Raw genomic sequence first — 106,181 nt, 5'->3', positions numbered from 1 at the left:
CCACATATTTTCTTAACAGACTAGATTCTCATAAACCTTTATATCAGCAAATTTAGATGCATTGTATATTCATGGCATGTTCCAGTTATCTACTAATTATTCATTCAGGTGATTGGTCAGCAAGAACAACTTGGTAAATAATTATGCTTTGTGAAGTTTCAGAATAAATTAAACTGAAACACAAAGAAATAAGCAACACAGCAATTGTTCTGCAATAGCAAAGGTCAGAGGGATTAGCTGATTTCTCAAAATATTTCACAAGACCTACTGCGGTACTAATTGCAGTTTTGAGAAAAAGGAATATCTTTGTACTTTGATTCAGTTCAACAATATGCTATTGATTTCATTGCAAAATAAAGGTAAATAAGAAAAATTTAATGAAACATGTTCTTCAAAAATTTAAGAACAGACAGTTTTATGTTCAATCTTGCCTCAACTTGAGCACAAATGCAGAAAAAGCTAACATTACCAATTTGAAAAATAAAAATGTGATGATCAAGATGGAAAATAACTCAAATTTATCATCGGACACAGATAAGATTGTAACAGTAAGTCTTCCAAGCCCTACTACTACTGTGGGTGAAGTACTGCATCTTGAACTTTTGAATTCTTAATTTAAAAAAAAAAAAAAAAAAAAAAAAAAAAAACATTAGTACATGGTGTTACCCAGTGTGTGAGTAATTGAGTTCAGGGGAGGATTGGTTTACAAAACTACCAAGGATTTCCCAAGAGGGTTATTGATTTTAACCCATGGAGAAGCTGTTGGACTGCAGTCACTCAGCAAACTCTGGGCTTCTCTAGCTCTCCTTCTGTCCAGTCAGGCAGATCTCAGCGCATTTAAGAACGATCACTGATAACTGGTTATTATTTGCCAAGATGTATGTGTGAACAAACCAAGTTCAATTGATTAAACTCCTACCATAAGATTCCAGCAACAGTAACACAAAACCCAAACTGATTTCTTTGTACTAATCTTTAAATATGAACCAAACTGATTTTTTTTTAAATTTTTTAATTCAAGTCTCTTGATTTTGTTAAAACAAATTTAATAAGATTTTTATTTGCAGTAAACAAATGCCATAATACTAGAGCCACAGTCTGGCTCTACAATTACGACATTCTAGACCATCTCATAAATTCAATCATTTATGTGGGGCGCTGAGTAGCTGCTTGGTTCGTTTATGCCTTTGACTGCCTTGTCATCATGTTATTCCTCCGAGGAACATTACCTGACAGTCACTGAAGCTGCAAGAAACATTAAATGAGTCCACAGTGGCAGTGTAAGACATAAATCGGGGGCTTGAAAGTCTCATGGTCTCATGGTCTTCTTTTCCACCTGAGCACCTGCCCCCCAAAATGTCTCTGCAAACCACTGATGATAAACACTTCCTGTTTGGTATTGATCTATGACCAGCATAATGCAAAAATAATGCGACTTTTTACTAAATGTTATCAGTTTTCTGTCAATCTAACTTAGATTACTAGGTGTTATTTATTTTTTAATATACTTTTAAGCACTTTCTTTTGTAGTATTATTAGTGCATCCAGTAGGTGGTAGTCTTTCCCTCAACACCCTTTAACATCAGCAGTCTTCTATGTATGACAATAATCTAGCATTTTCAATGTTTTTTAATGAACATCTCAAAATCTTGTTTTCTAATGAAACCAACCTAAGCTTCTGTGCCATTATTTCTTGTGGATTGTTTGGCTCAAAAGCAGACCTGAGGAGCGTTAAACATAGACCTACAGTGAAAGATGTTGGTAGCAGCATAATGCTTTGGGGTTACCTAACTCAATTTTTTCTATACAGATGAAATAATGAACCAGTTGTTGACCCAAAACTTTTAAGGCTTTACAACAAAGGCAAAGGAGTTAGGCAACATTAAAAAGCCAGGATGTGGCAATCTGATGAACTCCTAGTAAAAACAAAAAACAAATATGGCTTTAAAAATATAGAAATTTGAACATCCATCATTTGTCGTTTCAGGGTTAATACAAAAAGAAAGTCAAGTGTGCTGCTAAAGTGTGTTTTAATTGCATATTTTTTGCAAAAGCCTAGACATTTAACTTTTTACATAGCATTACAACAATTAACATACAGAAATAATTTAGTCTGCAACGCAAAATGGGCCTTGATAATTTGACAAAACACAACAGTTGTGCCAGATTTGATTGACAGTTCCTATTAAAGTGAGAGGCACCGGGGAATCCCAGATGTGGTAGCACTTTACTCTAGCGATTGCTCGCTCTACAATGATCCGCAGCTGAGCAATGGTCTGTCTCTTCCTTGATGAACTGACCAGGACGCCTAAATGGTGGAATGATGAGTTTGGCTCCAACTTCATGAAGGAGGTCTTGAATGAGGAAGCCTTCATCTGCCATGACTTCATCTCCCAGCTCAAGCAGAGGAAAGATTCCACTGACCTTTGTTATTTCTTTGTCGGAGATGCAGCCTGTGTACAACGCTGAAATAAATGTTATCAACCCACAGGGAGCAACTCCAATCAGCCCTTTCAGTGGTGTGGTTCTTGTAGGCAGAGAACGTTTCAGACTGCAAGGTGAGGGATGATGGCATTTCCAGAGCAACTTCTGTTGCATCTAATCTAACAATGAAGAGGTAGTTGGCCCAGGTGATGGTCACTCGGCTGACAGTAGCTATGCTGACTTGAAACATGTCAGCAATGAGCTGCTCCTTCATGCCCACTGCTAGCCTGAATGAGTACATCAGGAACTCATCAATCAGAGGCATGCAGCGGGCAGGGCTGGCTTCACATGCTTCCTCTCCAAGTTTCTGTGCTCTGGTCCAGTACACCAGGCGTGATGCAGAGGGTGCAATGGACTCACAGAAGATCCGGAACACACATTCAGATGGAAATTTGGTGTAGAACCGCATCTAGTCATCAGAGGCACAGTAGCGGCTAAAAGTGTGGCAGACAAATCCACTTTTTGAAGTCTGGCCTCCAACTTCGTAATATAATCCAGAGCTTCATCAAGTGCACCTGTAAAACCACAAAATAAAATAGCAAAACATACGGTTAGCAATAAGTTTTAATTATATATTTGAAACATTACTTCTGTGAAGATCAATACATGTGAGTCGGTGCATGTATGTATATAGCCATTGACTTAATCTCTCCACAAAATACATAACCACATAATCTCATAATTTCATTATTATGTGATCATAATAATATTATTATTATAGTAACAGTTATATTTTACTGAAATTATCTTACATATATACAATATACTATCTTTTACCTGCGGGTGGATGTGCCGTGTAGTAGCATCTTCAGCCTGGCTAGCTTTCTGAGAGAGTACAAACTGCCGTTTTTTGGCCCTATCGAAAGCAGACTCTCTCATTGCCGGTGCAGTGAAGTTATTCCAGGCAAACAGGGAAGGAACAGCTCCACTTCTAAGGCGGCTGGTGGTGGATCCGCTAACAAAATCATCCGGTGTGAAGTGGCGGCTACATACGAAAGTGCTCCCCGTCTTTATGCAAAAGTCCGGACCTTCATCTCTTCGGATCGCCTGGATCCACTGCCTCCGTTGGTCCGGGTCCGTGGGGAACGCATGATATGACAGATAAAGCTGTTTTCTTGCCCCACATGAACAACCAGGGACTGAACGAAAACAACTGCGCTGAGACTGAGCCATTTTCCAAACCTTTTAATGCTAACGCTATAGCCACCGGAAGTTGTCCAACCCCACATCCGTTTTATAAAACCCGAAAAAGTGAACCCCGCGCATGCGCACAACCACCCCGGCCCCGCGCATGCGCACAACTGTCCCGCCCCCGCGCATGCGCACAACGGCCCCACCCCCGCGCACAACCACCCCGCCCCCGCGCATGCGCACAACTGCCGGGCCTTGCGCATGCGCACAAACACGCTTTCCCCGCGCATGCGCACAACCTCCCGGGTCTCGCGCATGCGCACAACCGCCCTTTTCCGCGCATGCGCACAACCGCCCCGGCTTTGCCTTCCGGTGGATGTGCTGTGTAGTCAAGGTCCGCAATAGCATCTTCAGCCTTGCTAGCTTTCTGAGAGAGTACAAACTGCCGTTTCTTGGCCCTATCGAAAGCAGACTCTCTCATTGCCGGTGCAGTAAAGTTATTCCAGGCAAACAGGGAAGGAACAGCTCCACTTCTAAGGCGGCTGGTGGTGGATCCGCTGACAAAATCCTCCGGTGTGAAGTGGCGGCTACATACGGAAGTGCTCCCCGTCTTTATGCAAAAGTCCGGACCTTCATCTCTTCGGATCGCCTGGATCCACTGCCTCCGTTGGTCCGGGTCCGTGGGGAACGCATGATTTGACAGATAAGGCTGGGAAGTGAACGAAAACAACTGCGCCGAGACTGAGCCATTTTCCTAGCCTTTTAATGCTGACGCTATAGCCGCCGGAAGTTGTCCAACACCACATCCTCTTTCAAACCCGAAAGAGTGAAAAAGGTCTATTACTTACGCAACCTTACCACTTCTTATCAACAGCGAATTTTCCAGGACTCCTGTTTGTTGTTTTCTGGAAGAAGCTAACTAGCCAATTGTGTGTGGTTGCTAGGTAAAAATAACAAACATTTGGCCAATCAGCATCGCTAAAATCAATGTCTCTAGTGTGCCCTGTCATTGTAGACGCCCGGTAAGTTCTGTGTTCCTATGGTAATAAAGTTGAAAATGGCGGTAATGGCAGCAGAGGGAATCTTAAGTCCCCACCTTGATGACACTGCGGAGGATTTTACAGATGGTCGGTAAGCTACAGCTTCTGTTGCTCAGTGTGTGTGCTTTATTAGTTTTAGTAACCATATTGCTCTTTTTTACTTTTCTGATAATCGGCTGCACAACATTGCTGTGTTTTTTTATGCTTATGTTGCTCAATTAGCATAAAGCTAATGCTACTCTGGATTACTGGTAACGTTAATTTTGCTTTGAGTTTATGTTTATAAAGCTAGTATTGACATGATGTGTGATGGGTCAGATGGCCATTCTGATGTGATGCTGTACAGGGAGGCGCCTGCTTGATGACTCACTTATTTGAACATATCTCTTATATTTTGTTGAGTGCCTTATTTTCAGATAAATCCAGGTTTTGTTTGGTGTTGTGGTTTGCAGCAGAACCTTAAGGTTTGGAGTATTTGTTTGGCATATACTCTGGTAAGAAAGTAGGGATCTGAGAGGAAAAAATTAGGATGTGTTTTGTGTTATTTTGGTTTTGCATAAAAACTCAAATTACAGATACAATAGAGCAGCAAATGACTTATTTGTCTTTGCAGCAGTTTTTCTTTCTTTTCTGAAAGGATACAGTCAACATAATGTCTGATGTCAGTCAGTGCAGTTATTTTAGCATAAGTTAACAATGACTGTATTTAAGTAGTTTTGCAACCTAATTGGACCAAATTATGATGCAGTTTCTGAAGAAAACACTGGCAATTCTGATGATGAATAGAACATCGTTTGGAAATGGTGTTTTATGACTAAAGTCTAGCTGGTCAAAAACCTCCAGAGTCTAAATAGAAAATTCAATATAATATGTATAAATCTAATCCAAAATGTAATTATTCATGTGCCTGACTAAAAAGATCAATAATACAGAACTAATTTTGGAAAATTAGATTTTTGTGCAAATGCATGAACAGCTTCTTATATTTAGCTCTGCATGGTTAAAGAAGCAGGGCTCATTTCTTTTATGTAAATCATTCTCTTGATTTATTCCATCATTTTTCTTTTTTGCTTTTCATCAGCAAAAAGCACACCAGTTCAGTTCTATCCATCTGGTAAAATATCCTCATCTCTGGACAGCACTGAACACAGAACTGGCCGTGATGTGAGGCTGATGAAAAGCGGCGTTGTGGCCCACCCGCAGCCCCCTGTGCTCTCCCTGAGTCTCTTACATCTCGCTGAGCCCAGAAAGTTAACAGGCCCTGGCAGTCATCTGAATAAGAGGGAGGTGCAGCCCAGATTTCCCAGTTAGGCTCTCGCTGTGATGGAGCTGTAAACACTGGGGCATAATTGGGTGACCGGCCGATGAGCAGTTTGATTTTTATCAGACGTTTATTGATGCTGAGAGTGCCGTGAGTTGGAATGGGAAAGCATGAGGGCCTCTCGTAAATCACAGAAACAAGGGAGACATGAAGATTTGCCCATTGACAACTTCAGTGAGGCTGAAAGTGAGGTTAGGATTGGCATGATGGTTAAATTTATGCTATGTTTATGCTTTAAGAGGGATCTGTTTTCTTATTGTTATTATGGTTTTATTCCAAATGAAACACTGGTAATTAAAGTTGTCAGCATATTTGAATAAGTAAGATCGAAGAGCATGTAGAGCTCCTGTTGGCCCCATGTGGTTTTTATGGTTACCTTTAATTAAAATTCCTGACAAACACTCATAGTAATTTCTATGAAACACTTATATTTTGTAAGTGTTTTTGCGAGTTTTTTACTTTCTGCTGCTAGATTTAGACGAACTAAAAGGCTAAAGCTATCTCTAAAAGTCTCACACTATGGTCTCACTTGAATAAGCTGACCTATAAGTCTAAACGTGAGCTTTTGACTACGTGCTTAGATGTAGAGCTTGACTACATAAGAAAAGAATGAAAGAAATACATCTGTCCATGCATCATTTTTAGACGATTTAAGAAAGTGATGCTTTTTTCTTCATGATTTACTTTTTCAACCTCTCATACCATCTTCCTCACGCTTAACAATGCTCCACCAAGATATACATTAGATGAGAATAAATACATACATTTTGCATGAGAGCTGGATAAGTCATTGTAGTAGAAAGCTGCTGGAAGGGAGTTAATATAATAAGGACATATTTATTTAAATATTGTAAGGCATTGCATTCTTTATGTCAAGATAGTTTTCATCCAGTGGCAGTATTGTTACAAAGTATTCATCCCTCTTCAACCTTTTCCCATTTTGTCACAGTACATCCACAAACCTCAGCAAATTTTGTTGGGATTTTACATGACAGATGAGTCTTTTGTCTGAAATGTTGCTATTGCAAGAAAGTTGCTGAGTTGTCAACTGTGCGGTGACCATTGTCTACTCCAAACATGCAAACATAACTTTGTGAACCAGTGTATCAGTCAAACCTTTTTGACAGGAGGACAGAAGACGACAGTGGTTAGTGTTCAGACCTTTGCTGAGGTAAGATCGGCTTCACATGTAAGTATCGGTTGGTCAGGGTTAAGATCTTTTGAGTAGAGCATCTGACCACATCCGTGTTTGTCATATCTGCTACAGGGCATGTAGCAACCTGCTAGAGAAGACGTCTTATAAGTTTGTTTCAAAAATGGCATCATCTTTCCTCCGCTAAATAAAATAAGATTTGTGGAGTGTATGGCAAAAAGTTATTACAGCATTTTTTTTTTTCACCTGAGCTGTCAATCGCTGAAGTTTTTCGGGAATCACCACAGACCTGTTTGCTGATTTTCTTATTAATGCTCTTTTTGCCTAGCCTGCCAGCAGCTTAGGTAGTAGGCCATATGTAGCTTTGCAATTGTGGCTAACTCTTCTAATTTTTAGACTTTAGATTGGACAATAATCTTTTGAATGTTGTTTGGGATTTTGCTTTATAGCTTAACCCTTGTTTCTGACCTCTGTGGTGTGGTCCTTGGTCTGCATACTTCTGTTTTTTAACAAACTTTTGAAGTTTTCATAGTAGATGTTATCAAAATACTTAAAGAAATCACACAAGTGATATCTACTTTCAACATCATATTCTCAATATTAGTGAGCCTGGTGATTTAAGTCTCATATTGTAAGTTAAGTTGTTTACTTACAATATGAGATTTGTACGCTTAAGTTGTTTAACAAGAAAAGCTGATATGGCTTTTTGAGCTCCATGAACTTTAAAGATGATGGAGCTGCCTCTATTATATCTAGAAGCAGCTGGTTGCACTGAGTTGTACTTTGGATGCCAGAATGCCTGAATATACATGTGCATACCACATTTTGTATAAGTCTGTAACAATAAAGGTTTTGGTTGTCATTACAAAACGTAATGTAATGATAGCATTTAGGCTCAGGGGTATATTGAAAGGCACTAGATTAATCCGTTCTTTAAAAGAGGACAAGTTCAAGTTGATTTTCTGAACTAGAAGGCTGCACTTTTCTCTGCATTTAAAGTATTTTGTGCAATTTGCTTGTTAAATACAGTGTTGAAACAAAAAACTGTGTGAACAGTTGTAAAACTAATTATTTTATGTAGAGAGAACTTTGACCAGGCAGTGTATCTTCACAAAAACTTTGCATTTACTTTCATTATTTTTTTTAACCAATTTCTATAACCTAAACATGACCCTACCCCTACAGCTAACCATTATCAGTACATAGTTAACCCTACATCTAATCTAACTCCTGACCTCAAAAACAACACTTCCTTTATATTAAGCTCTGGCTTTTGGAACCCAAAAGGTACAGGTCCTCACAACTTTGAAAAAAAAAGGACTGTACAAGACAAAAAATGTTAAACACAAACCCACTCAAAAGAAACAAAACAGGGAAGTGCATTCATGACATAGTTTATTGTTGTGTGACCACATAAGGTCATTTTGTGGTTTCTGTTTTTTTTTTTTTTTCAGACCGGCTATCTGCCTTCTCAGAAACATGAGCCAGAGTCTGTTTTCAAGTGATGAAGGAAGAACAGTAATACAGGGCAAACATGTTGCCTTTCTGAATGCACACAGAATAGCTTGTCTGCTGCATTTTGGTTAGTCTTTTTTTCCATAAGTCTGAATATCCTTGGAAACCCCAAACATCAACATCTTAACAGTGTGACTCTACAATCCCACAAGACATTATTTTCCTGCTTCCCTGTCTGGAAATGGCAGACAAGCAATGAGGAACTTGAAAGGTCTTTGTTGATTGATGGTCAGCCTTTGCTGAAGAAAAATACTTTCCACTCCTCAAGTGGATTGCATCTCTCTGTTTATTTATGTAGTTGAGTTGCCAGAGTATAGGATCAAGTCTAAGAAAGCTGCATTTGTCATATGAGAACTATGTTGAGATTCTTATGTAATAAAATGCTTAAATAGCAGTCTGACGTCATGTGCAACAAGGAGCCCCTTATGAAAACCTTTAGTTTACATACCAGCTAATAGCTGGATCATGCAGCACAAGAACCAATTCCTTATAAAGCAAAAACATGCGTTTTCTCGTTGTGTTACCTGGATTCAAACGTTTTGCATGGCTGAGTCACTCTTCAGGTCTGTCCCTGAGGAGACTTTATTGGCAGAGCTATTCCTGGACACTTGTCAGATCCCACCACAACCTCATTTTAGTCACTTTTCATTAGCGCTCACATACAAGAACTCACAGAAGCACACACTGCTGGATCCTTTCTGGCTCAAGTTAGTGTGTCAGAGCCAGACGGTCGCTGTGATCGGTACTGCTCTCTTACATGGCCCAGTAATTCCTTAAGCCTTTAGTTAATGCTCCTGGTAATGTCACATCTACTTTTTGCCGTTGCTATCATGCTTGTCTGACCAGTGATCCAACATAAGCTCAGTGGTCTTTCCTGTAATTTGTTCAGCCATAGACTTGTGTTGGATAAAAGGATGTATTATTTGAGCCTTTCCCTCCTAGGTGAAACCCACTGTGGAAAACCAGATGGCAGCTACACCCATTATAGTGCCAGGTCAAAGCAGTATGAAGTGAGAGTAACGTTTCACGGAGGAAATGGGACATATACAAGAGGTCAGTGCAGTAAAAATTGAAAACGCAGTGTTCCTGAAAGTAAGAAAATGTATGGAGGGCTTATTTTATAGGTGTAATACTGTTTCTATCAAATAAGTGGCAAAATATTGTAAAATATATCCCCCTGTGATACATTTATCCAGTAACTCATTCTTACTGCCGAAAGCAACCGAGTAGCATCTAACATCCAGAACTTTCAGAATCAAATATTCAAATATCTTTACTAGATTAAATCGCTGTCCATGCATACAGGATGATTTTAACACACGAGTTTCCGAAGCTGCAAATGGGATGTACACGTATAAATCATTTTCATTTAAAGTACCCTAAAGATGAATTTCCATCAGGGGAAATGTTGCTTTGCCGAGACCATTAATCAACCTTTTCTCTATATGACTGGACACACTCAAGCCTTAACAGCTGTTGGGCTGAGCCTTTTTCACTGACTGGCAGTGAATACACTGCCAGTCAGTCAGCACCCTCTGGGCTCATACTGCGCATTACAGTGTGTTTGTGTGTGAATGGCTGAGAGTCAGACACACCTGCAAGATGTGGTGAGACTTGCCTCATCAAATCTCTTAAAGCCATGCCCTGCAGACACAGAGGAGCACACTGAAAGTTCAGTCAGTTAGTTGATCAGGAAGTAGGCTATGTGTTGTTTTTTTTGTTTTTTCTTTTTTGTTTATCAGAAGTGCTACAGACAGTACATTATCGCACGGTCGCAGCTGTGCTGTGATCATGCTTCACACTTTATTTGAAGTAAACAAAGAAACTATTTGTTAAAGAAACTGTAAATAGTTAAACTGTGTAGCCTGAAGATACTTCTTGCAAAACTATTCAAACTTCTGCAACTTTTTTTCACATTTTGTTGCATTGCAGCTGTAAACTTTAATTTATGTAACTGGAATTGAATGTGAAACAATTTAATTCCAACAACTATGCAAAGTGGAGCATTTTGGTAAAGGGTAAAGCTTTTTCATGTCTTTTATTTTTATTTTGTTTTAGATCAAATCCCAAAAGTATAGGGCACATTTTTTATTTCTCACCCATACATTAATACTCTGTAGAACTATTTTTCTCATTTAACATAGTGTGTTCAGTGTCTTTTCCAGCTTTGCACATAAGGATTCCAAAAGACAGAAAATTATTTATTTTTATTTTTTTACAAATTAGCATAGCATCAGTCAGACAGGATGCAGCCCACAGGATTCTCAAATATATGTAGAAGCTTCTTCCACATGTCCGCTGTACTCTACTACATGGCTTGTCTTACAAGTAAATAGAAGTGAAGGTTTGTGCTTTCTAATTCAAACAGAAATATAGAAACATTCAAACAGCATAAACACTTTTACACCATACAGGCTGACACAATGCCGTTTTTAAGTTCACTCAGGCTCACGTTGTACATTATGTGAGCAGATTTACAGTTCATAAGTCAGTACACTGAAGCTCAAAGGCTTTTCCTTGGAGGAGAGATGAACCCCTCCGTGTCCCTTTCTTACTTGAATACAAAATCCTATTTTGCTTGACTGAGCTAAGAGAGAGCTTTGACCATAGTGCCACAGGCAGAAAGTCAAGGTTTGTGAGTATACACACTTCACGTAACATGTCTGGCTTTCATCCGACTCTTTCACCTGCTGTTGTTCTTAGTAGCATGACAATTTTCATTTCCCTTTTTTATTCCCGATTTGGGAATTAGAAATGGGTGGACTCTTGTTTTGTTATTATGCAACATGTCTCCACCTTTCCTGCAACATATCCTGCTGTTGCCAGGTCTTCATGTCAGGTAATGTAATGCAGAAGGGGAAGTTTATTTCTATCTACTTCCATAGATAACTTTTGTGCTTGAAAATATAAGACTCTTCATGAATTTGCTTCAACTTTCTGCCTTTCTGGCTGATGTCACTCGGTGCTTGTTGTGTGGGGAAAGTATGGCAACCGCAAGAATCCAGCACCGTGCAGGAAACATAACCATAGACAGAGGGCCCATTCTTACACAAAGTGGGCTGGGACCAAAACACACACACTCACAGAAAGAGAGGAGGAGGAGGAGTACGGAAAACACGGGGTAAGAAGAGAGCGAAACAGGAACAGAAAGTGAAGACTTGTCAAGATGTTTGGGTAAGGGGATCCAGAACTGATCAGAACACAGCAGAAGCCAGATGCCACACTGAAAGGAACAAAAGTCTGAGCAGCTGACTGGATTAGACAGGAGGGGTGACCTGACCTGCTGCCACACAAGTGCCTGCGGGGTAAGGTGCTGCTTTCAAGCACTTCTTGAATGCTTGTAGCTTCTCTAAAACAGTTCGACATGATGTATTTGAGTTTGTGAGATGACTTTACGGAAAGCTGTTGTTTCTAACTCCAGACTCTGTTAACAAAAGCTGTTGTTTTGACTGTGGTTAGACACAGCAGGATGTCTGACAGGTTGCAACAATGTGCTGATGAGTTTTTTCCTCCCTTTGAATTCTCCAGTATGTCAGTAACAGAGCCTTTTTGGGCTTTTTAAACAAAGGCTCCCAATAAAATGAAGCTTGAACTGAAATATTTAACTTCCGATGCTTCAGTATATATTTAGCTATTTACGAAGAATGAGAGCTTCCTTTACTTCTCATTTCTCAAATGTCCTCAGTCTCACTCATTTCACTCAGCTAGGATCAAGTTGTCTCAAACCGGAAGTGTAATGGCTCTGCGTAATATTACTTCAGAATACCTGAGAAAAATAATTGTTTTTTTTGTTTTTAGTTGACTCATGTCCTCTGGTAGGAAATACTTTATTTTGTAGTTTACTTGAAATCAAATATTTACATATGTAGACCTTATAAAAATATCAAACTAAAATCTTTATGTTAAACTACTAAAATTACATCTAGTTGCTGAATGCCAGATAATTTATTTATTTATTTTTACTTTCCACAAATTTGAAAATCCTTTAGTATTTGGTAGAACTGTTATGAAATAGTTTGCACTAATTTTGACTCAACTCCTCCTCACAGAACTGGTGTGAGTCAGGTTTGTAGACTGTCTTGCTTGTACAAACCTTTTCAGCTTTAACTACAATAAGTGAAACTGGGCTTGGGGCTTTGTGATTGACTTGGTTGAAGAAGAATTTTATCTGACATCTTGAAATGTTGCTTTAGTATTTTCAGGTGTTGTTCTTTTCTTTTGAAAGATGAGCTTCTACTTTGTGAAGCTCACATGTCCCTCCTGGGAAACACCCCTTTAGGGTGATCTTGCCGCCCTAATTCTTTCTCCATTAGATGGGTGTCCTTAATGTCTTTTGGAGACATTACTCCAAAATATTATGTTGCTTTTGAAGTCTTCTTCCTCTCTGAGTTTCCTTTAATTCTTTTATTAAGACAGGACTTAATAATGGCACTATGTAACAAGGTTCAGAACCTCATAAAAATCATTACATCATCTTATTGGCTTTTCTAATTTGTTTAAGAATATAGTAGTTTCAGTATGTGTAACGTGGAAAATTTGAAGAAAGAAATAAATTATTATTACATTGGTAATATATAGAATTATGGTAGTACTTTGTGACAGCAAACAGGCTAGGTTTTATTGGTTATAATGTCAACAGTGAGGACAATTTCTCAATTAAAGAGCAAAATGCCCAAGCTCTCCGTACTTATCATTGGTGAATAAAGAGGGATCTGCTCTGACTGTGCGCTCAAGGGCAAATCATTAAAGATTCCTACAATGCCTTCTGTCACTGCTTTGCCTTTTAGGTCACATATGCTCCTTAAAAAGCAGCAGAGGGCCATGTCAATGCAATCAAAACATTTTTCTCAGCCCCTTCCTGGCTTTGTGTGTCTCAGAAATGGTCTTTTCCTGTGTATCAGTTGCTCAAGGAGAGCACGGTGTCATGAGAAAGTGAAGAGGCCACTTAAAGCCAAGAAAGGCATCTCAGCAAGATAACTGAAAGACGTGGTGTGATATGCTTAAAGGCCAGAGTTGATTTTCAAGTCTGAATATTTTTGCTTAAATTTGTGCTTCCATAACGTCACAAAATGAACCTCAGATAAGACTGTCGTTCTCACTGCTAGTGGCCTTGGTTATCCAAGTCCAAGCATGTAACAGTGTAAGCAGTTTAAAAAAAGCCTAACTGCGAATAGAGCATAACAGTTATCTTTTCACAGAAACAAAACTATCTGTTTTCTTTTAATCTTTGATTGTCCCTCCTGACGGTGTTAGTGCAGTGACCTTTTTTTTTTTTTCCGGGTAAACAACTGATGACTGATATGCATTCCGTTCTCTGTTTTTACCCAATGATTCATTATTTGCTGTCTTTGTTATGTGACCAGACTAAACCAACACCTCCCCTAATTTGTGGCTTTGTCTCTCCCACAAACACAAGGCTCTGAAACTTTGACTTGTCATGTTTTGAATGAGAGTAAGATTCAAAGCACACGAATGTGCTGCAGTTCTACAAGATCCATCACAACATGTACCAGCAGCCAATTATCTTAAAAGATGAAGCAAAGGCAAAAGCAGCGCCCACGTGTAGGGATTTTATACGCCAAAAATTAGCGCAAGTTATTTCCATTCACTGCTGTCATTAGTAAGTTGAGTTCTTAATACAAAAAATTCCAGAATTGCATACATGCAGAGCTTCCAGGTTCTTAATTAAAGGTCAATAGTGAAGTACTTTTAGTCCAGAAACCTGTGGAATCATAAGATGTTAACAGGAAGTGCTGATGTGGTTTTTCTGAAGTATTTCTCAGAAATGAGATCATTAGAACACAAATGGTGATCTGCATGTTAGGTCACACATGCTCCCTAAAACTTCATCTGTTAATTACTTTTAGTTGTGAAATTATTTATTTAATGATAGCAACAGAAGTTGGACTTGACTAGATAAACTGTTGGGAAAACAAAGAGAAATACAATTCTAAAAGACACTTTTGATCCAAACTTATGGATTCTTGAAACTGTAAGACGAGTTGATCACAAGGCTTTTTTTTTTTAAAGGTCAAACTAAGTTTTAATTCAAGGTGCAAGAATCTGGATGAAGTGTGACAGTCAGAATTCAGTTTTCTTGAGAGAAAATGCAAATTTACTACAGCTAATAATGGTATGGGAATCCAAGTCACATGTGTCCCTTAAAAGGGAACTTGCCCCTTTCAGTCTGTGCACTCATCTAGATACATAAACCAAATTTTGGCAAACATAAATGTGCACATAATCAGTAAAAACATGTGTTCAGTTGATTTGAAATAAGAGGTCGCTCCAAAATAACTGCAACCAATCTATTGTTTTCCTTTTGAGTTCTCCTCTGGTTTATTTAGACACTTTAAGCGAGTGACTTCCTGTTGAGTACATGAACTCGGGTTTGTGGGGGAAGGTTAGTGGCTCTCTGCGGATAAACTTATTTCACGAGGCGCAATGCACGGTGACACCAAAGCCAAATCTATTTGCTCTCCTCTTGCAGGTGCATCATCGTCTCTCTCCGTTTCGCTCGCTCTCTCTATCAGAAGCAAGTTAATGTGAGGTGAAAATCTTCTCCCCTTCCTGCAGCCAGAATGCAAATACTGTTGAAAGCGACAGAGCATCTAAAAGAGAACACTTGAGTGAAATGATGTTTGAAACCATTTAAAAAAACAATTTAAAACAGAAATGTTGCCTCAAGGGGTTCAGACTCAAACAGTTTCATTACAAAGAGGAGCAGTTTGGTTTCTGTGCCGAGTTTAATTTTGGACATCCAAAGCAGAAAGTTCATTTTAAATAGCTGCTTAATAAGTTAAACAGGTTAAATGGAAGTACGGTATTTTGAGCTGCAAAGGGAGCCATTGTTGTTGTACGGCTGAGGAAAAGAACCCGCCCATTTCAGATAATCAAACGAGTTTCAAAATCACTTAGTGATCTTCTGATTAATATCAGAGGGGAAAAAAAGACTTTCAAACCATCAATATCCTGTGGAAAAAAAATAAAAAATTCTCCCTAACCTGAAGCTCTTTGTAGACAATGTCCATCAATAATTTGCAATGATTGGCAGTCTTTCTTTTGTGAAGAAATTGCAGACCACTCTTTGCTGTCAAATTATTTTTATTCAGCCAGAAGGATGGCCTTTGTCTGTTATGTGTTTGTTTTCTTCCAAAATGCTCTTTTTCTGACTTGTAAAAGTTTTTTTTTCTCTTTTGTCTTGTAGTAGATCGAGCTTTATCTCAGGATAGCTTCCCACTTTTGGTGTTAATAGATATATTTCTCATCTGATGTTGCATTTGGATAAATCAGGGCATCACATGTTGCTTTTTGGGATGGTTTGTCACTTCATGCTTCAAACAGACGGGTTTGGTTTAACTGATTTTTTGATTGCAGCTTTTATAGTAATCAGACCACAGTTAGGCCAGTGAAACTGAACCAATGAAACGTGGTAAATCATACTTTCAAAGAGATGCGGATATATTGTTATGTAGGAAAAGTATTTTTTCTTTAAATAAGCATCATCATAAAATGGAAATTTTCTGCATGCACTGAGGGTATTTCAAATGCTTATGAGGCAAATAAAAAAGCTAAAATAGAAGAAATCTGTAACAAAGCAAGAACTTTTCACAGCACTATACATTCAGTAAAGTCTACCTTAAGAGGTCTCACTCTGGCCTTTCTGCCCTCCCTTTCCTACTTTCCTCTGACACTCTGTCACACTCTCCATCTCAGCGGGACTCTTAGGAAGATTGGTTACCTCTGTCTCCCTCTCGCCTTCCCTGAGACGCAATCTCCCCTCGATTTTGTCCTCCCTTTTTCCGCCTTGCCTCCGTCTTCTCTCAGCGGGACCCTTGAAGGGATCTGCCCTGAATCCTGAATGACTTCTCTGCAAATTTAATGAAAGAAAAGCTGAACCGAAAAAAATATATATTCTAAGCTGACATTGACAAGAGGAAGGAGAGCAGGAGTGGAGATGTTGAAAGGCAGAAAGATGGATTGGAGTCAGGAAAAGCCAAAGAGGGTAGAAAGATAAGCCCTGTCTGCCTGAAAGCAAAGTTCTGTCTGTGTTAATTTTACTTTTCTTCTGTTTGTTTCGCAGCTTCAACAATTCAGCAGCGTGACAAAACCAAGCCGAAAGCTAAAGGGCAAGAGGACTTGAGAAAACAATTAGAGGAATGCTGACCTGCATAAACAAACTCAGCTTAACATTTTTTTCCCCCCTCCCGATTAAATCACAACAACGAGGCAATTTCAAGAAAAGACACTCCTGTAAACAAGCAGTGTTTTGGTCTTTATAAGAGCAAAACAGACACGTTCCAACAGCATCCGTACAGAGGGACAGAACAGCGCAAGTTTGGACAGATTCGTCACATAGAGCTGAGCCTCGGGGTAACTATCTCATCTGGGATCTACAGGAAGAATGAGGAGCATGTGAAGTTCATTGTCAAGTCACTGGAAATCTTTGTGCTGATGGCTGATGAACTCACTTGTGCTCAGAGAGTTAAATGAGTTATCAATCAGCTTTTAAAGTTGAAGTCACTCACTCGGATGAACAGCGCAAGTCGGTTATTTCTGGTGTGCCGGCAGCATTTCCTTTTCATCGCAATATAGACCTCTAGTCTCCCTAAAGCTTATTAAAACGTTTCTGGGAGTCCAACTCAAGCAACTGAGCTCTGCAGGCCAAACGTTATGGAAGGGAAGTTTCATAGTGCTCAGGATTTTTTCAGCTGGCTGTGGACCTTTGCTGTGGACAAACACAACCAGGGGTCTACAACACCGTCTGCCTGGTCGTCCTGCTGACGCTTCCTCTGCTCGTCTTCCTCACCACTGTGGTGGTGTGCTGCCACTGCTGCTGCTGTTGCCCTGATAGGTGCTGCTGCTGCTGCCCTGATAGCAGCTGCTGCTGCTGCTGCTTTACAGGCTCTTTGAGGATGAAAAACAGTTCATCCAACAGCGAGGACTTGTGGATATCCGTGAGGACTGAACCGATGACTCCTGATGGGGTCGCTATAGGAGGTAGCGACTTTGTTTTGAGCATTTCCAGTATCCAGAATTAACGCACTGGTGCCGATCAGTCATTGAAAAGATGCAAAACTGGATGTGGATATCGTTCAAATAAAAAGAACTTTGTATTGTCGTGGGCATAGACATGGCTGAGACAAGTTTGTTTTTGTATATAAATACTTGTCACTTTGTATTCACATGATGCTGTGTGTTCTGGTTTTATGACAGTGTTTACAACATTTTTATGAGCTTTTTTAGTGTGTGGTACATAAAGACGAAATATGCAGACTCAAATATATCTATATATATATATATATATATATATATATATATATATATATATATATATATAGATATATATATAGATATATATATATATATATAAATGCAAGTGTGTGCGATGTGTGTGTCAGGTAGAGAGGCCTAGAGTTATTGGGAGAACTTTGTTCTTAGAGCTCCCATGTGAAATTCAATGCATCCATATTTGGGAGAGGGAGCAAAGGAAATGTTTGCTCACTGCTCAAACAGCTGTACTGGCACCTATTTTCCAGAGAGCAGACTGAAAAACAGCAGTGATATTCAGCCTTTATTTTATTTTATTTTTTAAAAACAATTATTGTTCAATCAAAGATATGTTTGTCCAGAGATTGGAATCATGGACAGGGTTCTCACATTAACGGAAGATGAAGAATAGAGGCAGTTTGTTAAGCAGTCACAAGAAAACAAATTGAAATCATTTGTTTTTAGAAACTCAGCAGTGTGTGTATCGTGGCTCGTTTTGGATTTGAAGCACCGGGAAAATAAAATGTCATTTCAAGATATAGAAAAATAATTATTCACCGGCTTGGTTTTTGATTGACGTGTGTTTCAGTGCACTGCAACTTAACAATAGTGAATGCAAGCCACTACTTCAGTGCAAAAGTAAATATGTTTTGTGAGTTTGATGCCAGATTCAGGGCAGATCAAACAGTTGCTCTTGGATAGAAAACCTTACAGAAGGACTTTGGAATTTAGACAGAAGGTGATAGAAATAATAAAAAAAAAAAAAGCTATTCAGCTACTAGACATTATTACCACACCTGTGTGTACAAGTTATGTATGGACAATTAGAATCTAGTTTTATGAAAATTGCTAAGCAATATTTTGTTTTACTATTTTCTGAGTTCTCTCAACTGTTGTGTGTCTATATATAAATATGGTACACAAGTGTTTACACTTGTTTACATGTAAAGTAAACAAGTTTGATGAGCAGTTAGTTTTGTTGCATATCTGAAATACAAAAAATTGAAACTTTATTGAAATTGTATCCGATTTCACCACATTTTCTATTAATTTTAGCAACTTCCTCAAAGTTGCTAAGCAGACGTCTGTCTGCAGCGTCATCATCTTTATTCATTAGCTTACTCCGAGTTGGAGGCCAGCTCCTCTCATTACAGCTCAGACAGACAATATCCCATGTGGCGAGCAGAGATGTCTCTCCTGCTTAATTTTTGCTGTATACATAAATCCTGTAAAACAAATAAATAAATTAAAGCCTCAGTACGAATGTTTAATGTCCAGTGAAAATCAGTGCATCAGAAGGCATCTGCAGTTTGTGTTTGTCAGAGAAAATGTCTTTGAAGTTTGCAGAGTCAGTTTGCATTATTTGCATCCTTAACTGTGGAAGACTTTTTGAGGCAGATTTGTGACAATCACAGACAAGCTGTTCTATTTCCTGCCTTAGTGTAGATATGAAAATGTCTTTTTGCCATCTTTTCTATTTGCACACGGCTTATTTCACTTCAGCATTCAGTTATAGGCAATAACAAAGCCAAAGGCTATACATGTTTGTGCCAAGTTATTCAAAGAATAGCAATCATTTCAATAATTTTATTTGTTATACATATTCCATTTAAATCGCAACTTATCAAGTTTCTGTATTTTTAAAGTCACTGAAATAAATGTCTTATTAAGTTTCCAGGTTAATTTTGCATCACCTACAAATAACAATGAGGGAAATGACATAAAATGAACCACCATTAAATTTTCTTTTCTATTTCACTTGATCAGACAAAATAGACCTATAAAGATGTTTTTATTATCTGCTAAAAATGGCCATTAAGTTTTCTGAGGGCCAATGAGTTTTGACGTTTTCAGCTAGTCTAAACATGCAAGACATTTTTTTTGTTTGTTTATTTGTTTAAAAAACGCTGACTTTATTGGTTTTCTTTTAATTATACACTTGGCTAGATTTTATTGTTGTTCTGAATCCATAATTTATTGAGGCTTGCACAACGATCCAGCACGAAGAGGAAGCAGGCAGGGAGAAATATTATAATTTTCTCACTTTCTGTTCAACCTTGAGGAGCGGGATATTAAAGTTTGAACACAAAGCAATTTCGGTTGTGTCTACACTGATATCTTCATACTGACAGCTTAGACAATATTAAGAAAAAAAAATACATTTATCCGTGTATGTCATGGAAAGTAAAACTCAAGATCATTTTTACCAAGTGTCATCATGAATCGCCAAAAGTGAAAAATTTCTTTCTTACAGGATTTTGCTGCTTCATACTGTTGTCGTTATTAAAATTAGTTGTTTTTTTATTATTATTATTATTTTATTGACCCGCTTGGGTCAATAAATGATCCCAATATACGTTGTATACTGGATAAGATGATGTCAATGTCAACTTAGGTTCCTTTGTCCTTTCATCATTTTCTGTTCACCCTCATCCCTATGGGGTCGGGAGGTGCAGGTGCCTATATCCAGCTATGTTCTGGGCGAGAACATCTCCAGCCAACACAGAAACAGACAAGACAAACAACCATGCACACACACACACTCACACCTAGGGAGAATTTAGAGAGACCAATTTACCTAACAGTCATGTTTTTGGACTGTGGGAGGAAGCCGGAGTACCTGGAGAGAACTCACGTATGCAGGAGAACATGCAAACTCAGTGCAGAAAGACCCCGGGCCAGGAATCGAACCCAGAACCTTCTTGCTGCAAGGAAACAGTGCTACCAACTGCGCCACTGTGCAGTCGCTTTCATCCTTTTAGTAATAATAATAAAAAAAAAACTTCAGTCAGGTTGATTTTATAGCTTCGTCCACAAAGTTCTTTGAAAATCAACATTTCAAATTAAGTATAGTTTCATTAGAGGTTTATATTAGAAGAACAGGCAATAAGCAGCAAATAGTTTATGCAATTTCATTTTTTTTTTTACATATTTGTTAAAGCTGCCAGCATGTTGTGACAGGAGACAGATAATCCATGACCAGATGAATCTCCTCCACATCCTCCCTGAGCTGCTAATCCTGTCTGAAGAAATGCACCGACCCAAACAAAAGCAACCAGAGACAAGAGGAGGGTCTTAGCGCTGTCATTCATCCTCATGCACTAGTTGCTCAATGTACTAATGGGGGAGAAACTTCTTACCGTTCCAGAAAAAAACTGTTCTGCCATCATTTGGGGCCATCCTAACTAGCCTGAACTTTCACAACAGGCTCTGCTGGTTGAAGCTTAGCAGAGAGCAAGTGGAGGAAGGGGAGAAAAGACCAGCATTAAGTGGAGGTTGATTGACAATGCTAAGTCCCGCCTCCTGGTTCTGATTGGTTGTTTCAGGGGAGCACTGGGAAAAGGAAGAGGAGTGTGATGTTTTTCACAGATTATCTATTTTGTACCTTATTTTTATCACATAGTGACAGTTTCAACAAATATGTAAAAATAAATAAATATTATTTTTATGTTTTTTTTTTTTTTTTTTCCAACGTTACAAATTGTAGCTTAAGCCCAAACAAGAAAAAATCTACATGGTCAAACAAAATTACAAATATTATTTTGTATTAAAAGCGTAAGTCTCTGCACAATTTCCAGCAAAGAGTAACTAAATCAGGTGCTTCAGCGCTAAATGACATCAAATCTCAGAATTGAGCTGGATTAATTTTCAGTTTGTTTTACGCAAACCTTAGATAGACTTGTTTCGAGATTACTGGTGTCTTCATCAGATAAAAAAAGCAAACACAGCAATAAGCCAAAGGGAAACAACCTAAAGCAAGTAACAAAAATCATTGGAGACATGATAAGGTCACATTACAGACCAAATAAGACCCAATCAGGGTGGGGCTCATCACAGTGCATTTCTGAACAGCCAGACGGCAGATCATCCAAAGAGGTGCCGTTGCTTACTATGCCTGGATGATTCTGTGAAATTGGGGTCAAACAGATCTCTTGCTGAGGCACAGTTGACTTATAATCTAAACTCTACATAAAATGCTTAATGAAATTTAACGAGTTAATCAGAAACCTCTCTCTTCTGTGGTTCTTTTTTTTTTTCTCCACACCACAGAGCACATTTTTAACACTCCCTTGTTTCCTAACCAAGGTCTTGCAAAACACGTCAAAGTGAACCTTGAGGGAAGTGTTGACCTGAATGGCACAGGGGGACAAATGGCTTATGTATGTCAGCAAACTCATATTGTCCTCTGTATATATTTAGACACACAGAAATAGGGAAGAAGAGAAGAGGAAATCGACCAGCTCTTCCCACTTTCTGTTTGTTCTTGCACTGAGCAAAGCTCTTGCCTCTTAAAGCAATGGTAGAAACCAATCTCCTTAAAGTAATTTGCTGCCACTGTCTCAGACGGCCACTTGCATCACTGAGCCCTTGTGAGACATTTCATTCCCAAGCTGAAATAAAATACAACGGCAGAAACGGTTGTCACATTTTATGCATCCGCCTTCTCAGAGTCTGATGGATTCTGATGAGTAAACCGTAAACAACATTATCCTTTCACATTCTTCTTTGGCTATTGTTTTTGGAACAACGCTGCAAAACTCCTGTCTTGTTTGATCAAGTCATATCTTTTGTCTAAATCTTTTTGTCTTTAAGTGATTTGGTGTGCTTCTTGTATCCTTTAGCGATGTAAAGTGGTTCTTGCTAAGACAGCCAATGCAATACGGTGAATTGAGAAATAGTTTCGAGACCAGACGGTGAACAGTCATCAGTTCCAGCAAGGGCAGTTACTTAACTCCTCTATGATGAAAGTGCTCTGTACTTTGGAAATTGTGGTTCTATTTTTAAAGGCAATCGACTAAAACGTGGTCTACACAATTACGCAATTTAGAAGATCAAACTGCATTTAAAACAAGTGTGAACCTTGAAACTTTGTGCTTATGACCAGTATCCATGTTGGAGCTTTGGTGCCCTTGACAAGATGATGGTCTAACCCCCTGAGAATGAAGGTGTAGCCAGTTTATTGGCACAGTAAAAATATACTTTTAGAGCAACCATGTATCAACCGGTGTGCTCAATATTTCTTCAGTGAACCTGTTCAGGACAGTTGATTGTAAATAAGATTTACCTGTTTGCTGAATGCAGCCAACCGACAACTGGATGTGTTTAACTTGGCCAGTTATTTAATTGAGAATGTGGATAAAGCCGAGTGGATTGCATTTCTATAGTTAGACAGCAGTTACAGTTGTGATCCTTGGCATAAAAAAACATCAGAGCTGCAATATGTTACATCTGATGAGCACAGATAAGCTGAGTAACCAGGAGACGTTCAAACCAAGCGACAGTTAGAGTACCTTTGTCCTGCACCAGCAATAAATACCAGGTCCAATATTTAATATAGAAATATTTATGTCAACTACATTCAGAAAAATTTTATGATAAATGGAGCTAAAATAATGTTCTTTACCTTTTTATTCAAAATTTTCCTACCCTATTCTGTTAACACTAGGAATGAGCTTTATCTTGAGCTTCATCTTGTGAAGTGTGAAATATCTTGGCCATGAAGAATTGTTATAGTTTTTATTTTGCCGAATGTGCTTCGTCGGGGAAATGGTTCTGACTTTGGTTGTATTCGAGATGGAAAAGAGGTGAGCTCCCCATGAGCGCCATATGTAGAAAAGCTAATGCTGCGCAAAGTTCAGAGAAAATCTTGACCAATCATTTATGTAAGCCTAAAACCACGACACTCCACCAAAAGGCAGATGCACCCAAATCTTTCCGAGAGTTTGGATTTGTCCCACAGCAAAATAAAATAATGACAAATGAATCTATCTCCGATTTAAAACACACACACACACAGACCACACGGGATAAAAAGTGAAAAATGAATAAAAGCTGTGTTAAATAGTTTCTTCTAGAACAACTCCTGAGCCTTTGCCCACATCCAAGCCTTACAGAGGAGCTGCAACTACACAATGCAACATAAGCCTGAAATGAGATTGAGAAAAAGGCAAGGAACTCGTTAAGAAAGATTTATTTTGTGACACTACAGTGAAAAAGCATTATAATGTCAGTTTGAAAACATGATTAGTAAAGAAGACATTAATCTGGATCTGATTTGAAAATGTTCAGCGATTCTAATCAGTTACAAAATTTTAAAATGAAAAACTTTGCAGCATCAAAAAATGCATAAAGTTCAGCAACTTCAAATCCATTCTGGCAGGAGGGTTTTTCAAGATGGCGGCTTGAAGGACGGTCGGGGCCGAGGGGTGCTGGCGCTTATTCTACTTATTTCTCCAGTTTATACCCTGCAAGCAGCGTTAAGGTAGTCTCTTGTCGCTTGCTAAGTTTGTCATGAATATTAGTGATTATTTTTCAAGGCCATCTGAGAACATGCCACGAAGGAAAAACACCGTGACGGAGGCGACAAAGGAACTGAGCGGAGAAGCTAATGAAGCTACCGGTGGTTTGGCTAGCGAAAAGGTTAGCGACTCTGAGAGAATGGACCCGGCTCTTCAGGAGGTGATTCGTGCGGTAACCGAAAACCTTACAAAAGTTTTCGAAGAAAAATTAAGTAGTCAGCTTGATCCGATCTCGAGATTTATGCATGACTACCGTGAGCAGCTTCAAGAACACGAGAAGCGTATCTCAGAGACAGAATCCCGCATCTCCACTCTGGAAGACGAAACGGCTCCTATCGTCAACAAGCTGAAGTCCCTGGAGAAACAGGTGAAAGAGCTCACGGATCATGTGGACGACATGGAAAATAGGGGCAGGAGACGAAACATACGTATAATTGGGCTCCGAGAGTCTGCGGAATACGCGGAAGGGAACGACCCCGCTTTATTCTTTGAGAAGTGGCTCCCAAAAGCGTTAAACATCCGAACGGAGACCGGGAAGCTAAAAGTGGATAGAGCTCACCGCACCGGAGGTCCAATTCCCGCTGCTGACCAAAGGCCACGACCAGTCCTGATCAGGCTGCACAACTACCGCGACAAGAAGAGGATCATGCGGGCGTCTTTGGAAAAGGGCAAGAATGGGCAACCCCTGGAGCACGACGGTGCCTCCGTGATGATCTTTCAGGACTTCTCGGCGGCTGTTGCACAGAAGCGCAAAAGCTTTGATGGCGTCAAGAAGCGTCTGAAAACTGCGGGTGCCAACTACAGGCTCCTTTACCCCGCCCGGCTTAAAGTCACTCATCGCGGAACTACAAGGATGTATCAGGACCCAGCTGAAGTTGAACGATACCTGGAAAAGCTTGGAAAAGTTTGAATAAGCCCTGCTGTCAGCGCCACGGGACATATAGGTACTTCTCCTTGCTGTTTAATATGATTATGTGAACTTAAACTATTGGGGTGAACAGTTTTCCCATGCAGGGACATTATGGTTGCTGTCATATGTTACTTTTTGTAAAATGGGTAAATAATAAGTCATACTATCCAGGCGCCGGCCCCACCCACCCCCTTTTTTTTCTCTTTCTCTTTTTTGTTTCTTTAGAGTTAGCTAGACACGTGACTGTCTGTTGCCGGAAAACCTGCACACTTGCACTTCACCATTTGGAGGAGAAATAGTGTATTTGTTTTGCCAATGTTAGGCGATGTTTGTTGGCAGTTAGTTCTACTGCTTGTTATATGTTTTTCCAGCTCTTTTGGGATGTGGAGGGAGGGAAGAGGGGGGGGGAAAAAAAATGTCCGATTTCAGCATACTTAAGAAAGACATTATGTCAGAGCTCATGTGCCTTTTGCATGTAACTGACTGCTATTATGTCTGTACTTAATATTTGTACATGGAATGTTAATGGTATTCACACACCTCTTAAACGGAGAAAGGTCCTAACTTATCTTGAAAGGGAACATGTTCACATAGCTTTGCTACAAGAAACCCATATGGATGCCAAAGAACATGCAAAATTACAACAGGGTCCTTTCAATCAGGCCTTCTTTTCCTCCTTTACATCTAGAAGTAGAGGTGTTATCATTCTGATCCGGAAAAATGTACCATTTAAATTTATAGATTGCATAAAAGACACTGGTGGGAGGTATATTATTGTGAAAGGTATTTTGTTTGGGGAGGAGATTGCCTTTATGAATGTATACTTTCCCCCTGGTCAGCCAGGTACATTTCTAATGTCTGCTTTTACAAAACTTGTGGATCTGAATATTAAGAATACGATTGTGGGTGGAGATTTTAACTGTCATCTCTCCCCCCTGGTGGATAAATCCCCTGTTGGTAAATGTCGTACCTCACCTCAAGCTAAAATGGTTTCGACTCTGTGTGAGGAGTTGGCCTATGTAGATGTGTGGAGGACGCAACATATAGCAGATAAAGAATTTACATTTTTCTCTAAAGTACATTCTTGTTATACAAGAATTGATTATTTTTTGTTCCCAGGCAGTTCTTGCCATCAGTCATTTCTAGTTCAATCGGCAACATAATAATATCAGACCATGCGCCTGTGTATATTAAATGTAACATTGGAACTGGGGCCAGGCGAACAAGACGGTGGTACTTTGACTCTTCCATTTTATATGATGAAAAATTTAGAACCTACTTTGCAGCGGAATTCAAACACTTTCTTTCAGTCAATGCATCTTCTACTGATGATCCATCTTTACTGTGGGAGACCTCCAAAGCTTACTGCAGAGGCCTCATTACTACTTATACAAATGGCAAAAGATGCAGGCAAGCAGAACAAAGACTTATTCTGGACTCTAAATTGAAATCAGCTGAGCAAGCCTATCAGATCAGACCTACCCTGGCGAAACTTAAAGAGATTCAGACTCTCCGCTCAGCGCTGGACTGCCTACTAACAAATGAAGCGGAAAAAAAAATTAGATTTGCTAAACAAAAACTATATGAACACGGTGACAAGCCTGGGAAATATTTGTCATACCTGATCAAAAAGAAATCGGACTCCCAAAATATTGCATTCATTAATGACAGGAATGGCAAACAGCTCTTTGATTCAAATGGTATTAATAACACTTTCAAATGTTTTTACGAGAACCTTTATAAATCCCAGGTCTCTAGTGACACTACAGAGTTGATGAACACCTTTTTTTCCAACTTCAACCTTCCTTGTCTGACAGAAATTCAAAAGTCAACGTTAGATAGCCCTATAACCATTGAAGAAGTCAGGGAGGCCATTAAAGGTCTGCAGTCTGGTAAAGCGGCAGGGCCTGACTTTCTTACTGTAGAATTTTACAAAGAGTTCGCTACCCTCCTAGTCGAACCACTGCTGCACATGTTTAACGACTCTTTCCAAAAGGGTCACTTGCCCATGTCCTTGAGGGAAGCCAATATATCCTTAATACTTAAAAGGAACAAACCACCGGAAGATTGTGCCTCATACAGGCCAATTTCCTTATTAAATGTGGACTTAAAGATCCTTTCAAAAATATTAGCAAGACGTTTGGAGACTTTACTCCCAACACTTATCAATGAGGATCAAACTGGCTTTATTAAGGGACGTAGTTCATTCAATAACATGCGTAGGCTGCTCAACGTGATCCAGTTCTTCAATCAAAGTGCAATGTCTGGTTTAGTGGTCTCCCTAGACGCCGAAAAGGCATTTGATCGTGTGGAGTGGTCATACCTTTTCTACACTTTGAGAAAGTTTGGTTTGGGGGAAAATTTTGTTAACTGGATCAGAATACTTTACAGTGAGCCCTGTTCAGCTGTTATCACTAATGGTCTACGATCACCAAATTTTCAGGTGCGGAGGGGAACACGCCAAGGCTGCCCCCTTTCGCCCCTGCTTTTCGCTTTAGCTATAGAGCCTCTGGCAGAGGCAGTACGGACCCATGGGGGTATAGGCGGTCTAACCATTGGAGAGAGACAACACAAGATTACTTTATATGCTGACGACGTGCTCATATTTTTATCTCGGCCTGAGGACTCTATTCCACTTCTCATAGAGACCATTAATAGGTTTGGGGATTTTTCGGGTTATAAAATCAATTTTAACAAATCAGAGGTTATGCCACTAGGCTTATTAAAACATCAACCGTCTATGCCTACCCCATTCCCTTTCACTTGGTCCCCAGAAGGATTCACATATTTGGGAATAAAAATCACCCCCTCTTTTGACACAATATATAAGGTGAATTTCACTCCCTTATTCCAACGTATCCGGCTGGACCTTGAAAGATGGAAAACATTGCCTCTCTCCTGGTTGGGCCGCGTGTCTCTCTTAAAAATGAATGTCTTACCCAGGCTTTTATATCCCATACAAATGATCCCAGTTCTTTTTCTCCGTAAGACGATTAAGACTTTAAATGGGTGGTTAAGTTCTTTCATATGGGCAGGAAGGAAACCACGGCTAAAAATTTCTACACTGTGTCTCTCGTCCGCAAGTGGAGGCCTTGATCTCGCAGACATACGAAAGTATCAGATCAGCGCTCACATGCGTGTTGCCGCTGATTGGATAAGGGGTTCTGCCTCTCTGTGGCTCGATATAGAAAGCTCTATGTCCAGGTTTCCTTTACAAAATTTATTATTCCTGAAGAAAAATGATACTATAAAAAAGTACTGCAGTAATCCCATTACTATTAATACTGTGAGAGCTTGGCAAATGGTTAAAAAATTGGAGGGCAGGTTCCAAATTATATCACCTCTTACACCCATTTGTGATAACCCTATGTTCCTACCAGGCACTATGGACTCTGGCTTTAAAACATGGTCAATGAAGGGAATTCGAACACTTTCGGACTTGATGGGAGGTGCTGCGTTATTATCGTTCTCTCAGCTAATGGATAGATATGACATTGGGAGGCAGGATTTCTTTCGCTATCTACAAATTAGAGATTTCATACAGAAAAAAACCACACTCGAAGCAGACCAAACGATTTCGGTGTGTGAAAAACAGTTATTCTCCACTAGGGTACAAATTTCAATTAAAACCTTTTACAACTTATTGAAAGAGTACCCCTTGTCAAATACAACACATTTGAAAGAAGTTTGGGAAAGGGAATTACAGTGGGAAATAAATCCGGAGGAATGGGACGAGGCTTGGAAGAATGCAAAGTCTCTAAGTATTTGTAATCGGGTTAAGGCCATTCAATTGAAAATCTTACACCGGGCGCACATCTCTCCTTCTCAACGAAGTAAGTTCAGTGTTAGCCTCTCGCCATTGTGTCTAAAATGTAAAATAGAGACTGGTAGCCTTACACATTGTTACTGGTCCTGTTGGAAAATTCAACATTTTTGGTGTATAATAAAATGTGAATTAGATAAGATTTTTTCTGTTTGCACACAATTCAATCCATTGTATTTCCTACTCGGTTTGACTGACACCAGTTTACCTGACAAATATCAGCGTCAACTTTACAGAATGCTTACTTTTTGTGCAAGAAAATGTGTGATACTGAATTGGATTTCTGACAAAGCACCAAGTAAATCACAATGGCTAAATACAGTACTGGGTTATATATCCTTGGACTACTTAACGAGCAAACTGCACGATAAAGAAGACAACTTTCATAAAGTTTGGGAGCCTTTTATGTCCTATGTAGGATTTGAAATTTCTGCATCTTTCTGGAGAGGATTTGTAATTTGAGGGGGACTGAATTGCAAACATCTGAAATGCTTTGGTGTAGACCATTTGTATTACACTGCTATTATTGCTGTTGTTTTTCCTTTTTCTTTTTTCTTTCCTCTTTTTGTATGCAACTGTAAGAGCTGGACTGTTCTTTTGTTCTTGTATTGTATTTGTTCATTTGTCAAAACATTGAAAACTAATAAATATACTTATTAAAAAAAAAAAAAAAAATCCATTCTGGCAGATTGGCTGAAAGGTTGATTTATGGGCTCTAAATCCTTGTCACATAAACTGTGTTTGTGATAAAAGTGTTAAGAAAATCTAATTAAGCAAAGTAGGAGCCAGCGCAACATTAATAGCATCTGTCAGCTTTCCAGATTAAAAAACGGGAGCTTGGTCATTCAGTTTTCAAGAACAGCACAAACAAATGTCATTGTTATTGACATTTGATGGGGACACGTCACATTGATTGATATGAGCTGTTCCCCGTCATATGAATGTAAAGCAGGAGCAATTTGGATTTTCGAGGCTGCAATCAGTCGTTATTTTCTGGCTTGTGTCATACCGGCTTATGTGATGTGACAGTGTTGGATGCACAGTGGCAGCATAATCAATAGAGTAAGGGCACATGCTTCAACAGCTGACAAATGAGCCGTTCATTAAGCACACAAGTAACGCTGCTTCCTTTTGTTAATCCCCTGAGGATAAAGTAAAATTGTAACGCTACTATGACTCCGTAACAGGGTTAAGATTAATATTATTATAGGAGATAAAAGAAAAGCTATTTAGCATCATATTTTTTTCTGGGTTTTAGTCAGGTTGTCTAAAAAAACAGTAAAACATGATTGCTAAAAATGCATGTTCTTCTACGGAGCATGAAACTTTATTCAACTGTGTTTCTTGTTGACCATTTTTCCCCACAATTACTCTAAACTGATTTCTGACTTGTTTTCAAACAAATAATAAGTTACTATGAGTTATTTTTGGTTGCTTTAGTTATGCTCTTCTTTCTCCAAGGATTATACAATATTTGAAACACAGATGTCTGCAAAACCCTAACTGTACAAATGTCTATCCACATTTGTACAGAAATACCAAAATATAGTGTGATCAAAGCTTGATGGTGCTGACTGCTTCTGTTGCAGTTTTCAGCCGCTTTCCTATTTGTTGTGGGCGTTTGAGACTCTTCTTTTTCCCTCTCTGGCCATCAGCGATCGCCTCTTTCTGCTGGACAACGCTCCCACGGGTCGGATCTTCATCTCTGTGAAGTCCAGGGATGTTAGATGTCCTTTCCATGGCTCCCAGTTGACTCCCTAACAGCAAAACAGCAAATCAGGAGCACAGTGAGGGAGGTGGGGACGAAGGTTACAGAATTGTGAAGAAGGCCAGGCAAAGACAGATTCAGGGCCATAGAAAAAGAAAGTGGCATGACAGACAAGCAAAATAAAAGAAAGTAATAAATACTGGCCTCAGGGTCCATATTATGTGAGTAGAAACCTGTTTTGACTGTTATTGCATTTTGGAAGCAAACACTGGAGTAGCGATCTGCAGCAAAAAATACTGCAAATAGAATCTCGACAAGAGCAGAGAAATCCCCTGGCTTTTTCTGAAGTGTCCATCTCTCTAAGACGTAATAACTGCTGTTTTTTGGGGATTTTTTGGCCTATCGGACTGCCAACATACACTACTGGGTTAGAGCTGGTGCTTGAAATGTGTTATCTTATCATTGAATGATGGATTTTAGTCATTTTGGCTGTTTCCCAGCATTGTAGAGACCAAGCAATAAGCAAAGGGCTGGGAGCAAGTTATCTTAATTTCTAAAAAAAATAACCTCATGTTGAGCAATTTCCTTCTGTCTTTAATTAAGCATAGCTGTAAGAGATCCTACATAACCATGAAATGTTTTCTAACAGTTGTGTTACAGTATACTTTTAGAAACTGCAGCAGAGAAAACAGATATCTTTATGACCAATGTTGTTTGTAAGTCTTCTGTAGAAAATGACCAGAAATACGTTCTATTGACAAAAAATGCTTATAAAATACCAGATAATCCTTCTGATTAAATGCACTAAAATTAAGAGAATTGCTTTCTAAAAATGCATTAGAAATTAGTTTTATGTTTAAGCAGAAGAAGAGTTATTTTAGGACCTTTAGCAAATCTTTATTGGGGAGGGTGTAAATAATTGTAAAAGAAATTAAAGGAAATTTAAAAACTCAAGTTTTTTAACTCAAGTTTTTTAATGACTTCTAATAACATTATTTGCCATTACAATCACCGATATTTTTGGGAATTGGTGATGTTGCTTTTGTCTGACTTTGACTGACAGCTAATGTACTCAAGAACATAATAAATGGAATGAAAGGGGTTAAAAAATAACTGTAATTAGAAATTAAAAACAAGGCAAGGGAAAAAAAGCAATGCAATAAAATCAGACTTAAAAAGAATAATTATGTTCTAAAACCTCATCTAAAATTACCCAAAAAGTGTAATTTCTTCCCTTTTAATATTGTGACCACTTAGACTACCCTGAACAATGTTTTATAAAGAAATGCTACATTTATCTTGCAACTATGTACATTTACTTCACCGAGGCATACTGAACACTGACCAGACTCATTTTGAAAAGCATTCAATAAGCCAGGTAATAAAGGCAAAGTGTCCTCCTTGTTTACTCACCACGCTGTGTGCGTTGTCTCCCCATTTACCATTAAGGTTGGCCAAGTGACAGTTTGCATACCACCAACCTCCTTTGTGGATTCTGGCACAGTTACCTAACGCAAGATCATTATCTGAATCTATGGAGGTCCAGGGCCGGCCTTGGTGGTACGTCATGGCATCACCTGAAAGTCAACAATAAAAACATGATTTCTGTAAATGTATATTGGCTTGTATTCATCTGCCTAGGTATTCTGAGTCATGATTTTAGAAGCTGGGGAATTTATAAAAGTAGAGAGGAATCATGCGCGTAAAAGATGTTGCCTCAGCAAACTCTGGGTTATATGCACACGATGTCTCATTTTGCCTGTATGGATTTGTAGCATATTTAAATACTGCATGTTTTAAAAGACCCCTTTTCTTCAAATATTCTGTCTGGCTTACTGTAACCTTTTGAAGCAAAAAGCTCACACACTGCTAAAGTGTGTTTACATAATGGTTGGTGAACACAGGGTTCCAAACCCCTCAATTACTGCCCCCATCTGTCTTGTTTCTAAATCTGCCATCACATTCTCAGTATGCATCACTTTATGTGGGTGTTAAAAATAAATTATAATTCATGAAAGCAGCGCTTCCAGTTCTCACATACGCAGACTTTTACATACTGAGACCCACCTGCTGTCCCTCTGTATTTGCCAATGGTGAGCTTGAATCTCTGTCTGATCGGAGCGATTTTAAAGTTGTCATAAACGGCGTACGCTCTCTCTGAGCCCAGCCCCAAGTCGAACCTGATCTCATACTGCGTGGGAGTGTTGGTTAGCTCGTGTATCTTGTCCAAACCTGTGACAGCAAATAAACAGATGCAGAATTTGAAGGGAGTATATGATGCACAATTACAGCGCAAATGAGCGTGTTTTATAATCTGTAGATAAACCTCCACCCACAAAATGGAAACACAAAGTCGCTCACCGATCCAGAACTCCTCTGTCAGGTTGCCAAAGCCTGCTATGTACTGCCTCCAGCGTTTCATGAAGTCCAGATTCCCAGTGTTACGCCGCTGAAGTACCTAAAAGCATCATTAGCAAAATTTTACTTACAGATGCTGGATTAGAAATATGTAAAAAGAAACTACTCCTGGATTGAGTGAAAGTTAATTTTCAAATAGGATTAACACTTGACAATACTTTCTGTATTGAAAAGTGAAGAAGTATTTGCCCCTTTACATGTTTTATTTATTTATTTTTTATTCTTTTGTCTCACTTAAAGGTTTAAATCAAGGAAAAGCAGATCCAGCTCATCAAACTACCACCATCATTTTTGAATAGGTGGGTATTATATTTTTCCTGAGATGTTATGTTAATTTCGCCAAGCATAATGAAATGAACACATTTCATTCCAGTCCAGTCCATAGAATATTTTCCTGAAAGTCTTATGGATCATCAAGGTGATTTATGCAGTTTATGAGACAGGCCTTTCTGTTTTGTTTGATGAGCTACAATTTAAGCGTTATCCTCTGTCTTAACTCTACCATGGTCTCAGCACGATGGTCAGGAGGAGTGTGGCAAATTTCATGGTTGGACAACCGATATATTCACATTCAACAAATAATATCATCTAATACCTTTCCTATTTACTCACCTTATCTTTGTCTAATAAAAAACCTTTAAGTGTGACAAAAACGCAAGAACAGAAGTTTGCTTTTTTCACAGAAACACATTATATAATAAAATTCTACATAATTTGAGAAGTCAGTCAAAATAATATACCAGCCAACCGCCTCCATCGGTGGTCATGTCACAGTAGACCTGTATTGGCTTGGATTGGTTATTTTTAATGTATACAGTATAGACGCCATTGTTGTTATTGCCATTCTTCATTATTTGTTCACAGTCCATAGGGAAGGGGTACAGCAGAGCAACTAATAACAAAGAGAAGGAAAGCCATATTGAAATATAGAATACAATAAGAAATAGCAGAAAGTTGTTCTTAGTTGAAGAATGCTGACCTGTTTTGAAGAAGGTCTCCACCACCTTACTCCTTTTGCTGCCCCTAAAGGCGTAAATGGTGACAATGTACCTCTTTCCCCTCTCCAGTTTGGATGCAGCGAAGCGTCTCTTGCTGGAGTCAAGCCTGTTTTCAATAGTCTGGTAAAATAAAAAAAAATAAAAAAACATGTTTTTACAATATGCGCAATGATAATTATCTCCATAAGCCTATCATCAGGTCAAATGAAAAGTTTGATTAAATACATTTTCTTAATGTTTTGCAAGCTATTCATCCTTGATTTGTTTTGTCTGTGACCACAAGAGGTCAGCCTTTCAAAGCATTTAAATTCAATGTCAGCTTTTACAAAAATAGGAATCAGTTATGGGTTTTAAAAGATTAGAAAAAGATGTGAAACGTTCTCCAGACTCTGCTTTTATGCAAGCTATTGATTTGGACCACCACACACCGTCATTCAAAGTTGTGCTTTTTGAACATTCACAGTTTTATCGACATTTGAGACTAAAGGAAGAGTGGAGCGGCACTGAATGCAAGTGGCATGGGGTCCGATGTGAAGTTTGCACAGCCAGTGATAATTTAGGAAGCCATGCCATCTGCTGGTATCGAGCTGTTGTGTAAAGTTCAAAGGCAGTGCAGCCGTCCCCTTGAAACTTCAGAGCACTTAATGCTGAACCCTGCTGACAAGCTGTACAGGCAAACTGATTTCAGAACTTGGCATATACCCACACAACTTAAAGTAGCAGCAAATAGTTGAAGAACGCTGGCATAACTGTGCTTGATTAGCCAGCAACCCAAATCCAATCGACAATCTGTGGGGAACAGTCAAGAGGAAGACGAGAGACACCAGAACCAACAATGCAGATGGTGTAACCCAGGCTTCCTCATCATTCAGAAAACCACAGGCTGATCTCATATCACAAGTTGAAATGATGCAGTAATTCATGTAAATTGGGTGCATATATAGTACAGGACATGACTAAGCTTCCTGTTCTATTTTTTTAAAACATGTTTTATGTAGCCTAATATTCGTATTTTCTCAGAAAGTGTATTTTTATTTTGGTCAACTAGAAAACATATCCTTTAAAATGGCAGAAATGAACACTTGGAATACATGGCTATGTTTAATGAGTCAAAATAAGATACAAATTGAATTACTGAAATACAATTTTCAATTTCCTAAGTTATTGAGACACACCTGCACCCTAAAGAGAAATGATCTGCACTTATCAGTCACTTGTAAGGACATGTACCCATTTAGTTGAGAAAATGTAAAACAAACCAAGCAGTTCAGTACCTGCAATTTTCCTTCTACCTCTCCATAGGCGAGGATATAACCATCAATGTCGGCCAGAGGAGGAACCCAAGTGAAAGAAGCTGAATCCTGTGTCACATCTGAAACCTTTAGGTCCTTAGGGGAGTCGATTTCTGTCGGCATGCAAATCAGACAGGATCACAGCAAAGAAACATTATATTATTCCTTTACACATATAACGTTTTGTGCTGCATCTATTCAAGTGAATTCTCCGTAGATTATAACTCACAAGAAGGTACTCTTTACTTTTGATTATTTCCATTGTTTTAAATTGTAATAGTGTTTTTCTTTAGCTCTAAAGCTCTTTATGATAAGCTATCATTACTCTTTTCATAAGTTTAAAGTGGGTTTTGTATGACTTTCAAGTCTTGCCTCAGAAGCATGTGGCATCTGCCAGCTCAGTTTTAGTTGCAGATAAGCTGGCAGGTTCCCTTGCTCTTATTGAAATGCTTTGAAAATGTTATGTGAAACACATGCTGCAATATTGTGTTTGATACAACAAGGCGAGCTAAAGCAGCAGGCGCTTTAACCTCCCATGGATCAAAATATTAAAGAAAGCGACGCCATAACGCCCAAAATTGTCACAAACAATTCAGCAGTTTCACTTCAGAAGCATTCAAAGTTCAAGTTCATTTCTGTACAAAAATACATTTAGAAGTGTATGTGGAATGTCAAAGAGTGAAACGTGACAAACAGCATCATTGATAACACAGGTGGTGAACAAAAATCTCCTTAAAAAAACATAAGTTTAAAGGAATTCTGAAATTCATTGGTGCTATTACTCAGCTAATAAATGTTATAACACATCCCTTTATGCAACCTACAGGATTTTTGATGCAACGACTTTTATGTTTGAAGTCAGCACCGCACTGGTCTCAAGCCACTGATAGAGTCTGACTATTTATGATGAAATGTTTATCATCTAAAGCGCTGCCATTTACTGCCTAATTGAAAAAGAGTTAGCTTTCACTTAAAGCTCCCCGGAGATTTTACAGATCATCTGGCGAATACAAAGACGGCCCTGTTGCCAGCCGCTCACATGTGCAGGCCTCTTTTTAGACCGAATTGTGAGACGTAACCAGTGACTTGGCTTCGTCTGTGGGAATTATTTCTTAGTTGAAAGGGAGCTTTGTTCACTTGTGTTCTGCAATTTACTAGTTCACTGTATCACAGTTCATATAGGGCCTATAAATAGTTACATATCGTTTTGTTTATGGAAGTCCCTAGCAAAGATCAAGTAATCTGAAAACCTCTCTTGTTCTGTCACAGAACATGAACAGGTGAAATCAGATGTTTACATACATTGTATGAGGACAAAAGAAACTTAGGCCAGTTGGGATAACTAAATGATGACATCATGGCTTTGTTTAGTTAACACAAAGCATTTCAGGTAGATATATAGACCTGTAGATTATTTTAGGTCAACGCCTGAAACGCATCTCCTTGTGTGACATCATGACAAAATCAAAATAAATCAGAGATATTTCAGTGACCTTTGATGTATTATGATATGCTAAAATGTTATGCATGAGTTGCTCTTTACAGCTGCGTTTTGGCCCAGGACATTGTCATAAACAGGATTTTAGGATTCAGTCTGTCTTTCATGGTTAATTACACCATGAAAACTATAAAAATAAAAAAAATAATGCTAAATGATCCTAATGTTCAGGAAGGATCTTGGTTTGGCGTCCCAGATAAGAGAATGCTTTGATACGAACTGTGTCCATCAAGCACAGAATAAAAGGAAAATGTGTGGAAGGGAGCTGATAAGAGCGGAACACCAGCAAGGAAATTGAACAGTGGATTTTCTGAAGGTAAACCCATTGTAGTGCATTCTATACTAGAAAGTGCATTAAAGATAACAAAGTTGATGTTTTGGGGTATCACCAAAAAGTCTTATGTCAACTAACAGAAGATTAGTGGGCAAAGGTGAAAAAATATGCATGGACAAGACAATTTATAATCTGAAAAGACCGAATGTAATTTAATTGACCTCTATCTGTCAAATTGTGCCTTTTCTGCCTCTCCACCTAAAATTTCTCCAACAAGATTGCCTCCTTTACTCTCTATTGAGCCTTTGTTACCTCAAAATTAATGCCATATGTTCTTCACCTTGACTGGCTGAAAAATATTTTTTTAAAGGTTCCACACTGATGTTTTTTCATTATTATTTATTTAAAATGGAGTATGTAGCAACATCTGGGATGCAGTGCTAAATGCAGTTTTAAAATTCCTGGTGAAACTCCCAGTTTCAAGGCAGAACAATTGGTTTTAGGGTGGAAATTTGGTTGGACATATTATGAAAAAAGGCATTGATTTGGCAGACCATTTCAAGGAACAGTAAAATTATATTACCAGTAAAAGAAAACTACCTGCCTTCATCATATCAATCTGTCTCTGCTGCTGTTGAAATCTTCTGGGACATGTTGTCCTCCTTGATGGCCTGGACATCAAGGCCTTAGACTTGTCAGCAAGTAAGAGGTCATCTCTGTTGCTGTTTTTTTATTGCTTTTATTTTATCTCAGACTAAATTCATAAATTTTTATTTCTCTGACGGAAATCTGAGTCACCTAATCAAAGTAGGCAGTCCCTGTGAACTAAGACTTTATAGTGGTCGTCGTAACTGCAACACCTTTTCGGAAAATCAACCTGTACCACTGAGAACAGAGATGGATCCAGCAGAAACCGACAGAGTGTGGATTAAATGGACTGTATTTGTCAGCTCTGACAGGAATTATGACAGTCAGACAGCTGAACTGAATTTGGGTAAGTGGAACATGGTAAAGTGACTGTACAGAGTGGGGATCATGTTCTATCACTGAAAGAATAGAAGTAATGAAAACTGGCTGACATGTATCAAATAAATATTGCAATCTGGTCAACTTGCACAACACTTTCTGGAGCTCTTAAAAAATTCATGAAAGAAAATCTTGGTCGCTGTTTAGACATGAGGCAGCACAAAAAAAAAATTCTCAAGCAATCTTTTTAAATCTTTGCTTTTTATGAGAACCCAGAAGTGCTTCTTCTATTGGAGTGGAGATTCAGAATTTTTCGAATCACTGAAGCTGAAACGTTGCTGCCATTTAAGCCTGCTGAGAGTAGTGCTTAATCTGAGAGCCAAGTTTCTCCAGGTATCCTACCTTCCTCCTCTATCTAAAGCTTTCTTATCCTGTGCTGGTGAGATGAAAAGTACTCCAGGGATTTTATGTGAAACTGATAATACACTCAAGTTATAGATTAATGAATAAACTGAATAAACTGCTGCTGACGTTATTTCAGAAGGTGCTAATGAGGAGGAAGTTATGGCGCTTAGACTTGTTTCAACCTTCTAAAGACGCTGCTGAAATAAACTTTGAGCATCATTTTGAATAAAAGATTCTGAGATAAAGTTCTCTAACAAGTATAAAGAGCTCACTTTTCTGAGAACACAACAAGGGAGTTGTATCTTGACGTGTGTACCAAATAAAAGTAAGAATGATTCTAAGAGTTTCCTTACATTGTGGCTGTGACAGGATGAAAGGAAATCACAGGCCTGTCTCAGGACATGTGTCAGCTGATCCTGCATGGATCAGCTGAGGGAGACATGAGAAAATACATCAAGAAAATTAAATATAGAGGAATGGAAAATTGTTCAGATCCCTTGAATTGACAGACTGAATGCAGAGCGGTTGTTCAACTGAGCTAAAAATAGCTTTAATAAAAGCAAGTGCATGTCCACAAGGTCCAAGAAAGCCCAGTGCAGTGACATATGTCCCAGAGGTTGCAGAAGGCTTAAGGCTGGAGCGCATTCATGTAGGAAGAACAAAGACAAAGTCCACCCCTCAGCAAATGGGAATCTGGAACAAGTCTTAAACATCATTCCCAGAAACCGGTCATGCAATAAGGTTGAACTTTTGCTATTTTGTAAAGAAAAAAAAAAAAAAAGACAAACAAACAAACAAAAAATAAATAAATAAAATGGGGGGAGGGAATTTATATCTCCAAAATCCAAAAGTTAAAAAATGCTAGAAAGATACATTAAAAAACGTGTAGCAGTAACTGCAACACCTTTTCTACAAAACAGCCAATTTATCAAGAAAATTAAATACAGAGGAATCCAAAAGCATGCTTCACAGAAAATATATTTCTTTAAAGTCTTAGTTTACAGGGACTGCCTACTTTGATTAGGTGACTCAGAGTAACTGTCAGAAATTTATTTCGGTGTACCAGAGTGGAAGGTCTAAATATAGAGTATATGAACCAAAATGTGGATAAACTTCAAGAGGTATGAAGTCAAGAGATATAAAAACAAAAGTTATACATGAGGCTGAGTAGACATGGAGGAGCCAGCTTTTAAGCTCGACTTAATTCATAGTTATGGCGACTATTTATTTTTTGTACTGCTATGCTCATCGTGACTTAAAGAGGAAGTTGGAAAAAATATAGATGAATTCATAAAGGAAAACTATAAAATATTTTATGGACATTATAAATGGTTCGGTCAGCAATGCATTTTAAGGTCGCACATTTCTCGAGTTTACAAGCGGGACACATGGTTGCCTGATTAAAAGAAATGCAGTTACAGGCCATTTGAATTTCTTAATGTTTCAAACAAGGACATAATCAAAGGGAAAATTGGTTTAGCAAAGCCTGATATGCGACACCTGTTTCAGCTTGTGTTGAGATTGTCCTGCTGGATTTGTCTCCCCTCGCAGTTTTGATGGAGACAGTGTAGATGAACGCAGGCCGTAAGCCAGTCAGCACGTAAGAGGCACTCTCAGGCCCCACAAGGATCTCTTTACTAGAGCCGTCAGGTAAGGTGTAGGTAAGGGTATAGCCATCTATTTCTGCTTGAACTGGATCCCAAGAAAGGCTGAAGCTGGACTCGGTTTTGTCTCTGGCTATGAAGTTAGCTGGAGCATCCAGTTCTAGAGAGAGATGTTAGTAGTTGATCTTAACACACATTTCTATATAGCAAACTGCATGAAAGAGGTAGGTGGAAAAAATAAAACAGTCTCAAAGATCTCAATCCAACTGGACAACAATATTCTTGAAAGTACATGTTGTGATTTATACATTCAATAAATTAGAATATACATTGTCATGAGGCTCATTTGTCAAATTAAAAATTGACCACCTTTAAGCAGGTATTAAATATGTTCTTCATTAAGGCTACAGTTCTGTATTAAATATATATTTTTAGTGGCCTGATGTAGTATTCCAACTTTAAATGTCATGTTTTTGTTAGCTGTAAGCAGAAAATGATCTTAATTGACAGGGAAAAAGTTTTACCCTGTAAAGAAGAAAAAAAGTAAAGTTGTACATTTTAGAAATTAGTCACAAAATCTTAAGATTATGAAGTGTGGTGGTTCTAAACAAAGAGATGCGGATCTGAAACCTGTCTCAGCTTGTGTGGATATTGTCCTGCTGGTTTTGTCTCCCCTCAAGGCTTTGATGTAGATAGTGTAGAGGACTGCAGGCCTTAAACCAGCCAATAAATAAGAGGTGCTCCCTGGGCCCAAAGAGATTTCTTTACTAGATCCATCAAGGGAGGTGTAGGTTAGGATGTACCCATCAATTTCTGCCTGGACTGGATCCCAGGAAAGGCTGAAGCTGGACTCGGTTTCATCTTGAGCTACAAGGTTAGCTGGGGCGTCCAGCTCTAAGGGAAGATGTTAGTAGTGGATTTAATATACAGCTCTATAAAGCAAACTACATAAAATAGATGGATGACAAACTCCAAACTCACAAAAGTTCTCAATCCAATAGTTTACGTTTTTAACTGAGACTTGGACCATACAGTTCAACTCAGAGATGTACACTTAATTTAGAAAGAAATTAAGGAATTTTTTTCCCTCATTATCTGACTTTAAATCAGGATAAACACATTGTGTATTGGGGCCGTAGTATTATTTATATCGCCGTAATGCAAGAATAATGAGAGGAAAAATATTTCTTTTTCACTGCTTTTCAAAAATTTCAGAAAAGTTCACTTTTCTTTAAGAAAGTCCAAAAGTTTCATAATGGCTCTGTTATCTTCTGATAGATTACAACAACTGAGTCATTAATTAAGTAGATTAATTAATTAAATAAAGACTGCACTCAAAATTCTGACATTTAGTAAACAGAAATAATTTTGTTAATCAAAGCTGACTTAAAGCAGGAAACTTTTAGTCTTTAGCATGGAATTAGTATCAGAACAAACAAAGGTTTTTTGTTTGTATGTACATTTCTGGTTTGAGCTGAACATTAAGCTTTATTTTGCAATCTTGTGTCTTACGTCCCACTATAAAATTTTTTAAATTATTTTTTTAACATGTCACCCAGCTATTTGTCATGCTAGAGTGAAGACGTAGTTCAAGTTGAACAAATAAGCTTCAAGCCATTAAAATGATTAATTGCTGTGGTTGTGAGAAAGTCGTAGATCTGAAACCTGTCTCAGCTTGTGCCGAGGTCTTCCTGCTGGCTTCGCTTCCCCTGACAGCCCAGACGTAGATGGTGTAGACGACCCCTGGGCTAAGGCCAGTGAGCACATAAGAACTATCAGATCCAACTGTTGTTTCCTCCCTTGACCCATCAATAGAGCTATAGGTGAGCATGTAGCCATCAATTTGTGCCTTGGTGGGATCCCAGTAAACTCTGAAGCTGGAGTCTGTCTCATCTTCGACTGAAAGGTTAGTAGGAGCATCCAACTCTGCACAGGAAGTTACATTTAGTAGTCATAACTTTAATTGTTAAAAAGCAAACAGCGTGATAAAAACTACACATCTATGATTTAGCAAGGTTATGAGTTCATTAGGTTAAAAATAGTGATGACGTCAAACTTGGATATAGTGACTTTGGTGTTCGAATTCAGATAACATTTTTCATCAGATATTAATTTGTTGTGCTTTCTTTAAAGTGACCCAATTGGACAGTTTTTTTAAAAACAAATAAATGATGAAATCCAACTCTGACATCATATCACTGTTATGCTAGCAACAATATCATGGGCATACTATGAACTATGTTAATTTTTTTTAAAAATCATGCAAACACTAAGCAAGCAAACCTTCACACATATATATATATATATATGTGTGACTGAATGTCTACATTTTATAGACATTCAGAATTGCTTTCAAATAAGGGTTGTATCTAATGATAGATACCTTTTGTAAGATGAAAGTCGAACCTTTCTTTTTCAGTTAGGACAGGGAAGGTTAATATGGTTGATGTAAAATGTCAACACCTATTTATAGGACTTTTTAAGATACAAAAAGTGAAAAATTTTAGAAAATCCATCAACTAAAAGTTTAAAGAAAACTGCTCATAGATGCATTTTACGGGATGTAACTTCTTAGATTATTTGTCTATATGTTTAGTTATTATTACAAAAGCATTATTTGTGTCATTCTATACATTTTGGTGACAGTGTGGAAAGACTTAAGTTTCTTTTAACACTGTAATGATTCAGAATGCAGAATTAAAATTAACAGTTTTTTGTTTGTTTCTTACCTCAGTTGTGAACTGAAGATGAGAAGCAATAAACTAAATGTTAGCTTGCAGATAATACAAAATCAAATCAAACTCAGAAAAGAGGCCTGGGAATCTCACTCAATGTTTACCTGTTTGGGCTTCAGTTGAACTCTTCCCACTGACTTTGTCTCCCTTGAAGGCCCAGATGTAGACTGTGTGGAAGACCCCAGGCCTCAAACCAACCAGCCTGTAGGAGGTGCTGTCACGCCCTACAAAGATGTCTGAGCTGGAGCCTTCAGCAGACGTATAGCTCAACATGTAGCCTTCGATTTCGGCCTGGGCTTTATCCCAGGAGACAGTTGCGGTGTCTTCAGTTACTTCAGTAGTGACAAAGTTTGTTGGGGCATCAATGTCTGAACAAGAAAACGTACAAAGCAAAATAGTTTAAGCACAGAGTAAAACTGACAGAAGTGTAGAAATATTCACAGGCAAATGCAGACTTTTTTATTTGCTGTATTGCCTATGCTTGTAGATGGACTTCGACAAGACTAAAGCAGTCGTAATGCAAAACATTTCATACTCTAATTTCATCAAAAAGGAAGACGTGTGATTAGCATCTATCCTGTGGATCTAAGACTTTTTTTTTTTCACATATTCTCAGAACTATGGTGGTATCACCTCATCGTTATTCCCCTCAAACTGTGCATGGTTTGATCAAAGAGAGCCTTAGGGTGCATAGCTTAACCCTTAAATAGATTATTTAACCCAATGGAGACTACGCCCTAAATGGCCAGCCAACCATAACAGGGTTGAAGAAAAAGCAATAATCCTTTAGGTGTGAGGATAAATGGATTTTTTGCCAGACTCATAACAATCACCCTGATTTGAAAAAGAAAAAGTCTAATATTAAAGGGCAACAAAATGTCAACATAGAACTTAATTGATGAGTTCCAGTTTCCTGAGTGTCTGTCTCTGCAAAACTGGCTCAAGGCTAATTTAAATTCATGTACAAACTTACAAAAATATTCGGAGACGCAGTAATTTAGGGAAAACTATAACTACCTTGATGAACCACTGGTGCATCAGTTCAAGACCGATACAGCAGAGTTTGTTCTGACTGCAGATAGCCCCTTTAAATCATCAAGTAAGGTTTATTAAACACCAAACCAAAACCATTATTTTTGCCTGTCCAGACTCTCAAACACCAGTCAAGAATTGGTTTTGAATGGATGGATCACTACTAATGCAAGATTTAAGCATTAAGAAAAAGAGACTAAGAAGTTTCAGGGCCACACAATCCATCCAGTCATCCTCATGTTCATGTCAGTGAACTCCACCTTATGAGCTGCTGAGGATGTAAAAATATAAAGCTTTTGTTTCTGAGAATCACTGGAGATGTTCGGAAGATGAGAGGGAAGCAGCCAGTGTCCGTGAGTATGAATCAGTTGGTAAGTTATGCGTAGAAACCCCAACAAAGTGAAAAAAACCAAACAGCAAAGAGAGGATGACAGAAAATAAAACATAAGAGTCACAGAGGCATCGTAAGAGAGGAAGCGGACAGAGATGTAAAAGCAATCATCATTTGGGATTGTTGCTCTGTGGATGTCGCTCAGTCAAGGTCAGTTTTCTATCAGTGTGCAGTCTGGAACTCAAAAACCTTTTGATGATCCTTCCACAACAAGAAGGGAACTGTGCCCCCATCTAACTCTATATTCTCTATATTGTCTCTTCTATCCTCTTCTGCTGTCACTTTCAGGTCCTTGATGTCACACTGTCTGACAGACAGTTAAACCAGAGGGAAAGTTTATAATAGTTCTCTTTGTCAGATTTTCTAAGTGTAACTCATAAATTGTCTTTGTATCTTTATAGGTTGACAACCTTTTAAGTAGATTTAATCACAAAAAAAATAAACTTTCCCAACTCTACAATATGATTGCTTTGAACTACATGTTTAATAATTAAGTTTCCTTTAATAAAAGAACAAACCTTCTGAGAATATATTAAGTTACACAGTGGGCTGATATAGAGTAGATATTTGCGCCAGTGGAAGAACCACAGTGATATTACAGTAAGCTTGAAGTAAAAATAAAAATGTTCTGTTTCCAACCTCTTGAATAAAAGTTGCATTTAATTGTGCATGCTTTTTCTTCTGTGCAATACTTTCCCCCTCATCAGACTGACAAAATACAGCATTCACTCTGACTTTTTTGTTTTGCAAGTGCTGCAAGGACTTGTTTGTTCCTAAGTTGTCGTATATGATGGATCTTGTTACCACAAATGTTCTACTTCACTGGTTGTGTAGCATCTGGGGCTATGCAACACAAACTGTGGCCTCGGTCACTCGGAAAATAACTTATCCATTATAGGTGGCATGTTGGGCTGAATCATTGACCACACAGCTCAAAGTAACAGGCTGCATTTTATCAACTGCAGCCTGTCAGCCTCATATCCTAACTATACGTTTGAAGTAACAAAGAACATGATCTCCTACAGGTTCCAATGTAGGAGAATCTCTTGGACATCATAAATATTTTTCATGCTTTTCCAAGAATGTATGTGCCAAAATGCTGGCCCCTTGAATCAAATATTATCCCAAAGTTATGTCGTACCTTTTTATGTATATATTAAATCCTACCATTGCAGTAGGATTTTAAGTTACATGTTAAAATAAAACAGAACATATGTTATTTTAACATGTTCTGTTAAATAAAAAACAACATTTTGGTTAAATACATTGATGTTGTGAAAATAGTCTCCCTTAATTATTTTATAGTTTAACGATTTTTAGTCAGACTTTTCACACTATAGCTCCCCCTACAGGTAAAGTATAAGTAAATAAATAACCAAATATAATATTTAAAGTAGTGGTGAAGTGAAAAAAAGTGGATTATGAGAATGACACCATCAAGGCATCGCATTTCTGAAATATAATTCTATGAATAAGAAAGAAACTGATTTTTCCTTGAAAATCCGAGCAATATTAAAAAATATGCTCCGAGGTCTTTTGGGGGATATTTGAAGAGTCTGACTGAAAGAGTCTGGAAGGGATCAAGCAAAGAAAATGAGGGAAACACAAGGCAGATGGTGAAAGGGAAGATGAAATATGGGGAAAATATTTCCTCTGAGAGGCTTTGGTTATGGGAAACATCAACATCAACTTAGAACAAACCTCAGCTTTTATACTACAGAGACAATTACGCTGTAATTCATTATTTAGTGATATAATGGCGCAGAAAAATTCTGAGACCCATTATTCTTGGGTTCCTCAGATTCCTTCTTTAGCTCACCTCCTTCTATATTTTGGGTTATCATCATATACGCATTAACCAATCACTGCATTAACATTTTTTTCACATCTTCAAATACTTTCATTACATCACTTACCGACTCATACTATTTGAAATATTTGTGCTTGCCTGAAAAAAAAAAAATCCTCCTTTACGCTTCTTTTTTTATCGCTCATTATTGAATAACCTTGCTGTCTGGGGATGAACAGCATGTTTACTGAGATAAAAGGTTCGTTCTCCTTTTGCGCCATGCCAGTCATCATGAACTAACTGCAACAGCGCTGACAAACACAGCCGAGGACTATTCTCTTCAATCACTGCTAAGCCTGTTCGTGTTACACCTAAAATGAAAGATATGTGGCTACTGGAGTGAAGACAAGCCACTGCCTGTCTGCTGTAGATTAGAGCGTTTGCACTCACATGCGCACTCAATTACTGCACATGTAAGTGGCACATTCTCACTGGAGGAGGAAAAAAAAAACATCAGTAAAGACAGGAATCCATGAGTACCTGTCTGGCTTCATAAGATGAGAGGGAAGTCTTAAAAGCACGCTGCTCAACCAGATGACTAAAAATCATTAAATTGGCCTCTGCAGAGTTTGAGAAATGAAGAGACAACAATGGTGAGACTGCTTTTCTGTATTTTTTTCCCCCAACCAAGTAAGCTCAGAAGGTGGCTGATAGAGAAGCTGGAAGAGGAGTTGGAGACAGAAAAAGAGAATAATGAGAATAACCGGAGATCTATCGTGCTGTGTTTAAACCATGCTGAATGTCAAGAGCAGCTGTTAAAGTGAAGATAAAAAATAAATTCCTCCTCACGTACTAAAACCACTCAACACAAGCAGCACAACATGCTTATATGCATGAATACCAGATGGCATCTGTAAATCGCAGACCTCCTCACCTCAACCATCAGGGAACATCTCATGTTCTCTACATTCATATCGTGTTTCTTCTCAGTGCCCAGGCTCACCACAACCATTACAGCTTGTCCAGATGATTAGGTAGTAAATTCCAGCTCTCTGTCACTAACCCATAATTGTACTTCCTAATGGGCAAATTCATTATATTGTTATTACTGGCTGAGTGTGGAAGCTAATAGCAGGTTGTATCATCTGGTTCATCAGAATGATGTATGATTGATTAAGTGTTGCTCCGTTTAGGCCCTGACCTCTGGTGAATTACAGATGTCCTGAGAAGAATGATGTGTTGTCTTTGACTCTGCATGCTACTGAACACTAAAGGGAATGGGGTTATGCTTTTTGTGTCTGCAATGCATTTCAATTCCACATGTCCTGGATGACTTATTGACACATGTCATTTATCATTTAAAGTGCAATCTTCATTCAGTCATCTACTCTGTCTCCAATCTTTCAGAAATGCATTCCCAATGAAAATGGTGCCAGAAAGAAGTCAATTTCGGGACAACAGGGTTCACTGTCTGCTCTCTGGTAACACCAAATGGTCATATCAAGTCAACCTGCTCATGAATGCTGATGTGTTCACTGACCTGTGACACCAGTTGCAAAAGAAGCTTTTCCTTTGGTGTTCCCCTTGATGGATTGCACAGAAATTTGATACTCTGTTCCGGGATATAGACCTGTAAAAAGGCAGATTTTCAAATATTATTATTTAGAAACTAAAATGGAAAACTTTTACTTTCTTTACTGGTTCATGCATGTCTGAATCACACCCAACAATGTGGAAAGCAAGATGCTTATAATAAAGATGTTTAAGGATTTAAAATAATAACAATAATAATAATAATATAATAATAATAATAATAATAATAATAATAATAATAATAATAATAATAATAATAATAATAATAATAATAATAATAATAGCAATTATTACTATTATTATAGCTGTAATTTTTGACACACCATATTGGAATAATGTGCAGAAATAATATCAAATATATCCTATACTATTTACATTTAAAATCCCTTTTGCAGATCATCAAATTTTGATTGAATCCAAATTTTAAGAGCAATTTTGAACTTAACTTTTCGTTTTGTATTTTTGTAGATATTGATATAGAAAACTGCCTCATTCATCATAGTATGCCTAAAGTTTTTAAGAAACCTTAATTTTTGCCATTTTCTAAACAATAATTCCAAGATAAAGGGTTGAAATTTAAGCCACAAGATATTTAAAAGTTAAGTAGTCAGACTACGTTTTTAAGCAGTGTAATATTTTAACTCCTCACTTTGAGAGTATTCAGCATTGTGTCTTCAAATTTAGCTCACACTCTCGATATGACTTACCCACAATAGTGTACTTGGTGCGTGCTTCTTGACTCCTCTGAACATTCAGCTCCTCCTCTTGTCCTGACGGGTCAGTATGTGTCAGTCTGAAGTAATCCACTTCTGCCTGCGGGTTCTTCCAGTCCACTTGGATGGAAACCTCTGTCTGGCCAATGACTTGCATATCATCAACAGTTGAGACATCTGGAAAGTATACAACATTTGATAGAACTGGTTGTGCAGTCAAGAGCCTCTCTAACAAAAGCCTTCCTTAAGCCAAGAGTAATCGAATGCATGTTCCCAGTCGTAGTTGATGCTGATTGCTACTTGATGAATCCTGGACATGTGACACAAAATCTTAGTAAGTATTTCTGGCCTAGTTTCTAGTGCAAATATCTTAGTAGAGTTGAAATAAGACAAAACTAACTTACAAGTAACTTTCATCAAGAAATGCAAGCTTGATTTCAGTCAATAATTTCTTAAAATAGATGACAAGCTACTTATTCCATTGGTAGATTATTTTATTTACAACATGGGAAAATGTCTTGTTATATGTTAAATACTCTGCCAGTGGTGTACTAAGTGTACTAAGAAATTTGCATTAAAAATTAGACAAACATACTTGGTGACATTTCATGTTTTTGGGGGAACCACTATTTATTTACCTCACAGCTTTAAAAACAACAGTCATTGTTCTAAAACTGACGCACAATTTTGGTCTTGTGAGGATGCAAAAACAGTGCAAATGACAAAAAATGGTCAAAAGCATATGAGTGAGGTTCTTACACATTTTTAAAATTACCACTTTTTTCCACTTAAAAAGCGCCAACATTTTATAAATTATATTTGAAATATATAACAGTACAGCAAAGGTATGAATGGCACAGTTATGTGACGATGGTTAAGGGTTACGGTGAGGAAAAAAAAGAGGATTATTTCCTCTTTTAACACAAATTTTATAAACCACCCAGCAATTATCTTAAATAACGAAAATTAAGCCTGCTATGTGACCCCTGAAAAAACAATTTCATTGCCAAAGGGTGGAAAGGGTTTGTTCAAAAGCTTAGCTTAAAACTCAACATGAACAGACTGGTCATATCGTCAATGTCTTTACAATAGACTGAATGATTTTCACACAGGTTAGAAGATAGATGAACTTCTTTCAGAAACTTTCAGATGTCTAAAATCTACAGAAATCATTTGGTGAAGTTAGAAAAGTTGCAAAAAGCTATTTGTATCACACAGTTTTAAATGGTAATCAGCTTCAGGTTTGTAGGCAATAAAATACATTTTTGGATTGAACTGGGTACGCACAGAGAAACAGACTCGTGATTATGATCCAATGATTCTGTTCTTGATCAGTGATTGCAAAAAATAGATATTTATTGTGGAAGTAACTGAAGGGAAATGACACAAAGTTTGGCTTTTTTTTTCTATAATAAAGTCATTCGAAATAAAGTCAGAGGAAGTGCAAAGAAGTAAGAGTGTTCTAATGAAGAAAATGTATTTTCTACAAAGGTATGTGTGTTTAGGTCTCAACTAAATCTTTTTTGAAGAACAATTTTATTTACAGATATTTCATAATTAATTTTATTTGTTGTTTTTATAGTTTTGTTAATTTATTTTTGATATTTTATGTGTCTTCCAGTTCCATTGTTAAATATTCATTAGAATTTAAAATTTATTGATCTTTGAGAATTTTACAAATACCATTTTATTACTTGGAAATGGTCTCAACATAATATTATCATTTATCTCAATAACATCTGGGACAATTTATTGTCCCACAAATGTTAATTATGATGGGTCTAGGTACAACATATTTAAAATAAGTTTCATGGATGTGATAAGAGCATTGTTTTTTTTTTGTTTGTTTTTTTTCATACTGTTCCTATAACCCCATCTTCTATAGTGTGAAATTTCATTCAGACAAAGACTAAGAAGCATTTTTTGGGCACCTTTTTCATAAAACAGGGATAAGAAATAATTTCATTTACAGATGGGAACCAAATGACCATGGTGATTTTTCCCACAGCAAGGACATGCCTCTGGATTTATAACACATGGTGAGAAAAGATATTACAGACATAAAACAAAACAAATGAAAACGGTTAGCATAGTTTGTCGTTTTTTCCCCTTTTTTGTTTGTTTTTCAAAAGGAAATGGAAAAATACTCGCTTAAACCCTCCTTTGAAGTAGACCATCGTTTGAAGTTGAAATGAAAAGTATGTAACCCGTGAAAGGTCTGCCACACATTGTGTCTCCTCACACAGCGACAGGCCAGATGACGCGGTGTTTTCTCGAGGATAAAGCCCTGAAGTATGGTGCTTTATTTTCCCCAGCAAACCAGCTCAACCACACAGCATAATCCAACTCATCTCCTTCCTTCTCATTAACTACATAATTCCAGACAAGAAATCCCTTCTTCATCACATCTGTCTCCTACCACATCTGTCAATGGCAGTTCATGGTAAACACATCCATGCAACCGTTTCCTTGTAATTACCATAAAATGTAATGCCTAACAAGCCAGTGCCTAATGAAACACTTAGTAATTTCAAACTTACTTTAAAACACAATGTATGGAGCTTGATAAGTGAAAGATTACAGAAAAAAAGGCTTCCTAAATCCTAAATCCTTCCTAAATATTTAGCTATATGTAAGAGTTTGACATGTCTGCAAATTATTTGTACCATTTTTATCATCACAAAGTTTTGAAAGTGGTAAAAGTCAGATTTATCAGCATTTCAAGATATCAAGATTTTTTTTTTAAAGTAGCATTTATTGTTGTAGTTCTAGCCATACATTTATGTAAACTTTTCACAGGCAAACTTGATTTCATTGTGGATTTTCTCTTACTCACACAGTAAAGGTTTTCTAACTAATTATTAACCAGCTTTATCAATTGCAAACCCATTTCTGATTTGTCTTGGGTATCAGTGCCCTGACAGAAGACACATTTCAGCCCACTTTTCAACTATCAAGTTGATTAATCTTAAAATAATCAGAATAATTTTTTTTTCAATATTTCAACTTTTTTGTCTCATCTGAACATAAAATGTTTTTATTTTTTGTTTTGATTAGTTTTTTTAGATGGGAGCAGCCAGGAATTTCAGTAGAGGTTCAACGTGTCCATTTTAAATCTTGGTCAGAACACCGACACATTTGCTCCCTCTAGACATTCAAACTATTGGTCCAGGATTTCCCAGCTTCGCTCTATTGTTCCAGGATGGTTCTTCAGGTCTTTTTTTGGTCAGACTATTAAAATTTTGGTACAACGGAATCTTCCAATAGAAAAGCGATCCCAAACACAGATCCAGATTTTTAATGAGAAAGCAAGCCACAGCATTTAAAATCTCCTCTTCAACCCTTCTTAAAATGTGTAAGCATTAACCAAAAGCAGAAATAAAATCTAGCAATCATGCAACATAAAAAATAAAGAAATGAAAATGAGTCACATAACCAGCCAAAATGATGCAAAAAGCTTGTTAATGGCTGACAACAAACATACAACCAAGGTACACATTTAATTAGTGAGCATTTATAATTTTGAAAGTGTGAAAAAAAAGCACACTATAAAACATTGTGTGGACACTTCTGGGTTTTAAAAATAGCCATAATTATATATATATAGGGTTAAAAAATGGTTTAAATGCTTAAATGTGGTCAGTGGCAATAGTGAGTATCAATCTCACCTGTGGTTGCTTCAATCATATCTGCTTCACTCTGAATCTTTTTGATGACAGCATAGACTTGGACAATGTAGGTAACACCGGGTGTGAGTCCCGTTACGAGGTAGGAATTCTCTGAGTTGGAAATCCGAACCTGAGATACAGTTACAGAAAAGGATGCTTGGAATCAATACAGGAAGATGGAGTTTACACCGTGTTCCAAATTTTTATGCAAATTGGATTTAAGTGTCATAAAGATTTTTTTTGTTTTGTTTTTATTAAATGTATAGATGGTACTGTGTGTCAGGGCTATTTGACTCTCTATAATTAATTTCAGAGAGCTGTGTTTATTAGTTTGTCTGTTGAGCTCAATTAAATGAAATCTACTTAAAAAGGATGTTCCACATTATTAAGCAGGCCACAGGTTTCAAGAGAAAGGATCTCTCTGCTGACAAAAATCATCAGATAGTGTAGTGCCTAACCAGAGCTCGCAATCAGAAACGGTCACACTGGGCCCAGCCATACATGAAGATTAATTGTCAAACAGACTTGTTCACTGATGACTGTTGTGCAACCCTGGATGCTCCATATGGATGCAGTAGTGGATTAGTGGTGGATGGCCACCACATCCCAACACGGCTGTGATGTCAGCATGGAGGTGGTGGAGTCATTTTCTGCCCTGAAATCATGGGGATAGAATCATTGGTCGGTCCCTTCAGAGTCCATGAAGGTGTGAAAATGACCTCAGCAAAGTAAATGGACTTTCTGACTGATCACTTTCTTCGATGGTTCAAAAAGAAGAGCTGTACCTTCAGGAGCAAAATCATCTTCATGCATGACAAGGCATCATCTCATGCTGCAAGGAATACCACTGGATCACTGGCTGCTTTGGGCATAAAAGGAGAGAAACTGATGGTGAGGTCACCATCCTCCTCTGACCTCAACCCTTTTTGAGAACCTTTGGAGTTTCCTCAAGCTTCTGCTAGAGGATTCTGATGGTGGAATGCAGTTCAGATCAAGACAGCAGCTCTGGGAAGGTATTCTGGTAGTCTTATCCACAAACTCACAAGTTCAATGGATGCAAGAATTATTCAGGTGATATCAAAGAAAGGGTCCTATGTTAACATGTAACTCGGTCTGCAAAGATGTTTTTGATTAAAATAGTTTTTTTATTTTTATTTTAGGACATGTGACCACTTAATGCTGCACACGCAAAGAATGACCGTTTGCAGTTCTTCAATATCTATAAAATGTTTAGAAAATCTGCTGTGCATAATAATTGTAGATCAGTGCATTTTGAGTTTATTATTTTTGAAGAAAAAAAACTGTTCTCATGGGAAGTAAAATTGTACAGAAAAATTTGATTTATACTGTAATAGTTCATGACTTTAAAATTATACTGACCATCATTTGCATTGACCATTTAAGAAAATCTCAGAAAATATCACTTACATAATAATTTGGAACATGGTGTAGTTTGATATGAAGCAAGAAAAGACAATAAAGATATACCTCCTCCATGGCACCCTCATCAAATTTGGGATGATAAGTCAGCTTGTAATACTCTGCCCCTGGGACAGACTCCCACTCCACCAGGAGAGAAACATCCGTCACTTGGACCAACCTCAGACCCTGAGGTGTGAGGACTAAAAAAGAATCAAGACAAACAGAGGTCAATTCCAGGAGAACATATAATAAATTATATTTTCACTGGCTAATAGTACTCTCTACTGTTCTTTCTATCGTTGCATTTTCAATCTTGAGTGATAATTTCACTCTCATGGCACAACCAATGCAAAATTACCCCATTATTGCTAAAAGCTCAGAAATGCATGCTTGAAAGATACACTGTTTTGGTGGTTTTAATTCAAAAGGGCGATGTGCGTCTGTGGAAATTTCACAAAAGGTTAAAATACAGGGACATAAACAGCATAAAAAGGCATAAAAAGGGCATATTTCGAACTAATTTTGTTTTATGACAATTAGAATTAATTGCATATCAGATTCTGGTGATATTCCACAAGGCAGAGTCATTAAGTTTTTTTTTTTTTTTTTTTTTTTTTTTTTGCTTTTTTGTGACTATCCCCCTTTCCATGCAGTAGCTTTTAGTTAATACCCCTAATACCACTTAAAGCAAGAAGAACAAAAAACAAAGTCATTTCACTGTGTTTCTTTATATGGTTCTTTTTTTTTTTTTTTTTTTTTGCCTGCCTCCCACTTTTTCTTTTCACCTTGACATTCCCTTTTACACGGCACCTCTGTTGATGTTGGATTAGGTTCAATTGTACCTACACACGAAGTTGCAGATCTGTCTGTGCTTATTCTTTGGAACTTCAGGGCCAAATATCTTGAAGAGACTAAAGATTTGACATGGCTGACCTGCTACTGTCAACATCTAAATTGCTAATCTTTCTGTTCTGGACTGAAAATTCTGGAATCGGGGAAGAAAAAGCATTTCTTCCCCGATTCAAGGATCCATCTTTCAGTATCCACCCTGTGAATAAACTGCATTGAAAGCACAATGACATATGGTGGATCTGGGGGCAAATTAATAAAAAACCAGAAGATATTTTAGAGAGCTTGAAAGAAGTGCAAGTTGAATTGTACCAGTTGTGAGATTGACAGCTGCAATAGCCAGCAGCCTATTGTAGCTGGAGTAACTAATTTAAGATTCTCATAAAAACACACATCTTAAGGTCACAGAGAAAGCCCTTAAGAAAAGGCGTTTATTATTATTATCACTATTATTATTATTATTATTTCAAAAAATAAAATGCTGAATAAAACATTAGCTGTAGTTTCATGCATTTATTTAAGGAGCAGGACTTCAATATACACTGTATGGTGTTATGCATAGCCATATTAGTACCCTGCAAATTGAAATACGTTTTTTTTTTTTTTGTCTGTACTCAATTGTACAGTGTTAAGCAAGGTAGAGAAATTGTTGTTCTTTACTTTAAGTGAGCTTCTACATGCTTTTACCTCTGGGTTCAGGTTCAGGTGGATGAAACTTATGTAAAAGTTTATTTTGTAATGTTTTTTCTGCATATTCACAAATTCACAAGTCCAATTTAGATGCTACTCAGTAACATCTTAAAATAATAATGAAACACTTCTAAAGGAAAATCCCACCAGAATTTCTGTTTAGAGGCTTTAAGAAATGCTTTAACAAAGCCCTAGAGACATTTCTTAGGGTCATGGTAAACACATGAACTTGTGTGTCTGGAAGACAGCTGAAAAATGGCTTTTTCTTCAAGATAATACCCTGCAGGCTTAGAGATCTCAATACCTGTGGGCAAGAGAGCTGGTCATGTGTCAACCTCTCAGTGAAGGGAGTTCGATAGGAAGGGATCAGTGCCTCGCACAACAGTAGATACACCCTCTAATTTCCAGGATATCCATCAAGCTTGGCATTTAGAGGTATTCAAAGTGTCCTAAAATCTTTAAATTTGGTTGTAATCTCTGTAAATCTATAGATCATGTTATCTGGCAGCATGAGGTATGTACCATTGAAATTAAAGTTAAACAAATGTGCAGAGGTCGCTTTCATGACAAAACACAAGAATTGCCATGTTCTTTCTTTTAACCTTGACGGCAATTACTCATGCAACACATTTTCTTCCCGCCCTTTGTTTTAAAGTCAAATGTTCAATAACCTAAAATCACTAACAACTTTTCAATATGGAACGTTTGTCATGCAAAAGATGATATTTACAAATATCATGCAGACTATTCTTATGTCATAGTCTGCATGAAATACAATACTTCGATTATCCTCTGAATGCATCCAAGGAGTAATCTGTCTGTTATTGGCAACTACTTGTTATGTCGTCAACATTTCCATTTTTTTCCTGGCCAGGAGGCAACAGATCTCGAACCTATTTTCACTGAAAGCTTTTTCCATTTTGTTGGTATCTTGTTACATCTGTCTTGTCTGAGACATTAAGCAGTCTTATCCAGCGGTGGTTTTAGTCATTAAAGAGGAGCTCCTGTAAAATAGTTTAAAGAATTTCTTGGAAAATTAAATCAATCACAATTATTGATTATAAAAGGTTACAGTATATGGTTGACTGATGACATAAAAGATCACAAATGCTTTTAAAATTTCTTGTTACACAACTTTATGACTTCTGACGAAGTGAAAAGAAAACTCTCCAAATCTAGGCTGGTTTCTGTTGTCTTTTACTGCTCTTTTTACAAGTTTAAGCCTTAACTAATTTGGATGAAAAATATCTCATTTTTTAAGAGGAAAAGGCTCAAACTTTTGTGATGCTTTGAGACATATCCCACATAACCTAAGGGATCATTAATTTGGCCCAAAAAAATCTCGAGCTGTGAAGGGGAAAATAATAAAAAAGGTCTGCATCTAATTAGAAATCAATGGGCAAAGTTATTTGTTTCACAGAAAGTCTGATTGTTATCTTAAATGTAATTGAATGAGAAATCAGTACTGAAAATCAAACTTTTTTTTCTTACTGAATCCACACTTGGAACATGATAAAAATCAATTTCCATACTTTGCCTGGCTTTTCAAGACCATGTAGAAACCTGTCTGTGTAGCTTTGAAAGGTTTCCTTATTTTCTCTGGACATTTTTGATAAAACACCAATTATGGGCTAAATGGCATTTTTAAAACTATCCATCCCATAACAATGGTTTAAGTCAAGTCTTGGCAGTCTGAGTCCTATTCATGACAGATGGGAGGATATAGTTTTATAGACACTTTAATTGTGATGAAATGTTCCTGTCAGATAGCATTATATATTATATATTTTACCATCTAATCAACCATATGTCTAATGTAGTGTGAGACATCTGTCTGTGTTTGCTTACTGATGTAACTGAAGAGTTTTACCCTCATGTTGCTCATTGTGTAAATTGCTGTAAGGAATGCCAGTATGCCTTGAGGATCGGAAACACTTTCAGCCTGGTGGTCCAATACTTTAAAGGCACTGCAGTTTACTTTTGGATTGGTTTTCCAGGTTGAAGAATTATATATTAAGGAACTCGTAAATCCACAATAGTCCTGAGTGTGTGCAACATATAAAGAAACTCCGTAGCTTTGTCATTTCTAATGACAAAGTTACATTCCAAGTGAGCACAGTTTCATAGGATCTGTACTGTGAGAAGTGTGGTGCTGTGAGAAGAAGATACTTGCCTTGGTATATAAATATCCTCATATAGCATGGATTGTATTTATCTTTTATAGAAAAAAAAATGTATGAAGTCCCTGTCTCCTTATTAAATGTTTTTGGGCTTGAAAAACTCCTGGTTGCTGCAGTCATGATCGCAGTGTTTGGGAAGCGTTTGTCCTTCCTATCATTTCCCCCCTGTGTGTTCTCAATGTTTTCCCATCCGTCTTTTAAAGTATCCAGGTGGGCTTGACATTGCCGGCAGCTACCTGACAGAGCTGGTTTTTATTTCTTCCTCACAGTGCATCATTCTCTCAACTCGGCACAAGACTGTGTTTTTTAGACAGGTAACACTAAAGCTAATAGAAATATAAAGATTCTGAGATCAGATTATATTTGTTTATTCTTGCTTGCTCCTTGTCTGTTTTTCTCTGCTACAAGATTTCTGCCAGTTTAACAGATTTTCCCTTTCTGCTGGTCTGGAAGGACTCCAGCAGTAAGTAAAGTCTGCTTGCAAACTTTAAAAAAAATGGGTATCCTGATCAATACTTCTAGGATTGGTGTGCGGTCCAATTTTTAAAAAAAACTTTTATTAAAAACTGTGTTTTTGTCTTCACAATCATAGGCCTTGCATATTATTTTATTGATCAATTAAATTTGGACTGGAATTAAGATTAAGAGTTTTTCATCCACAACAATGGTGATCACAGTGAGAGACTGTAATTGTTGCTGTAGCTCACTGTCAATATGTGCAATGTTACCTTCACCTGATACTGTCCTGAGAGAACTGTCAATGTTAGGAGAGCTATGACTTTGACATAACTCACTATATCAATGTATGCCAGCCACTTGGTCCTTGCAGATGAGCATTTGCCCCTGTTTATATGATTTATTGCAAAGCTGCACAACCACCTTCCACTCAGAGATAAACAGTTTTTTATGATGATCCCTTAGGGGCAATGACGCACTGGTTTATATGAGGTCTATTCAGACGTGAAGAAGGAAAAATTATAAGTGCAGTTTTTGTATCCTTGTTGTCAGCGTGAGATAAATTATCCACATTGGGAAAACAGCAAATTGCTCATCACTGCATTTCTTTAAAAAAGTCTCAGCCATTGTTGATTTATTGCTGCTGATTTTATGACCATTTGTTATTGTTATCCGTTATGTGTTTGGCATCGCCTTCTGACAGGGACTATTATCATTGTCACCAGCATGTACAGCCAAAGCTTTCAGAAAAATCTGGGCTGTGCGCAATTGTCTGCAGAGACCTCCAATGCAGTGATTTTCAATCCAGGTCCTCGGGACGAACAGTCAGATATTTTCCTGAACCAGCACACCTGAATCAAATAAATACATTACCTGTATTTGGTATGCCACCAAGTCCTACAGAAACCTGGCAATTATATGTTTACTGAAATCACATGGAGAGGCACAAAAACACCTAAAACATGCAGGTGGAGAGTCCTGAGGACCAGGACTACCGCTCTAGTGGATTGTAATAAGCTCTTAGGCCACATAGGCTTTACAATCAAGGGAATAGTTGAGTGGACAAGGAGGAACTACTACAACCTATGTTGGTACAGCATGTCTGTATGAACAACTGCACCAACAGCTTTTCTGTTTTCAAGGAATGATGATACTGCAGAGCCATAAGATGTTCACAAAGTTTGTAATAGTGATATCAGTATTAATTAGCACACACCTGGTTGAACTGTGCGTGTGCTGAACTCCTTATAAAAGCGATTTCTCAGTGAAACACTGGAACAACCCTTATTAAAGGGAAACACCAACAGTTTCTTAAGATGTTCTAATACAAAGGACAGAATTCAGGTGTTTTCTTTTATTTTTGCTGAATCTTCAATGCAAATAGCTGTTCTTCTGCTGTGTTTTGTTTGTAAGCATTTCATTTTTATTCCCCATTCAGTCTTGATTAATATTGTGTTTTAGTCATCAAATTGCTATTATTTCCCATTCAAAATCCCGTTCAGCTGTAGGTTTGAGCTTCTAAATTTAAAAAACAATTAGGCAAAATTGCAGTAATTGATTTTTCAAAAGTTAAATAGTTTGTGAGATTAGATCATAGTGCATTATGGACTGTTTTGATTCCTGGAAGCCAACAACTTTTGTGGAACATGTACTATAGCATACTATGATAAAATGTATGTTCAGAAGTGGATGAAAAATCACTATTTAATATGTTGCTATTAAGCAAACAGTTGGACTATTTGATAGGTTTTCAGCTTTGGTCCATAAAACCCCACCTTAATCTGTAAGAAACTGAACTGCTAAATACTGGGCTGCAGATAACTTGTAATAATAGTATTTGTACTAGCACAGGCTAATTGCTGAGATCTTGAGAAATTTATTTAAAACATTTGAAATTTAACATGTTTTGGGTTTATCATTTGAAATGCCTTACCTAAAGAACAATCCTCTCCATAGAAGCCTTCTTCACAGACACATTGACCATCCACACACAGCCCATTGTCAGCACAGTCATTAGGACATGTCGGGGTACTGCAGTCTTCACCGGTAAAATGAGGGAAACACACACATTTTCCATCCCTGCACTCCCCCTTATCGTTGCAGTCACTTGGACATGTCAGCTGGCTGCAGTCTTCTCCTGTGTAACCCTCATAACATTTGCATTTCCCATCGACACATCGGCCATTGTCGTTGCACTCATCAGGGCAGGAGGTCACAGAGCAATCAGGGCCTTCCCATCCTGGGTTACAAAGGCAGCTGCAGGTGTCTTGCTGGTAAGTACCATGACCACTGCAACTTGTGTCTACACCTTAGCACAAATACATGACAGAAGAAAACATTGTTGATAGCTGAATGTTATACTTTATCTTGCTTGAACTGAAAGTTGAAGTGGAATGGCCCTTTAATTCAGGTGGAATAGCTGACTGCTTATTCCGGCTGCTTAAATGCAACATTTGTGAATACTTACCTGCAACACCTCCTCCTCTTCCACAGCATCCTTGAGTGCACTGGGTCTTTAGGTAGGTGACTTCTTCTTCCAGTCCATTGATTCTGTATAGTAGGTCTTTGAAGCTTTCTGATTCCTCACAATTACACTGAGGTGTTTGCAGCCTAATGTTGTGTTTAAAGATGATGTCATTTTCTCCATTGGTTATGGTATCTTGTTGCAGCCCTACAAAAAAATTACACTTTTCAGTTTTTGATGCTAATTAAAGCACAAAGTAAGAATGTTCCATCTAGGTATGTGTTTACATTGCATGTTAAATTCAAATTTCTTCTGTAATTGTTGTAAGCTGCCTATGCGTATGTTTTATTTATGTTTGTCTCATCTGTTTGACCTGTCTTTTGTGTCGGCAGACGTTCCACAGTGCAACTGGAACTTCCCGGGATGTCAAGCTTATAGATGTGGCTGAAGGTGAGTCCCTGTTCTGTGCCAGAGGAATCTGGCTGGTTGTCTATGCAGTGCACATGATGTGACACAGTGCAAAGTATAATCAGCAGGCACAGGGCCCTCCACAGGAGTCCAATCCTCATTGCTGCAAGGAAAGATACGTGTTATTTTTTTTTTCGTATTTAGTTTTCTTTTCTGCCACAAAATAGACACCTGGTGCCTGCAAGTCACATTAAATATTCACAGACTGCTTAAGCAACTTTCAAGCCTAAATGTAAATGCAGAAAATGTATTTCACCTTGAAAATATTTTTATAAGCACGCATTTTTCTGACCAAGTTTGTCTTATTCTGCGACTAAAGGTAAAAGTATTTTTTTGTGTTTTTTTTTACTGTAAAACTAGTGACTAAAAATGCTTAGCTATTTCCAGGCTATAAATGTGTCATAAAACATTGCACCATAAAATAGTAAAATGGAGAAAATTTTGCTTTGCACCAAAAGTCAGTTTAGTGTTCCAGGATATAAAACAATATTGCAGTTATGTTTCTGCTGATGCACGTTCAAGTTGCTTTTTTGTTGTTATTGCATTTTGGCAAAACCTCTCCCTTTTTTCTGTCAGGGTAGGGAGGGGTCAGAGTGGGACAGGCCTTAACTTGCAGTAGATTATATTGGACACAGATGAAAACATGCTGCAGAGCTCCAAGGGTCGGGAATCAAACCCCAGACAACTGCATGGAGGACTAATAAGAGGTGGAGTGAGGTGGTCACTTTACTTCTCCCCTACTTGTCGCCCCAGGAGTCTTCTTTTCCACTTGTTAAAACTTAAACAAAAGTCATGGGCTGAACCAAATCACACTGTAATAAACCCATTCCTTGGTCTACTGAACGCCCATGGTCAATCAAATGTTCTTGGACTGAAAGCAAATTAGGAAAGTCTCAATTCAGTGTGAGAGAAATCATTACACTATACCTTTACTACCCTTCAAAGGGAGTCTACACTACCTACACCTTTCCAGGACACATGAAAAGGATGTGTTTTGTTTAATCCAACAAAATTAAACAAAACACACTAAAAGAAGAATGATTATTTTGAATTAAGTCACCATTGATGTATGACTATCAAAAAACCAACTCTGAAAAGGTTCGATTTAATAAGCTTATAGCATTTAAAGGAAGATTCAAACTACCTCAGTATAGACTATTACTAACCAATTGATTCCAGTGGTTTTTAATGTTGGTGTATTTGTTTATGACATCACTGGAATAGCCTACCAAATGTGGAACAGCTCACAAGAAAATGGAGATATTTGTATTCATGCTTCACTGGAGCAGAACCCTGAATCTTGAGGTTGAATAAGGTTTTCTTAAATTGTTTTCAGAGTTCAAACTCGAGCCAGAAAAGGATGTCTATTTAAAAACAATTCATAAACTCTAGTATGCTCAGTAAGGCGAACAGCTGTTTATTTAATCTCAGGTAATTTCATTGTGCATGAGTGGGTTTTGTATGTGCTGATGCACCCCCTCCACATTAAAAAGCACCGGAATATGAGCAGTCATCACTCAGCTGGAGATTATTTTAGGTTGAAGTATGAAATTTGCTTGTTCAGGCATTTGCAAAGCTGCAGAAAGTGTAGAAGGCCTCCTAATTATGTCATTACATGTAATGACAGTGATGTCAGGTTAACATGAAACCTTGTAGCGGCTTCCCCAAAAAACCCAAATAATATGCTTTAAAAGAAGTGTACCTTTTAAAATCTTGAGGTTAGTTTGGGTTTTGGTCTGTATTTAACCTTCTGGTAGAAAAAACTTTTTAAACTGGTGGAGACTTCTGTGTTGAGCTTGTGTGGTCTAGAAGAAACACACGTCCAACAGATGTTGTTGGAGGACAGATTAGTAATAAATGGAAGCTATATATATATGTATATTTGATAGATTTTAATTAAAATTGAGTAATGGCTTTTTAATAAAGGTGTAGGGACAACAAAAACGTCCTTAATTTCAGGTTTCAATGGGACTCACTGTAAAATCTTGAGAACATCAATTAATTTTAATTATTTCTTTTTATTGAAATGATCAAACTCCTTATTCAGAAAACTCAGCTGTCTAAACAAAGCTTCCTGCATACAGGTTGGGAGAACATCTGGAAAAGTTTGAAATGAGATGAGAAGTAAGCGACAATAATATGATTTAATACAGGCATATCTTTGGCCAGATTATAAAAATGTCAACAACTGGACATAAATCCAACCCATCTTTCATTCACTATTATTACATGAATAATAGTTAGATTTGCCCCAATCTAAAGAAATCTTACAGTATGCCACTTTGCTGAAAGCTGGACACAAGTTGTTTTCCTCTGATTCCATATGAATTTGAGCAATTAAACATTGCTCAAATGCCACATTTTAGCAATGTTTAAAAAATAGAATGTAAAAAAAAAAAGAGCGTAAGGACATTCAAGTTGATCAGAAGACAGCAGCCAGATGATAGACAGAACAGTGCAGTTCAAAGCTCTGACAGACAAAGAGCCTCAGTGGCCATGTTTGCTGCTTCTTATTGAGGTTTTATTTATTTTCAGACCCTTTTCTTGTTTCTCTTAAAGAACAAAGAACTTTGAATGTATGTACATAAAGCAGAAAATGACAGAAAGGGGAGACATGAAGGCGCGAGGGGGGAGAGGAAATGTGTGGCACTCAGTGCTGAGAAGAAGGCAAAGACAGCAGCAAGATGAAATGGAAAAATAGTCCTCAAACCTGATTATGAGTAACTTGGAAAATAAATGAACACCCCCATCCCACCAGAAGTTTGAATTTCAATGTCTTTGTGTCAGCCAAATTTGAAGAGCACGTGTGGGCTGCAAGAGCTATGCTTCCAGCATATTTTCTGGGCTAAATAAAGACACATAATGATAAGTGAGTCATTTAAAACTGTTAAGGACATCCAGTGTATGAAAAGAGTATATAGTTGACAGTATCACTATATCTATATAAATAAAACTTTTACATTTTTGTCTGAGGGTAATATAATGTAGACAGAAAAAAAACCTCTGCTCATTAAACTGTAAAACATTACTGGAATTCATGATTTCTTGTTGATATATTTGAGAAAAAATGGGAGGAAATATGAATATTTTTCTATTCATACAAGAGGATGAAAGAAAGCAAAGCACCACATTCCAGCTGGAGAATCATTGGTGAATGCAACTGATGATGCAATTATCAACAATATAAATAAACAAAGACAAGAAAGCAATGCAAAGTTGCATAAATAGTCCATCATGATCCAAAGTGGTTCAAAATGTTTTCATACAGTTTCTGGATTCATTGGATGCACTCATATGGACCAGCAACATAAGCATATTAAACATGTTTGGTTTAATATGATTTAATATGTTGTCTTCACGGTGAAGACAGTAATCTGTCTTCACTCTGAGACTGGAGAAGACAGCAGGGAAACAATGTGGCATTTTGTCAGAACATAGCTCACTTTGACTGCATTTAAAACTGTCCGTCAAGATAAAGTAACATTCAGCATGTTTAAAAATCCTGTTAAAGATTCCTTCCTTCATTATGGGCCTGTAAAATGTTTGTTGAAAACACATGTTCTTTAATAAGGACAGAATAAGGACTGGGTCCATGTGTGAACAGTATGTGAAAGTAGACGTTCACAGTTCAAAGGACCAGAGGAAGAAGAGCTCCGAGAGTAAGACTTTAATGAACGGGAGCCCACAAAATTCCTTGACTTTTGAAAACATATTGAGACTCCTTCACTGTATTCTACATTATGTCTTATTGCATTCACAATTTTTATTGTACTTCATCGGGACACAGTATTAAAAAGACAAAAAGAAAAACAGAGAAAAGATAAAAATAAGAACTGCTCTGCTAACAGACCATCTGAGCAAGAGGAACTGAATCTCTGCATCTCCTCCAGAGTTACCATGGGAATCTTGACTGATATTTATTAATCCCCAGCATAACCCAACTCTTGTTAGGTTTGCAGTTTTTACATCCTCTTTTTGTTTTTATGATGCATTGAACAGCACTGTGCAAAATATTCAGAGCTTGTGATTTTCTTTTAGAGTCAGTTAGATAATTTAAATATCTATCTCTATATAACTGTCTGGATGCATTTTACAGTAAGTTAGTGATATTGGTAGTTTTAAATAACTTTTATTTAGGGTTAACAAAGTAAAGAGACTGCATACAAATGTACATCCCACTTTACAGATTATTGTTTCAAACATGATTAAAGTTTGCAGTTTTATTGTGAAATAATATGTAAAAGGTTCAGTGTCATGGACTTTTTTTATTTTTAAAAGGAAGTGTCATGGAAACGGACACAAAAATATCATACAAGAATGTAATTAGTGCACAATGAAGGAATCATCTTAAGATTGTGTTGATACATGATATGCATGAATGGTTGTAGAATGATCTGCTCTTTCCATGTCCTTTCCTTTCTACGCCTTTCCTTTCCTTGCTCATTCTTTTCCTTTCCTTTCCAATCTGCATATTGCTGACAAAACATGGAAAATAAACTGATCAAATGCAGCTGAAAGCAATTATCATCTGTGAGTGGAGCTCATATCTACATGATCCCGTCTACCGTCTGTTACCACACAGACCACAAGACGACCTTATTTTAAACTATGGTAACTTTATTGCCGCAGTAGTACTGTCAATAAAACCACTGAACGGTAATAATAAATGTATAATGTAGTACAAAGCATGACAATTTTGATGGCACTGGAGTTATACTTATGTTTAAAAAATAAAGGGTGTTTCTAATCTTTCAGTCAGTGAAGACAAAGAAAAAAAGTTTAGACATAGCCATGACAACACTTTTTATGTCCCATCGACTCAGGATTGTGAGTTTTTCCTCTCATTTCTTCTTTCTCTCTTAGCTTCCTCCTCCTCTCCATCATTCTGCACAGCTGAGAGCCCACATCTGCAGCTCGTTTTAAGAGCGCTCCTCTGTTTTGCCTGAGCCAGTACAGTAGCATTAATAGTAAATCTACCAGATCAACAGACCGTTAAGGACATCTTTCCCGCCATCCAAATGTGATTGCATTAAATTTGGGTTTTTATCATAATGGGAAAATTATTGCTAGCAGCTTTGTTGACACAGAAACCTTGATTGTCTACAGTATATTGGAGCTTTTTAATTAATAATAGGAGACATAAATATAGACTCGAAATCTTTGAAAGCTGCTCGGCTCACCTTGTGAAATTAACTATTCTAATCTTAAACTAAATATAGTCTGTATATTCCAAAATGAACTGGAGTTTATTAATGTTTATCCCTGAATGAGATTTACAGGAAGGTAATGCTGTCATTCCCACCAGCAAAATCAGAAACACATTGTGAAGTTATTGATAATAACTTTTAAATTGCTCCCTAATGTGTGGACTAATCATTGAAACAGTTCGAAATGAGCAGTGTCGTACAGAAGTTAGTCGTAAAGGGATTAAGTAAAAGGCCGAGGTAAATATCTTCAAAAAGTTCTGCCAATGTGTTTTATAAATGAAATATTTGACAGAGACAAAGCAGTTTGCAAATAGATAATGTATCACACCTATATCAGAAATGTGCAAAATCTGCAAATTTACTTTATCACAAATTTACACCAAACTACACATAATTAAAAAAAAGTTATCCAAAGATGCACAGTATAAATACAAGACATGCTCATTTTAAATCCTGCTGTCTTACCGTTTTATGATTTGTTAAATTTCCCCCTCCTTTATCTTCTGTTTGTCTCTTTTCTTTGAAAGTCTGAAGGTCACTCAACAAATATCTCCCTCCGCCACCTGTTGACAGGCCAGAGCTACTGATTCAAGCTCTGAGGATCTCTATACTCTGAGCGACTTTCTCTTCCTCTCTCTCTCTCCCTCTTCCTACTTAAATGTTAACATGTCTCAAATGCCTGTAGGCCAGTGAGTGGTAAGTTTGGGAGTGTCTATACTCCTCTGAAAGTCACTGAATGAGGAGGATGAAAGATCACAGGAGGAGGAGAGGTTATTAACTACTTATATTTGATCCTAGAGACAGTGACTCTTGACCTAAACACTCTCTATGCATAGATTATCAGTGGTCCTCTCTCATTTTCCACTTATTTTATTGCGTGTTTAATTGCAGTAAGCAAAAAAAATTTTAAAAAGCATGAGGAATTCAACATAATCTCTTCAGCAGCAACTGAAATAAAGGTCTTATTGGAAGCAGTGAGTGTGAAGCCAAGTCAAACACAGATTTGATCCAGGATAAAACAGTCCCCTGAGAAATAATTATTTTTGACAGAATTTATCTCTCGTGAAACATAGCACAATGAATACATATTCAAAGGCAGAGACATGCAGACTGTTTTAGAGATGAAGATAAAAGAACTCCAGCTGTGGATCCTGGGCAAATAAAAATATGATAATGATCACTTTGGTGAATCCACTGCTGTTCTAATAAGTGGGGGGAAAAAATCCAAACATCTTGACTTAATTTTAAATGTTTTCTCTTAAAAAATATGTCTCTCATTATTTTTATGGAGATGCCCACAAAATGGGCATCAACCCTTCCCTCAACCTGGCCATGTCAGACACCACTGAGTGCCGTCTGAGGAGGCATCAAAATCTTACTCCTTTACATGCCTGCTTCTTTTTGGATGGCATTCCTTAAAGAACAAAAGTTAAATGTGAAGTGGAAGCATGTAGCGCCAGGTAACGGCCACGGCAACAAAGTTCTGAATTCACATAAAACAGCTTTGACGTTTCTGTGGGAACATTGGGAACACTGGGATTGTTTGAGTGAGACTATTCGGATCACAAGCTGAGACAGGAGTTGGGAGTATTTAAACAGAAATCCGTGAACAACGTGACCGGTCATTGGTATACATGTTTCTTCTATTTTAAATATAAAAATATGATGGGATGAATGAAACTGTAGATCAGAATAAAGAAAAATGCATCTGCATCTTTAAAGTTATCAAATTACTCAAAGGAGAACTTTGTCTGTTGAAGTCATGTAAAGTAGGTCCTTGGAGAGTTAGTATTCCCAGCTGTTTTTGGTTGTAGTTTTTGTTAACATCATGATGCCTTCCTGAAAAATACTAGATACTGTAAGTGAAATTTGCAGAAAAGTTCTGGGTTCTTTTTTTTTTTTTTTTACACAAGCTAAAAACATTTTGTTCTCAAATAAATACTCTACATATAACACACAAAAAGCTCAACATTTTAAATGGTTTGTGATTTTATTGAACATTAGCCCAGTTACTGTTTTTCTTTTTTTTTTTTTTTTTTTGAAGTAACATTTTACTGCTGTACAGTACAGCATTAGTGCACTTCCATACACTAGTTCAACATTCTTCTTTCTTTAAAATTACAATAGATACTGGACAAGTGTAGCTATTAAGTTACTACTATATTTATAATAATAAAAAAAAGATTATTTTGTTCTAAATGTGTGGTAGGATATGCCAATTACTGTGCTTCTTGGGACAATGAGAAGCTATGTCACGCACGTCTATTTCTAGTGAAAAATGTGAATGTTTCCCATTTCGTGTGTTGGTTTCACCCCCATGCTGGGAAAATGTACCCCACACAGCTGTAACAGAACTCCTCTCAGCAGGGTGAATCTCATATTATGTTTTCTTTAAAGTGATGCATGTCTGCACTCAGCTTCCTTCCTCCTCTGGGCAGAAGACAAACTTTCAGATGTTATTAGAAGAGCCCACATACACCTTTTGATTTACTTTCTTGACTCATTTCTACTCTTTTAAGGGTAAAATGCTCTTCATGGAAAAAAAAAGTGGTTTCTTTTTTTTTTACATCAAAATGTAGTCAGGGCACACAAAGGTCAAAACTGTTTGGGAATACCTCCTGGCTAAGCTAATTGATGTAGTTTGTGTATAACAAGCAGCTGGTAATTGGATTTATTTGCACCTGTCAGTTTATGTTATTGTCTGCTTCTTGGAAAGCTCATTAAAACATAGTGAAAATAACTGTTATTTTCAATGTACCTCAGGCTATTTACAATATTTTTTAACTGTGTTTTTGTTTATATTAAACATGTATATGAAAAATAAATCTTTACTCTGAGATGACAAAGCATTGAATGTGAACTTCATATTTTATGCTTTATATTTATAACCTGAAAAAGACATTACCAAGTTATGTTTGCCATGACAGATTAAATATATTTCTCATACTCCCATACTCTTCTGTTGGCACTGGTTTCAAATCTCGACACGGAAATCGCAGCTGTTTTTCATCCATTTAAAATGTGGTCGACATAGTCAGTAATGGGTCAGAGTTGGTCATTTCTTAAGTTCTCAAAACAAGCATCCAGTGATTATCCTTCAAGTATTTCCATGTTTGAGAATGGCTCTTTTCATGTTGTCAGGTGTTCCTCCCCTCCCACATGTCGTTTGATCTGCATGTTCATCCGGTATTTTTCTGTTGCTTTTGTTGCAATCAAGATTTTTTTTTTTTTAGTGCATTATAAACATGTTTTGAATGTCTATTTTTTTTCTGTTTTTATCAGAATCAAATCTATCTTCCATTCAGCTAATAAGCTTTCTTTGGCCTTTAGTGGGAAATGCATTTATATTTCTCGCAACAAAATTGATGTGGCAGATGTTCAAATGTCATGTATAGATATGAGTTGACCTGTTGTTTACAGTGCTTCACCATCACAGCTGAACACAAGAAGTGAGGGAGATCTTATTAATCACAATTAGTACATTGTGTGCCTTTTTAATGAGTTATTTTTTTAACAAAACCAAGAGAAAAATATTACTTACTTCCTTAGATTTTTTTGTCATTAAGATAGAAAATAACAGCTTATTTTTAAGTTTGATTACAAGATAAAGGAAATATTTTACTAACCACTTCTCAATACTGGTTACTGCTTGTTGTCAAACAATTTGCATGCCTTTCCCTAATAATTTTTAATGTCTTGTAAAAACCACTATGTGTGAGATCCTTGTACTACACACTACAATAAAGTGACTATTGCTCCAATGTATTTTTGCCAAACCATAACATGCCAAAAATGTCTTTAATTGAGGTAATGGTTACCTAGCATTCTACTACAGTTTCTATACATTACACATCATTAATCATTATAATAGATGTCAGGAATTAATGTTTTATTGTTCCCCCCTCATGAATGGCCTCAATATATGAATTCACAGCATACAGAACTTGTTTGCTCTATGGATACATTTATTTCATTTGCAAATATTAACTGTTTTATATTTGGTAAATAAGACAATACTTACAGTAAGAATGGAGTGGTACACCTCTCAATATTGGTCCAGAGACTTTGTGGTGTCAGACCCAATTCATTGTTTTTTGTTTTGTTTATTACTACACTTAGAAGTCACTGGTGTTTATTGGTCTATCAACTCTATTTTAAGCCCTTACGAGGCAAAGTTTGGTAACTATAATATTAGTCAGTCATTCTGGGGCTGTTTCTACATCACTGGACGGGTCACAGACAGCCGCTCCAAGTCGACTTAAGGGGCCTCCCTGCCTCATGGCTTTCTGAAATTGTGGAATTCTGGTCCAAGTCATGCTTCAGACTGTTTTTGAAAGGGACAAATGAAAGCAGAAAAATCTCTCAACCAGTTTTACTCCAGTGGTCAGAGACAGAAAAAACAGAAAAACCTATATTATTACCCTCTGAAATAACTCATTTATTTTTTCATTGTAAGCTGTTATGATTGGATGTTTTTGTTTGCTTGTTTTACCAAAAGAAAGTAGAAGGGGTTTCTAAATTTCCAGTGATCTACACCCAGAATATAATACTAAGTGTAGATGCTGTGATGCACGGTGCCTCACAGGCCATTGTCTATGTGCTGTCAGAACCCGTAAGTTGTATTTTGACAACATTCTGCCTTGTAAGACAGAAGTCCCATTATATCCTCTTTAACCTAAAAGCTAGCAGTAATTGTAGAACGTTTGAACATAATCACACTGTAGATCAACATTTATGTTACACATGTTCACTGTGCTATTTATATATTTGATAATGTAAATCATGTTGGGAGTGCCAAGTCCAGACATGGAAGAAATTTGTTCTGTAGTCTTCTGTACATATAAATCTGCGTCCACAAGTAGTTCTTATGTGCACAATGTGGAAACCATCTTAGAAATCTGAGCACGCAACCAAGGCTCTGAAGGGAGTGCATTCATCCATACAATCATATGGGATTAATTTGTTTCCCTCTAAATTACTTTAGCTTTATCTACACAGCTTCCTTTAATCTGATGTGTTTTCCACTGAAGTTACGCAGTTTCACTTTACACTGGAACAGAAATAAAAATAGCTCCAAGATGTTTGACAGTTGTAAACTCACGTGGTACTGAAGTCTCTGTTGGACCTTCCTTTGACAAGATGTTTTCAATACTTTAAAAAAAAAAAGACAAAACTTGAATGTTTACTTAAAATGAGAAACCATTTTTGGTTATATTTTAACGTCTTTATTGTTAAACCTGAGCGTCCTATAAAGAGACTAGAATTCCCTTTTATTGTATGCTATCATACTTTACTACCTTTTTTACATTTGTGAGTGAATCAGTCATGTCCCTCTTCTACACTAAAACTTTGCAAGATTAAATATACCATATTCTTCAAAGGAGGCTTCTTGTATATTTACATTATAAAACCGCTGAGTGTTTTCATTTCCATTGCTGAAGGGGGTGTATAAGCCCACATACACGGCCACAGGGCAACTGTTTGATGGTTTCCAAATGTATTTACATCAGTGTGGTCAACAGTCTCAGACAAACTGATGTATAGACTAAATGTTTTAGTGATGGGTGCTGAATTATTTCTATCTAGAAAATGACACATTCATTCACTTTGATGGGATATTTGGACATTTATTTTTTGTATTGGTTGAAAGTTTTTATTTATTGTTATTTACAAACTGTTGGGTAAAGCTGACAGTCTAGTTTTAACATTTTAGTATTAAAATTATAAAGACTTTTTACTTTGTTTTTATATATTTCACTTCTCTTTTTCATCGTATTCCATATTTATTCAAAGCCAAAACTTCTTCAAAACTCAGTTTGTCCTTATTGGCTGCAATGGATGAATTGATCACTATCCACTCTATTCTTGATGATGTTGCTGTAGTATTGGTGGTGTTACCGACTTCTTGTATGATAGCAGTAACAGCAGAATAATATTGTTGTTTTGGTTTATCATTGCATTCAGCAAGCTGAATTTTCAATGTAAATAATATGCTATTTAGCAGTTTTGTCTGTTGCATTAACATCATGGAGATGTCACTGAAAAGCCCAGACACTTTCATCACATGAGGTCTGACTTGTGGCGTTAGCCTCCACCCAAAATGAAACTGTATTGTTCCTGTGATTAATCTTTTTTTTTTTTCAGTTCTGAAAAAGAATTTTGAGACAATGACTCAAAATAAATGCGGCATTCAACTTCTAGGTGACCACGGAAAAATCTATAATTTTTTTCTTAAAAAAAAAAGAGCATTATCGGCAAATTTATTCTACGGTAGCAAATAACTTGTATATGTAAACTATTACTTATCACATATTGATACGCAATAGAAAATGACTCCTATCTAAAGCCTAATGCGTCAGTCAAATAATTAAAACATCAAAAATTGGGCGTGCTGTGGTGACGTAGGGGATAGCGCGACCCATGTTTGAAGGCCTTGAGTCCTTAATGCCACCATCGAGTGTTCGATTCCCGGACCCAACGACATTTGCCGCATCTCTTCCCCTCTCCTTTCCCCTTTTCTGTCAGACACTAGAGCCCACAAAAGAGCCCCTGGAGGGGGAAAAAATAAACAATCAGAAGTTTATACCGTTACTAAAGGCCAAATAATTTTGGTTTAACAACAACATTAGACCTGATTACATCCACTTTCTACATCTGCTTAATACTAATGGAAAATTAGATATGTGTGCTTTTGGACAGACGAAAGATGTAAACAATTCATGCATGCAGCTGGAGAATTTTCAAACAGGAAAGTCTGGAGTAGAACTCAGGACGTTTTTGTTGCAAGACCTCATTTGCACTAGGGTAATCCAAAATTATGTTTGTTTCCCATTCCAGGTAACGCATGCAGATTAATAGATGCAGATGTTTAACATCACACATCTAACCAAAACAGGATGCACTGGGATGCAGTTGGTAACACTGTTGCCTTGCTGTGAAAAGTACAGAAAGGGAACAGTCCTGGGTTCTCAGGCCAAAAACATGACTAACTTTTCCTTATGCATGTATGGTTATTTATCTCTCTGTGCCCCTGGAGATAGGCACCAGCCTCCCTTACAGGCCTAAAGCATAAGGATGTTTTTTATAAGTGATGAAAACAGTTTGGGATTTTGGGAATGTTTATTTGTGACAAAGAATGAGCAGTATTAGTTTCAAAGCTAAATGTTTTATTTTGTTTCATTTTGTGGTCTCATCCTGAAAGCACGGTGTATTTACAATCCTATGTGCTACACATTAGTGTCACTTCAATTTTAAGTGTAGAAAATGTCTATTCGATCCAGATTGTGTCTGTGTATAAGGAAAATACAGATTTGAACAATCTAATTGAAAGTTAAAGGATAAATTGGAAAGATGTAAAATGGGAGGTTAGAAAAAATGGGTGTCTGCTTCTAAATTAAAACATTTTTATTTAAAAAAGAATTTTCTGGTCTATAAAGTTACTGGGAATATTAACTATTAATATGTTGTACAAATCACCAAATAAGTGAAGCCTACAATTAAAATGTTCCTTAACAAATAATTGGCTATCTCCTGTGAAAAGACAAAAGACTAGGTGAAGCATATCAGGAATTGAGCTAATTGGATCAGAGAGGAGAATAATAAAAGAGCATGACAAATAAGTTGGGGTTCACAGCTGTGACAGAGCTTCCTAAGGTAACATTAATACCAGTTTGCAGGTCTGGGTCATACTGTCATGAGTCTGGGTGAATCTCCATTTCATCAGCTGATGAAACCCAATAACCCAGCACTGCTCATGTCCTTTGATCCTCAAGTCTTTCCTTTTAGCCATCGAAAGGAAGAGAAAATTACAGCAGTACATATTTTTTGTTGGCTTTGGCAAATTCCAACAACAAGTAAACAATATAATTTGGCACATGGAAGTAATAAAATGTGAAAATTTTGCAAATTCTTTTACAAAACAACAACTAAAAAAACAACCATCTGGAAACCTCTGGTAATCGGTGCATTTATCACCAATTATCTAAAAACCTTTAGACTTTTCAGGATAAAAATAGTAACAACTCTTTGCCAGGTTAAACTTTTATGTTCTGCAAATTACCCTTTCAGACAGCAAGAGCTCTTGTTCTTTTCAACATGAGTGTTATAAAAAATTACACAATATCTGTCTTCTTAGTGCAAGCTGAACACTTGCATATAATTGGAGCATTTTCTGCATGCCCTAAATAATTAAAATGAAAATTGTTTCATTTATGAAAACCAGAACACATTGTTACCTCTCTCTTAATACATCCAAAAATTTACAATATTATTTCCTCCAGTACCATTTCTGTTGCGTCGCAAAGAATCCTTTCTGCTTGATATACTGTACAGGAAAATATACATGCTGATAAGACTCACTGTGGGTTTTCCACAGTGAGTCACAATTTATAAATATGAAGTAGTTCATGTCCCAAAACCACTTGAAAAGCACTAAATCACCACTGTCACAATACCAACACAAAATGAGATCATAAATTTGATTTACAAACTTGATGGTCATTTTTAAATGAACAAAAAGCGAGTTGAATCATTTCATGGTCAAGAAAACCCCCATTCTTAAAGATTCAGTCTTTAAAATTATTAAGTAAATTTTAAAACTTCCCTAGTGCAGCAACAAAATAATCAAATGCAGCAGTGACTGGTGTAAGAAGGAAAAAATGTTTCAGTGAGACATTTCCTGTATGCCTCTGGCTGTGTAAAATAAATAACTCTCTCTCTCGTTGAGATGTCATAAATGTCATAAATGGAGCCACAGCATTCAAGCCTTCAAACCAACCCATTATGCTGAACCGGATATATCTGGCAAAGTTTTTTTTCTAACAGAAACTGAGCAGATGTTCCAGCATTTAAAGGTCCTTTTAATGAATCATTGAGAAGATCAGCCACTCAGGTTGAATCTTTGACCATGGAGGTATTTTGCCATGGACTTAGTATATTTTAACAGTTTGCATGCATGCTTTAGGAAACACAAGAGAAACTGTGTAATCAGCACTGAAGGCAATATTTTAAATCAGCCAGCACCTTTTATGAAACACACTACTCAAATAAAATAGACATAAGCTCCTGTGTTTGCTCTCATATAATATTAGGTCATGTCTCCAGATTGAAAACAAACACATTTTGGGAATATCTCACTAAGACACAGTGCATAGAATTTGCTGTCCAGGTGATGTGATGGATTCACTGGCACATCAGTGTATTAAATTTTTCCACTCTCTGCAATTACAGGTCAGACACAGCTCATTTAGCAGGAGGCCTTGACCTAGCTGACATGGAGGGCCCTTTCTCCCATAACTCAGGAATGCCAAGCATTCCCCCGGGATTTAGAGGCAGACTTTTCCACTTTATGGCATGCAAGCAGGTTATGACATACATATAAGGGTGATAAAGCTCATAACTCTGAGACATAGTGTGATGGGATCACACTAATCATGACTCTTTGACTTTTTGGACCACAATTCTCTGATACACCAAAGAGTAAGTAAGTGTAAAGAGTATAATATTAATTGCACTTAATATTGCAGAGGCATATGAAATTATAATGATCCACTAAACTGGATCTTCCAACATCTTCCAATCATTTTTGTCTTTCATTGAGTTTCTAAATGCCATAGTTTGAAATACATGCTAAGACAAAGATGACAGAGCAGCTCTACTTGAAGGTACCAATAGTCATGGGAAAATGAAAGTACACCCTGTATCAGTTTTAAATTTCTAAAATATGAAACATTTAGCTCATATGGAGCTAGATTTAGAATCTAACCATTCTCCTCTCCACTTTGAATACATGCATGTTAATTAGGGGTGCACCGATTCCATAATAGGGAAAAGAACTCTAGTGACTCTATCATATAGATAAAAAAAATTAAGCAAAAATGTAAAAGTTTATGAAAAATTGCACACACTTTAGAAATGCACAAACTTGGCAAAATATGTAAAATCTTATAATTTTATATTGACTGTAGGAATGTGCACTCTAGTAAGGCTATTATACAAATTTGAGGTCTGCTGCTGCATATCCACCACTCTGAAGTACTCACCTGAGCCAAGCTCAAGTTTATACAATTTTACTTCATTTATTAAACTAAGGTAAGATTTATATGGTTGTTCATTCCAGCAATGCTAAACAAACAAGGCCAGAATTAACTGGGACCAGAAATGTCAGTTCCATCCCATTACAATAATAGATATTTTATAATATTGTGCAAATTGAAGAAACATTTATACTGTTATTGCTGATTGTGACTTTTGTGAAATATTTGAACTACAAAAAAGAGGCATACATTCTGAAAACATCTAAGATATGACTTATCCATTTCATTTTTCACATAGTTCACTGCTAGTAAGGACTATATATGATTTATGATGACAGATTCACGTGTAAACTTGTCAAGGTCAAATGTGTGAATGCCCACCCACAAGGAACGTTTTGTTTATTGTTTACAAGCTGAGTAGCAGACATTAAAATGCCAAGCGGGAAGACACAGTCGTTTGTAACCATGAATTTAATAGCTTAGTCGTGTGTGTTTGCCCCATCTATCTTACATTTCATCAGTGAGGCATTAAGATAAGAAAGCTATGAGATGCCAGCAGCAAATTAAACCGCTTCCCTCATCTTCAAACGCTTTTATAGCAGCCACAAAGAAAATATACAGACATCTGTTCCTATCACATTTTCATCTCAGTGTGGTATGGAGTAAATCAGACCAATGTTTGATCAGCCAAGGGATCCTCATTTGCTTTAATCAGCATGTTTGGGATGGGATGAAAGAATGAATAAACTGCTGTTACAGAGAATATTGTTGACTGACATCTGAGAACTTAGTGATTTACTCTGGCAAATGAGAGTACAAGCCATCATCTTTAAAATAAACAATGTTCAGTTCTAAGCATTTAGCATGCTTCCTACTAATCCTACTTACAAAACTTTTGGAGGGTGCAATAAATAATAATCTGTTTACTTTCACACTAATAATTGATTTGTTTTAAAAGGCAAATTTCTACACAAGTATAAGAAGTTTGTTCATTTTGTGTTTGCATTTGCTTTACTCTTTCAATGTGTTTTTTGCAATTCTCACATGTATCCAGCATTGCCAGTTGCTTCAGCATCAGTAGCATTATGTCTTTGGTTGGCCATGCTCACTTGACTCCTGTCAGTTTTACGGACGATGCCACCTGTCTGTTGTCCCTCTGAATAATGTCCATTTGCCTCTGAAGCACACTAGTTTAACGTTGCGTGGCTTTGTTTTTCAGTCTCTCAAGTCCTGAGATCTCTTGTAAAGCCTGTAAATGCACATCCATTTCCAGAAAATGCAACATGAACTCCCAACAATTCCTCTGTCGAACTGACCAAACTAAAGCAATTAGCCAACATGGTTATCAAGCAGTCGCAAAGCCAGAGTGCAAGTACTCTAAAGTCCGCTCAGCTTAAGTCGGGCTTTAATTTTGTGTAATCTAAAAATAATAAAACCTCGTGCTTCCATTAAACTGTAAAAGAAGTGACTGAAAAAGGCAGCAGTGAATCATTTTTAACCTATAAACTCTGAGGTTGATATCTGCTGGCAGACGTTTAAGCATCTGACATTTATCATAATGTTCAGAACTATAAGTCCTGGAAGGTCAGCACTCACATCCTTTTCTGTTTTAGATTTCTCAGGGATTACTTTAGCCTTCTTGGTGATCTTGGAAAAGCCTCGAGAGGCATTTCAGTTAAAGGCCAAGACGTTCTGAGAGCCAAATAGCAGTTTAATTATGACATATTACCACTGTAAAATGACAAATCTGTTTTTCCAAATTTCAAGAAACTTAACAAAAACGTTTTGACTTTTGGGACAAACAGAATGACTTAGGTTTCGTTACCATAATATTAACATAAAAAAAAACAGCTGTTACAACAAAAGACTGATTTTAACTGATTTTAACAGTCACTGCTATTGTGCATTACCCACTGCTACTATTAAGAAAACCATGTTATGAATACAGCTGTTTGAAATAAACTGGCTATTAAAACCGATTTTTTTAGAGCTTTTGTAAAAAAGGTAATCTGTAAAGAGAGAGAGGTCTGTAAATGCATCCACTTTGTCATGTGTTAGTATTTATCCAAGAACGCATTCCTCCAGGGTCCAAAATAACAAGGAAAGCTTAACTGAATCTATCATTTTGTTCCTTCTTGTCTCTATAAACCATAAAGACAGTATCCTGCTGAACTTAATTAAAAGAAATGTCAGAATACTATCTTACAAAAAAAAAAAAAAAGATTATTCTGCATGATCTGGGTGTATATGCACTTCAAAGTACTCGAAATACAATTTTAATCAGATGTAATGTTCTTTATTTAACATAAGATGTAAGCATCCTGCTGCTCCTGGCTGGTGGGAATGTCCTTGATGCTGTACTGTATATTACAGAACTACATTGCAACCTAGTGGTTCCTAAGTAATACTACAATAATTTGCATTTCTTTTCAGATGAAGTCACTAGGTATTTAACTGGTTTTCAGCAGATCGGGTTTGGAGTTACCCTCAGGCTTCGAAATTGATATAAATCAAGTTTAATCATCATGATGTGTGATTCAATCTTAAACACAGCAATATGCCTGTTAAGAGAAAACTGTGCATCTCTATTGACAAGAGACAAAGCCTAAAACAGCAGTAACTTCCGTATTGCCGTGAATACTCTATGTGTAAAGAACGTTAAAGTCCGAAACGCTGGTTTTGGGGTTTAATTTTTGAAACAGAAGAATTAAATGATTGCATTGCCCTCCTAGCCACAGGGGGCAATATCTTCTGTCCCTTTCTGTCTCTCTTTGGTAGTTCAGCCTGGATCCATCATGGCGGCTAACAGAATAGCATGTATTGGTCTAAATGCCCTTTATTCCACCGTTTACGCACCGAAACAGGTAACTTCCTATTTCCAACTCACATATTGTGGCTTGCGTGTTATGAAGGAAGTCTTCGGTTGTTAGTCATGAAAGCTGACAAAGTAACAGTGAAAATGTTAATTTTATGACTGGTTTTGTAACGCTAGCTTGGATGATGATAACGCTAGTTTTTATAGAAACCGTTTAGATGTTAAAGTCACTGCACTGAAACTCGCCTTTCTGTGTTGAGGTGGAGTAAAAAGACGCGTGAATGTGGCTTAGAGTGTCATGGGCTTGGAGTGGCTAGTATGACTGGAAAAGCTTGACATAAATTCAGTAAATGTACCGTTCTTCTCAACTTTCCATGATTCTTTAGCGCCGACGTATGGTGTCTTACCTTTCTTGTGAAGTGTGTTCGACTGATTGATTTGGAAAAAGCCTGAGCTGCTACTTGCACAGCTGTGGACTAACTGCTTGTTAATGATGGACAGGCACTGCGAAGCTGCTGGGGAGCAGTGGAGCAGCTGAGAAGTTACTACGTTGACTGGAGGATGCTGAGGGATGTCAAGAGAAGACAAATGGCCTTTGAGTATGCTGATGAGAGGACACGTATCAATGCACTGCGGAAGAACACCATCTTGCCCAAAGAACTCCAGGTAGAGTTCTGTATTTGTATCAATATGTTCCTTATTGGAATCGATCAGACGTCTGCAGCTGACCCAGAATGCTACTGCTTAGTGTTTCTCTAAAAATAGCACATCACAACAGTTCTAAAATCTGTGCTGTCTTCCGGTTTAAATCTACTCTGAATTCCCAGAGTAAGATCCAAAGACGGAGGAGCAGCATTCAGTTTTTATGCACCACTTTCACTGTTTCCAGGAACAAGCTTCCTGAAAAAAAGAAAGCTAAAACATTGATTTGCTTTAAATTCAGTCTATAGATCCAGTTATTTATAATTGCCTTTGATTCATAACTGAAACATTGTTCAAAGTGTTTATTCCAGTATTTGACGAAGATGACATTTGAGATCATGTAATTTTCAGTTCTTGTTTGTTGTTTTGTGTTTCTTTCATTTAATTCACCTGGCACTGAAATGTACTATACCTATAAACTTACTATACCTTAGTTATGTGTAGAAAATGACTTAGTTAATTGTTTTATTTGTGCGGATTTATGTCTTCCAAAAGGGGAATAAATATTACGAGGGTTTCCAATTATTAAAGATATCAGTTAAGAACTCATTTTGGAACTTTTATTATTATATGTTTGCAGGAAATGGCAGACAAGGAGATCGCAGCACTACCCAGAGACAGCTGCCCTGTGAGGATACGCAACAGATGTATGTTGACCTCCCGACCTCGGGGAGTGAAGAGAAGATGGAGATTGAGTCGTATTGTCTTTCGGCATTTAGCTGACCACAACCAGATGTCTGGAATCCTGAGGGCAAGGTGGTGACTGTGCCCCTGTTGGACTTGTTACACAGATCGTGTCATTAAAAACATGGATGTTTGTGGAGGGAGGACATCAGCGTTTCAAACGTGTGGATATGTGCTTTTTACTGTACAGTAATCTGCATTTATTTTCCCCTGTTAAGTAAACTAAAATCAAACAAAGAAAAAAAAATGTTTTTCATTGTACACATTAAACAGAAGATTAAATCTTGCTGCAAATTGTCGCTCATAGTTTTAAGATATACACAGAGCACACCATAGTCTTACGAAAAACAAGACGTCCTACTATTGCAAGATGCATCTCCTTTTAATGTTAGAAATACATGAAAAGCTAAGCAATTATTAAATATGGCTTCAATTAATTTTAAATAAGGTTTCGATAAATATAAAGTGCTATGTGGCTGAATATCGTTCTTTTTTTTCTTTCTTCTGTCCTTCCCTGTTTTCTTTTGTTTACATGTATTTTCTTGCCTCCTTGTTCCTTGTGTTCTTTCTTTACCTGTCTTCCATCATTTCTTTCTCTGTTTTGCATTTTTACTTAAAATCAGACCTCTGTCAAAATATCTTCCATTAATTCATATTGAACTTTTGTATTTTATATTTTACTATTAACACAAAAGACTGAGAAATCTGGAAATATCACTTTTAAAAAGTATGAAATTTCAGAATAAAAAATGTGTAACCAAGCAGGTTACACAGTATGTCCACATCAAAATTGCACTTAGTATGCATTGTTCACATCACTTTATAATAATAATAAAAACAATAATTATTAATTATAATTTATCTCAATATAATGCGCTTTTTATGGCATACAAAAACATGTAATACTTTATTCATTCAGCAAGTTATTTTAATCGCTACTGGTTATGTATAGGTTGTCAATGCTCATTCAGGCCAATGGGTGGCGGTGTCAAACAATTAACCCCCATGAAGGAACAGCAGAAGTAGAGGACGTCATTTCCTAGGCCGGGCTGACGGCGTTCATAATGCAGGGATAAAGGCAAAGGAGCCACTGTAGCAGCAGAGCTTCAGCAAACCGGCCAACATCTGGTTACATCTCAGAAGTACAAGATCATAATGGATATAAAGGAGCAGGTGAGCTTCAGTTTAGGCTTTATTATTATAGACAGGAAAATAATGGTTCAACTACACGTAACTGAATTAATTTTACTTCCGTGATAGCTTCATATTATATTAGTCAACTTTGACAAGTGTACAGACAACGCAAAACTCTGATATTAACTGTTTCTTTCTTAAAACTCGAGTAATCTGGGTTTTTATGATTCATTCTGATGTATTTTCTACGTATGATTTTAATGCCCGCTGTGCAGTGTGCTTTTTTATCTGTGATGCTAACTTAGCTTTTAGCTTTGAATGGAGTTTGCCAGAACATTCTAGCAACTTTTAGCTAGCAGGAGACACCAATGCGCAGTCTCTTGGCCCACGGCTTCTAACTGCCATAGCAACGAAATAAAGTCACATAATTTAATATTCCTAAAAATACTGCTTGTACTGGGTTTAGTGATAAGTATTGTGTATCTAGTCACTTCTTGTTGCTACATGAAAAGAAGGGAACAGATTCCTCAAATCTTTATTTATAAGATTTGGTTGTTTATCTACTTGGTGTCATCAGCTTATCAGTAAATTGATTATTCTGGGTTCGCTATTTATTTATCTGTATTTTAAATAAATTTCAAAGCGTATGATAATGTCTTCCATTTAAGCTACTGAAAGTGTCCGAAAATCCAAAAGCTTTTGGGCCAATCAGGATATATTGTCCTCAACATATACAATTTTACGATATTTGCATTTTAGGCAGATTAGTTTACTGTTTACAGAAACACTTGAAGATGGTGAACTTGTGCTTAAAATTGTGTTTGTAAGTGGGCTCTATTAGATTAGAATTGACGCCTACCTGCTGTTGTAATATCTTTTTTTTTATAATTGTGTAATGGCTGCTGATGACTGACTTAAGTTATTATATATGCTAAATTATTAAATAACATAATCCTTTGGTTTTTTTTACGTTCTCTCAACATCCATAGTTATAAAATGACTCTGCACTGAATGGAATATAAAACTCCCTTTGCTTTTGTCCAACACAGATCACTCAGCTAGAAGCTGACTTGCAGGAGTTGAGCTCCCTCTTGGAAAAATCAGAGAGGAAAAGGGTACAGGATATCTTGCAGCAGGAACAGAAGAAGGTGGAGAAAGAACTTGCAACCAAACGACAGCAGCAGCTGCATCAGGCTAAGAGACAGGCAGACCCATCTGCAGTGTCCAAAGCAGCATATACCGTGAAAATCACCAGCTATGGTACGTCTGTTTAAAATAGATTTATTATCAGTTGAACTGCATTCAAGAACTTAAGATTTTTTTTAAGGAAACTGTTTAGTTTTTTGATAACTGTGACACTTTACTCAACTCCCCTGCAGCATGGGATCAGTCGGAGAAGTTTGTGAAAATTTACCTGGATTTGAAGGATTTGCACAAAATTTCAGCAGAAAATGTAGAAGTGGACTTCACAGAAAGGTAAGGTAAAAATCAAACAAATATTATTTGTTCTGTTTATTGTTAATGTGACAAATTATATTGTTACAATTTCTTATTGTTTCTCTTGCAGGTCATTTTCAGTGCTAATTAAAGACCTAAATGGCAAAAATCATCAGATGAGTGTTCTTAACCTGCTGCATCCGATCGATGAAAAGGACAGCTACAAAAAAGTCAGTAAAACTAGAAATACAAAGATATGCATATTTTCCCATCCATGTATTTTTTTGAGCATTTTTTTTTTGTGCTGCCCTACACATCAAGGACTGCCGATTTATCTCTGGTGCACCTTGTATTATCCAGCATACTACAAATTAAACAGCTAGTTTGTGGAGAAAACTCCTGTAATGCTGTATACCATTTCAAATGAACAGGGTTACTTTTGTTTTCACACCGTATCTTTATATTTGGTGAATTTTTTAATAACTTGAATAATTTTGTTTCTTTCAGGTAAAAACAGACATGTTGTTGATCATGTTAAAAAAACAGACAACAAAGAAGTGGGAGTGCCTTACAGCAGTGGAGAAACAGTCAAAAGAGAAGGAGTAAGTTCAAAATGTATCGGTGGACTTTAAATTAAGGATTTTTTATTTAATTTAGGTAGAAATCAAGGTCATAATGAATTTCAGTAGCTTGTGAGATACTGTAATGCATTATGAATATAGTTATAAAAAAACAGTCTTTTACTGTAATTATTCAAGCCATGTGCAAAGTTGGGAGAGACATACCTAAAAGACTTGAAGATGTCCAGTGACTCATGCTGAATACAACGGCATACCTTTTCAGAATTGTAGATGCTCTTATTACTTTGCTTCATTATTATGCACAACGTTTGTGTTGCTCTATCATAAAACCCTGATATCGGTGTCTGTGTTTGACGAAACGTGGAAAAACATGGTTCTCTTTGGGAAGACTTCTTTGGCAATTGTACAAATGTACAATTTCACATCAAATTTTTTATTTTGTACACTTTTAGATAAGTTAGCAAATATATCCATGCCACTTATTTACCATTATCTCCTCTCATCTTCAACAATGGTGTGAACAGCTGAAAGAACCACACATACGAACAGAATATGCAATACAATTACTATATTTTCCTGCTCCGCCTCAACAGCAAACCCTCTATGGATGACAATGCAGACCCCAGCGATGGCCTCATGAACATGTTGAAGAAGATTTATGACGATGGAGATGATGAGATGAAGAGAACTATCAACAAAGCCTGGACAGAGTCGCAAGACAAGAAGAAAAGAGGGGATGATATGATGGACTTCTAAATAATCCTCATTTTTTTTCTGCAGCGTGACCAAATTAGCGCTTTAAAGATCAAGAGTGCATGACCTAAAGATTAAAAAGTAGAGCTCATGTCATTGGACAGGGTGATACAGTCCTTCAAAAGAAATGATTTTAATTCTGTATGATTTGACGCTAGTCATGAGCTCTAATAAATATTACTGTATTGTAAAGAAAAAACGCATCCAGCAGATGGCGCCCTTCACTCAGTGATCGGTCATTATTACTTGTTTAAGATATTCCAACACTCGAGGAGTAAATTGTGGGTAGTGTAGTCTGTGTCCATTTCTTCAGAGGATGACAGGTTTGTAACGTGCCAAAGTCTCACCTCAGCTTCCCTATAAATAAAGACATCCGTTAGTGAATTCATTCATAATTTTGCTTTTTAGCATGTTATGTTCATGTGTAGTGCAACTGAAATGAAAACAAATGTGTAATTCATCATTTATATTTTGTTGTTGTTGGATAGTTTTCATTAAATGTGTAGAGATGGACTTTTTAAAATTGTTCTCACTTTTCCAGAATATACAATTGTACATCTTAATTTTGGTTTTTGGATTTTCCTATATTGTTTGTTGTTTTTGTCATAGGAGTGGTCATCATAACATTCAACAAAGATAAGACTTGAACCCTCTTCCGTGTTCATCTGTGTTTTTGTTCGTTTACATTTTCCTGTTATGCTTCATAAAGGGGTGCGTCGTTTCTTTGGCCTTTATATTGTTATCGCTTAATTTCAAAACGCTTACATTTATGAATGGAGAATATTATCTTTTTGCACCTTTTCTCCATCAGGTGGCAGTCTTCTATAAAATGTTGATTTTGACTCGGGGGGAATTCTGGGCTTTTTATGAAGCAGTTTACACTGCGCTGTTGTTTTTATAGCCTTGGGGAAAATAGCAGTTCTTTCAGCGTCTTTAATTGCATTTCACAAACTTGCTGACGTGTTGACGATTTGTCCTTAAAGATATCTATCCGTTAACATTTGATTATAATACTAAGTAAATGTCAGATTACTTACAAAACGAAAAGCTGAAACGACGATTCAGAATCAGTTTACAGAACGGTTTAGACCTGATTCTGTAAACCGTTGTGGATTATTTTGTTACGTATTGGTTCATTCATATATCTCGCGCATCCATATTTCAGTGAGACTAGCTGAGCAAATCATCTGGACTTTCTCCTCCTGTCTCCCTCCGCCCGACCGTCTCTGTGACGTCACGGTGACTATAAAGCCTCGCGGATCCGTGTCCAGACACGCCAGATGGAGACAACCGGAGCGGAGGGAATTAACGCGCAGCATCATAGTTCTTTCTGAGATATTACGCAGGATTTGGACACAACGTTTGACTGAAACGTTTAATGGATTCCGGTTGCTTTAACGCGGCGCAGCGTATCTCGTGCCACAACATGAACGCGGATTTATTCAAGCCGGTCCCGGAGCGCGGACACCACCAGTCCTCCGCCTCGACGAAGAACAGCAGGAATAAGCCCGAGCACGGCAAACCCGAGCTGGCTCAGGTGGTGACGGACCCCAAGACGGGAAGGTCGTACAGCAAAGGGAAGCTTCTGGGCAAGGTAAGGCAGAGCTGATTTCGTCCACGCGCGCCAGTCCTGTTCTGCCGATTCGCGACAGATCCATCCAGAAGCTGCATAAATTATGATTTGAGACGCAGATTCGGTGTCACGGTGGAGTATGCTCCATGCGTGTTGGTTACTGGGGAGGATTTTGAGGGGAGAACCTCGTGGTAGGTGTGCCAAATCTAACCCACATATCTATCCCCCACCTGCTGTGCGGGTTTTTGATGAATGAATCAGACGCAAGGTGTGCCCAGCTCCTGTTTGCAACACCTTGTATTGAAAAAAAAAAATCTCAGGAATGACTGAGCTGAACATTCCTCGCGTTTTCTTTGACCTTATATGGCTTCTTTTTATCTCATTCCTCCTACTGTAATCATACTGAAATATTTCCGCCCTTTTTTTTTTTCTTATTTTTAATTTTTTCCCCCCTCAACGTGTTGCTCCATCATGTCATGTATGTGCTGCGGCGGAGAGCTGCGAGCCAGACTCCCCCTCGCTTTCTGCTCCCCCCTCCTCCTGCCGCAGAGCTGGAAACCTCTCCGTCACTTTCACGGTTAATGAATGCAGCAGTGCGGTGTGCTTCATCCTTCACATCCCCACCCACCCACCCCCCAGCATGTGGAGACATGATCGCATCAAGAAGACGCAGCGATAAACACCCGATTGTCTGATTGAGACCCAAAAGTGCCGCTTGACTTGCAGTATGGAAATGATCCACTGACTAGATTAGCCTTGTTTTTATGAAGCTGCTAAATTACAGATGGTGAATCGTTTTAATTGTTCAGTCCAAAGCTATTGATCCTCAGCTGCAAGCTTTTGCCAGGGAGGCTGATTTATTTATGACCATTGCAGGGTTTCAACCATTTTAACCCATGACTGTGCTTTCCAAAGGGTGGCTTTGCACGATGCTATGAGATGACAGACCTCTCCAACAACAAAATGTATGCTGTGAAGGTGATTCCACAGAGCAGGGTCTCCAAACCACACCAGAGGGAAAAGGTACACGCATCTCATTCCACCGGAGTCCATTGCATAATCTTGAATCCATTAAAAGCCAGTATCTGAAACGTGTTCACTAACCCATCTGTACTTACATTTCACCAGATTACGAATGAGATCGACCTGCACAGGTCCCTGTCGCACAAGCATGTAGTGAAATTCTCCCATTATTTTGAGGACCATGAAAACATCTACATATTCCTGGAGCTCTGCAGTCGGAAGGTGAGACGCTGGAATTCTCCGGACTGATTTGGTGCAGTTTCTTAAATCAAAACAGTTTGCTTTTTTTATTTATTTATTTTCTTCAAACCTTCATCAATTTCTGGCAAATTTCAATTTTGCTTCTCATATTTTGACAGCTTAAGAGCTTTCATTTATGTATGTTTTTTGAGGTGTGTAGTTGAAGAGAGGGCGAGGAAAACGCCAATTAGTAGTTTCTGAATCCATCAGAAAATTACTTAACAAGAATGCTGTATTTTATGCATCAAAGTTGGATTTGAATAGCTAAAAAACTGACTACAGTTATCAAGGATAACTACAGTTATGATATTTGACAAACAACTCATTGAAAAGCCCCAGAGAGTTAAAGAAACAATCAACTTGTTTTTGCAAGCAGTTGTATGAACTATGACCTCTCGTACAGATACTGTAATGAATGTGTGTTTTTGAAGGACCGCAGGGTTTCACTGTCTCCTCGTTCATTCTCTATTTAGTCCCTGGCACACATTTGGAAGGAGAGACGTACTCTGACGGAGCCAGAAGTGAGATATTACCTCAGACAGATTATATCTGGCCTAAAGTACCTCCACAGCCGGGGGATCCTGCACAGAGACCTCAAACTAGGTATGTGAATGAAACTGCACTAAGGCATCCTGGTACTCTGACGCTGCTTTGGTCATGTACGTGTCCTCCATGGAATGTTGTCCTAATAAAGGCATTTGTCCCCCTTCAGGTAACTTCTTCATCAATGAAAACATGGAGTTGCGGCTTGGCGATTTTGGCCTCGCTGCCAAGTTGGAGACAGTTGAACAGAGGAAAAAGTGAGTGCTTGATTTAAAACAAAATCTTTGAATATTAAAAATTATTGGAGAACATTTGAGTCATTTTTCTGGCAAGACCAAATTGGCCTTTTTTTTTGCTCAAAGTAGCTTAACCTAAAACCATTACCTCAGTTACTGAGCAGTTTCCTCCTCCCACTGCTTTCCTCCTGCAAGTACCTGTCTGAACCAGTTTCCAAGTGGCAGTTGAATGTAGGGCTTAGATCAGCGTTTCAGTACTTTGAGATCTTCCTGTGGCATACCAGAATGAGTGTAGCAGAAAAAAAAACAAAAGACTTTGACTCGTTCTCTGTGTCACTGTTGCATAATAGAAACTGTTTTGAATTCTACTGAGTACTCAAACATGCACCTGTTTTCTCAGAACCATCTGTGGGACTCCTAACTACTTGGCCCCTGAGGTGCTAAACAGACAGGGCCACGGCACGGAGTCGGACGTTTGGTCGCTTGGCTGCGTCATGTGAGTTTTGTTTAGTGGCTCCACAGACCTCGTGTACTGAAATATTTTTTTTAGCGTGAAATTGACCAATGGTGTCTCTGGTTTCATCTTCATAGGTATACGTTGATGTGCGGCAACCCTCCCTTTGAAACGCTCGACTTGAAAGAGACGTACAAGTGTATAAAGGAAGTCCGATACACTCTCCCCTCCACAATCTCCCCCGCTGCACAGAAACTCATCTCTAGCATCTTGCAGAAAAACCCCAGCGACCGACTAACTCTGGATCAAATTCTCAACCATGAATTCTTCTCAAAAGTATGTCATTTCCCAGCACTGTCACAATTTGCATAATGTTATGCTATCATCTCACGATTAGTGTCTTTGTTGTTCCATGACAAAGATGAACCTTTTTTTTCTGTTTTCTCTTGTCATTTTCAGGGTTTCACCCCTGACAAACTCCCTCCCAGCAGCTGTGTAATGGTACCAGAGCTCCATCCGCCAAGCCCTGCCAAGAAATTCTTCACTAAAATGGCAAAGAGCTTCTTTGGCAAGAAAAAGGCAAAAGGTAAGCGGCACAGTCACTGAGCAGTTTTAAATATAGCCTTCAAAGCTAATGAACCTGCTGGACTGCATTCAGGCCTTTGGCTTGAAGCCTTTCAAAGGGCCGTGGCTCAATAGAACCGCTACTCTCTTCACAGCAGAGAAGATTCCATGTGAGGAAAAAGATGACAAAGACATTTCCAAGCTGGTGTCGGGCATCGTTAAGTGTTCCATCAACAGGCAGATAAGCTACAAAACAGTGGGAGCCAATGAGGTACGTCTTATTGCCTTTTTTTTCTTTTCTTTTTTTTTTTGTATGTGATTTAAATGTTCCCTTGCTCTTCTAAGCAAATGGCAACCAGGTTTAATTAAAAGGAGAAGAACTGGCAAGTCATTCTGGCAGAATACACTCAAAGCTGGCACTGTATCACATGCTAAGACTTCATTATAGTGTTAAAGTGGGGAGCATTAGGTTTCTTTTAATATGAAGGGAAGTTTCTTTTTCAAAATGTTTTGAAATGCATTCACCAAAAAGACCATTAAGAGTAAACACAAGGCGACTATATAAAGTTTTGGATATTTGCATACAAGTTATTGTTAGAGGTGTTTAAGAAAGAAATTTGTCACAGATGACTTGTGCTAGATGCATATTGTGAGAGTTGATGTGGTTTTTTTTGTTGTTGTTGTTTTGCTTTAAATCATTAAGGGGGAAACTAATTTTGTGGTCTGTTTAAAAACATTTATGCGAGTACACATGCACATGATGTGCTCTTTATAAAAGGTGGTTTATCAACCACTAGGCAGACTAAATGCCACAGCAGCACAATGCTCAGCTGGCCCATCCCCTTAACTGACTGGTCCAGCTTCTATTTATAGAGCAACATTGTTTTGTTCTAAGAACTGAATGTTTTCTTGATCAATGTACTTTGAAGGATTTACTGGAATTTTACTGTGATCGTTTGGCATTGTGCATTAAAGCCGTTTTACCTCTTTGCATCTTGCATTTGCAAGCATAAAGCAGAGAATCGTAACCAATGACGTGCCAGTCATTTATGATGCAGTAGATGTTGCAACATTGCTGCAGGAGCTGGAAGAGTTTGCAAGCATTGACTCATTCTCGTTCTAGAGCATGTCCTCAGTTGCCATTCTCTAACCTGGGATTATTCCTGCATTCTCTGTGACCTGTATTTATTCTTATTATTTTTTAATGCTTAATGTGTCATTAATTATGATGTTTTCCTTTCAGGGACCTTCTCCTACTGATCAGCTGGTCAGTCCCGTGCCTCTCGAACAAACTCCTGCTGAGGAGGAATCCAGGAAGTCAATCTCCCGCTCCTTCAAGGGAACCATGGCCAGCAGCTCTGAACGTAGGTTTTTGTTCAAGCCCGATTTTCTGACTTTCTCTCATTTTTCTTGCTTATTTTGTAATGGGCATTTTCTTGTTTTCCCCACAAGCCTGTGAAGATGTTCTGACTCCTGCTGCTGTTGCTGAAGCTGCCATGAAGGAGCTGAAGAACTGCCTGGCCACCATGCCTGCAGGTGAGTTTGGTTATAATTTGTAGCAAAGAAACTAAAAGCTGCTTACCTTTAATGTGAAGCATCGGGTAGTGATGCCAAATCATTAACATAAATAGGAGCTCATCTGAGCTAATTTGTTTCTCCTCCTTTGCACTCAGCCTTTGTCCTTGAAATACCTGCTGACTAAAGCATCTCTTAATACTTTTTAATCCATGTACCTTTTATTGCATTAATGGTGTTGGTAAGATGCTGACTTGTGAACTCTAAATAACAGCAGGTTTCTTAACCCAATCTTTTCTAATTCACCTTCTCCCCAGCTACCAGAAACCCGCCCTGCTTGTCCAGGCCTCAGTCTTTCCTTTGGGTCACAAAATGGGTCGACTACTCCAACAAATATGGTTTTGGATACCAGCTCTCCAACCAAAGCATCGGTGTGCTCTTCAATGAGGGAATACATCTTAGCCTCTGTGACCAACGCAAGTAAGTGGCTCAGATGATGTTCAAAAACGTCCGAGTTGACTTTTAAAAGATTCTTATCTAATGAAATTCCCTTCCCAACAGGACGGTTCACTACTGCTTGACCAACAACAAACACTTCACATTCCCAACCCAGTCGCTACCCGAGCAGCTTCGCAGCCAGAAGCAGATTGTTGAACTCATAGCCAACTACATGGAGCAGAACCTGATGGAGGTATGTACAGTCTATCACTGTACAATTAAAGTAAACCAGCAGAATGGAGACAAAGATTTCTATTCTAACCAAACATTTCTATTCCTCTCAGGGTGGGGATCTTCCTTGTGACGAGCAAAACTCTGGACCGCCTCCTCTACTGCTTCAGTGGGTGAAGACCGACCATGCTCTTGTCATGCTCTTCAACAATGGCACCCTGCAGGTTGGCGCAAGCTCACAGATTCTGAAACAGAGCAAGTTGTTAAAAACTTAGTCTCGCCTTTGCTTAAATCTGTTTTCAACTCTTTCCTTTCAGGTGAACTTCTACACCGACCACACAAAGATCATCCTGTGCAAGTCGTCTGACGACACCTACCTGCTAACCTACATCAGCCGGGAGCGCGTCTCGTACACGTACCTCCTCAGCATGCTAAATGAGATGGGCTGCACCGCTGAGCTTCGTCACCGACTCAGATATGTGGTCCAGCTGCTCCAACACCATACTGACAGCTGAGAGCAGAGCTCTCTGTCTTAACAGGCTGAGTGGCAGATACTTCAGAAGCAGCCAGACCGGTTACTGACTTTGTTTTTGTTTCCCTTACTTGGCCTTTGCTAGTTTTTGTTGACTTTTTTTTTAAGGCAGTGCAGAGGACAGGTGAAGCCTGATTTAACTGATGAAAACCTGCTCAATTCGACTGAGTGACAATCTTTCCTGGACGTCTGTTGCCAGGGTGATTGGTTTGAATGACCTTGATGACATTGAGCGATGGTGAAGTTACCCAAAGAAGCGTCTGCCCGAAGGGTTTGTGCCTACCAGTTCTTGCCTCAAAAGGTATCCACCTGGAAGGTTTTGATACCTGAAAGAAGAGATTAGTACCTTGTCTGAAATGATGGGAAGCATCCATGAAGACCCACTTATCTCTCCTTTACTCACTCAGAACCATTGCTTCTCAATGGATCTTTGTGCACCAATGACCCTGCAGCTGATTGACTGTGCAGGCACGGTTTCTCAAAGGTTCCTAAACACTAAAACAAAACTGTTCAAATTGCTTGCAAATGAAAAGATTTGATCTTGTGGTTGAAATGCATTGCGGCTCCGTTTTTTCAAAGAAAAAGCATTTCAGCAGCAAGTTCTCCCTCCCTGTAGATTGCAACTGTGATCTTTATTATTATTTTTTTAAAGCTGAGTTGCTTTCTGATTTAAGAATAGTTTGACTTGAGAGAGAGAACCTCCTTCCCTCAGTCGACTTCTGGCCTTTATGGAATGTGACGCACATTCATTTATTTTTAGTTTTTTTTTCTGAAAATGAGCCAACAGAAGATCACTTAAGATCTGAACCTCACACGCACAATATTTCCAGGCTCATTAAATGAAGGCGAAACTAAGTCATTGCTTCTTTTGCTGCAATGTCACTTTTTTTTTTTCTTTTCAATGCAAGTTTCACTGAGGCGGTACACATGATGCTACAGGGACAAACACTCTTTTGCACTTTTATTTGCTTCATTTTCTTTGACTACATTTATTTTTAACTCACGTGTTAAATTTTATTAGTTTTTAACAATATATTAAAGGTTTCGGTTTTTAAAAAAATGATTCAGTTTTAAATTTACTTGCAGTAGGTGAATGTGTGTCCTCTACACAAGTGCCAGGAGACGAGGCTGCGTTCTTTACAAACCTGAGGGTGTGGAGGTTTGGATAAAAGTGCCTTTCTGAGGGATGTCTGTACAGTGCAATAACAACCCTTTGATGAATGTCAAGCTGGCTACATGCAAGATTTCAGATGGGTTTTTAAAGGTAGCGTTTACTTTTGCACTTCGAGCCAAGTAGCAAAAGTAAATCCAATAGCACTACACTCTCACTACCTGGTATAAGCTTTTAGAACAACTATTAGAAGTATATAGCCCAATAATACCCGCTATGGAAAAAAGAAAACATTGTATTCTGTTGTACTGTACTGTAATCCTTCTGGTTTACATTGCTTTCTTGATCCAGAGATGTATCCTTAAAACTGTGACCTGGAATGCAAGTATATCCTACATGTGTTCCCCAGAAACACCCAGTGTTGTGAAAGCCATCTGCCAATTCAGAAGAGTCTTTATTTTTTGGCACATAATGTCTTTATTTATATTTTTTTTTATTTATACATGTTTTTTTTTTATTTATTGTGTAAATGTTGCGGTATTGACACTAGGAAATGTTCAATTCCGATCACCTTTTTTGTATTTCATGTTTTGGGGAAAAATGGGACAAAAATAAAGTTTATTGAAAATTTATTTTGCTTCTGAGTTGTACTTTACCTTTCATAATTTTTTTTTACAAATATTGTATAATTTGAAACTTCTTGAATCTTGACAATTTTATATACAAGTTTTCATATGTATGGCCAAACTGCCTTTGATGGTGAACCCGTCTTAATGGCAAATAAATTCCCACTATATGGTTATAAAATGAGACTAAGTCATCCAACAGAAGAACACAATTTTAAGACATTAATACTGCCTTTTAATACTGTAAATGGCAGTGTATCGACCCCTCTTGAGTATGGCAGAGGTTCTGTTCTGCTTTCAATACTTATGGTCCCCTGGCCCTGAAGAAAGAAAGTTCATTTTTCTTCTTCGTGTGAAGGAAAATGAACTAACTCACCTGGACAAATCAACCCAGAAATGGTTTTCCAAGACATAAAATTAACCATTTTTCATGGCCACTGTAAATCCTACAGACCACCTGTGGGGGAACATAGGAGAAGGAGAAGAGGGCTAATAACTAAACGAACGAGAGATTGTGGAAAGACGAAATGTCAAAGATACCTGAATGCTGCAGCCACATTAAATGTTACAGGAGAAGAGTGTTCATTGTTCAACCTAATGAGAACCAATGTGCCAATAACTCTGCCTTGCTGTCACTGAAAATTTTGAGATAAAAAGTTTGGATTTTTCTAAGCCAAACCTTAGAATTTTTTTAAAGGCTTTTAGAGACCTTCACCTACGGATATGAATATATCCAGCACTGTAACTTCATCAAAATGTTTAAAATGTGTCTGTTCAGAAATGCAGCCCTGGCAATCCAACAAACTCATACTTGCTGAAATCTTTGGTACAAACTCTTGGAAGCGAGGCTTCATTGTACAGTCGGAATGTTCTGTTTGTCTTCTTGGAAATGTGATCACTTCAAAAAACTCGTCCAATAGACGGGAGCCATTACACCCCAGGCATTTTCTTGTTTACTTCTCTAAACAAGAAAATGCCTTCTTTAAATTCAGCTTTTCAGCAGTAACTAAATGTCTGTCATTTATGAGTAAAACAAAGGCGTCCAAAGAGTAAAAAACAAGGACGTGACTCCATGAGTTACAAACAAAGCCGGGAAGAAGACTAGTTATTCAGGTTTTCCAGGTTGTCGCTTTTAAAAATGATATGCACTGGCAAGAAAGTGTCGACACATTGTCACAAACTGATTCATAAATCAAGAAAAAACAAACAAACAAGAAAATCAATAGGAAGCATGACAAATTGTTACTAAAGAAACATTGTAAATGTGTTTGTTTATACATACACATACTGCTCTCTACAATTTAGAGCAGAATATACAAGCTATTGAGATTGTGAATCTCTATATATAGTAAAGCTCACTATATATAGACACTATATAGTGAGATTTGTGCCAATTGAGCAAACAGAATATGGATGAATGTCTTACAATGTGTGAAAATTGTTGTAAAGAACAGAATCTAGACTGCAAAAAGAACGTATAACCAAAATATAGGAGCGATTGGATGGGTTGACTAAAACGCCTATTTTTAGTTGAAGACACATCAGCGCCTGCAAAACAACAAAATAACAAACAGCCTTCCAGGAAAGCCAGGACTAAATTACCAGTAACTACAAATGGTATGAATAGGTCTCAGCAGGTGTCAATGAGTGATAACTCATTTGAAACTGCAAGGCCTGTTTGAATTTTGGTCACATATGTGGCAAGTTTTCATCATCAAGCGAAAAGAAAACAAAAACTAAGGGGAACTCATGATATTATCTGTTTTAAACATCCTTCTCATATGTTCTGAATGACTTCTCTAGATAAGGAAAGGAAATGTCAGTTACTGACATGGGTAAGAGACTCACGTTGTTGTGGAAACTTGTGAAGCATGCCACATTATCAGCAGAAGGAAGAGGAAGATCTCAAGCTTTTAGGAGATAACACATTGACTAACTAACGTCACAAAAAGCTCTGAGTAGAAATAAAGATTTTTTTTGTTGTTGTTGTATCATTTTTGGCGATCTGTTTGCCGTAAAGCTTTAAAGACCGCAAATGCAAACATTAGTACATCCCCATCCACTACTGGACCCAAAAGGTCTTTTTGCCACAACTAATAAAGTTCAAAGCTTTTTATCTGTGTATATACGCTTTAGATACAATAAAACACTATTAGTTAAAATAATGACTTTTGTATTGGAGTTTATGTAGAGTCAACAGTGAACTCCTTAGATTCCCCATAGCAATGTCAGTGTTAGAACATCTCAAACTATTTCACATCGTGTTCTGCACCTTATTGGCAATACACCAAACTTCCTTCAGCAATGTGACGAATCTCAGCCTGCTGCTCTTGAAAAAGGCCTCCTCTTGATGTCCTCATTTTTTTCTTTTTTTCCCCAAACTAACATGAAAACAAACACTATTAAAAATATTTTTCTTAAAGCACTAAACAGAGATTCACACATTTAGTCAGAAATGTGGATAGCTCTGTTTACGAGAGAACATCAAAGACTGCAAACACGACTCATACTACAGGTCCATCTATTAATTTAGTTTAGAAAGTCTATGACTATTTTAAAACAAGACCAATCCCTACCTCTAATTTTATTTGATCGATTTGCATTCATTTGTCCTCCATTCTTCTTCCCAATCTGATGATTTCACATTAATCCAAAATCTAACGGCATCATTCTTTAACTCAACGGCTGTGCTTAATCACTGGCAGTGATATTTTCATATAATTGAATTAGCAAACGTTCCCTTTTACAGACAGGATCTAGAGTCCTGTCCTCTTAACCTTTCTCCACCTGGTTGCAATTTCCTATACAAGCCTTGTGTGTGTGGTTTTATAATGTTGCTTTAATAGCTTTGCCAAGGATGGAAATGTAAAAGCTTGACACTACAAAGTATTCTCAAGTGCATCTGAAGGTCACGTTAGCACCCTTCTTGGTCTTTTGAAATACAAAAACACTTATTTCAGAACACTTGAAGTGATTATGTTCCTTGTGAGGACCACGGGTTTCCCCCCTCTGCTGCTGACCATAAAACCCTTGAAGAAAACGAGTCACGAGTCAAGGCGAAGTGGGTGGCACTCCTAAAGAAGTTGGTTCCCTTCCTCTGTTTCTGTTCCACTGACCCTCAACCACGTTTTGGTCCGGCTCTGATGGGTATGAGTGTGTTTGTGTTGTGCGGTTTATCTTGCATGGGGGATCCAGTTGCTGATGTCACATTCCAGCTTGCTAAAGCTGCTCTAAGCTCTCTCTCATGTACGTCACTCTCCAGTCCTACAGGAAATAAGTGTTTCCTTTTACAAGTCTCCCTCTGGTTCCCATTAGGAGCACAAAGCTGAACGTCAGACTGAAACTTTCTGGGCACATTTCTCTGAGTCAGTCTTCAATGAAGTCACATCTTGCTCATTGTAACGTTTTTCCGGACTGAGGTTTACAGAAATGCAAAAAGTCTAGTCAAACATCAGGACTGTTCATGATGTACACCGCCTCTTGCTCAGTTACCAGGAGAGAAAAGACAGACAGCCTTCCCAGAAGAGTCTGATCTATTATAGCTGCTCGGGGCGGAGTGACATTTTAAGAAATCTAATGGATTAAGACTGATATGCTATCCAATGTTAAATCTGTGTAAAGGCAACAAATGTTTTTGGTGCTCAATTGACAATATTGCTTGACACAAGGCCTTGTCATGATGTCATTGACCCTAATAATGACATGAAAAGAATGATTAACACCTTGAGCTCAATCAATATACAGTAGCTTTATAGTTGTATTTGCTTAGGAGACCTTACATCCCACCTGATTGCAGCTGGATATACCAATAAATAGATTTATTCTAGAAACATGGTAAAACAAAAAAAAAAAATGTTATTGTGTTGCATGGTTCTGTAAGCCACTCACAAACAGCTTTTTATTTTCTCCAGGCGTTTACAGGGACAGGCACATGGGACACTGGCAGTGGTTCCTCTGGGTTCTGTGGGTTGCAGAATTACTGGAATTGTTTTGGTGTTTCCTGTTGCCGCTTGTTTGGAACTGAATCTGGGGAATTTGGTGGCAGCGGCCTCTTTGGTGTGTTCCCAAAGCTATTTAGTAGTGTAGTGGCGCACTTTCCAACAGCATCATTGTGATGACTAGTTGAATCTACTTGCCCTGGAGCATGATTGGTGTAGATAGCGCAAGATCTAAAACTGCACTTATAGCAATTCCTAAATGAAAAGAGAACTGTGTCAAATGCATAAGTTACTTGTTTGTCGATTACTTTTATGTCCTTCTACTATTTTCTGTCATACCTTCGTGTCTGTCTTTTGAGGTTGGGCTCATTATTTATTCTCACTAATGATCAGCCCCAGTGTCTCCCGCTGTGATAACAGAAAATGAATCGACACTCAAACCAAAGTCAAAGCTGCAGGAAGTCAAACATCTGGAGACAGGCAGGCAGAGGAAAGCAAAGAGCAGGGAGATGAGGAATTCAGCCAGACATCCAACTGCTCTGGGGCAATTTTACCTAATTAGTAACTTCTGTTTTCTCAAGGGCTTCCTCTCTCTCTGTCCCCCTCCACCGTGAAAGAGACAGAGAGAGAAAGAAAGAAAAATAGAGAGAGAGAAAAAGAGAGAGAGAAAGAGAGAGGCTATTGTAATGCTCTTTCCTCATAAGCTGCAGCCAAGGCCGCAACCCACAGCCCACATGAGTGCATGCAGGAAAAGTTATGCTTTAGGAGGGTTACTTATCCATCACTGGTTTCCTCTCAGGAACGGGAGTTTCATCATGACCTTTCCCTTCCCATGACTTTTAATTTAGACCCACTGCATCCTGATGCATTGTTCAGAGCAGCACATATATTTCCCAAATAGATGTTTCAAGTTTATAGCTTCCCAATCTGACTATTGGGCCATAGCACTGTAAAATACACTTCCCTCAGGAGGCATATTCTTTTCTTACAGCAGTTATGATGTCACTTTTTTCAGGGCTTACTTCTGCCAGCGATGAACCTTTTCTGAAATCGCTTTGTGCCAGCCTATGTAATTCGATTTATGTTATTTATATACACATTATAGCAATGATTTGTATTAAGTAAAATGGAAAGTCTGTCAGGAGAAAAAAACAAACACATTATTTAACAAATACCACAGTTACAGATGCAGACATTTGTTATTTGGCATCTGCTCCCCCAACAGATCATCCTGTTTACAAAAAGGAAAAACAAGATGGTTAAAAATGCTGGTTTTGTTCTGGAGACTGTGGAACCTCTACAGATGTTTGTGAAATGAAAGATCCTTTATAAATTGAAGAATGTAATGGACAGACCTGAGCATCTTCTTTATGAAATACATCGACTGCATCTTCAGTCAGACCTGCTGCAAAATACAAACCTCTATAGGAGGTTTGTATCTATCAATCAATCTATCAATCAATCAAGTTTTTTTGTACGGTGTATTTCAGCAGTTTTTTGGAAGTTTGTTCCAGATTTGTGAAGCGCAGAAGCTGAATGCTACTTCTCCATGTTTGGTTCTAGTTCAGGGGATGCAGAATGGACCAGAACAAGAAGACTTGACTGGTCTGTGAGGTTGATACAACGACAGCAGATCTTCAATGTGTTGTTGTGGCAAGCCTTTCAGTGTTTTGTAAAGGAACAAAATTTAAAGTCTATTCTCTGAGCTACAGAGCTAAAGAACTATCCAGACTGTAGCTAGTCCTTTGACCTTATACAGGTCAAATCTCAGAACAACCTTCTGTTATCTGAGCAACCCTGTAACATGTGCATGCATGTCTGAAGTCTTGTGGTGTCACAGAAAGAAACTATTTATAGTCACAGAGGTGGTCTTACAGGGTAAACATTTGTACTCAGTGGAAAGATGCTTATGAGTAACTTACATCCTGTGGTGTGCACTGACACACACTCACCTTCCTGTTTGTCAGGTGAAAAGGAAGCTAAGTGCACAGTGCCCACGCAACAGCAAACATTTAAGAGAGACAAAAATAAAAGACACCTCTGCGGTGCTATGACTTTTTTTCCACTGGTTAAGATCAAGTACACTCAGTGCCAGTTTCCTATTGTTAAAACGGCAGTAACTCACAGCTCGTTTGCAATTTGACAATGCCACTAATAGTCCTACATGTAAGTTCATCAGGATTGAACAATGAAAGTTGTCACCTTATGTGATGAGTATTGATTTGTCTTGCAACTCTCAGGTGGAAGTCTCTTTGATGACCTCACAATATGAAGGATGGCTCCATCATGTGTTGTTGATAAGATGTGAGGAAGCTGGAGACTGCCATCATTTATACACTCAACAGTCAACCTGAGGATTATTGCAACTAATGCCCATTCTTCTGCTACTCCACTGTTTTAATCTTCTAATGGTTTCCTTTCTGCAGGATAAGACACCATTTCACAGAGCCTCTAAAACTAACAGATTTAAATCTCATTGAAGACCCTTGGGAATGGTTAGAGCAGAGATTTGCAACATCAGGCTATTTGTATGCAATACACAAGAGTACATTTAAGGTCCAAATTGACTCCAATCCAACGCTACTTTGATCGAATCTCTAAAGAGGCTAAAGAGAATATATATCATCAGTGCTATTAATTATTTACATTTTTTATTCCGTCTGCGTCAGCACACACTAAGGCAGCATTTTTCATAGCTCTGAAAACATCACATCCGCAGCCTTGAATAATGTGTGGACAGCTTGTGTGAGAGACTGTTAATCCACTAATGTCTTTGGTAGGGAGACACTGTGCTGACTATACAGAAAGTCACAGCACTGTGAAACAGATGGCCAGAAAACAGTAATGCAGAGGATGAAGCGAGACTCCAGATTAAGCTTTTCTAAACAACTCTCTCAAGGCACGTGCGGCAAAGAGATTATATATTACACCTCTGCATTCGGGTTGAGTTTCACCACAAATACATATACTGACAGCAGCACCTAGTCATACAAATAACAAATAAGTGCTCACTATTAATATTATGCAACAGAAGCATTCAAACTATGAAAGAAAGCGTTCTGAGCACAGGGTGGCTAACTGCACTCGTGAAATGCTTTCATTAGGACTTCATGACCCTCAATGATTTTATTTGCTGAATAAAATCATGGAGAATGAGACATAAATTCCAAATGATACGTTAAGAAGAAATAGTTTTGAAGCTGGTTTACTCTTTCATTCATCTCCAACAGGGTGCGGAACGATACAAGTAATCCAGTTACCATATAGCGTAAGAACGACAAATTCAAAATGGGGTGCATTGGACATAATCCGAAAGAAGAAAACTGATTCACTGTGAGGTGTCACTCAACCATGGTTTCCTCCAGTTTCTCCCACTTCATCATGTGACCAACTTAAATTGACTTCCATAGAGTCTGCTGACAAGTAAATGTCTCATGACTTGAGTTTTTTTGGTTGATATGGAACTTAAAATAACTTCCCATGAGTTAGTATTGTTGCATCATACTTCTCCATCACAGTCATGCGTCGTACAGAATAAAAAAATCCCTTGTGATTCCCTGGTGAGAAACTGTACACATGATAGTGGTTTTGGCATATCATGTGGGGAGTATACACAGTGCCTTGTAAAAGTGATCATACTTCTTGAGGTTTTTACTTTTTTTTTTCAACAAAAAAAAAATAAAATAAAATAATGCATTTTATTGGAGTTGCATGTGGCACACCAACAGAAAGTACCATATAATTGGGAAGTGAAAGGAAAACAAGAAAAGTAGCATAAAAACAAGTTTCTCTTTCAGTCACCTTTACTCTGATACCTCTGAATTAATTTTAATTCAAACAATTGTCTTCAGAGGTCTACCTTTGTTTCATTTATTTGTCAGTACAATTAAGGGGTCTTGTGAAAACCTCAGGCTTTTGTTGGGGAATATCAGTGGACAAAAACATCAGGAAGAAACGCACTGGACAGGTCAGGGATAAATATGTGGAGATGCATATAGAAAAATGAGGACAAAACGATCACAATGTATCTAAACTTATGGACTGGAGAAAGACAGCACCTATCAGGGAAACCATTGTTAAAAGAAATTTGCAAGGAGTCTATTTTTAGTTCTCTCAATAATCATGTAGGGGACTCAGCAAAGTTTTAACCTTCTACAAAGCATTGACTCAAGGGGTAGACACAATACTTCTACTTCACAGTTATACTCCACTTTATGTGGATCTATCACATAAAATATCCATGAAATACATTGAAGTGTGTCTATAAGATTTTCTCTCCATACTAAATCATATGAAGATTTTCTTTAGAAAATCCAAATGTAAAATCATTTAATCACTTAGATTTATATAGTTGTTTTTCTACTGAATGTTTTCCCCTGTAGGCTGTTATTGTCAGCTACAATGCAAGCCTTTTATTTTTCTTTTCACCATAAATTCTCTGGAGACTTCTTTCTTTGGTTGACAATCAAGACACAGAAAAGCCTCCTACTGCGAGTATGTTCGAGCTGCAGTCAATCTGCAGTAGAAGGAGTGTGCTGTAGGGCCAGGCTCCCCGGTTCCTCTCACACATATCAAAGGGACACTTTGTGCTCTGTTCATTTTTGTGCCACTTTCCCCTCCCCCCCATCAGGTTTTTTTGAACACTGATTTATATTCAAGTCATTAAAACACACCTGGAAGACAGACATAAATCCTATCTGTCATTTCTAAATGAACTGTCCAAGATGAAGAGATTAAAAGTAAACAATACAGCTAAATATACATGATTTATATATATATATATATATATATATATATATATATATATATATATATATATATATATATATATATATATATATATATATATATATATATATATATATATATATATATATATATATATATATATATATATATATATATATATATATATATATATATATATATATATATATATATTGGTCTTTAAATTTCACTCACACCCTTGACAACATTCTGTCCCCGTTTCTCTTCTTCTGTTGTCTTTTATCACTTCTTTTTTTCTCCCCAAAAAGCAGAACAGGCGCTATCCCTAAACAGTGGTTCCAGACTGGAGCAGACTGATTGGAGGGGAAATCCCATAATGTGGATCATCTGACACACTTGCAGTCACAGAGAGCCATGTTTCATCATGACACACACTTCAGCTCAGATGAAAAGCTTGTGCTAAGACAACACAGAAGGCTTTGAGTCCAGTCATGATTTATGTTTAAGTTCTCTTAAAAAACATTGAAGCACAAAGGATAAAGATTTAAAAGAAACATGACAATTTGTTGGGAAAACAGAGCAATGGCCTTTAGTCTGATAAAAGACAAATAAGGCTGTTTAAAAAAGAAGTTTTATAAAACAGACTGTGTGTAAGATCATAGTACAATTCTTTTTTCAGTGAAGATCTTTATTAGCAATCTAGTCAATACACAACTATCTAGACCTTGACCACCCCATGCACTGAAATGCACATAAAGAGAAAAACCCAATCTGATATGAGAGGAACATTGGAAAAACCAACAACCTGATGGTCTGTCTGACTGGAAGCCAAATCAGAGTGGTGAGGTAATGGGATTACTGTTCTATATTTCAAGATGCCCCATGCTATAGCCAAAACAGCTCCAGGACTTTGTTTCCTGAAGCAAGTGACTTGGAGCCTGTGAACCCCTTGGAGCTGAAAACTTGATAAATGACTTTTTTTCTGTCAGCTGGCCATTTTGGATTCATCCCAAGTCTGAGTGTGGGAATCAAGATATTTCAGGAAGCATAAAGTAGAACTGATGAGTGTGGAGGAAAGAATTTATTAATATTACAATAGTAAAAGAATAACATATGAACAAAAATATGGATTGCTTGCCACAGCAAGTAAAAGACTGTGTTTAAATATAAGTTTAAATATATTGTAGTACTGATAATGAGGAAATTTCAGAGAGGGATTTACCTGAAACCTTAGAAACATAATTTATTTTTATAATGGTTTCTGGGGAACCGCCTGCGCAACACAAAATGTATTTCCCCTTAGTCTTTGATGATTATTCTGACTTAACGTGCACCTACATGTCCAAAATTAGTTTGGCAAAAAATAAGTACTTATTACTCAGTCACCTTGTTCTCTTTTACAGTGAAGAAAACAAATGACCAGTAACCAAATGTTATAGAAACATAGAAGAAGCATATGTGTTTTCATTATAAAAAGCCTGGTTTCACAGCTGTAATGCTTTTACCTCTGGTAGTTAAAAACTAAAATTAAAGATAGTACCTACTGTGTAATGACTTCAAATGCAAATACCTGACCCATGAACAATGTTTTGTTACAAAATGTATCCACAAAATTTCTTCTATGTCATGTGGAACACTTGGGGTTATTTCACTCTCTGGTTTTAAGCTATCACTTCTCTGGCTTTATTCATTGACATGGGGAAATTCTGTTTTTCATACTAAATAAGTCACATTGTCATTTACCAACATGGTAAACAGATGTCACATTAATAAAATGACTCTGGAGGAGGTGTGACAATAGTTGTTTTAGTCAGCAAAACAACCCCCCACCCCAACTCTGGATGTCCCCGCAGCATCCTCCTCTGCTTTTCATAGAGTCCTTTGATCGTGCGTCTGTAAAGTGTGGGGCTGTCCCACGGCTGCCACCTTCATCAGCAAAGCCCACACTAAGCATTCATAAGCTGTCTGTTTTAATCAGGGGATCCTAGAAAACAAAGCCTCACATAGGAGCGTATTTAGAGAGTTGGCGTGAAGGGAAAACCGAAGTGAGACTTATCTCGAAAGATCTCGAGTAGTTTTTACTTGATAATGTGGGGGCTACTGTCTTCCTCTAAACTTTTCAGGGTTTTCTGGTGCGAAATTACCTTTGCAAAGCAGCAGGATAAGTGCTGCTTCACTGACAGAGCAAGAAAAAAAAGCGGCAGTATGCATGAGAGCAATCTTGAAGACACTTATCTTGAAGACAGATTAGAAAAATATGAGGAGGGAAACAGCTGTTTAACAGATTAGTATGGTATTTATTGTAATGATTGCCTGCTGTTGATTCCTGGATAACATTTTGAAGGTCTGTTTTTTAATGTCTTACAGCCTATTTGATGTTACAAACACACCCTACAAAAATGTCAGGTAATTCCAGTTTATGTCTTTGTTGCTAAATATAATAGGGTATATTCAATTATGTCATTATGTTTTTATTAAACTGAGGATTCACATTTTTTTTTAGTGTAAAGTCACTTTTACACTAAAGGTGAGCAGTTGTTTCACCAATCGTATTCTAGGGAACATGAGGTGGGAAGTGAAAGAGTTCTGTGGTTAACACAGAACTAACTTTGTATCACAGCATATGACTGGACATTTTAAGGAAAGTCTAAATGTCATTTTCATGCCATAACAACAGAGCAAATTAGCAGTGGAAAAACAAATTCCATACTGAGGGTTATTTTCCATGATGCATTTACTGTACTGTGTTATTAGTGAGATTATTATTATTTATTTATTATCAGACTCTACGTGACTTCTAATATGAGCAGGTTCATTCAGGCTACAATGACAGAGTGCAGTTGTACGTGTCTGTTTTTTTTGTTTTTTTTTAAATATTAAAAGCAATCAACTATCAAACGCCATTTCTACAGTTTAAAAATTTCAGAGTTCGGATGAAAAACAGAATAAAATAATTGTTCCAAAAAAACAATTTTGAATGTGAAATCAGTATTGTTGAGTCAAAGTTGACTAAACCTGAGGATGCTCCCAGAAATCTCAGGTTTGAGGATTTCTGGAGAAAACCCGCACATGCTCAGAGAGAACTGTTAGATTAGGGATGGTCCATCTCCAGTCAGTAAAAATAGCAATAGTAGTTGCTATTTTTTTTACATGTCTCTTCTCCAACACTGCTGACTGAAATAGTCCTTCTACTTCCTCAACATGTCAGTGAGTTCTGCAGAGTAATACTCATGAGGCATCATTTAATTCAGGTGAGTTGATGAAGGGAAATAACTACAACAAGCTCCTGAGGACTGACACTGGACACAGTAGTCTTCCTAGATAATGTGTTCAGAGAAGCCTATCACTTACAATTACTTAATAAATTGAATACATTTCTAAAGCACTTTTGTGAGCATACAAACCACTCAAAGCACTTCACACAAAAGTATGTTAGTTAATTTAGTGTCTTGTTCAAGAAGAGAACAATGTGAAACTGGAATCAAATTTACAGCTAGCAGCTTTAGTACTTCTATTCCTCCTGTTAAACAAGGGCCACAAATTTTCTGCTAATAAAATTAAACGGAACATCCCAAAACCCATGTCTTGTTTTCTCTTTGTAGCTGGAGAGGTGGTGGATTTTTGCCTTCAAAACTGAGCCAGACACTGAATAAACTATTCAGTGGATTATATAACTTGTCACATAGTTGTCCACAGCTCACTCTGCTTTCATAGAAACAACAAAGATAAACAGAATGATTTCCACCTACATGCATTTGTCATTCGCCAATAAAGCCTGTTAATTATCCTTGTTTATTGTTCATCCACAGGGAATGGTATTTACAACTATGAGAGTGCATTGTAAATTCCCCTTCAAAGGAGTTACTTATTAACCCCTCTGCCCTGAAACTGACAGCACATTTAGACAGAATTCAGACATATTGTTTCCGTGCCAAGCTCTTCCTGTAAGGAGTCAGCATGTTAACATTGCGAGAGAGCAAGCATTCCTTTAAAGGTTATTTGTTTCTGTCTAACTTTTTTTTGAAACTGGTTAGATTTCTGTTGAAACTGAAAGGCAATACTGTAACATTGTGGATGTTATGCATAATCTTGAAGGGTTGAATTTCAAGATTTGTCAAAGTTATTACAGACTTAAAAGGGCCTGTGATATAAGCGAGAGAAAGAGAGACAGAGACAGAGAGACAGAGAGAGAGCAATTTCAGGCAGTTTCACATTAGGCTGACCTTTCCTGCCTACAGAAATGCTTCTGCTTATCTTTGTTTTTGGTGTTGTTATTTGAACTGTTCTGTCAAGGTCAGTCCACATGAGCGCTGTTGCGCTCACAACTTTTTATTTTCCCAGTCTGAGGAATATTCTTTTATTGCTATACCTTTTTGCAGTACTACCTAATTTTTTTCTGGTCTTTGATGAATCTGCCTCCTCACTTTCTCTGAGTCTCCAAAACTGGATCATAAGATGACACTGTTGCAATCACACACACATACTGAAACATATAGATTGCTTTAATATATCAAGATTATTGG

The 106,181-nt window shown here is 37.6% G+C and overlaps 5 protein-coding genes across 5 annotated transcripts; 4 read left to right on the top strand and 1 right to left on the bottom strand.

Annotated features, from left to right (window-relative positions):
• Window positions 1–4,210: 4,210 nt before the first annotated feature.
• On the top strand, window positions 4,211–19,171 carry LOC129362311 (uncharacterized protein KIAA0040). The gene is given in 4 exon segments (XM_055033772.1): window positions 4,211–4,742; window positions 9,587–9,697; window positions 16,728–17,393; window positions 17,396–19,171. Coding segments are annotated over 2 exon segments (366 nt in total). The 5' UTR covers window positions 4,211–4,742; window positions 9,587–9,697; window positions 16,728–17,317; the 3' UTR covers window positions 17,686–19,171.
• Window positions 19,172–29,578: 10,407 nt separating this feature from the next.
• On the bottom strand, window positions 29,579–66,381 carry tnn (tenascin N). Its single transcript, XM_055033652.1, has 19 exons — window positions 66,232–66,381; window positions 60,465–60,662; window positions 60,095–60,298; window positions 59,561–59,935; window positions 53,519–53,652; window positions 52,031–52,160; window positions 48,357–48,539; window positions 47,597–47,686; window positions 42,949–43,212; window positions 41,775–42,035; window positions 40,740–41,003; window positions 40,006–40,269; window positions 35,345–35,475; window positions 34,052–34,190; window positions 33,813–33,964; window positions 33,016–33,112; window positions 32,722–32,886; window positions 32,068–32,231; window positions 29,579–30,703 (listed from the first exon to the last, which is right to left on the bottom strand). The coding sequence occupies exons 2-19, from the start codon at window positions 60,658–60,660 to the stop codon at window positions 30,551–30,553; spliced, it is 3,366 nt and encodes a 1,121-aa protein (XP_054889627.1). The 5' UTR covers window positions 60,661–60,662; window positions 66,232–66,381; the 3' UTR covers window positions 29,579–30,550.
• Window positions 66,382–78,550: 12,169 nt separating this feature from the next.
• On the top strand, window positions 78,551–80,287 carry mrps14 (mitochondrial ribosomal protein S14). Its single transcript, XM_055033418.1, has 3 exons — window positions 78,551–78,664; window positions 79,117–79,281; window positions 79,898–80,287. Exons 1-3 carry the CDS (start codon window positions 78,596–78,598, stop codon window positions 80,078–80,080), a joined length of 417 nt encoding a protein of 138 aa, XP_054889393.1. The 5' UTR covers window positions 78,551–78,595; the 3' UTR covers window positions 80,081–80,287.
• A 751-nt stretch (window positions 80,288–81,038) lies between these two features.
• On the top strand, window positions 81,039–84,559 carry cacybp (calcyclin binding protein). Its single transcript, XM_055033318.1, has 6 exons — window positions 81,039–81,174; window positions 82,185–82,395; window positions 82,515–82,611; window positions 82,703–82,802; window positions 83,080–83,174; window positions 83,747–84,559. Exons 1-6 carry the CDS (start codon window positions 81,157–81,159, stop codon window positions 83,907–83,909), a joined length of 684 nt encoding a protein of 227 aa, XP_054889293.1. The 5' UTR covers window positions 81,039–81,156; the 3' UTR covers window positions 83,910–84,559.
• Window positions 84,560–85,193: 634 nt separating this feature from the next.
• plk3 (polo-like kinase 3 (Drosophila)) lies at window positions 85,194–92,998 on the top strand. The gene is made up of 15 exons (XM_055033317.1): window positions 85,194–85,500; window positions 86,395–86,502; window positions 86,608–86,724; window positions 87,216–87,345; window positions 87,455–87,542; window positions 87,922–88,017; window positions 88,113–88,311; window positions 88,435–88,561; window positions 88,695–88,810; window positions 89,783–89,903; window positions 89,992–90,075; window positions 90,372–90,534; window positions 90,616–90,745; window positions 90,837–90,947; window positions 91,041–92,998. The coding sequence occupies exons 1-15, from the start codon at window positions 85,285–85,287 to the stop codon at window positions 91,236–91,238; spliced, it is 2,004 nt and encodes a 667-aa protein (XP_054889292.1). The 5' UTR covers window positions 85,194–85,284; the 3' UTR covers window positions 91,239–92,998.
• Window positions 92,999–106,181: the final 13,183 nt, after the last annotated feature.

Source organism: Poeciliopsis prolifica, unplaced genomic scaffold, assembly GCF_027474105.1.
Source record: "Poeciliopsis prolifica strain line A6 unplaced genomic scaffold, Auburn_PproV2 SCAFFOLD008, whole genome shotgun sequence".
In the NCBI taxonomy this organism is placed as follows: domain Eukaryota; kingdom Metazoa; phylum Chordata; class Actinopteri; order Cyprinodontiformes; family Poeciliidae; genus Poeciliopsis; species Poeciliopsis prolifica.
This window is presented reverse-complemented; position numbering and strand designations above follow the sequence as displayed.

What these genes read in the sequence shown, in the direction of transcription:
- tnn (XM_055033652.1), bottom strand. Translation starts at nt 60,660, where the DNA reads ATGAGGATTGGACTCCTGTGGAGGGCCCTGTGCCTGCTGATTATACTT. An exon ending in TTCAACTGAAGCCCAAACAG is followed by an intron (nt 42,036 to 42,948) that starts GTAAACATTGAG and finishes CTTCCTGTGCAG; the next exon opens with AGTTGGATGCTCCTACTAAC. An exon ending in GAGACAACGCACACAGCGTG is followed by an intron (nt 30,704 to 32,067) that starts GTGAGTAAACAA and finishes TTTTGCTGTTAG; the next exon opens with GGAGTCAACTGGGAGCCATG.
- mrps14 (XM_055033418.1), top strand. Translation starts at nt 78,596, where the DNA reads ATGGCGGCTAACAGAATAGCATGTATTGGTCTAAATGCCCTTTATTCC. An exon ending in CCGTTTACGCACCGAAACAG is followed by an intron (nt 78,665 to 79,116) that starts GTAACTTCCTAT and finishes AATGATGGACAG; the next exon opens with GCACTGCGAAGCTGCTGGGG. An exon ending in TCTTGCCCAAAGAACTCCAG is followed by an intron (nt 79,282 to 79,897) that starts GTAGAGTTCTGT and finishes ATATGTTTGCAG; the next exon opens with GAAATGGCAGACAAGGAGAT.
- cacybp (XM_055033318.1), top strand. An exon ending in CGTGAAAATCACCAGCTATG is followed by an intron (nt 82,396 to 82,514) that starts GTACGTCTGTTT and finishes ACTCCCCTGCAG; the next exon opens with CATGGGATCAGTCGGAGAAG. An exon ending in GAAGTGGACTTCACAGAAAG is followed by an intron (nt 82,612 to 82,702) that starts GTAAGGTAAAAA and finishes TTTCTCTTGCAG; the next exon opens with GTCATTTTCAGTGCTAATTA.
- plk3 (XM_055033317.1), top strand. Translation starts at nt 85,285, where the DNA reads ATGGATTCCGGTTGCTTTAACGCGGCGCAGCGTATCTCGTGCCACAAC. An exon ending in AGCCTCTGTGACCAACGCAA is followed by an intron (nt 90,535 to 90,615) that starts GTAAGTGGCTCA and finishes CCTTCCCAACAG; the next exon opens with GACGGTTCACTACTGCTTGA. An exon ending in TGGAGCAGAACCTGATGGAG is followed by an intron (nt 90,746 to 90,836) that starts GTATGTACAGTC and finishes TATTCCTCTCAG; the next exon opens with GGTGGGGATCTTCCTTGTGA.